The sequence below is a fragment of the Meriones unguiculatus genome, chromosome 9 (genome assembly GCF_030254825.1).
Source record: "Meriones unguiculatus strain TT.TT164.6M chromosome 9, Bangor_MerUng_6.1, whole genome shotgun sequence".
Taxonomy (NCBI): Eukaryota; Metazoa; Chordata; class Mammalia; order Rodentia; family Muridae; genus Meriones; species Meriones unguiculatus.
In genome coordinates, this window is record NC_083357.1 from 14,038,724 (window position 1) to 14,182,902 (window position 144,179).

Below are 144,179 nucleotides of genomic sequence, written 5' to 3' on the forward strand. Positions count from 1 at the left end.
TTCCCAATTTTGTTGATCCGTTTTTATTCTTAACTAGTCTCACTTTTAACTTACATATTTTTTGACATCACTTTTCTTAGAATCCAGGCAGGAAATAGGTGAGGGTTGGTTATTACTTAAGGGACTCCTTAGCAGTCATGTCTATACCACTGAGAAAACTATCTGTTCCTTCCTCATCAGTCACTAACTGGTATAAACTCTGGGGATTGGGTCTCTCCCATCCATAATGGAATGTTGAAGAGCCCAGTATCGTGCAGATCTTGTACAGACCATCAAAATTGTAAATTCAAGAGTACAATGACCATGTCATGTGTAAAAGTAAGTGTCCCATATCACTCCTCCTTTTCTCTGGCTCGTACACTGTTTCTGCCACTTCTCAACAATATTCCCTAAGTCATGAAGGAGATATAGTCATAACTTTTTTTTTTTTTTACATAAGCTTGGTGGATCAAAATCAATCCTTGTGCTTGCAAAGCCATTACTTTACCAACTGAGCAATCTTGCTGGCCTTTGAAGTTATCCTTAAATGTGAAAAAAAATAGTTAATGAAATGTTTATAGTTAAATATAAGGATGAATGAAGATATGGCTCAGCTGGCAAGAGCACATTCTCTACTTACAGAGTCTCTGAGGTCAATTCCCACCACTCAGATTAAGTGGTTCACCACCACCTGTGACTCCAGCTCAAGAAGATCTGAGGACCAAACCTAGCTTCCTTGGAGACCTATACTCCCACATGCCCTATGCCACATAGACACATACTAATATACACACAATTAAAATTAAAAATAAAATCTTAAAAAAATAAAAATCTTTCTTGAGAGACCTTGGAAATATAATGGAAATACGAAAATAATAAAATAAAATGAAACTGAATAAAATTGAGAATAAAGGCACAGCTATAAAAAGAATAATAATTTTGATATGGCTATATCAAATTTTAGTATGATGGTACTAAAGTTCCCACATATTAAACCATGAAAGTGTATGTAAAAGAGGACATTTCCCTTTTTATTTATTTTTTTATTTATTACAATTTATTTACTTTGTATCCCAGTTGTAGCCCCCTGCCTCATCCTGTCCCAATCCCATCCTCCCTTCCTCTTCTCCTCCCATTGTCCCTGCCTCAGTATTCTAATAGAGAAGGTCCTCCTCCCCTTCTATCTGACCCTAGCTTATCAGGTCTCATCAGGACTGGCTGCATTGTCTTCCTCTGTGGCCTGATAAAGCTGATCACCAACCTCAGGGGGAAGGTGATCAAAGAGCCAGCCAGAGTTCATGTCAGAGACAGTCGCTACACCCCTTACTAGGGTACACACTTGGAGATTGAACTGCCATAGGTAGAGTGCATGGGTTCTAAGTTATCTCTATTTATGGTCCTTGGTTAGAGTATCAGTCTCAGCAAAGACCCCTGTGCTCAGATATTTTGGTTCTGTTGCTCTCTTTGTGGAGCCCCTGTCCTCTCTAGGTCTTTTAATCTACTCCTTCTTTCTTAAGATTCCCTGCACTCTGCCCAAAGTTTGGCTATGAGTCTTGGTATCTGTTTTGATACCATGCTGCGTAGAGTCTTTCAGAGGCCCTCTGTGATAGGCTCCTGTCCTGTTCCCTGTTTTCTTCCTCTTCTGATGTCCATCACGTTTGCCGTTCTGAGTGAGGATTGATCATTTTACCCAGGGTCCTTCTTCTTGCTTAGCTTCTTTAGGTTTACAGATTTTAGTATGTTTATCCTATATTATATGTCTAATATCCACTTAAAAGTGAGTATATGTTATGTGTGTCTTTCTGTTTCTGGGCTACCTCACTCAGTATGATCTTTTCTAGTTCCCACCATCTGCCTGCAAATTTCATGATTTTCTTGTTTTTAATTGCTGAGTAGTATTCCATTGTATAAATGTATCACACTTTCTGTACCCATTCATCAGTTGAGGGACATCTGGGTTGTATTTTAAAGCTTAATGAAATCAAGCTGTGGATGATTTTTCCAGGAAAAAGATTATCAATATTACTAAAAAAATGTAGAAGAGATATCAACTGTGGACAATGCCAAGAGTTTAAAAACTGCCTTAAAAATACGTGTCAAGTTGAACCATTATTTTAAAGTTGTTTGTCCATGCTATTTAAATTGCTTTTTAAAATGCCACTTACTCCCAGTAACAGAAGGACAGTAGGTGCTAGTTTTTGTAGATGTTGAACAACCACATTATTTATACTACTGGGTTTGTAATTTTTAATTTAGTTGTAGGTGCATATGGTGGTATGAGGATGTATATGTGGGAATTCAGGTACCAACAGAGTCCAGAAGAGGGTGTTGGATGCCTTAAAACTGGTGTTGCAGGCAACTATGAAACACTTGGTCCTCTGGACGATCAGGAAGCACACTCAACCACTGAGCCATCTTTACAGCCTCCTTAGCTGGATACACTGTAGTGGATAGTGGCCAATAAACAAGCGAACTAATGTGAAAGTCAACTATAACTGCAAACAGGTTCTAGGAAGATTAAGGTAGGCAGTAACTGGATACTCCTTCAGAAAAAGTAAGAAAGGTATGTATGATTCTAAAATGAAACCTGGAAAATGAAACTAAATCAATCATGGGTTGTGTCAGGAATACAGGACTTAAGAGGGCAAGGACATGGCACATGTCAAGCTTTGGGTAGGCAACCCCGAAGTGTGTCACCAAAAGTGACAGGAAGTATTGGTAACTATGGTCTAGGTGATCCATGGAGGGTATGAGTCTGGCCAACAATTTCTGTGCTTACTCTAACTTGACTGCAATCCTCATAAAGACTGTGAAGAAAAGGCTATGCTAGAATACACAGGATGGGCCAGCAGGCTTCTAGCTAGAACTGTGGTCCACACAAGGACAGACTTCACTCAATGCAGCTTATAGATCAGGCAACACCGCAAAAAAGATGTCAGTGTGAGTGTTACGATTTTTTTCATGTAATATATTCTGATTATTGTTTCCCTTTCTTTTACTTCTCCCAGTTCCCCCCTCCATCATCTTCCATCTGTATCTACCCCCTTTCTCTTTCTTATTAGAAAGCAAACAAAGGAGCTAAAGAGATGGCTCAGTGGTTAGGCATGCACAGGAACTCCACAAGGAGAAAAACAGAGCCAGAATACCTGGGCCCAGGGGGATCTGCAGAGACCGATACTCCAACTAAGGATCATGCATGAAGAGGACATAGGCACACTGTTCAAAGAAAGTCCATTGGCTGCCTAGTTTCCAAGTGGTTTTCCTAGTAAGGTGAACAGGGGCTTTCTCTGACGTGAACTCATTGGCAGGCTCTCTGCCCACCTCCCCCTGGTGTGTGCAGCAATGCCAGGACACAGAGGAGGACAATGCAGCCAGTCCTGATGAGACCTGATAGGCTAGGGTCAGATAGAACGGGAGAAGGTCCTCCCCTATCAGGGGTCTAGGGAAAGGGCATAGAGGGAGAAGAGGGAGGGTGGGTAGAACTGGGAGAAGACAAAGGAGGGGGCTGTATTGGAGATACAAAGTGAGTAAATTGTAATAAATATATATGTAAAATAAATAAGACTTGCTTTTCAAAAAAATAGCTTCTAAGAGATAATAATAAAATAAGACAAAACAAACACACAGAAGGAAAAGTCTCCCACACCCATCACCACCCCTACCATCCCCAAAAGACATGGGAAACAGATATAGATACTGAGACCTACTTATTTGAACACTTAGGAAACCCATAAAACCATAAGATGTTGTAATGAGTAGAGGATTCTAGAACAAGAGGTAAGTTTTGGGGAACCCTTGTTTCAACAAAAACTGGTAAGTTTGTTCTTTGTAATGCTTACTTCAAAGATAAGCATAGCCTAGAATTGTTCTGGGGGAAATAGCTGGAGTCAGGCAAATGATTGAAAGGAAACAACTGGGCTAATGACGCTTTACCTATATGGAGGGGAAGTTACAGGAGGGCCATGCCACTGGCAATGAACCCAGACTTAAATGAGTTGTAGCTTAACTGGAATTGGGACCAGTGGATAGAAGCTTGGGACCTCAGATTGGGGCTGTAATAATGAACAACTTTTCAACAGAGTATCTCAAAGAGATGGCAGTAGAGGGAAAGGCAGACAGAGAAGAGGTCTGAACAATCACTGACATGCTAAGGGAATATCTACTGTTCTCCCTCTTGCTATTCCAGGCATAATTACCACCTGTTATTGGTTGACCCACTGTAGCAATTTTCCAGGCCAAGAGTCCTTCCTTTCCTCTTTCACTCTGTCACTTCTAAAGTCTACATGCATACATTTTCAAAATGTACTCAACACCCAACTGCTTGCCATCTACATAAGACTCCTGTCATACTACATAAATCACCCTGCCTTCTAGTTGTACCCATTTTTTTTCATTATTTCACTTGTTCTTTGCACAGTAACCAACAGAAATGCCTTTTAAGGGTCAAGCTACTTGTTTCTTTAAATTTCCCCAATAGTCTCATTGAGAACGAATTCAAACCTCTGGTAACCAGGCGTGTATCTCCTAAGCTTCTTCCTGATCTCAAAGCTTCCCCTTTCAGCCTCATCCTGGCCTTTCATTTTTATTTTTTAATTTTTGGAAAAAAAATCAGTTGTTTTATTGATTTTTTCCATATAAACAATTAAATTGTTTCCAGTTCCTTTGGTGTTGTTTTTTTCTTTTGTGTGTCTATCTTCTTTTTTAGTTTTAATTTATTTATTTATTTATTTACTTATTTATTTTTTCAATGCAGTTTATTCAGGAACATTGAACAATCCTCGGACCCCGGGGAAAGCCAGCCCACAGCTTAAATAGCCTCTGGGTAGCCAACCCAGGCGTGCCACGGGGGCAATGCAGATAGGTCCACATACATGGAGCAAGCCAGATCCTCGGCCTTAGCCAAATGTGGAGTTGTTCGTGACAGAGAGCACTCACCATCGGGAAGGTGGAAGGCAGAAACCAGCTCCATCTTTAAGGCATAGCATTCCGCAGCTCTCTACAGTTCCCCCTTTTTGTTTTAGACGCATCAGGCAAGAGTAGAGGTCTGATCTCTGATATTAGAAATAAATTGGGACTTTGTACAGATGTTCATTTAGGTGTCATCCTCCCAAAGAGCATCAGACCGTCCGATACCTTTTTCTCAGAGGCGGGACCTGGGGCATCAACCCGCATGCAATCAGACATGCTCTTCTCTGGGTCCAAAGCGGCTGACCCTGAGTGCAGTGCTTAGCCTCGCATCCTGAGCGTACCATTTTAGCTTTTTATGGTATCCAACCATGCTTGGGGAGAATGTCCTGCTTCAATGGCTGTAAAGGCCTGAATGATCATGGCTGCATCACACTGTTGTGAGACTCTAATCTTGCATATATACCACAGGCAAACCAAGGAGACCAACACCAGAAGGCCTGCTAACACTCCCATGCCCGCCCATTCCTTCAGATGATTCATGGCTGCAGCAATCCATGTTGATAATCCTGTGGCTAGTCCTGCGTCCACTCCGGTAGAATTTACTGTGACAATGGCCACTCTCAGCTGCTCCATCGTAGTATCGAATTCTCCAGTCCAATTACCTAAAATATAGCTCGACAATTGTTATTTTTAAACTTATTACAATTTATTCACTTTGTATCCCAGTTGTAGCTCCCTTCCTCATCCCCTCTCAATCCCACCCCCCTCCTTCTCCTCCCCAAATCCAATGATAGGGGAGGTCCTCCTTCCATTCCCTCTGACTCTAGCCTATCAGTTCTCATTAGGACTGGTTGCATAGTTTTCCTCTGTGGTAAGGCTGCCTCACCACTCAGGGGGAAGTGATCAAAGAGCCAGCCACTGAGTTCATGTTAGAGACAGTCCCTGTTCCCATTACTAGGGAACTCACTTGGAGACTGAGCTGCCATGCATGGTCCTTGGTTGGAGTATCAGTCTCAGCAAAGACCCTGTGCCTAGATTTTTTGGTTCTGTTGCTTTCCTTATGGCATTCCAGTTCCTGCAGGTCCTTTATAGCAGCTTTATTCATAATAGCCAGAATCTGGAAACAACCCAGGTATCCATCCATTGAGGAATGGATACAGAATTGTGGTACATTTTCACAATGGAATACTACTCAGCAATTAAAAACAAGGAAATGATGAAACTTGCAGGAAAATGGTAGGAACTAGAAAAGATCATACTGAGTGAGGTATTCCAGAAGCAGAAAGACACACATGGTATATACTTATTTATAAGTGGATATTAGACATATAATATAGGATAAACATACTAAAATCTGTACACCTAAAGAAGCCAAGCAAGAAGGAGGACCCTGGGTAAGATGCTCAATACTCATTCAGAAAGGCAAATGGGATAGACATCGGAAGAAGGAGAAAACAGGAAACAGGACAGGAGCTTACCACACAGGGCCTCTCAAAGACTCTACCCAGCAGGGTATTTAGTCAGATGCTGAGACTCATAGTCAAATTTTGGGTGGAGTGCAGGGAATTTTGTGAAAGACTTGAAGGGAACAGGAGCTCCACAAGGAGAGCAACAGAACCAAAATATCTGGGCACAAGGATCTTTTCTGAGACTGATACTCCAACCAAAGACCATTCATGGAGATAACCTAGAACCCTGGCACAGATGTAGCCCATGGCAGCTCAGTCTCCAAATGAGCTCCTTAGTAAGGGAAACAGTGGTTGTCCCTGACATGAATTCAGTGGTTGTCCCTGACATGAATTTGATCACCTCACCCTGATGGGGGGGAAGCCTTACTAGGCCACCGAGGAAGAAAATGCAGATAATCCTGATGAGATCTGATAGGCTAGGGTCAGAGGGAAGGGAAGGAGGAACCCACCATCAGTGGACTGGGGAAAGGGCATGGGAGGAGAATGAAGGAGGGCAGGATTGGAAGGAACTGAGAGAGGGGGCTATAGCTGGGATACAAAGTGAATATATTGTAATAAATAAAAATAAAATAAAATAATTTAAAAATTAAAAAAAAATCAGAAACCACAGAGATTCTGAGGAAGCATATACAAACTAAGGGGGAAAAGTCAACCACGGCCTAGAGAAGATAGAAAGGTGACAGAAAGGGCTAGGGGCAACTGACTTGAGAGCCTTCTTACTATGTGTTTGTCTCATTCAGGGCAGATCTTGTTAACCCTTAAAATTCTACAATGATGGCATGTAGTTGTCAACCTGAAGAGGACGTGTACATTGTGTGGATCATTTACATGGCACACATGATCTATTTTTCAGTTTAGAAACATAGTTTGGGGTGCATGATAGATAATGTGTGTGATACTGGCTACTGCTTATATTTTCAATAAGAAATACCCCATGCTTGAACTTCAACCACCTATCATGGACATGGAGACAAGCAGATAATTTTTAAAAGAGGTAGGTGGTGGAACCCTAGAACTTAGTGATGTAAACCATAAGCCAAGATTTTGTCCACAGAACTGTCTTCCTTTAACTCCTAGAGCTTACTTTTCATGGCCTTTGACGGAAGCAATTATAAATACCTTCAGATTGTCTTTTTCTTCACAAACAAGGTTGTCATTCTACACACTCAGGAGAGGTACGTGTGACTGTAATCATTCCTAGTCACAGACTCTGTTGCAAGCTCATCCTGCTTGCAGAGTGATAAAACTCTGCAAGGACCTGCCTCTCAAAGACCTGTGCCAAAAACTGGAAAAACACATGCCCTGAAAGTGTTGAATGATAATGTTTATTTTAGTGTGCTATCAGTTTCATTAAGACTTTATCTAGCTATTGAAATAATAATAATAAACCTGTTGTCAGACTGTATTAGATTTCCTTTTTTTTACCTTTTAGTGTGACCATCATATTTTATACTATATCTGCTTTTAACATTATAATATAATAGCATGATTTCACACTTCCTTTTTATTCTTCCAACCATCTCCTTATACAACTTTTCTTTCTCTATTTCAAATTTATGACCTCATTTTCTCTTAATGTTGATGCAGACTGTGGTGATTTGAATAGGCTCAAATATTTGAGATCTTAGTCACCAAGAGGCAGTGGCACTACTTGAAGATTACATGTGGTCTTATTCAAGGAAGTAAGTCACTATGGATGGGCTTTAGCTTCAAGCCAGGCTCTTTGTCTCTCTTTCCTTGCTGCCTGCAGATCCAAAGATAGAACTCCCAGATCCTTCTTCCAGCAACATGCCTCCATGTTTCCTGCCATGATGATAATGGACCAAACCTCTGAAACTGTAAGCAAGCACTAATTAAATGCTTTCCTTTATAAGAGATGCCATGGTTATGGTGTATCTTCATAGCAATAGAATATTAGCTAAGACACACACACACACACACACACACACACACACAGTACTAAGTACACCCTTCCTAAGCTGTATGATGTTATGTTGTGTATAAGTCTTCAGAGCTGACCATTTAGCACTGGATAAATAGTTGGTGGACCCTTTCTAGGAGAAGACTGTTTCCCCTTTTCTCAGCATTTCTTAGTGCCTATCATTCTTTGTGTAGCTCTGAGGCCTTAAGAGCTTTCCCCCATCCACTTTAACATGTCTGTTGTTGCTTTTGTTCAGCAGTAGTATTTGTGAGACTCTTTTGGGTGTAGCTTCTGACATTACTAGAAGACCATCATTTAGAAAACTCCCTGACTCTGGTTTTAACAATCTTCCTTCATCCTTGCCGTAATGATCCCTGAGTCTTGGATTCAGGAGTTGTGACCATTATACTTTGACATCATTTGTACTCACAAGGAGATACATACTCCTGGTTCTTGGGGATTCTGTTTACCTACAGATCTTGAACTCTCTACATTGACTTTATTTGACCTTTGAAAATTTATTTTATGAATATGGATGGTTTGCCTATATGTATTTCTATGGATCACTTGCATGGTCAGTGTCCATAGACATCAGAAGAGGGAGTTGTATCCCCTGGAACTAGAGTTATGGATAGATGTGAGTCACCTTGTACATGTGGGGCATTGAACTCAAGTCCTCTGGAAGAGCAACAAGTACTCTAAACCACAGAGCCATCTCTCAAGCCCATTTGATCTTTTTAAAACATGTAGTGTGTGTGTGTGTGTGTGTGTGTATGTGTGTGCGTGTGTGTGTGTATGAATAAACATGTGCTATGGTACACACAGGTGTTCAGAGAACAACATTACAGTATCTTCCCACCTGTAATTGGTTTTCAGTAATTGAAATCAGGTGCTTTACATACTGACCCATTTCCTTGGCCCTATCTTGATTTCTTTCCTCAAAAATATATATAACTCAGAGGACTTTTATTGTATAGACATAACTAACCTATAAGAAATTTTGCTAGTAGGGCAATAATTACATGAAGGAGAAACATTGCAAGAGTTGAAAAAAGATGTTTTTCTTCTTAATTTGAAGATTTGAAATATATCCTGGGGAATGTGTGGTTTAAAACAAAACACTTTCACACAGAGCAATACACACACACACACACAAAATAGGGACAAACACACATGCACAGAACTAACAATAGTTAACAACAGCAAAAACAATGAAGGCCTCAGTTCAGAAACACTAGGTAGTAAAAACACAATGAAAATTACAGAAGCATGATGCCAACAGAAAGAATGAATGCACACGAAGTAGAGGAAACACTGCTTTCTCAGCCTCTAACTTAGCATTGAGCCAGACAGGAGAGGTTGAGCAGAAGGCTGACGGCCTCAATTTCTCCTTTGTACATTGTATTGCAGCCTCTAAAACCAGACCCTGATGGTATCTGAAAGGTACAAGCAGAGATCACATCAAACATGACACTGACTTCAGCAAGGTAGAATGTTCTTCAGGGAGTTCTTGGTAGGAAATCAATGACTGCTAGATGTAAGATGCTAGCAATTTATAAAAACTTCCACCACTATAGATCTATGCGTGTAACAAACCCTTTATGCATGTTCATTGCTGAACAAGAAGTATGAGAACAAGAGCATTATCCTCTTCAGTCTCTCCTGCCTATCTAGAGTTGAGGATGACACAGCTATGTAACAGCATCTAGTGGATACCATGATTCATGTCAATGACCCCAATGAGCTCTCTGCTGTGTCTCCCACAACTCTGTTGAGGCGCCTGGCCCCCTCTCTTTTGCAACAGTGCAATGAAGTATTGCTCTGATTTGATGGTGAGAACTTAACATACAGCTCATTGATGCTTTTGAATTCACCAGTCATAATGGTCATAATGAAGCATTGCATATCTACAGACTAGCAAGAAAAATTAATTAAGAGGGGCCTTTTAATGTAGAAAGCAGCTTACTGAGATAATGGAAAAGGCTTTGGTAAGACTTGGCTTAATTGGAATTTCAAGCAATTCTTTGCTTGTTGTACCAAGGATTTTTACTGTTATAGATTGGATGAGCAAGCTGTTTAAAGAGCTTACTGGAAGAACTGGACTCAGAGGTTCCAGCAGAGATAGATTTGGTTCAAAGAATCAGAGCTGTCTCCGAAAACACCAAGCAGAGGACACAGACGTGCTCTCCAGTCCATGCCTGGGTTTCTTAGTCTTGTAACTAGCTAGGGTCCTATATATTACAGAAAATTCAAGGCTGAAGTTAAAGGTCATGTGCAAGTTGCAAACTGGCTGCCTCTTTCTAGATACAAAGATGAGATGTGGGAAAGAAGGACCAAATGCAGTGTGTGAACTGGCATTTGGAATTCATATGTCTGTGTCCTGATTTTAATCCACACTTCCTGGTAAATTCCATCCAATAATGCCCACCTCACAGGAGCAGGGTAAGACCTTGGTAAATGCCTGATGGCCAGACACAATGTGCAGGATTCTTTGAGTTTGTACATCAATGGACAAGACACATATTTTTCTGAGAAGGATATATCTGTGCAAAGATGGGAGCCTTTGGCTGGGTAAAGTCTTTTCTATCTGCATTGTGCTATCTTAGTTGAGCAAATGAAAGACAAAGTCAACCTTTCAAATATGTGAAGTGAATTCAGGGCAGAAGATGGCTGCTTTGTGTTTTTGTGGGAAGGCTAAGAAGAGAAAATACTAAAGAAGATGATAGGGACTTTCTACTCACTCATTGCCCATAGCACAGTTGTGTGGCTTTCTTTCCTGTGTCCAAATAATATGAAAAACCACATTTCTTTGCAATTCATTGGAACTATCTAAAGGGCTTTTTGTCTATAAATTTAGCTTAATTCATACTTGAATTACCAGTGATTGCCAATGATTAGTTGTCTACATCTTGAGTTGAGCGTCAATTACTATATAGTGCAATATATCAACCTGAAATGTATTATACAGAAATCTGAATCTGTGCTTCTTATCTAATTGGGCCTGAACTCAAATACACAGCACATATCTTATGGCTTTGAGAAGCATGAAAATCCCATTTTGTGATATTTATCCTAACTAAGTTAAGGGCGGTAAAGAGCAATTCCTTGGTTCTAGGATAAGCACAAAAGCCTTTTCTGTGGTGGCAGTTTCTTCAATAAAAGTAATGTTCCTGCTCTTTTGATAACAAGGAGGATGAGACTGAATGCAGGGTATTGTCCCAAAGCCTTTTCCAACACAGAAGACATATATAACTTTGAAAATAAGCAGCCTGAAAGAAGACCCGAGGCAAAGAAAGATCCAGAAGAATATACATTTGCTGGAATAACAACTTTCTAAATATAGCAAAAGAAAGTGTCTTAAGTGATATAGAAATTTCCAGGACGGTCTTCTCCAAAGAGGCTAAATTATAGCAGTCTCTATAAAGGTAAAACATCATTAATAACTCGTATTCATTATATGCATTGTACAAATGTCTGTTAAAAGTTTATCAGTGCCAAGCGCCTTCATGTTTCCTTTTGAGTTGATCACCACAGCAAGCCCGAAGAGCCAAAATTTGTACCCCCCTTCCCAGATGAGGGTGCCAAGCATGACACAAGGCAGCTTTATTTCCCAGGTCCATGAAAACATCACTAGTAAAGATGGAGGGATGTGGTTGTGGTTTGGTGGTAAAGCCCTTGCCCAGCATGCAGGAGACCCTGAGTTTAACCTTCAACACTAAAGGGACAGGTGCAATGAAAGAAGTGGAAATAAAAAAGTGTCCCCACAGCTAACACAAAGGGATTTTATTTGTTTCTGGAATACAGTTTTGCTTTCCTGTAAGCAATTATCCTGAGTGGTTGTCTTTCTACCCTAAAACTTCTCGCAGAACATTTTCCCAGTTGCAAGTGCCCCTCAGAGTCTCCTGGAGGACTCATTAAACACAGGGTGCTGTCTCCCACTCCAGATATATTAGGTCTGGGTAAAGCCTGAGAACTTTTGTGTTTTCCCACTGAGATACACTTTCCACAGAATAATAGCTTCATTGAGATATATGATCCATATTATAAAGATCAACAATTTTAAACAGACTACACAATGAATTTTTTTTTTTTTTTGGAAACTTTGCCTACTGGTAAAGCTATTCTACTTTCATTTTTATTGCTGTGATAAAAACACCCTGACAAAAAGAGACTTAAGGGAGAGAATGGCTTAGTTGTCTTATAATTCCACATTACAGTACATGACAGCAGGAATATAAAGGCAGGAACTTGAAACATCACAGTCAAAGTCAAGAACAGTAAGAGACATATGTACCTTTGCTGCCTGCTTGCTGGCTAGCTAGCACTCAGGTAGCTTTCTCTATTCTCATGAATACCAGGCACCTTAGCTCAACAATATTCTATTCTCATGAATATTGGGCACCTTAGCTGCTGCATAGGATGGCCTGATCCTTTCTATAACAATGAGCGACCAAAAGGGTCCCCTACAGACATGCCTACAGGCCAACATGATCTAGGAAATTCTTCATTAAGACTCTGCTCCTCACTCATAAGTGGATATTAGATATATAATATAGGATAAACATACTAAAATCTGTACACCTAAGGAAGCTAATCAAGAAGGAGGACTCTGGCTAAGATGCTCAATCCCTACTCAGAAAGGCAAAGAGGATGGACATCAGAGGAGGGAGAAAACAGGGAACAGGACAGGAGCCTACCACAGAGGGCCCCTGAAAGGCTCTACCCTGTATGGTCTCAGGGCAGATGCTGAGACTCTTAGCCAAAGTTTGGTCAGAGTACAGGAAATCTTATGAAAGAAGGAAGAAATAGAAAGACCTGGAGGGGACAGGAGCTCCACAAGGAGATCAACAGCACCAAAAAGTTTGGGCACAGGGGTCTTTTCTGAGACTGATACTCCAGCCAAGGATCACTCATGCAGATGGCCTGTAACTCCTGCACAGAGGTTGCCCATTGCATTTCAGTGTCCAAGTGGGTTCCATAGTAATGGGGACAGGGACTGTCTCTGACAGGAACTGATTGTCCTACTCTTTGATCACCTCCCCCTGAAGGGAGAGCAGCCTTACCAGGCCACAGAGGAAGACAGTGCAGCCACTCCTGATGAGTCCTGATAAACTAGGATCAGAGGGAAGGGGAGGAGGACCACCCTTATCAGTGGACTGGGGGAGGGACACAGATGGGGAAGGGGGAGGGAGGGTGGGACTGGGAGGGGAGGAGGGAGGGAGCTACAGGGGGGGATACAAAGTGAATAAACTGTAATTAATGAAAACTAAAATAAATTAAAAAAAAAAGACTCTTCTCCAATGATTCCAGGTGTGTCAAGTTGACAGTTTAAGCTGACCAGCATGAGCTCTAGGAGTCGAAGTCAGTTTAGGAACATTTACACTTTTTCTCCAGGACTCTGGTAAATTTTACTTTCAGTCTTTACAGATTCATCAAATTGGGGACCATAAATAGATGGTCTTTTGCTTCTAGGTAGCAAAATACTTTTGAGATCTATCTGTTCTGTAGAGTGGATCAGCATTTCCTTCCCTCTTTTTACTGAGCAGTGCTCTCAGTTCACTGGCGTTGGTGAACAGGTGGTTCCTCCAGGCTGAAATGCTGAGATTAGCTCTCCTTTGATGAAATCACTAGGAAATTGCTAACCTCCTCCCAGTGCCCGTAGCTATAGATGAGTTTAGTGAGGGGAGCAGGTTAACTGTCTGTTCTAAATAGATCCCATTTGCTTTCAGGGAGTGTGGATGGGACATCCTAATGACTTTTATCTATGCTCGTTCTAATGAGAATGTACTGGAAGTCTTCCAACAATATCTTATCTAAGTGGCTGAAGCAATTTGGATTCCAGACTAACTCATCTTCACCAGATTAATTAATCCAATTCAATGTAACCATATTTTTGCTAACATTTTTAGTTCTGTGTATTGACAGGTAGATACCTCGATATAGACTGAGTCTGGAAGCCTTAATATACTTAAAAAATGGTGGGGTTAGCAAAGAAACACTAGCCAGTATAACAGCAGATATAATCCACAGAAAGAAATATCTATAGCCATATGTGCGAGGAGGCATTTGGTCAAGAAAGGCTTCAGGAGAAGATAATTATTGAAATGATACTGAATAATTCATAAGTTATCAGGTTGTGGAGATGAGAAGGTACAATAGAAACTTTAGCAGAACACAGTTAGAAATAGAGCAAGAGCCTAAAGATAGGAAATGCTTAGAATATTGTTTCTTTTTGAAATCTATTATTTGTTGCTGCTCTTGTTTTGCTTTTTAAAGTGGCTTTGATTTCAGAAGCTCATATTAGTTACTATATTTTGCAGAGGTATACAAAAGCAAACTCTGTTTGACTTTGAACATGAAAGTGGGAATACTTTCAATAAAGAGAGAGAAGCAGGCTATCAAATGTAACAAGTCTACTACTCTGAGTCAGTTATCTCTGAAACATGGAGGGTCACTATACATCTCACTATGGAGAGGCAAACTGAAAACTTGATTCTGGAGCCTCATGACCTGCTGTTACTTATAGCTATAAACTGAAGAAACCCAGTGACAACCCAGATATAGAGTCCTCATCTCAGAGGAAAAAATAGGTCCAACAAGGCAGATCAGAGGTGGACAGAGATGTGGCTTCAAATCAGAACCTCAAAACTCATCAGTCATATCAGGAGAGTTTGAGTTAAACACTAAATACAGAGCCAAGTTGGACCGTAATCAATCAATGGGCATTTTCTTTCCTGCCACAGCCTTTTAAAAACAATATTCTTCAAATCTAATCCATATACCAATTATACTCTTAATGCCCTCTTCCTTTTATAGCTGACCTGCTCTCTACAGAAGAGCCTTTCCTGTTGTTGACTGTGGATCCCTGAGGAAGTCAACTAAAAATTTTAAGTGTCTTGACTTCCATCCAACTCTTTCTTCCTTCCAAGTTAAATGAACCCCTCTGCAGCTGCCTGAACACTGACAGTCTAATCACATTCACAACGAGTGGAGACAATTAACATTCAGGGGATTATTTCATTTCACAACTGAAAATAACTCCACGAAGTAGATAATAACATACTATCCCCACTTTACGAGTTTAGAAACATTGAATCATGCAATCTTGCCTAAGACCAGCCAGCTGGTAAGAGCAGCAACAGCTCTGTCCAAGTTTATACTGGACCAGGTTGCCCCTCAAGGAGACTGTTTTTCTGGTGGCTGAGCAGGCATATGTCCCTGGATGCCCCAAGTGCAGGAGTGTTCAGGTCACACCTTAGCAAACACTGTGATAATTTCAGGGACATTCATGGGATTGTAGGATATTCCTGTGAATATGAGCATAGAGGAAAAATGACAACTTGTGAGGCCTGTGATTCATGGCAGAAAAGCTGAGACATGATTGTTAAGTATATGTACCTGATGTTTCTATGAATGTCATTTAGAAGTGGTACTATATTGGGGTTGAAGACATGTCTCAGTAGAAAAAAAAAACTACCTTACAAGAGCAAGAGTCAGAGTTCAAACATGCAGAACCCATTTCAGAAATCAGGTGGAATAGACATGCAAAGTTGATGGTGAAAAAGCCATGGGGCTTTGTCCTACAGGCAACTTAGAAATGCTGAGAATTGGAGAAGTGGTCTTCCTCAGGAAAAAAACACACTGATTTTCCAGTATCAAATGGTCAGTCCTGGAAACCTACACACATGTAATGCTATACACACTAAGGAGGTTATATTTAGGAATACATGTGTATATACAAATATGTGTGTGATAGCATTTAGTGAAAACAGAGGTCATGAATTTGAAAGAGAGTAAGAGAGAGTTTGTAGGGATGAAAGGAAAAAAGAAATTATGTAATTATAGTAATATATATGCATATATATGTGTATATATACACACATATACACATATATACACATACATGTATATATATTATATATATTGATATATCTTATATATATAAATAATCAGGTGGTCACATCAGGCAACCTGTAATTCCAGGGCTGTGCTGGAAGAGTGAAAAAAGGAGATCCTCAGAGCAAACTGGCCCTATAGCTGATCTGTGTTCCACTGAGAGACCCTGCCTCAGTGAACAGGGCGCAGACTGACTGAGGAAGACTCCCCATGAAAATGTTGAGTATCCCCCCATGCACAGGCACACATATACATCAGCACAGGTATTCCTGTACATGTGTGAACATGTACACAGACATGCGCATATATCACACACATACACACACAAACACACACATCTATAAACATACACGCGTACATACATACACACACATGTATATTTAAAAAGAAGGCACTAATAGAATTTGTACTGTACTAGGGGTCAGCTCAGGACTCAGATCCTGGAAAGGGCACCTGAATCACAGCTGCAGAACAATTCGATTTTGTTGGATACCAGCAGGCCAGTTATCTTGAAAACAAATTATGCTTACGAAAGGGTTGGATGAATCCATTTTGGACAGCCCTGCACTGCACTGGAGCAGGTTATTTTTTGTCCTTAATTATGCTGTCCTCTGGTGGGGACAAAACATAAGGTTAATCTATTACATTCTATTCTCAAAGCCGCAACTCCCCCCACTTGATTATTTCTGCCTTTAAGATACTCATTCTGTTTGAATGAATGTGATTGTTGTTTTAAATTTGTAAATTAATATAATTAGGGAAGAAATTCTAACTGAAGTGTGGGATTACATTTATTTGGCATCTACTCCATTAATTTCTAGCATCTAAAAAGCATTGTTAATCATGTGCACACTGTTAATTACCTCAACGTGTTTAATTGTTGTTTTCTTAAATAACTAGTAGGCCATATGTAAATGATCTTTCTCACATTAGCATTTCATTCTGTGAAAAAGTGTAACAGGGCACAGATTGCATGATGCGTTAGCCCTTGCATGGTCACAGGGTATTAGAGAAATGGGGCATGCAAGCCACAGTTCTCTCTCACTTAGTACTCCAAAGATCTCAGCATAGCATCCCAAAGGCCCAGACAGGCAAACAAAGCTCCTCTTGGAACTATTACAAGATTGTCAAAGGAGCACTGGGGCTATCATGCACATTAGCAAACATATGGTAAAATTCTGCTTCCTCGTGTTGGGAGCTTTGAGGATTTTGTCAGGCTAGGAAATAAAATAATAATATGTAACATCTAGGGAGCGCTTGTGTATTCCCAGTGTTGAATGGCTTTTTTCTCCATTCCACTTTCATAATGGCAGTGTGATGAAGATAATGTAACTACCACCCCATTGTAGAAATCTGGATGGAAAAGTTCATGGCTTGCCCACAGTCATGCACCTGGAAAGACATCCACTTGAGGTACTTTTCTGATATTTTTATTTATACTAAGTAAGATTGACTAACAAGCTTTGTTAGTCTACAGTGTTTGTAAAACTGTGATTATTCCATTTACTGCTTTTGGAACATCTAACCTTCCCATAGGTGATACAAGACTCTCACCCCTTCTCTCTTTCTCTGGCAATCCTGAACAATCTCTTACAACCTTGCCTTCTAATCTATACAATATACTGGGAATAATATATTATAATAATATATAAACCTTTCAGGAGAAAGGTTTACTGAGTGAAAATAAATGCTTTAAATAATTTCCTCTCTATGATGAGGAAGGCATTATGATGACTAAGAGCAAGAAGAAATGCCCTAACCCACCCACCCCCAGATTATTCCAGAGAGAGAGAGACAGAGACAGAGACAGAGACAGAGAAAAAGAGACAGAGATGGAGAAAAAGAGAGATGGAGAGAGAGAAAGGGAAGAGAGAGAAAGGAGAGGGAGAGAAAGGGAAGGGAGAGAAAGGGGAGAGAGTGAGAGGGGAAAGAGAGAAAGGGAGAGGCCGAGGGATGAGGTAAGAGAATTTCATGGCTGCACGTAGGGTTGTTTTCTTCCTCTGTATGAAATAGTTACATGCACCTCAATATATCAGTCATAGAAATTAGAAGCATTACATTTGTTAGATATTTAAAATACCTAAAAAAATCCTCACGTTATTGAATTTTCACCTGATCTGTGAAAGGCAGTAACTTTGACCCAAATCTCTAATAGCCAAAAGGGAGGGGAAAGCAATGACTCTGTATTACACTCCAGCGATGGCTTCATGGAGACTTTGGCAACCTTCGTGATCAGAGAAGCAATTGCAACAGAGAAGGCTGGAGGACATTGTTCCTGCCCATGCCCAGATAATTCCAATTAAACAGGATCTCAAGGGCAGGCTCTTTGAACTGCCCCGCACAGGGGAGGAGCAGTCCTGCTAGGCCAGGACTTAGGAGGACTTTGCAGCCAGCCCTGAAGATACCTGATAAAACAGGGTCAAATGAAAGGGGAGGAGGTCCTCCCCTATCAGTGGACTTGGAAAGGGACAGGGAGGAGACCAGGGAGGGAGTGTGGGGTTGGGCAGGGAATGAGGGAGCGGGATACAGCTGGGACACAGAGTTAACAAAATGTAACTAAAAAGAAAAATAAAATTAAAAAATAAATAAATAAAAATTCTGAGCGCAGGGGGCACTACAGAGACCGATGTGCCAACCAAAGACCCTGCATGAAGAGGACCTAGACCCTCTGCTCAGATGTAGATTATAGAATTCTCAGTCTCCAGAGCATAAGATTCTGAGGCAGGAAAATTACTGGAGTTCAGTCCAGCTCAGACTCTCTAGTAAGATCAGGCCTCAATAGAAAGAAAACCTATTGAATACAAACAGAAAGTATCAGTGTTGCTAATGTGCGTCAGTTTCTTGTTCTGATATCCTGAAAAGCAACAGACATTGGCATGTGCCACTACTCCTGACCTTCCATTGATTATTGGGTTTGGAGATGTGCTGTATAATAATTTCAAATAAATATACTTAAATTAAAAAAAAAAGCAAGACAGGGAAATGAGGTCCAGTAACCCCACAAAAGACTGTCAGCTCTAGATTATAGATGTAGTGAAGACAGTCGTTGTAAATTGTTTGTCTTTCACTAGCTTTCAGCATAAGAGCTGTGCCACTGGGTAAATGCTCTAAAGAAATGCCCTTTTCTTCAGAGTCTATTGGGTTACAGCACACCTCTGGATGGCTGTGGCGTTTTCAAACTTCCTGTTTCCCCCTAGCTGTGTATATGCTGTGTGCTTTCCTTTCGACTAAAACTACTTCCAGCTCTCTGTCTACACAATTACCTCCATTCTAGTGTGGATCAGTTTATTTTGTGGGTTTTGTTGCCATATGAAAACACTTGAGATAGGGCACTTTGCAAAGAACATAGAATTGTTTGACTCATAGATCTGGAGACTGGAAAGCACACGAACATAGTGCTGGAATCTTGTGATGTTCTTCTTCTGCATCACACCAAGGGGCCGGTATGATATGCTGAGACTGAGCAAGTCTGCCCTTTGTGGTTTATCTTCTTTCTACTATATGTAAAGCCATGTATGTCAATCACTGGGACCCACCCCCTTGATCTTTCAAATGCCTTACTTTCAAATTCAATTAATACATGGACTTGAGAATGAAGTTCCCAACATATAAACTTTGAGATGATAATAGCTTGTCACTTTGCTATGAATTTATCACTGTACTTTTAGCACCACCATCACCCCAACATCTTATAGTGAGTCTTTTCTTGAAGGCTGATGTGGTGGTTTCAATAGGTATGGTCCCGGTAGACTCATGTGTTTGAATGCTTGGCCGCTAGAGAGTGACACTAATAGTATACATACAAGGTATAGCCTTGTATGTTTCACAGCAATAGAAATCCTAACTAGAACAGCTGGTAATCTCTCTTTGAGATTCAAAAGTTTAACTTGACTACTCAAGCTAAAATGTTTTGTAAAGTTCGTTTGCCCAAATTCTATGATAGCATCACCCCCCACCCTGTATTTTTTGGTTTTCAGACAATGAGTAGTAGTTAGTAGTACCTACATCTCTAGAACTTACCACGAGGTCGGAAAAGCTTATGGATGCGTAAATGGTGGATCATTAGGGGAGTAAAAGGAAACACAGAATAAAGAACCAGTGGGAAAATGGAGGAATAGATAAAAGAGAGAAAGAACGAAAAGTTTCCCATCCATGTCTGACTTGCTGTGTGTCTTGGCACATGGACTTGTGACCCTACTGTCTCTAGAAGCTGTCAATAAGATCTCGGCTGCCAAGAAAACTATCCCCAGGATTAATGCCTAGGTGGCTAACAAGATGTAATATAAGGAGGCTTTTTTCAGAATCTCTCAAAGATCACAGACATCTGTCATGACCATGTTGACAACAAAGACTGTCTCCTGACCCTCTTTTCTACATCTGGACCTGAAGGTTATCCCGTTGTCTTTGAGATCTGTTTGTCCTGAAATCTCACAGCAATCCTACTGAAGATAAACAAAGAAAACCTCTTAGACCTACCTAGTCCTTGTGGAACTCCTGGATTATTTCTTAGATGTCAAGCGTGTAGAACTTGCAGAGCATTCAAAGCTCAACTCTACAGCACAGGCTTCCCCTGCTAAGACAAGTGATGCCTCCATGACAAGTCAATTATACCTGTATCATAAATAATAGATGAACAGACTAAAAGTCTATGTGAGGGACTCATAGGAGAAATATTCCTAGCGTAAGACCAGGGTCAGTGCCTGTGTCCAAAACTTGCATAGTCGGACTCATTCAAACAGTCAAATTTTGGAAGGAAAAATGTTGGAGAGAGAGGCATGGATGTTTTTACTGGAAAATATAGTAGAATCTGGAGCTCTTTGGTCTTCATTCATCTAACAGTTGGCATGGAAGTGATTGTGATTATCATGCATTTGATTTTAAATGTATCATGCTCAGTTTATACAAGTGGAACCTGGGGCATAAGGTTATAGTATCTGTTAGGCTCTCTGGAAGGTGGTTGCTAAGATAGATACATATATTGTAGTAAGCATACAGAAGCCACTACAAAAAGCTTACATAGCCATGAGGAGCCTTTAAGCCAGGGTGTGAACAGGGAAAATCTCTGCTGACCCAGCGGAGCAAAGAGACAAGTGTGTCCATTTGCATAGTGCCCCCTTTGAACTAAATGCTTACAGAGGATCTAAATGTAATCTCCATGTAATATATCTAACTGGCAGGGCCTGTCCCATGAGCATCCTGACCTTCATCAGGAAGCTGAAGTGGACACTGCTAGTAGCTGGAAGCTGACTGCTGTCCATCTTCCTTTCAACTGAGCAATAAGTCTATTCTTGAAGGGGAAGTTAATGGTGTACCTTTATACTTGACATTGGCAATGAACCCTCCTTAACATCAATCCTAATAATTGGCACTGACAGGATTTGCATGGAAGTGGAGGGATTTCAGCAGTGAGGAGTCATCCTCAGGGAGAACAGTTTTTCTACAGCTGTCCCAAGTGCAGACCTACCACCGGATAAATTGTAGGTGCTTACACTCATTTCTCTTACCCAGACTTTGCCCAGGACCCGATAGTCTTTTGGTTTGGATATCTAACACAGCACTGCTGTGGCTGTTGGCAAAAGCTCTTTTCTTACCTGGATACAACATACCATGGGCTTGAGGTCTCTCCAAAGCCTGAATCTTTGCTAACAGCCTTCCTCCCATTTCTTCTATGTCTCCCAACTTTCCACATGAAAACTTTCCAGTGTAAAAGCAACATTACCCTTGTTTTTGTCCACATCCAGGCTCTAGCCTCCCTTGCTTTACTTTTTTCTTTCTGAGAGGAATCCTGGCTGGTGGGGCACTTTGTATCTTTATTTGGCATCCTGTTTCTGTGAACTCAGAGCATACCATCAATAGGATTGGTCTCAAGCAAACAACTACTCCTAAGGCATCACATCCACTCTGCTTTTCCGGAGCCCCGGCACTTTCTTTCAAATTCATAGCCAGTGCACATTTGTGTTGCTTCCTACCTTGAAGGGCATATTACTTTCTTTTCTCTGCGAAGACAGAACATCTACACAATCCTTGTTCATCATGATGACAATAGTCTTTCCCAAATATCTGTTGACCCCTTCATTGGATAAAGTCTAAACTTATACAGCTCAACATCTAAGGTTCTATCTCAGGTGGATTCACAGAGTGGAAGCTCCTTCTCAACTATTTCCATACCACCAATGAACTTACTAAAGAGATACCAAACAGAGAGAAATGAAAAGAAACTTGAGAAGATTTTCCTCTGCCCCATCCTATGTATTGGATATTTTCTGAGCAATGATGACTTGTTACCTCACCATTCTCTTCAGGAGTCAGTTGTCAGTGTATTAATGTGATCCTCACACAGCCTCGAGTGAATAATGATAACCTGGCAGGCATGCAATTACACACTGACAATTTCTAAGCCACCTCTGCCAGCCTGTCCACCCCAGCAACTCTCGGCTTTCAGGTGTTAGTCCTACGTGGTTTTTAAATCAGTTTTCACCTGTGCAAAGGACAGCCAGCTGACAGATGTGTGACTCTGATTTCTGTAAAGCTGCTGAGGAAAGGATGGTATTGAACTTAGGCAGTGTGCTGCTTTCTCTAAATGGTGGCATGGTATTGCTAGACTCTCTTCACAATATGATACTGTTTTCCCCAAAAGTTTTGACATTGAAGCTCCATCTGCAGCAACAAGCCAATGCAAAATGTAGCTAAAAAGATGATAATGTGCCACCTGGGAAATGAAGCAGCATCAAAAATCTAATTTCTGTGAAGAAATTTCCACAGTACTCATTGAAGGGACAGTCATATTCACCTAAATCTTTAACTGAGCATTTACAAACTATGGTTCTATTAGATTTTAAGCCAGGCTATGCTTGCAAATGTGTTTTTATAGAAAAACTAATTAAAATAACCTGATATTGTACCTAGTGTGAAAATTTTTATAAAAAGGCAAATATAAGCTACAGAACTCAAATAAACTGTAGCTTTAGTTTCTGTGGTATATATTATGAAACAAAAAGATATTAAAGCCATAGTGAGGATTGGGATAGAACTTGAACATGAAATTTGGGTTGTGTGCCAATTTTAATTTAATCTTCTGGATACATTTAATTATATTGCTCCTGTTATACAGGGGTGTTCTCTCCATGTCTACTGTGAAGGGCACACTCTTGGCCTAATGCTTCTTTGGGGACCTCTCATTTTTGATCTCTGAACTGAGTCCTCCCTGGGTCCAGTGAGGAGATCAATCATGCAGGTGTCTCCCAGGACACCAGGGCAAGTGGCACAAGTTCATTCTCCAAGATTCTCAGTCCTCTTGACCTTTGCAGCACTTGTTGTCAGCTTGACAAAGCCAGCTACATTGTATGTGTGTGTGTGTGTGTGTGTGTGCGTGTGTGCGTGTGTGTGCCTGTGTGTGTGTGTGTGTGTGTGCAATCTTTAGATGGCACTGGGCAGAGAAATCATGAAATGCCAGCACCACACCCTCAGGCTTTTGAAAGAGGAAGGACGGGATATCATGGAGCAATCAAAAAACTAAACTGTCAACACAGAGTTACCAAGTGAGGCTTAACTGTGTGGAACATGGAGTAGATGAGTGATGTCTTGGAACCTCTGTTAACAGCCTATAAATGCTCTGACTGGCATATCTTGCCATGAACAGCCCGGGTCTGCAGAACTGTAGCCTGGTGTCTTATGGCCTCACCGTTTCTTTCTTTTTCTTTTTTTTTTTTTTTTGAGATTGCTGAGCAAGGCTCAGTTAATGTCAGCACCCTCCTACTTGCTGTTTCACTCATTTTACATGCGCCCTCATTTCACAAGCACAAAGGGCATATTACGTCCTTGTATGCTCGTGATAGAGTATGATGGAATATTAATGAGACATGAAAGAAGGTCCTTGAATACCATCTTCAGTCCAGCATTGCTCTGGAAAGTGAGGGCTGCATTGTCAAAAATCAAAATGAGTTTACTAGTAAATGACAAACTTGTGGAGTCAAGTCACTTTAGTAAAAGTTATTAGAGTGCCATCGCTCTCTCGGGGTCCATAAAAATTGTCACTAGAGAATCCCCAAATAAGCTTCATGCCAAAGAGGTTCAGCAGTGTAACTGTATTGTACAGCCTGAGTAGCCTGCATCTTACTTATAAATGAAGGTGAAGGGCAGGGAAATTGGAATCTACATGTAGGGAGAGCTGAAATGCTCCTAAGTATTCTCTGGGATGTAAATAGGTGGTAGGAGAGAGCGAGAGAGAGAATTCTGTATTCACATAGAGGATTAGGGCATGACAGATTAAGGAAAATGTTAAGCTTTTGGTATAGGACATTTCTTTTATGTGCCAACATTTCAAATCTCAACTCAGTATCACCTCCCTTTCATAGTCAGAGATGGATATGCTGGCTTGCCCAAGGTCACATGGTTAATTATGTCAGAACCTGAGTTTTATCTCATGTCTGCCCTACTCTTATGCTGGCTGGATTCTATGAGATTATCTTCATTACAGAATAAAGGGGCAGAAAGGTCTTTCTGGAGGCTGTTTTTAGTTGTAAAAGTGCCCCAGTGAAGGCCACAAGGATTCATAGCCAGTGCACATTTGTGTTGCTTCCTACCTTGAAGAAGTGAGAGAATATGTCATACCAGGGAAGAACATAATCACACTTTCCTTTGTACTTGTGGCAAAGCCTGATCAACTAACATGGAAATGTCTTTGTTGAACATAGACCACAGCACAACAAATGTGTTAGTGGTAATCTGTTACTCATTGCAACCAGTCCATCCTAGTCCAAGCCCCTTCCAAACGAGGCCTAAGGATTAATTAGGTTGTTACAGGCTTCACTGATCATTACTAAAGACAGGGAAGGAAATGCAATGAGCTTCAGGCCTCCACATATGGAGGAGTAATCAGAGCCCTGTGTCCTCTGAGACCTGGAGCAGGCTATCTCACAACATTATTCTTTCTCTGAAAATCTACCTTCTTGATCAAGCTTTGATTTTATGTCATCCATACTTTTGTTCTCAAGTGGGCATTCCTGGACATCACCCAGCTCTGCATTTCTAGAGCCTGGGTATTAAGCTCATATTCACCACCCTTAGAATTAAACTTGCTTTTCACTGCCACCAGAAATGACCTCTAAAATTTTTCAGTCGTTTGTGTGGTGATGTCAGTCTGTCTACACATGCTGGACTGTGAGGCCTCATATATTTCCTTCTTGGCCTCTGCTGCTTTATGCAATCTGGTGCAACCCTCTCCTCACCCCAATGCCTTTGTCAGAGACTGCAAGTGGTCTATCTTTGTTCTTGATGTGGAACTTTAGAAGTTATATAGTTGAAGCCTCTTAGAAGAAAGGTTTGTCTGGACAGGATTTCTATGATGAGTTTCATTGAACCTTGTTCCTATAAATAGGTCTTTATTCAGAATATATTGTGTCATGGAATCTCAGAGGAAAACATACTTATCACTCAGTAAAGGCCCCATCCTGCAGAAGATTCTTGGAAAAACTTTTCATCAGACGAAGTCTGTCTGGGCCCCAGAATGTCAGGGCAGAGTTCAGGAAGAACACAGGACTTCATTGCAGTGTCTTTCCTGAAAGATGGCCTGGACCCATAGTACAGAAATGCCACAAGCCTGTTCTGCAAGTGACTAGATGAAGCAGGTCTCCGTGTTCACATAATATGAGATATAAATGGTACAGTGCTAGGTGGAAGCAGGGCAAAGCCATCCTCCAACTGCTCATTATTTGGAAATCAAGCACTATTTTCTAATATGGAGAAATTACAGGTTGGTAATGTGATCCCAATGGAAACAAAATACAGTGGCTGATCCTTTCTGTCAGTCAAACTCCAGTGTCGGCAGGGAATCTCCAAACTGAGGGTTAAATTATGATGGTTTCAAAGGCGAGAATTTAAAATATAAATATAGGGTATTTGTATTTTATGTTATGGAAGTTCTTGACCATTTAGCTGTTTGGTAATTGCTATGCACAGCTTAGTAAATATGGAGTGAACTGCAACTCGTTCAGTGCTATGGAAATTGAAGTTTCCCTTCTGTTTCTCTCTCTTCCTCATTGCTTCTGTGTCTCTGTCTCTCTGTGTGTCTGTATGTGTGTCCCTGTGTATGTGTTGTGTACATATCAACCTTCTATGACCCTGAAGTTCATCATTCCTTCTAGTTGTAACTTGAAGTCAGTTGAAACACTATGAAATATTGGAAATGCCACAGAACCAAAAAATCTGGGCACAGGGGTCTTTTCTGAGACTGATACTCCAACTAAAGACCATGCATGGAGATAACCTAGAACCCCTGCACAGATGTAGCCCATGGCAGCTCACTATCCAAGTGGGTACCCTAGTAAGGGGAACAGGAACTGTCTCTGACGTGAATCCAGTGGTTGGCCTTTGATCACCTCCCCCTGAGGGGAAGAGCAGCCTAGTCAGGCCACAGAGAAGAATAATGCAGCCAGTCCGGATGAGACATAATAAGCTAGGGTCAGATGGGAAGGGAGGAAGACCTCCCCTATCAGTTGACTTGGGGAGGGGCATGAGAGGAGATAAAGGATGGAGCATGGGATTGGGAAGGATTGAGGGTATACAGCTGGTATGCAAGGTGAATAAACTGTAATTAATATAAAAATAAAAATTTAATAAAAAAAGAAAAAAAAGAAATGCCAAATATTCTCTCACTACCAATTTAGAAACAGTGGCTAAAGCAGCAGTAAAGAGAAACACAAGTTTATCTTCTCCATCTGCCAGTCTTTCCCTGCCTGAGCAGGGTGGGCATCTCTGAAAACACAGCCTTTTCTTTCCTTCCTCCTCTCTGGCAGCCATCTCCCAAGCGATGCTATGATTATGCAGAGCCTCCCAGAGAGCAGATATTGCAGGACGAACTCAATCAACTACCTTACCAGCCTTGTGTTTCAAAGCTTTTGCAAGGGTCATGTTTTTAGCTCTCTCCCACCACCCTTCCCCTAGCTAAAGTCCCTTGTACCTTTTAGATATCCTGCTAAATTCTCCTTCCCCAGACAGGCTTATCTGACCTCTCTAGATCAGACCAGGCCACTTGTTATTTATTCTCCTGTAGCATGTATGTCTCCTTATGACTTATCACAAAGAATAACATTGAAATTCTGAGTGGCCAGCAGGGGCTAGGGAGCCAGAACACAGTGTCTTAGAAGGGGAGGCAGCCAACTGACATCTAATCAGCATGCATACAGTAGGTCGGGCTCCACTAAAACATCAGCCAGGGACAGCCACACAGAGAAACTACCAATTAAAAGAGCCGGGACCAGCCTTTGCACAAACTTTGGGCAAAGTTCTTGCTCTGTGGATACCCTCACACACCAAGGATCCTATCATTGCCTCAGGCTTATTTTAGTATTCATGTATTTTCAACAGAATTTTAAGAGATTAAAAAAAATGCATACATTCTACATTCTGTAAGATATTTTTTTTCAGTGTGGATCTATTTCAGACCCGTGTTTCTCCTTTGCCTTTGTTCTGAGAACCTGTGTTCTCTTACCCAGTAACTCATCCTCTGCTCCTGGCTTCCTTCCCTGGTGGTTCTGACCATGTGTCCTGGGCTTTGAATCTCCATTATGAGTCAAGACTTGCTCAGCTGGACCTTGAAAAAAAAGTAGGTCACGTCTTCGTCTTTATCCCAGGGGTTTAAGGAGAGAATACAAATCCCATAGTAAAACAGGGTCTCAGTCTTTGAGAAGTATGACTCTTTAGAAAAAAATCCCTCTGATTATTAGAGCAAACAGCCCTTGCAGGAGAGCAGGTGGGGAAAGGTCTTGATGATTCAAAGAGGAGGGCAATGTTACCATTTTAGTAAGAAATGACTCTCATGAACTCATGTATTTAAATACCTGGTTCCAAGATGGTGGCACTGTTTGGAAAGGCTTTGGAACCTCTAGGAGGTGTAGCCTTGCTGGTGAAAGCATGTAACTGAGGGTGGGCTGTGAGGTTTTGTAGCTTTTCATCACTCACAGTTCTCTGTGCTTCATGTGTGGGTTTGAGATGTGAGCTGTTGGTTTCCTGCTTTGGCTGTCTACTGCCATTCTAGATGTCATTATGGACATCTAGACTTCTCATACTAGAAACCAAAATGAACTTTCTCTGCTTTAAGTTGCTTTTGGCCATGGGATTTCTTCACACATCCCCCCATTCCCCTCAATAAGTTATACAAGTAGGAAATATTAAATTCTCTTTTGCATAGTTTTGGGGTTAATATGAGGGGGAGGACGGGGTGCTGGAATGGTGTTTAAATTGAGATATCTGTGTCCTTGGATAGGTGCTATTATGATTATACATTGCCAAATATACTCTCATTTCTTAATATGTGATTCCTTGGAGCTCACCAGAAACTTCAAAACACAAGAAGCTCCATGGCAAATGTTATTTCCCACAAAATATTCTCGTTCTTAAATAAGTCATAGCAGCAGATAGAGTGACTTTATTGCTATATTCCAGGACTGTGCATGCATGTAAGAGTACTGCCTACTGCTTACCTCATTTTACAGGATTGCTACCCAACAGCTCCTTTGGGCCTTCACAGCTCATTATCACCTCGTTAGAGAGGAGTGTAGGTCAAACTCTGGCACCAAAAAATTCTACTGTAGATAGGTCCTTGGTGACATGATTATTTGTGTTCTCCTCTTCAGAATTCAATTTACATGCTAATTACCTTTTGAGCATCTAAATGCGTTTAGCACACTTACCTGTAGATAGTAGTGGCTCTCTTCTTCCTCCTTGAACTTGAGTTTTGTTAAGTTACCCTATCTTGTTGAGATCGTAATCATTGGGTCATTTTAGTCCAAAACTGAAGAAACCCTTATTTCAGATTTAAAAGTCTTTTCTTTAATATAGTTTCCTGGAACAGGGGTGGTAGGGTGCAGTTAGCATTGTATCTTTCCACACAAAAGAGGCCTTCCCACCCCCTGATGAATTGATTTGTAAGATGATATGGAGATTTATGGTCTATCACTCAGTGTTGGAGATCCAGTCATGTTTTTTAATCCAAATGTGGCTCCAAAGTCTTTGAATAGTTACTAAGGGAACCATTTTGCCCTCTATGCTGTGTTTGCTTACAAGTGTTCTGAAGCACAAAATGCCAAACTGTGCATTAACCAAGGGCTTCTCCTTGGCAGATTTTTACTCTACAGTTTTAATTCAAATGTAATTGACCATGACAAGGCTGGAAGCACTAAAACTCTTCTTTATTGGAATTAACTCCAAAACATTTCACCCATTGGTAAGATGTGCTGTGCAGAGACTGGCCTACACACCTGCCCTGTTTAAAAAAAAAAATCATAGACATGGCCGTTGTGTGGAAATGAGTAAAGGTTGTGCTCAGGACAGTGGCAGGAAAGAGGAGTCATGTAGGCCACATGAGCAAGCTCTTTGATATCCCTTTGATCCCCACCATATATTTTTATGGCCAGTTAATAAGACGGACTGGCTGTGACAAGATGAGCTGCTCCTGTCATGCCCATGTCTTTCAATTGCCTTGATGCTGCTTTCTCCAGGATGATTTATAGTTTCCACCAACACTGAGCATTCTACGAGGATGTGGCGTGGGAGTCAGAGGACAGGATGTTTGGGATTCTATCAAATCACTTTCAGCATTTCTCCTGAATTGGATCCTGTAAGTCCTTCTCAGAAAAGGGGATTGAACTTGAAACCTGCATTTCTGGTTTAATAAGACCTTACCTGACAAGCTTGTCAAGGCCCTGAAAGACCAAATAATATCTAGATAGGTGTTTCAACAACAATGAGAAAGCCCTAATGTTCAACAGAGATGGAGCGGTGAGTTTAGGATCACCTGCATCCTTCAACACAAAAGTGGCCTTCCCACCCCTGGCTGAATTGATTTGCAAGGCAATATGGTTGTTGTCTATCATTCAATATTGGAGATCCAGTCACTGGAGAGGGATTCCTGTTAGTGGGAAGGGATTCCTTATTAGACCACATACATAGGTAAAAAAAAAAAAAAATCACACTTTGGAAAACCACAGGGGTCAATCCCGCCCTGTCCCCAATTATTTGATCTACCATCTGTCACCTCCACCTGATTCTTTCAAGACTTCTAGACAAAAGCTGTACTTCCTTGTTTTCAGAGATTCCTCACCCACTGTCTCTTCTGTCTTCATTCTTTTATATCTTAGTACTTGATTGCAGCTTAGTTAAAATTTGAACTGAATAATAAAAGAACAGAGGTTTTTGTTCCAGCGTACCTTCCAACCATTCATTCTGCAGACAGGTTAGTGAACAACAAAGAGAAAAAGCTGTTACACATTCTATATGGTATTAGATCATCTGGCTCATTTACTTAGAAGCACCAATATGCAATAAGTTCATGCTTCCAAGTCACTGAGAAAGGCAAGGGGTCTGTTATAAAAAGATGCTAGACCATTCTATTTTAAAGGCCAGCATAATCAGAAAGAAAGTTATAATCACCGCCTACCTTAGAAGGAATAAAAGAACCACAGATCTGGACAGCTAGTAGACCTGTAGACAGCACCCATGTACAAAGCTGGAAGCCCTTGTGTCGATGTCAGCTGTGCTGGGCAACCTCCTCTGTACACAGAGCTCATTCCCTTGGAGCCACTTGAATCTGAAGAAATTCACCTCTAGTTTAGAGGTGACAAAATCTGGATAAACTGGGTCTGGACATATAGAAACTTGACGATTACTTTGGATCATAGGTGAGCTGGTGGTATTCCCAGGGTAGATGACTGATATATGCATATTCTGATTTCTTGCTTTCTTTATGACAGAAAAGTAAATATATATTTTACAGATTGGCTTCAGGAATGTAGAGCTACATGTACAACCAAGCCTGAGTCCTCCAGAAATGCTTAGCATAATGAAGAGCTGGAGGAGAAAGAGAAGTTTGAACAAGAAGAAAACCTAAGATTTCCCAAGTCTCTGCCATGGTCGTAAGTTTCACATACATCGTTTTATTTAATCTTTGCAAAATTCTAAAAAAAAAAAAAGTCATTTTTGTAATGAATTCTTTGCAATGTTTTGTGTCTTTGAAATTAACAATGTTTTAGACATCATTCTGTTAATTTCAAACAAAGTGTGTTGCAGTAGACTCTCCTTTTTGCTTATCTTCTCTACCCTTCATCTCCTTACAACCATCCACCCAGTCTCTTTTCTTCATGTCAACTGTGTCCTTCATTCTCTCCTTTCCGTTCCTCAGGTTTGATATTTACTCTCTCTTGATCTCCTTCCTGGGCTTTTAAGTCTTATTCACAATCTACTCATTTATCTAGACACACAAACATAAGACTGGCTAAGACCCATGCAAAAAAGAGAACATGTGAGTTTTGTCAATCTTAGTTTGGGTTAATTCACTTAATATTATACTTTCTAGATGCATATAACTTTTGTAAATTTTCATTTTTCTTTACAGCTGAATGAAATTCCATTTTATATGAGTAATACAATTTTATCATCCATTCCTCTATGGCTGGACAACCAGGCTGGTTCTACCTTGACTAGAGCAGCAATAAGCATAAACATATAAGTACCTCTGTGATAAGATATAAGATATAGAATATTTAAGATATATTCCCAGGAACGGTTTTGCTGGGTTATATGGTTCTATTTTCTTTTCTTTTCTTTTCTTTTTTTTTTTTTGGAGAAACCTTCATACTGATTTCCAAAATAGCCCAAAATACCTACACAATTTTACATGGCTCCTAAGAGTTAGTAAGGTTTCTCTTTGTAAACCAAAAATCCTCACCATCATTTGTAGTTAGGTGTAGCCCATAGACTCAGTCTCCAAGTGGGTTCTCTAATAAGGGGAGCAGGGTCTGCCTCTAGCATGAACTCAGTGGCAGACTCTCTGATCACCTCCCCCCTGAGGGGTACAGCCTTGCCAGGCCACAGAGAAAGACAATGCAGCTAGTTCTGATGATATCTGATAGGCTAGGGTCAGATAGAAGGGAAGGAGGTCCTCTCCTATTAGTGGACTAAAGGAGGGATATAGGGGGAAAAGAGGGAGGGAGGGTGGAGTTGGGAGGAGACAAGGAAAGGGGCAACAACCAGGATACAAAGTAAATAAATTGTAATAAATAGTAATAATTAATAAAAAGGAGTTCTTGAGGATAGCCATTCTGCCTGGGGTATCACAAAGTAATTTTAATTTTACACTTCTCACATAACTATGTATTATTTTTTCTTCCACCCTCCCCTTTTCTTTCAGTGCTATAAGTCAAACAGGATCAAGAACTTACTCACCAAATGTTCTTCTAGCTCTAATACTAGTATTCTTACAACCATTTTAAAAAGAGAAAAATGTAAAGAATGCAATTCCTTACCCTAGGTTTCAAAGTCAGTCAATAGCTAGACTGATGACTGCGTTGGTCTATCTCATTCCTGGGGCAGGGGGTGCTGAAATAATTGTTTTAAAATAAAAGAAAAAAATTAAAAGGGGGGGGGACAAGAAACAAAGAGGAAAGAAAGGGAAGTATAAAAAAAAGAAGACCATGAAGAAGAAGGAGGAGGAGAAGAAGGAGGAGGAGGAGGAAGAGGAGGAGAAGGAGAAGGAGAAGGAGAAAGAGGAGAAGTAATAGTAGTTACATATTCCAAAAAAGATAAGGGGTGAGGCTAGATAGATGTGTCAAGGGCTACGAACACATATTACTCTTGCAGAGTTTGGTACCTAGCCTCCATGTGTGGTTGCTAAAAAGCACGCTTAACTTCAACTCTGGGCAACCTTATACTCAGGTCTAGCCTCAGTCGCACTGCACTCACGTGAACACAACTACTACTCAGGACACACACACACACACACACACACACTTAAAAAATAGATAAAACCTTAAAACAAGAAGAATTAAAGGGAGAGGATCCATCTAGACTCATGAACTGTCGTGTTGTCTGTACTGGATGTTGTCGGGGTGATTTATAACCAGCTGACCTGCTATCCTCCACTGCCTTCTGCATCACCTCTCACTATTCTTCCAATATTTAGTTCTTTTTTTATTTTCCCCAAATTTTGGTGTGTCTTTGTCTCAATGTGGCTGGTTAAATAGGTATGGAAGTGAAATATTACAAATGTCTTAGGGTTACTGTAACAAACCTATAGCCAAATTGAGTACTGAAGTGATCAGTGGCAATGTCTCTGTGTCTTCAAAAAGTTAGCAAGATAGAGGGTGTTAAAAATTAAGAAGAAGCAGGAGTCAACCGATATTCTCTGCGAGAGATTTATTAGGAAGGAAGGGGGAGCAGGACATGGAGAGAGAGAGAGAGAGAGAGAGAGAGAGAGAGAGAGAGAGAGAGAGAGAGAAAGGGAGAGGGAGAGAGAGAGAGAAAGAGAGAGAGTAAGAGGGTAAGAGAGAAAAGTAAGAGAGAGTAAAGAGGGAAAGAAAGAGTATAAGAGAGAGACCACGTGTCGGAGTTAGCCCTTTAAGGGGCAAGGAAACCACGCTTTCCAGGTGTGGCCACCTGGCTGGCGACACATGATGACATCATAGGTTGCTGGGTAACACAGGAGCAGGTTGTATTCCAAAATACTAACAGAGGGTGGTCTCATCTATGAAGCCAGTCAGGTTGACATGCACTGTCTCCTCTGCCCTCTCAGACACAAGACTTAGGAGTCCAGCTTCCTATTTCATAGCCTCTCTCATGACTACATTAACTTGGGAAAGATGCTTGAGTTCTTATTGTCATATTTACACCACTACAACTTTCATTTTTGGTTTTTAAGAGTGGAACCACTCTGGGTGCAACTCTTTCTACTTTTTCTCCTCTCAAATAGTTATCTATTATAATAATTTTCTCCAACCTTCATTTTGCTTTATGTTGTAGAGGAAAAGGATTTTTCATAGAGATGCACCCCTCTCCATACTTCCTCCCTGCTCCATCTCCCCCACCTTTCCAGGAATCCTTACCTCTTTACTATAATATTTTATCTTTTCTTCTGATTTCTGGAATAATTTCAATATCATTCTCTTCAATACTAATTCAATTTTTTGTATTATCACTTTTTTCCCCCTTTTGGACCCCAATGCCAACTTTAAATCTGATGTTATTTAATTTGAGGGGTTGTGAATAATCTTTAAACCTTTCTGTTTATGCTAATTTATCCCAGAATCTTACTGTTTTTAATCACCTGTTCTTTCCTTCCATATTATTTTTTTCATTTTAAGTTTCTTCTTTATCTTAAAGAACACAACTCAGCTATTTTTTAAGCTTGATGTATTTGCTCAGTGACTGTCAAAGATGTGTTTCCCTCCAAGTTCTCCACATCTGCTGTTCTGAAGTCTTCTTCTTTTCCACAGCTACACATAGTAAGATAGTGAAAGATTTGGCAGGGGTCCAGAGTGCCATCCCTGTAGGCTTTACGGGAGTCTTGTGCCTCTGTATGTTCTTAGAGCTGCGACTGGAGGGAAGCTTCTATGTCTCCTTTGTTCCTGGCTTCCACGTGAGCCCCAAGGCTTGGCTATCCCCTCAAGTAGGCAGCCATTCTGTTTTTCTTTATCACAGAAGCGTAAGGGAGTACCACAATTATAAAAGACCCCTCAGCACTACCACAGAGGACTGGCGGGTCTTCACCTTCCCTCGTTACACAGTCAGTGTTTCCTTTCTTCATGTATTCGTCATTTGTCTACTTTGCTTACTGTACACTCACCTTCAATGAGTACATTTTCCCTAAGTTATGTATGTGCACAGCCCAGATTGGTCTGTGCTCTACTCACAGGCCACTCTACCAGCCTGACATGCAACGGTATTGTCTTGCCATCACCCAATAGAGAATCTACAGTGTCCAATTATGAAACTGTTGTAAGTGGTTATTAATATTTACTACTTGTATCTTCTGGTAATGCTTGCTGTTAATCTTAAACAGCTGTATAACCAAATCACCACACAGAGACTGGGTTTTTAGTTAACCTAGAGCACAGTGCTGGGCAATATTTACTCCCTCCTAAACCTCCAAACCCTCAGTTTCCTAACATTTAGATTTCCCACGTTATACTTGCTTTTGTGAAATCTTAGGTCTGGTTCATGTTCCATGTCCTCCAAGATCTCTCCTCCAGCTCTGCTCTCCTCGCTCTCCTCTTGCCCCTTCTCCTCCCACTCCTCTCCCACCTTCCGGCTCCTCCCCTCTTTCCTGTCCTCTGGCTCCTCCCTGCTCAACATTGTGTCTAGTTGCTTTATTTCCTGTTTACACAAAAGTTGAGACAGGATGTTTATAATGAGTATCACAATGCATTATCCAGGTTGAAACCAGAGAGTTGGGGGTAGGGAAATTAGCATTTGAATTAACAAGGGTAAGGCATATACATTTTAAAAGAACATTATACATTATACCAACATGAAATTTATTCTTCTATTCCTTTTTTTTTTTTTTTTTTTTGAAACTAGTTGCACCTTTGGCGAAGTAGTAAGTGGTCATTTGCATAGCATATTTTAGACCTGGGCTTAATTTTCAGCATTTCCAAAGAAGTGTAAATAACGATAGTCACATACATACATACATACATACATAAAATAAATTAATTCCCATCCATATTAACCTGGGAAGACTAAAATTCAAACAATATTCATTTTCTTTTTTTCTAAACTCTAGTGATTGTGTATTCTGAGGATCATGTTTAAGGAGGTATAGAACCAAGAATAGGTGAAAGGCTGGGATTGAAACAGAGAAAATATTTTTGCTTCTTGTAGAACTTGCTACATCTCCATGCTATTCCATATCTAATAGTGTTCACTGAACTGGAACACTTAAGGAAATCACCACAGTTACACACAGATTCTAATTCTTCAGATCTTGCCTTACATGGAGGTCTATGTTGCTCATGTGCTCCCAGGAGATGCGGACGGTTTTGGCTGTCTGTGAATACTACATCTTGTAAAAGTTCTGGTGTGAAAAGTTAAGTTGTTTTAGTTTTAAACCCTGTGTTTCTTTTTATATACTTGTTTCCTCAGTGGTTCCCTGTCACTTTTCCTTTCAAGTTGAAGATCACAGTATATCTGTATCAAACACACGATCAACAAATGTATTCAAAGAGATGTATGACCACGGTGGCCTTTCCCTCATCTCCCTGATGCCCTACCAACAAGTAAAAGCTTTGTGGCTCTGAGATAGCATTCATTTACTAAGATGGGACTAGGTTAGATCTATTTAGCAGGCTTAGAATTTATCAGTGATTCTCATGAGATAAAGATCAGAATCTATAATAAGTAGAATTATAAAGCAAGTACAAGGGTTTTAACTACGATTTATGAAAGTAATGTAGAGGATGAGCTCCCAACCTAGAGCTGGAAGGAATGGTTAGATTTGATGGTTCAAATTTAGATGTTTTAGAGACAGGACACTGTACATGTGAAACCCTGACTGTTAATACTGGACCATAGCAGCCTCAGACTCAATCCTTTCAGGAAAGTGTGCCAGGCCTGTGCTGGTGTCTCTGAGAGATACAGAATAAAGTCGTTTACAGGAAGAAAATGTCTCCAGCAGAATGAAACTTTTCTGTGTGAGCTCACAGGAAGAGGAAAAATCAAGCAGGCAAGAGGGAGCCCGTCTCTCCATCTCTGCTCCAGCCTTGTGTCTCCCTCTAGTGGCCATGTTTGAAATTGCCAGTAGGGAGCAGTTGTTACTAAATAGTCTGTTTTCAGAAATCTGGCCTCAACATTCCACATGTGAGTGCAGAAAAAAGGGGGTGGGGAGGACTGATAGACAATGGCCAAGCTCATTAAAACTTTTATAAATAAGATATGGTCCAGTTGGGATATATACATGAAAAACTAAAATTAAAATTGTAAAATATTCAGTCTCTGAAATCAAGGTTGGTTTTCTGAAAAGTAAAGAAAATGGTTTCCTACTGCATTTCTGAAAGAAGCAGTTCCCTTGTGAGAAAAAGAAACTTGCTGGAAGGAGGTTGGAGAAAGCTTAATGATTTCATATTCCACAGGAAAATAAAAGCAGAGCTCTTCTGGAAAAGAGACAAAGGAAACAATACCAATCTTAGTTGTTAAAATCCAGGAGAAGATGGTGGAATGGCAGACATCTCAAAGGTCTGGAAAGGGGTGATGTGTTTGGAATTTTTAAAGGAGACTCTATCATCCCAAGTCCTTAAGACGGCAGTGAAAAGCCCAGGGAGTTTAAGAAGAGACAGAACCAGGCTCATTCTTCCTGCTGTCTGTATTTTACCTTATGGTGGCAGGAAACCCAAGCTTTCTCAGAGCTTCCAGGATGACTGCAGAAGGTGACCGAGAATTTATATCTATGTCTCCTCTCCAATGAACTGGGGAAAGAGAGACAAAATTGGAGATCCTATAGGAGAGTATATCCCATATACACTTAACCTAAATTCAAGGATTTTGAAGGGTAGTAAGCTCCGTAGAAAGTATAAATCAGTAGTGGGGCCAATAGAGAAGTACGGTATGAAAGCAGGTCACAGATTTCACCGCCCATAGCTGAACTACTGTAGTCAGCCGAACGCCAGTGTCCAGGCAAGGTGATGGCCTACAGCACTGAGGACTTCTGAATCCTGAGTGTGGGACAGGAGCTCTGGAGTGGAGAATATTTCCTTCCACTCCCTAAGATCCCAAGGGATTCTATAACACAAGAAATTTCCCAGTAAGGAGTTTAATCATTGATTTGGCTAAGTATTTATTAGTTTAGTACACAAAGTTGACTTTACTTGGAAGAGTTAGTTAGGTTTAGATAATGAAATCTGTTATCAAATGCTTTTGAGAGAGAGAGAGAGGGAGCAGAGATAGAGGAAAGAAAGATCAAAATAAAGAAGTTATAGATATTCAAGAATAATGGAATGTTGGATTAAATTAATGACAATGATTTGCCCTGTTTTGTTTCATAGCTAAACACAGTTTACACAGTTTTGAAACCTTCATAATTGAAAGAAGCAGTCTCCTCCTGCTGGAAGGCGGTTAGAGAAAGCCCAGTGATTTCATATTCCACAGGAAAATAAGAACAGAGCTCTTCTGGAAAAGAGACAAGAAAACCAGTAACAATAAATGATAAACCAGACACAACTAAGTTGTTGAAATCCAGGAGAAGAGGGTGGAATGGCAGACATCTGAAGGTAATGGAAAGGGAAATCGATTTGGAATTTTTAAAAGAGACTCCATCATCCCAAGTCAGACACAAATGTCTTACCTTCCTCCAAATCCTTAAGATAACAATGAACATATAACCTATGTTTCTCCAGGAAATGCCACCAGACCAGTGCATGACAAAACAACCTTTTAGAAGCCTGCAATCTATTTCATAATATCTATTACCATTTTTAATCACCTTTAAAGTGTAAGGTGCAATGATGGTAGCTATCTAGCTTTCAGAAATCAGTAATAGTCAGAAAAGAGAGCTGTTTCTTTCATTTCAGATCTGGAAACTGAGGCTCACATCACTTGGTTCTTGGCACTAAAGCCAATACTGATATTCAGGTTCATTTGCCTTCAAACAGATTAAACATAAACAACTAAACAAGCAGACCACGCATCCCTTGTAACTGGTCAGCCAGCACAACCCCTCTGTCTTTAAGGCAAATGCAAGATAATAATACAGATGACAACGGATACTGTGAAACTGTGTCTCCACTTCATTCCAGATCAGCTACAGCATGGCTCCCTGCATCCTGTTTAATCTACATTTTTTTTCTTACAATTCTTAGGTATTATCTCTAGATCTAAATTAATTAAAGTTAGCTGAAGGGTAAAAGGACCAAGAAACACACTTTGTCAGAATGTATTAGATGCCGTTACCCTTCAGTGATGCTCTTAATCATGGCAGGAGCTGCAGAGGGCAAAATCCAACACATTTTTCACTCTGCATCTTCCCTAACAATGTATACACACCCTCTCTTTGCAGTCTCAAATTCTTTCAACTCCTCTACATGAATCTCACCCATCTACTTGTCTCCTTTCCATTTACAAACCAAACCTGCAGTCACTGCTTTGAATTTGTTGTCTTTTATAACACCACTACTCCATTAACAGTTCAGAAGAAGTCCATGAAAAACAAACAGACAATACAGTGGGCTCTTTGAGGTATCATCCCCATTGGCCTAGCTCTGTAATTTCACACTTCTGAAAACAAGTTGCTTTTGAAACATTTTTTGTTACCTATAGGTTTATGATGTCACTCTCATTGCTTCCTCTCCTACCACTGACACTTCATTTCCAGACCTCTATATCTGAAACTAAACATATTAATATAAATTGTTTTTATAAAACTTATTCACTGACCAAATGGAATCCATTACTAATGACCTGATGCATGGGGATGTTTTTTTTTTCTTTATTTTTAACGACATGCATGGGGATGTTTTTTTTCTTTATTTTTCTTTATTAATTCAATTTACATCTTGGTCATAGACCCCCTACTCCTCTCCTCCCAGTTCCGCCCTCCCTTCTGCATACCCTCTCCCTTATTACTAAGAATAGGGGAGCCCTGCTACCCAAACACCCCAGCTCATCTCTTCACATGAGGACTGATTTCTCTTTTTTAATTTAAATTTATTTACTTTTTATGATTTATTCAATTTATACTTGATTGTAACCTCCTCCCTCAGCTCCCCTGGGTCCCAAACTCCCTTAGGCTTACCCCTATTCTCCTCCCCTAGTCCTGAGGAAGGGGGATCCCTCCTCTCCTACCATATGATATCAGCCTATCAAGTTCATTAGGACTGCCTGCATCCTCTTCCTCTGTGGCCTGGGAAGGCGACCCCACAAGGGGGAAGGGATCAAAGAGAAGGCAACAGAGTCCATGTCAGAGACAGCCCATGCTCCCCTTACTAGGAAACTCACATGGAGACTGAGCAGCTTACTGACTACATCCGAGCAAGGAGTCTAGGTCTTCTTTATGCATGGTCCTTGCTTGGTGTCCAGATTTGTTGGCTCTGTTGGTCTTCTTATGGAGCTCCTGTGCTCTCCATGTCCTTCTATTCCCTACTGTTCACTAGGACTCTGTGTGTGCTGCCCAAAGTTTGGCTGTGAATCTTAGCATCTGCTTTGATCCCCTGGTGGGTGGAGTCTGTCAGAGGACACCTATGTTAGGCTCCTGTAGTGTTCTCTCTCTTCAACTATTGGGGATGTCTTTGTGTGTGTGTGTGTGTGTGTGTGTGTTTATGAAATTCTTTTATTTTATTTTATTTTTTTCTTATCAGTTACATTTTATTAACTCTGTTTCCCAGCTGTATCCTGTTCCCTCATTCCCTCCCAATCCCACCCTCCCTCCCTCATTTCCACCCTGCCCCTTTCCAAGTCCACTCATGGGGGGGACCTCCTCCCCATTCATCTGACCCTGTTTTATCAGATATCTTCAGGACTGGATGCAAAGTCCTCCTCTGTGGCCTAACAGGACTGCTCCTCCCTTTGGGGTGTGGGGAGGTCAAAGAGCAAGCCATTGGGTTCCTTTTAGAAATAGTCCTTGTTCCCCTTACTATGGGAAACCAATTGGCTACTGAGCTACCACGGGCTACATCCGAGCAGAGGTTCTAGGTTATAACCATACATGGTCCTTTGTTGAATGTCAGTCTCAGAAAAGTTCCTGTGCCCAGATATATTTGGTCCTTGTGGAGCTCCTATCCTTTCCCCATCATACTAACTCCCCTTCTTTCATATGAAAGAAGGTTTGGCTATGAGTCTTAGTATCTGCTTTGAAAACACTGCTAGGTAGAGTCTTTCAGATGCCTTCTGCAGTAGACTCCTGTCATACATTCAATGCACATCCCATCTGTCTTTCTAAATGAGGATTGATCATCTTACCCTGTGTCCACTCTCTTGATTATCTTTTTTAGGTTTCATTATGTTTATCATATCTTATAGGTCTATGTAAGCAAGTATATACCATGTTTGTCTTTCTCCTTCTGGGATATTTCACCCAGAATGATCTTTTCTAGATCTCACCATTTTCCTGCAAATTCCATGATTTCCTCCTTTTTGATTGCTGAGTAGTATTCCATTGTGTAAAAATACCACAATTTCTGTATCCATTCCTCCATTGATGGACATCTGGGTTGTTTCCAGGTTCTGGCTATTACAAATAAAGCTGCTATAAACACGGTTGAGCAAATATCCCTTTTGTGTGCTTGAGCAAATTTTGGGAATATACCTAGCAGTGGTATAGCTGGGTCTTGAGGAAGCTCTATTCCTAATTGTCTGAGAAAGTGCCAGATAGCTTTCCAGAGTGGTTGTACCAGTTTACATTCCCACCAGCAGTGGAGGAGGGTTCCCCTTTCTCCACATCCTCTCCAGCATGTGTTGTCACTTGAGTTTTTCATCTTGGCCATTCTGATGGGTGTAAGGTGAAATCTCAGGGTTGTTTTGACTTGCATTTCCCTAATGGCTAATGAGGTTGAGCATTTCTTTAAGTGTTTCTCTGCCATTCGATATTCTTCTGTCGAGAATTCTCTGTTTAGCTTTGTTCCCCATTTTTTAATTGGATTACTTGGTTTGCTGCTTTTCAGCTTCTTTAGTTCTTTGTATATACTGGATATTAGCCCTCTGTTGGATAAAGGGTTAGTGAAGATTCTTTCCCAATCTGTAGGCAGTTGTTTTGTTTTGATGACGATGTCCTTTGCTTTACAGAAGCTTTTCAGTTTCATGAGGCCCCATTTATTGATTGTTGCTCTTAGAGCCTGTACTGTTGGTGTTCTATTCAGGAAGTTGTCTCCTGTGCCAATGAGTTTTAGGCTGTTCCCCACTTTTTTTTCCAATTGATTTAGGGTATCTGGTTTTATGTTGAGGTCTTTGATCCACTTGGACTTTAGTTTTGTGCAGGGTGATAAATATGGGTCTATTTTCATTTTTCTGCATGTAGACATCCAGTTGGACCAGCACCATTTGTTGGGGATGTCTTAAAGAAGAGATGACACTAGTATTTTCCAAGTCAGTTTTATTTTCCATTCTCTGAGTCTAAAAGTCCCCCTCTTACCAGTTCCATTTTATCAACCCACTGGGTGAAGAAGCAAGCCTCAAATCATATATCCAGGGCAGCTATATCACTGCCCCTCTGCTTATCCCATTCTTCTGTGGTTCCAAGGTTAGCAACTCCTCAGTACTATCTGTCTCCTTTCCCTTCCATGTGAAAATCACCTTTCAACTACATTGCCTCAACTCTTTACTAGCAGGTCTCTGGCTCATAGTCTTTCTCCTTTTAAAATATTTAGCCATTGTGTTTAAAAGTTTCTTTCTCAAAACATACTTTGATAGTAATCCCTGATGCTGGAAACTTCATAGACGCTGGCTATCTCTGTGTTTTGTTATGAATGCACATGGGACACCTTATTTTCAATACATTGGCTTCAGGCCACCATCGCAAATTAATCTTTCTGCATGTTCAAACACTATTGTCTATACATTCCACAATTCTCTTCATTGCACAATTTCAAAAGTTCATGTCTTTGCTCATATTGCTTCCTTTCTTTATTATTCAACTTTGTTAAGACTCACTGCAAATGTCAAAACCTTTCTGTTGCTCTCTGGGATTCTCAACCAAATCGATCGCTCACTGTTTCCTTTATGAACGTCCAGAATGCCAACACATTGAACAAGCACAAATTATAGTAGGATATACTTCAAGAGGATTTTTTTTTGTCTCCTTTTATATCCCAGTATAAGTTATTCTCTATGTCAGAATGCTCTATTCTTAGATAGTAATACTATCCCTTATTACAAGCACAGCTTGAGTTAAGACATAAGAGTGTCAAGTTCTAAATTTTTTTTTTATAGTTTACCAGAGCAATATTTGCTACTTTTACCTACAGTCTCCTTGTCAATTATTCCAGGAATGAAGGAAACCAACCAACCAACCAACCAAACAAACAAACAAATAAAAAAACACCTCAAATGATAGGATAGTCTCTAGTCTGGGAAGTTGTGCACTCTGGATTTAATGTTTCTGTTCCTGGAAGAGCTGCCATAAAATTTGATTTTTTTTTCCTCTTCATGACCTTTATAGTAGACCCAAGAAGTCCTCCAAATAACACACACACTTTTGTCATTTCTCTCAGTTACCTACCAGAACTTGCTGGTAAGACCCTATTGCAGAAGACACTGTACCCTACAGTCACCAGACCTACAGAAACTATGCTGAGCTGAGCTGGAGGCTTCCTTCTTCCTGGCTGGCTTTCATAATGATGGATGGAGTGATGTAAGCTGTTAGACAAGAAAAGCCATCAACAGTCTTATGTAGCTGTGAATTCTGCAAAGTACAATAATGATCTGCCGGCAATGTGTGCTCTGTGGAGCAATAGTGGCATGACTGTGTGTAAAAGGTGTCTACCCACTTAATGACTGGATCTGAGCCTGCTCCACAGGACCGAGCGCAGGCTGACTCTAGAAACCTGCTCTAGAGCCCGTGCCTAGGGGTGGCATTGATGCAATGAGGGAACCTACTGCAATTACATTGCTAAATATCCATGTTTTCAAACATGCTTTTAAATACTCGTGTTTCTATCTATAGATTAGCGTTGTTCTCAGCCTTCATCAATCAGTCTTCTCAGTGCAGTGAGAAACAGTCTTTGCAGAAATCCTTAACTGTCCAAAATGTCTAGAATAAGTGATGGTAGAGTACCAGGCCCTAGGTTAGACAAGGCTCAGGGAACATCACAGAATAAGAGGAGGTAGAAACAACGTAAGAGATGGAAGGTAGGCAGTTATGTAGCTAAAGATATGTTCTGAACGTGACCTACCTGTTGCTCTCCTTAGTTCACTGGTAGCCATGAGTATGTGGACAGGAACTGTACAAAACTGGACTCATCAACATTTCCTTATGGATGGAGAGAGGTCTGTGAGGCCCAACTCCTCCTTGAGGAACAAGTAGCATTTAGAAGTTATTAGATGAGGGAATGTCATTTTCTTCAGTTGTATAGAAACTGATTGTTCATTTATTTTGTACTTTCACTTTGTGGTACATTACACTTTATTTTTTAAAACGCATCATTAATTCTTTGATCTTTTAGTGAGACTTGATTTACAATGTTCAGCTACACACAAATCTTCACACTTATGTGCAAACTAGTCTTTAAGGTTATAATTTATTTATTTATTTATTTATTTATTTACAAAACACTAACTCTGAATCAGATTCAGCTTGCTTAGGATTAGCAAGAAATCTGGTGTCAACCAAGCACCCTTGGCATGCAGCCTGTGATGGTTTCTGCTCCTCTTCCGGGGCAGCCTTAACACTCTAGAAGTGGCATTCACTGTGGAGGAGAATGCTCCTAACAAGTTCACCAACCAAATGTAGGTAGTCAAAAATTCTGAATTCTCTTTGAGATAAAATAAGGTTTGAAAAGGCCAATTATCTGGAGATGGCTAAAGAAAATACAGTTAGTGGGTGAGCTCCGTGAGCTCCTCTACCTTTTCTTTCCCCTTCCCCTCTCCTTCTTTTCCCTCTCCTCCTTCCTCTTCTCTACCTCTGTGTGTCTCTGTCTCCCTCTTCTTGATCCCTCCATCCTCTCTATTTCTCTCTCCTTTTTTTCTCTTTTTTCCCTCTCTCTATTCTACCCTTTGCTCTCCTTCCTCTCTTTGTGTCTACCTTTCTCCTTATGTACATTTGCAACGCCACCATTTTGTAGTTATCATCATAGTAGCAAACATAGTAGCAAACTAAGCTTGAATAAGAAAATGATATTTCCTCTACTTCCAAAAGGATTCAGGCACTCTGCCCAAAGTTTGGTTATGAGTCTCAGTATCTCCTCTGATACCCTAGTGGGTAGAGTCTTTCAGAGGTCTTTTGTGGAAGGCTTCTGTCCTGTTCCTTGTCTTCTCCTGCTTCCGATATCCATCCTGTTTGCGCTTCTGAATGAAGATTAAGCATCTTTCCTAGGGTCCTCCTTTTTGTTTAGCTTCTTTAGGTCTGTAGATTGTAGCATGTTTATGCTATATTATATGGCTAATATATACTTATAGGTGTGTATAAACCATATGTCTTTCTGCTTCTGGGTTTCCTTACTCAGGATGATCTTTTCTAGTTTCCATCATTTGCCTACACATTTCATGATTTCCTTGCTTTTAATTGCTGAGTAGTATTCCATTGTGTAAATGTACCACAATTTCTGTATCCATTCCTCTGTTGAGGGACATCTAGGTTGTTTCCAAATACTGCTGTTACAAATACAGCTGCTATGAACATAGTTGAGCAAATGTCCTTATTGAATGGTGGGACATCTTTTGGGAGTGGTACAGCTGGATCTTGAGGTAGCACTATTCCTAATTTTCTGAGAAAGTGCCAGATTGATTTCCAAAGTGGTTGTACAAGGTTACATTCCCACCAGCAATGGAAGAGGGTTCCCCTTTTTACACAACCTCTCCAGCATGCATCATCCCCTGAGATTTTGATCTTAGCCATTTTGATGGTTATGAGGTGAAATCTCAGGGTCCTTTTGATTTGCATTTTCCAAATGACCAAGGATGTTGAACATTTCTTTAAGTGTTTCTCTGCCATAGATATTGCTCTGTGCATAAACTTTTTAAAAGCCTTTGACTGGCATACAAACCCTGCATGCGTAAGGCAAAGTGAAAGTAGCCAGAAGTTTCAATGGGCTGGACTGGCATTTCGGGCACTATACATCAAGGTATGTCTGTTGTACCTTAGGATGATAAGTTAATCACCTACTTATAACTATCATCAAATTGGCTGTGGATTAGGCTGTTGGTATAATCAGTGGTAGAGTGCTCTTTCTATTCACAAGGGTTTATGTTCAATCCCTAGTATGAGAAACAAAAACCCTTGGGAGATAAAAGAATCCATATGATACAACAATCAGCATTTTCAAGATATAATTTAAAGTCACTTAATTCATGAAGATCAAAGAAAACCCAAGACTATTTAATGGTTTGTTCCTACTTTCATTTGTTCATTTCAATTTTTTTTTCTATAAACACTTCAGCAGTATTGAAAAAAGAATATAATCATGAGGGCATACTGTTTTTTTCAGATGTGAAAATTCCAAGGGTGGTTATCTACCTGTATTTTTTAGTTTTTTTTAATTAATTACATTTTTATTAATTACAGTTTACTCACTTTGTATCCTACCTGTAGCCCCCTCCCTTGTCCCCTCTCAATCCCACCTTCCTGCCCTCTTCTCCATTCATGCCCCTCCCCCAGTCCACTGATAGGGGAGGTCCTTCTCCCCTTAGATCTGATCCTAGTCTATCAGGTCTTATCAGGAGTGGCTCCATTATCATCCTCTGTGGCCTAGTAAGGCTGTATCCCCCCTCAGGGAGAGGTGATCAAAGAGCTTTTGATCAGTGTTTGTTGTCTACCTTGTAGTCTTGTGGACTTTTTATTACTATACTGGTCACAACTGTCTTTGTTGTGTCCGAAACAAGACAAATGCTATTGAGAGATTGAGGGAAGGGAGGGGGTTTTCATTTGTTTGCTTGTTTTTGACTCATGGTCTGATAGTATAGTCTATAATTGTCAGAAGTCATGGTATCCTGAAATATGATGCAGCTGATCACAGCTCTTTCCCATCAGGCAGCAGAGATAGATGGCATTATATTCATCTCCCTTTCTTCCTTTCTGTTTTTCAGTCCAAAATCACAGACCTTACAGTTTGCTTAAACCTTTCCAGAAATATAGTCATGAACTCTCCCATAGATGTGTGCTCATGGCAATTTTGAAACCAGTCAGGATGGCAATAAAATTTATCCATTGTGATCTTGACAAGATGATGGACTAAACAACTTGTAAAAAGGAAATGTTTACTTTGGGTCATAATGTCATTTATTCCTGTCCGTGGTCATCTGGTTCTATTGTGTTTAGACCACGGTGAGTCGGATAATCATGCTGGCAAGGGAAGAGAGTACAGAAGTTGTTCCTGTAACAAAGGGGCCAGGGCAACATGTACCCCAAGAAATATATTTTGAGTGACTTACTTCTTTCAAACTGATGATAGCCCTAAAGATCTGGGTTTCAACATATAAATCTGTGGAGGCATTTCTTATTTAGATCATAATATGGAGCCATAATGTTTTCATTGAATAAAACCAAACAAGCAAACATCTCTCGAGAAACCTTAGGGCCCACCTAGAAAGTGTACTTTGTTTTGATTGTGTTTGCTGGGACTTCTAGAGTAGGGTCAAACAGAAGAAAGGAGAGAAGCCATTATGGATCTCACTTCTTACATCAAGTGTTAAAAATCAATACTTCAAAAAGAAGAATGCTTTTCACAGTAGACACCTTGACGACGGTGCTCATTCTAGTTTTCCTTTTCTATTTTTGATGTTAGCAGCTAGAGAATGTCATCAAATGCCCCTTTTTCCTTATGTGTGTCACAATAATCACATGATTGTTCTCTTTCTAAATGTATAAACAATGTCTATTGATTTTCAAATAATAAACAAATTTTAGAGCCAAATAAGCCTTTCCTGTTCTTGACATATCATGTTTTTAATATATCATTGAATTTACTCCCTAATATTTTTCTTAGGATTCTTAGAGAAACTATTTTATAAGTCTTTAATACAATAATATTAATTGTCTATTGATAGATTTTTAAAACTGAGATATTTTATTACTTTAATGCCTTCTCTTTCAAAATTGTCTCATTATTAATGATAAAATATATGGCTCAAACAGTGAAACAGGGAGGAAAAATGCAATAAGAGGCAGATGCTATAGAACAAAAACAGGAGAAGGTACAGCTAAAGGCTCAGTGGGATAGCAAAGCCCACTGAGTGCAGTAGAAATTGTTGACAGAAGGAAGACAATAAAACACCAAAAACTTGGCATCTTGACAATACTGAAGACACATTCCCAGTGAGTCTATAATAGAAATTTGTAAGCAACCAAGTGACATAACAACAAAGAAGGTGAGGTCTACAAGAAGCTAAGGATCAGAGACAGGTTTTCAAGACAGCTAAAAAACAACAACGCACTAAACTCTCCTGTGTTAGAGACTGGAGGAAGACAGAAAGGTGAGGCTGAACCCACACTAAGCAAGACTTTCATTTCAAATAGAAACATAAATCTACCCACTTAATTTTGTTCCTGGAACAACTCCACTAAAATGACTGATGAAACACAAAATTGCGATAAACATATATCGCAACATAAAAGTAAGAAGACATAGCACTCACAGGCAAAACAGAAACTCAAATTCTGTGTTTGGGAATAAGAGCAGCGGATAAATTAAGAACCTACCTTTGCCTCTAGACTTGCCCGGGTTTGCCGATAGGTGAATGGCCTCCAGCAATCTCCCAACATCCAGATTAAGTTCCAAGTAAAGAGCCTGATCGGCAGCATGCAAAGGCAGCCTTAGAACAGACCCTGTGAGCAGCAAGTGGTTTTGGTCTTCTGTTTGTTTGTTTTGTTTTGTTTTTTTCTTTGACATTGCACTAATGAAATGATGAGGCTTTGCATCTAAAGGAACCTAACAAGGAAGGTTTCATCTCAGGGAAGAAAATGAGAAAAAAGGTTTGTTTGTTTTTAAAAAAAAAAAAAAAAAAAAAAAAAGCTTTCAGCAGAGACACAAAGTTCCCTGCCAGCACAAGTACACAGGAGCTGCTCAATATTGTTTTAGCACTCTTTGTTTCCATAAAGCTCAATTTAAATCACCAAAGGAACTGAATTAAGGTAGCTAGGTTCTTACTTATGAGGAGTGATGGAGTCTTTAAAGTGAGTTGAGTGTATGCCTCAGTGGATGAGGTTCCAGCTGGCAGGTGTGTTCTTCTTTTTTTCCTTTTTTCCTTCTTTTTTAGTTTTCCCTCAATTCGTTTCTTGCTCCAGGAACTGTTGCATAATCCTCCCTCAGGAGATGCTTTCCGTGGTGTTAGGATTGAGCTTGAGGCCATGATCTTGTGTCTGCCCTTCTTAGACTTTGCACCTCTCAAATTGTGAGCCAAACAAACTTCCTTTTCTTACAAATCAAGAATCAAAACAGAAGGAAGATACTTGTGTTTACTCCTATTTGCTCACAAATCCCTGCCCCAAAGAACAGTCTGACAAATGATTATCATGATCCTCTCCCTTATCTCACCCTAGCAATTAGAAAAAGAAAGTTCTGCCTACAATCTACCCATGCCCATCTTGATTGCCAATCTACACAAGCTTAAAAATACTTTGATGTGAACAAATAGAGAAAACATCCTGGTAAAAAGAAGCAGAGGGATTACTTTTTTTTTTTCTCTAAAACTCTAAAAAGGCAAGCCTCCTCTAGCAGATGCTTTATCTCTGATAATTATGAAGACCTGGCCATTTAATGTGTGCAAAGAAAAATTGATCAGAAAATAGTATTCTCAAATGAAAAGCTACCAAAAACCATATCAGGTCAAATAGACTATCAGGCTGGGAACTCTACAACAGGAAGGACGAGCTAAAAGAAAGGTTACTGAGATGAGTATCCATTTGAGAAAAGATGCTATGAAGGCAGTATTTATGTATGTTTCTATAAAGACATGCCCACCCAAGGGGAAGATGGGAGCATAGTAAGAGAAATCACAGGGGGTTGCACATTGGGACTTCACACAGAAATATTTATTAAAAGGCTCACTAGGCTGATGATGGTGAACTTTCTGAATTAGTTCTTCTTTAGCATAAATATTTTCTCTTTTTCATTTAAAGAAGTCCTATGAAAGATGACAAGATTATTCTGAAATAGGAAGAAACGGCACTAGCACGAAAGACTATCACCAGGATCAAAGAAATTTAGTGTCTTTTTGAAGATATTAAACTAATAGAGAAATATTAATCTTCAAACCTAATATGGCCAAGGAACAATGAAACCTCTGAATATACTATCAGAAAATTCTGAAAGTTAAGTTTGTTTGTACAGACAATAAAGGATTACAGAGAGGTTTCAGAAACTCTGCTTCCGGGCCTACAGCTGTTACATTTTTCAACAACATAAAGTCCATGGGAATCTTGTTCCAAATCATGGGGATACTGATGTGAGTATGAAGAGTCAGTTAATAAGGAGGGTGAGGCACTCCTAGATTATACCTCAAGGTAAAATCTGTCTGCTTGTACCTTCTGCCAGCTGGGCATAGTGGCCTCAGCACTCACTTTTATGACAACAATAACTGTTACAAATGCCAAGAAAACTCCTCTGGATGAAGGTTACAGATGCATCTGTAAACTCCCTCATTTTCACAAATAAAGAAGCAGGAGGGAAGTCACTTAATGTTGGAGACAAATAAATTAAAAACACTAACATGAGGGACTGGCATTAGGGCTCAGCATGTAATGGAGTTTTCTGCCAAGTCTGAAGAATAAAGATTGATTCTCAGGACCCAGAACCCACAGGTAGAAGGAAAAAAAAAACTGACACCTTCAAAAGTCCTCTGAATCCACATACTCAGGTATGTAAATATGCGTATGTGTGAGCATGCACATATGTGCACACTCATAAACACACAAACACACATACATATTGATGTTTAAAAATGAAAACAAGCCAAAAAAAAGCCCACCCAAATAATATCATTACAAGAAGAGCTCAAGGGAACACTCAGAACAGGGAATTCAGGTTAATACTTACTACACAAGGATTTAAAATAATTAATCTTTGTATTTTTATGTAAAAACAAAATATTATTATCATTATTATTATTTTGATTATTACAATTTATTCACTTTATATCCCAAGTGTAGCCCCTCCCTCATTCCCATCCCCTCCCAATCTAACCATCTCTCCCTTTTCTCCTCCCATATCCCTTCCTCAGACCACTGATAGGGGAGGTCCTCCTCTTCTTCTATCTGATCCTAGCCTATCAGGTCTCATCAGGACTGGCTGCATTGTTTTTCTCTGTGGTCTGGTAAGGCTGCTCCCCAGTCCCATGGGGAGATGATCAAAGAGCCAGCCACTGAGTTCATGTCAAAGACAGTCCCTGTTCCTTTACTAGGGTACCCACTTGGAGACTGGGCTGCTATGGGCTACATCTGTGCAGGGGTTCTAGGTTATCTCCATGCATGGTCCTTGGTTGGACTATAGGTCTTCACAAAGAGCCCTGGGCTCAGATATTTTGTTCTGTTGCTCTCCTTGTGGAGCTCCTGTCCCCTCCAGATCTTTCTATCTCCCCCTCTTTCATAAGATTCCTTGCACTCTGCCCAAAGTTTGGCTATGAGTCTCAGCATCTTTAATACCCTGCTGGATAGAGTCTCTCAGAGGACAGGTAGGTTCCTGTCCTGTTCCCTGTTTTCTCCTGCTTCCGATGTCTACCTTATTTTCCCCATTTGCTTTCTGAGTGAGGTTTGAGAAACTTCCCTAAGGTCCTCCTTCTTGTTTAGTTTATTTAGGAATATACATTTTAGTATGTTGATCCTATATTGCATGACTAATATCCACTTATAAGTGAGTATATACCATGTGTGTCTTTCTGCTTCTGCATCACCTCACTAAGCATGATCTTTTCTAGTTCTCACCAAAACAAAATAGTATTATATAATTAAAACTTATAGCAATACAGACTTGGTAACAAATTCATCACAGGTAGAATGTATTTGGCTGATTTGTAAATTAAAATAAAAAACAAAACGATTCCAACCTATAGTTTAAACCTTCAAAGCAATAAGAATTAACACCAGAGGAGCAGAAGTTAGAACTACAACATCCAATACTTTAGATTCTTACCAGTATCCTCTCATTCATGACACTGGATTATACACAAAGGAGTGTTTGTACCCATTTGTACTCCCAACACTATGGGGGATGAGGCAGGAGGATCTAAAGTTCAAGAATAGAGTGGGCCAGGCTACATAGTAAGACCTTGCCTTAAAAAGCAAGAGCAATCAGTTTATCAACCAATTAAGATCTTCATTCTAGAAAGTGGTAGTAGGAATGAAAGATTTGAACTAAGGTTTCCTGATTCTTTCAAACAGTAAATGTCACTATGAAGAGAAATGCAATTTCAGTTACCAATTGAAAGAAACTATAGTCTCCTTTTTATTTTTACAAAAATATATTTGTTAGTAAACATTTTACAAATTAAGTAATGAATAGTAGATAAAAAGCATAGTGACAAAAAAACAAGTTTCATACTTGTTGTTAATTCAAGAGTAGAACTGACTTCAACACAAGCTATATACCCTCCTACCCCAATTAGAATGCAAGAGGAAGAAATGTATACAAATTGCAGCAAAGCTGTTACCTTGTTCTGTGGTAGCCTAGGAATGGGACACCATTAGGAAGAACGCTTTAACACTGATAAGAAACCCTAAGTTAAATTCATTCCTTCCAAAGGTTTGGTTACTACGAGAACAGGTACACACAGTAGAAAGTAGCAGCAAATGTCAAGGATGAAAATGAAATACAGTGTAGTTCTCATCCTGGAGACATGAACAAGGCATTATGGATGAGCAGAATTTTATCTGATACACTTTCCTTCTCTCATTGTGAAGTGTTGATTTTATTCTTCTTTACCAAGAAGTAAGTACATTGCTTATCCATCCAGACTGTGAATCTAGTCCAAAGTCTTGGTTTTCCAGTTCATTCTCATCCCTCTTCATGTTTGTCTGTAACATTTCCAAATGCAAATGGAAGTCAGTTGAGAAGCTTCATGCAGCAGCTGATGGAAACACATGCAGAGATCCACAGCCAAACTTTAGACAGAGCTCGGGGAGTCCTATGGAAGATGTGGGGAAGTGATTGAGGGAGGCAGAGGGGTCAAGTACTCCACAAGAAGACCTGCAGAGTCCACTTACCTGGTGGTTCAGAGCATGCATGGACTGGTCCTAGGTCCCTGCACATATGTAGCAGATATGCAGTTTGGTCTTCATGTGGATCCCCCAGCAATGGGAGCAGGGACCCTCTCTGACTCTGATGACCACCCTTGGATCCTCATCTCCTAAGTGGGATGCCTTGTCTGGCCTCAATGGGAGAGGATTCACCTAGTTCTGCAGTGACTTAATGTGCCAGGGCAGGTTGGTACCCATAGGGGACATTCATTTCTCTGAGGAGAGGAAGAAGGGGATGGGCAGAGGAGTATGCAAGAGCAAGGACTGCTAGGAAAGGAGAGGAGCTGCAATCAGGATGACAAGTGAATAAATAAATACATTTTTAAAAAAGAAAGAAAATGCAAGTCACTTGTCCACAGAACTAGTGAAACATGGCTGTAGACAGGCTTTGGGAAGACAACCTTCATCATGGTGGACAAAGTTCTTTATAGATTTTATTTCTTTCCTGGCTATACCTGAAAAAAAGTAAAGGTGGAAATGTTCTTTTTTAAAAAAAAAAATCAGACATCAAGATTTATATTAGTTAGTTTATAGTTATGGAGTAACAAAATTATTTTATTAATCATTGCAGAAGTAGGTCAGACACAAACTACCACCAACAATAGAAGTACAACAGAAGAGAAGAACCAGAAAATCACATACATATAGGAATAGCTAGACAAAATAGTAAACATTTCTAACAAGTTTCAATTACACACACACACACAAATTGGCCTTCTAGGATAGCCTATGTATTTTAAGTACTATGGCTTTCAGCGTTCACTGACATTAATAAGAATGAAGGATCATATGAAGTGAGGATTTAGAATAATGTGTATTCTAGCAGGTTATTAAAGGATGACAAACTGGTAAGACTTTTCCAAAAGCAAGTGTCCATTATACATAGACAACAAATATAAAGACAGTAGCTCAATTATGTAAAAATTAAATGTGATAACATTCGTATTTCATTGGTTGCAATTGTCATGATTATAGTCCCTTAAATATTATCAGTAAAAAATTTATTCACTTAATTATTTTTTACCCCAAACTGTACTATGTACGTTGCTTAAAAGGAATTATATTGGCTATGTAATTTCATCTCTTTTTATATTTATGTGTAAATACATACCTGAAAGAGAGCCCTACATAATTAGGGAACAATGCACAGAATATATCTTTAAAGTTATCCTTATAAATCAGGAGGATGACAGTTTTCAAAATGAAACCAATGGGAATAAAGAACAAACTACATCATGGATCTTTCAAAGTGAAATATCCTTTGTGCTCACTATGTGAAATGTGATCTTCACCTGTACAGTTGAAGGATGTTGGAAGGCAAATCACTCATCATTACTCCCGTATTGTTCCTTCCCAATGCCTCGCCTTGGCTGTAGTGCGGTGGCACACACCTGTAATCTCAGCACTTGGAAAGCTGAGGCAGCAGAGTAACTAGTTACTTTTTTCATTGTTGTGACAAAATAGCTGAGAAATCAAAGTTGAGGAAGTTTATTATAGTGTGCAAAACTTGGTAGCAGATGATGAGGTTTGGTTACGTTCCCTACAGTCAGGAAACAGAATTGAATTTAGGTGCTCAATGGATATCCTCCCTTGTCTCTTTTCATTCAGATTGGACCCTTCTTTAGGAGAAGATGCCACCAACATTCAGGCTGGGGCTTCCCTCTTTAGTTAAACGTCTCTGGAAACATCCTCAGAGCCATGCTCAGAGGGTGAACCCTCGGTGACTCTACACCTATTCAAGGTGGAACTTTGAAGATTAACCAGACTGCAGATTACCTGTTGTACACAAAGGATGACTTGTCCAGGCAGTGATGAATAGATGACTTAGATACTGTGAGCATTGTTACTAGAATCTGGGAAGCCTAAGTTTGTGTTATGAGGAAGAAGCTTGTTGTTTGTTGTACATGGAAAACCCATTCCTCGCTTCTCTTAAATCCCACTAGTTTGCTGCTTAGTGATTATCAGGCATCTCTAAATACTGCCAGTACCTATCCTAGCTCGACTCCCTACTTTCTTTTAAAATTAGAACCAGAAAGAGGCATTTAGCTAAAAGAGAATGAGGGGGGAAATAAGCTCAAATAAAATTGAGAAAGTAACATGATACATAACAATTAGTATATCAGAATTTAATAATGAAACAAAATATTTTATTAATGTCTTAAAAATACATTTAATTTTTCTATTTCCTCAAATGACCAGCAAAACACATAAAATTCCAGAGAGTCAGACAAGGAATCACATAGACACACTCAACAAATGCACACAAACACACTTACACACACACACACACATTAATACTCATGCACACACACATCAAATGATGTTAGGAAAAACTAAAGACAATCATATGAATATACACATGGATATAGATTTAATAAGCAAAAATTGACTAGTAATATTTTCTTTACTTCGGAGTTTCTAACTTATACACACCTCAGACCCTTACATTACTAGAGGTGTGTTTAAGTTATATAGAAACTGTCACTCTGTGCTCCAAAGATAAGAAAGCCCGAATGGCTTCATGCCAAAGTCTAAACGATGGAATTCAGTGATGAAAAAATATGTCTGGAAGCCTTGTGGGAAAGAAATTTCTGGATTTATTAGTAGCATAAAAAGTTTTAAATATGTACAGGCATAGCTGACTAGGTCATCTTTTGAAACAGAACAGCACAGCTCTTGTAGGTAATCAGGATGTATGTTTCACAATGTGAGAAAGGAATGAGATTACTGAATGATTCCATAAATTATGTTGGGACACTTTATTTGGGAATTTAAGTAGATATACCCGGGATACACAAATAGATTCTCAAGAGGTTACACACACACACACACACACACACACACACTGCTCCTGTTTTATTGGTTTTTTTTTTTTTGTTGTTTGTTTGTTTTGCTTGCTTGAGAAGGAGTCACATTATGTAGCCCACAATGTCCCTGAACTTACCATCCTCCTGCCTCACCTTTCACAGTGCTGCAATTATAAGCATGTGGTACCATTTCCAACATAACTTTGTTTTATTACTATTATAAATAGACTATAAAATATTCCTGATTATTTTTATATTCTTCTTATATAGGACAAAATCTTTCCTAATTGATATAAAAATGCAGACATAAAGTAAGTGGCTGACAAATTTGACTATATATTTTTAAAGGAGGTTTTTTATTGAGTAAGGCTTACTAAACAATGCCAGCAAGCAATGAAGCCTGGAAAATGTCATTCTCTGAAATACAGAGTAAAGTAGAAGAAATGAAAAGAATGAATCTAGTAACAAATAGAAAAATGGATGGATCTGAGGTCCATGTTTAGACTGGATAATAGAGTTCAAAAAATGAATAGGTCAGTTCACATAAAAGGCAATTCTTATTGTCATTGCACAAAAGAGAAAAAGCTAAGCAGGGCAGTCAACCTGTACAATGCTACCAGTCACTGAAAGGGAAAAATTTCAAAACAATAACTTGAGCTTTAGTGCATCTGATTATCAATGATGTAAGTTAGAATTAAGTTTACCGATAGGAAATACAACAGTTGGGCCTATTTTAGGCTATAAACAACACAGTCTTTCTAATAGTATGGAATCACAAGGGGCCACTTAAGTTTGAATGGCACTTTGGTACCTGCATAGTGCTCTTAGCTGTGTGATCTCATTTAATCCTTTCGAAAGTCTATTAGTGAGATAACATCAGCAATATATATCTAAAAGAAGTAGAGGCTTGATGGGTTTTAGGATACTTTCCATGTACAAGTCAGAGAACAGAGGGCTTAGAATTCAGATTCAGGTCCCACTCACCACAGAAACAGCACAATGTTCCCTCTGTTTTGCTACCATCATTCAATACTTATTCGGTTGAGTTTCAAAATGTGGGAGTGAGGTTAAGAGACAAGGATAAATCGGGTACGTGACTTGCTTCAGGTATAAACAGGATGCATTCGTGTTCACACGCTATCATGTGGGTCTTGAATCAGTATGATTAAAAACAACCAAACCAATATGAAATGAGAAAACAAACAGCCTAAAGAGTAAGAACCCTGATGTCCAGAAGTGACTGTGTTCAAATCTCTTTTCTCATAGGAACAATCATGAAGGAACAAAGGGAAAGTGTAATGTTACTTCATGTCTTCCCAGTCAGTGTCGGGAGACCAGGGTGTTGTTATCTCCACTCTGTGTCAGGCATTTGCACAGCGTGAAACCTACTCTGCATTGTCGAGTTGACCGGATTTGAAATCATTCAAGAGACCCACCTCCACATGTGTCTGTAAGGGTATTTTCTGCCTTAAATATGGCACCATTCATGAGATGGAGTCCTAGGCTGAATAAAAAGGAAAGAAAGAAAGAACGAAAGAAAGAAAGAAAGAAAGAGAGAAAGAGAAAGAAAGAAAGAGAAAGAAAGAAAGAGAAAGAAAGAAAGAGAAAGAAAGAAAGAGAAAGAAAAGGCAAGCTTGAAGGCCCTCAGTCATCTCGTTCTGCTCCTTTGGCCTCCCAGAAGCCCGCAGGAAGCCTCTTATCTTACAACCTTCTCCATCATGAGGTGGGGAACTTCCTTGAGCTCTGAGTCCAAATAAATGCTTCTTCCTTTAAGTTATGTCCTAGCAGGTATTTGGTCACAGCCATGATTAAGGACACTAACATACCTGCTATTTGGATTTTTATGGTATTCAGCTTGGTAATAAGAGCATAATAGTCTGTCTTGAGTTGGTTAGGAAGAAACCTATACTTTATTTTGTACTAACCAAGACCAAGAATATAACCAGGAAGACAGTGGGCTTTGGCTTCAAAGGCCATTTGTACCCTAACGTGTGTGTATATTACACCCTGGTAAGTGTCTTTTTAGAGAGATTCCCAGTTGACTCCAGTGGGCAGGTGAGGCTGAGATCCAGGAAATTTGATAACAAGCCATCCAGGATTTCACAGGAGGAGGAGAGCACTTCCAGTGAGGTAGGATGCTGCTTTAATTTCCTCATGTATTTTATAAAAGATGTTCCTAAATCCAATACTGTTTGTGTTAATTGTTGTTAATAAAATGGAATATTTAAATATTAAAAGAGAGAGGAGCTCATTTAAAAAACTAAAAACCAAACAAAAAAAAACCCAATAAAAACACAAAGTAGCCCCAAATCTATTTCTTAAGGAGAAGGAGAGAAGCAATATAAAACAATTAAAATGAAGGTATTGGAAAATCCTCATCATGATAGACAGAGTACGGTCACTTTGCTACCCCACATCTGTCTCTTTCTGCCTCTTTTGAGCGTGTGTGTGTGTGTGTGTGTGTGTGTGTATGTATGGGAGTGTACTTGCACATTTTTGTATGAATGTGGAGGTCAGAGGTTGACTTCAGGTGTCTTCCTCAACCATTCTCCACCTTACATGTTTGAGAGAGAGACTCATTGAACTTGGAGCTCACTTATTTGGTTGGACTCACTAGGCAGTAAGGCCCAGGAATCCTGTCTCTTATTTCCTCAGTACTGCCATAACAACCTTTTTATGTGGCCACTACTGATTAAACTCAGATCCTTAAGCTTGTATGACAAGAAATTTACTCAGTAGTCAATTCTACCTATCTATTTATTAAACAGAGTCTCTCATTAACTAGAGCTTTCCCAAACAAGCAAGGCTGGCTGACAAGTGAGCCATAAGGTTTCACCTGACTCCCCATACCCAGCACTGCTATGCCAGACTTTTTCTATAGGTTCTGAGCACTGAAATCAGGTCCTCACACTTGCACAGCAGGTAGATTTCCAACTACACCATATCCTCAGCCTCTCTTGCTTCTAATTATATGAATGGACCATGATGGACCATGTACAATTTGTAATTATATATACAAATATGTTCAGCTTTTCTACAAAAACTTGAGAGAGAGAGAGAGAGAGAGAGAGAGAGAGAGAGAGAAAGAGAAAGAGAGAGAGAGAGAGCAGGCAGGCATGTAGGCTTTGTGATTATCGCAGAAGAAACTGTGCTGTTTGTTCACCCTTATTGTGCCTTTGTTGGGAAGAGTACCTGAATATGCTTTCAAAGACTATCTTATCTTCTCCAGATCTTTAGTGTTATGGTGACAGTAATCTTCTCTTTCTGGACCATTGCATTGTCATTTGACATCACCATATCCTTCCTTAATGTCTTTGGAAATGAGTCATAGATGAGAGAGGGCTCACCGGAAGAACAAGTGCAGGCACGAAACACTGGCAGCAGGGTTTCCCTTCCCTGACTCTTTTCTCTATCTTTTCTGTGCTTGGCTATCATAATGCAAATTCATTTCTTCAGTGTAGATGCCAGCTTTACCCTGTTTCCTTTAGCTTATTCTAGAAACACAGATATACAATTAGACAGCCTCTCTTACATCCATTTCAAATTTCACAGGAAATACGTAGCAGTTGGCCTCACCTGGATCAGCCTCTCTCTCACTCCTGAGTCAGCTAGAGCCATTCTGGGTTGTCACTACTACTGAGGGCAGTGCAATAGTGTCAACAAAGTGTGGAGAAGGAGGAGCCATTCTCGAGAAGGAGCATAGAAACTGGCAGAGCATCAATACCTCCTAGAGAAACTTAGGAACAGAAAACTATGGAAGGAAAAGAAAGAAGCTGACAGGATTGTTACACAGAATAATGGACAGCGATTACCTGGGTCAAAGGTGCAGAGAAATAGCATCCCACAAAGGGTGACAGCTACAAGATTTGGCAGCTTTAAAGAACCTTAACAGGAAGAGTTTTAGTGAAGCAACGGGAAGACATCAGAGTGACCATATTCAAGATGGCAATAATGCCAATAACTAGAGCCAAAGGGGTATGTGGAGATCTGACAAGAAAGCTCCCAAATTAATTTTGTAGTAGTTGTTAGAGGGTAGAGGGGCACCACGTTCACAGGTTAATAATGCGTTAACTTCCTAATCTTTGTTCCTTCATTGTCCTGTGCAGGTCATAGATGAGGTCGGGTGCTGAGTGCGGAAAGCTGCACATGCCTTGTTCCCCGGTGACTCAGAAACTGTTGCTTGCTTATAATAAGCCATGCCTTTGCCTCAGCGAAACACACGCACTGACCACAGGGGATATTCACCACACAGTTTCTCGCAGTATCTTTACCAATGGATCAATTTATACTTAAAATGCTCTGTTTGTCCAGTTCCCCGTAGTGACATCCCTTCATGCTTAAGGACCTGTCTCCCTAACATTGTGATTGTAGAAAGCCCTCTTAATGTATCCCTTTGCTGATATTCTCTAGAGTCACCCATAGAAAGTTAATACATTTCTCTTTTGTTCAAAGGTTACATCTCAGAATGCCCCACTACAACACTGACACCAGATTCTGTTGTTTACATGCTGCTCTGACTTGCAGATGTACCTGGCCCAGCTCAGGAGCCAGTATCTGCCCTGCTCAGTCTCAGGCGTAAGATGGTTTGAGAAGCACAGAGCACTGCTCAGGGTCTGTTGAGAGCTTCTCTTCCTGAACTGGACTCCCCTTCAGGATATTTTATGTACCCCCAGGGGGAAATATCAATAAGGTGCTTTGGTCCCAAGTACCTGTCAAGAGTCATGCCATAGTCTGTCTGCAACACTGAGATTTTAGTATCCAGAGCAGCCTCCTCCATCCTGTACCTTGCTTCACCTAATATAAGAAGATTGGATGCATCTAGGTCCTGCCTCTTTGGACACATTCTGCTTCTGTTGTGTTAAATAGATGCCTCAAAGTCAGGTGTTTACCCAGCAGCCCAGCTCAGCATGGAGTAATGCTATATATTCCTGGATACTTAGGCAGAAGGTACTTAGATTGGAATCCCAAAAGCCATGTCTGGGCTAAAGCCCTGAAGGAGAGAGGGTAGGGAAGGGTATGCACAAGTCCTGGGAAGGAGAAAGAGAAAGAAAATAAGCTTAGCCCAAATCTGTGCTCATAGTAGGAAAGACGCTTTAGAGAGTATGGTGACATTTATCTTCGGATCAGAGACAACAATCCCACGAGGATTGGGTGAGTGTGGGAAACTGGGTGTCTTAGCTTAGGGGCTTTGTACTTCATCTCTCCCAGTTGGAGACACCATAGGGTGTCGTCACTAAGGACAGAGGCACCAGAGCTTGGTTACAGTTTTTACCACTTATGTGATCTTGCTACTTGAACTGTTAACAAATTATTTAAGCAGTTACTATTCAGGTTTTTTTTTTTAATTAAAATTTGAAATGTAATTTTATTTATTATTTTATAATTTTTATTTTTATATTAATCACAGATTATTTACTTTGTATCTCAGCTGTAATCCCCTCCCTCATTTCCTCCCAATCCTACCCTCTCCCTCATCTTCTCTCTGACCCTTTCCAAGTCCACTGATGGAGAGGTCCTCCTCCCCTTCCATCTGAACTAGCTTATCAGGTATATTCAGGACTGGGTGCAAAGTCCTCCTCTGTGGCCTAGAAAAGCTGCTCCTCCTTTGGGAGAGAGGGGGAGGTCAAAGAGCCAGCCATTGAGTTCATGTCAGAAATAGTCCTTGTTCCCCTTAATAGGGTACCCACTTGGATACTGAGCTACCATGGGCTACATCAGAGCAGGGGCTCTAGGTTATAGCCATACATGGTCCTTGGTTGGAGAAACAGTCTCATAGACCCCTGTGCCCTGATATATTTGTGAAGCTCCTGTCCTCTCCAGGTCATACTAACTCCCCTTCTTTCATATGATTCCCTGCACTCTGCCGAAGGCTTTGGTTATCAAAACGACAGCCTACAGACTGGGAAAGGATCTTCATCAAACCTATATCTGACAGAGGGCTGATATTTAAAATATATATAAAAAAAACTGAAGAAATCAATAAATCAAGCAATCCAATTAAAAATTAGGTACAGAGCTAAACAGAGAATTCTCTGTAGAAGAATATAGAATGGCAGAGAAACACTTAAAGAGATGTTCAATGTCCTTAGCCATCAGAGAGATGCAAATCAAAATGACCCTGAGATTTCACCTTACAGCCATCAAAATGGCTAAGATGAAAAACTCAAGTGACAACACATGCTGGAGAGGTTGTGGAGAAAGGGGAACCCTCTTCCATTGCTGGTGGGAATGTAAACTTGTACAACCACTTTGGAAATCAATCTGGTGCTTTCTCAGACAACTAGAAATAATGTTTCTTCAATATCCAGCTGTACCACTCCTAGGCATATATCCAAAAGATGCTCAAGTACACAATAAGGACATTTGCTCAACCATGTTTGTAGCAGCTTTATTCGTAATAGCCAGAAATGTAATTTTAAAATGTAAAAGTTGTACCTGGAAAAGCTGATAGAAGGATTAAAACAGGGGGTGTCTGGTGCATTATGTGGCTTTTCAACAGATGCGTTTTTAATTATCTGGAGGGTTTTAAGATCCTAGGATGGTCAGTGATTGAAGTCAGTGAATGTAAGTGAGCATTTTTTTCATTGTGTTTATAATCTGTGTGTTTGGGTGAAAAGCGGAGAGGGACCGGGAAAAGATGCTATAGACCAATTAGTAAGAAGTTAAATCTAATTGAGAGACTCAAATAAAATTAAATAAATGATATTTATTATTTAATTTTAAAGAATTTGATCATATTATGCAGTTTGATAGCTCATAAATCTTGTGTATCTAATATTCTACAATATTGCATCACCTAACTCACTATTCTGTAATATATACTTTCATTAATTTTCAATTATCAATTTTTTGACCAGTTTATTTTCTCTAATCACCTATGAAAGAGAGGATAAGTCAGGATAGACAAGAGGAAAATGCCACAAAGTGTTATTGCATTGTCAATGATTACATTTAAAGTTGATGATCATAATGCCAGAACCAGGACCTCTATCATCATTTCATTTTCCATAATCTATGATAACATTCCTAGGCAGGGAACTGATCCTCGTTTTCTCTGCCATCTGCGTGGGCTCCGGGGCTCTTCATGAACTCAACTCTGTCTGTCTCATCAGCCTGCTGCCTTTCTGCCTGCTTTCCACAGCCCAGTGACAGTGAGCTTTCCCACTGCTAAATCTCTACAGCCAGTCCCTGCTCCATTCTGGGCTTGCACGCACAGCTTCCTCTGCTGGCATGGTCTTTTGATACTTATGCTTACTTACCTTAGGCCCCAGCTGCAGTGCCTGCTGTTCACAGGCACCTCTGATGTTCCAGACTGCACTGCCCACTCTTAAATCTTTTATACTACCCCCAAGCTTTTTATCATTGTCCTTATCCTGAGTGTGTTTAAATGGTTATTCATGCAATTTTAGTTTAGTGTCAGTTCTCCTTATGAACATTTACTTTTCCTTCTGAGAAAGACTATATTTCTGCTTTACTGCTGTCATTTCAACACTTAGTCCAGTATTTGTTCAGTAAGTACTTCTGGATTGCATGGGTACATGAGAAAGTCTGAAAAAAATCGAATCATGCAGTTTCACCTTGAGATAGTCTCCACACAGTTTTCCATTCGCTTCTCCTGTGATCCTGAACATCTCAAAGCCCAATAATACAGAGGAAATATATTACAGTTATTGTGAGATATAAATCTGACTGTGGTATGTTTGCAAGTACCTAATACAATGCCAAGCACAGAGTAATCAGTCAATAAAAAATTTCCTAGTGCCCCAAGTTCTGAACTATTATGTTTGATGTGCAAAATAAATTTCTATGTGGCCACGGTAAATGTCAGACATCTGTCATTAACACCCAGATAACTGACAGCATGTCTCATCACTGGCAGATAATTTCTTTCTCTGTGTTGTTCAAGGGTGTAACTGCTCTGGATACAGCACAGATTAACTTCCCCGTTGCCTCTTCTAGTTTAGCCTGTGGGAAAGGATACCATTGAAATTGCAGCACCACACAGCTTCTCCCAGGAGGACTCCCCGAAGGACCAGACTTTGGTGCCAGTGACATCGCTTGGAACAACAGATGATGTGATTCTTCCTGGGGGATTTGAAACAACAGGATCTCATAATATTTTTCTTAGCAACACCTAGTCACTAGCCAGTACACGAGGAGAGAGCTCCTGTAACACCCAGTCTGCATGTAAGCAGCAGCTCTTCTGAGGGTTGAAAATATAGACTGCACCATATTCAGAAATTTATAGTGTGACAGGTCGTATGCAAATTTCATCTATTGAGTCCAGCATCCCACTCATACCCATCTCAGGTGTGAGTTTTGTTGCTCTATATCCAAAATAAAATCATTTTAAGAAATATGGTTAACATTTCCTTTCTGCTCACACATTGCTGAAAACTGTGTTGAACCAAAGACAGCCTTTTGCCCTTTAAACTGCCATTTATAGAGAACATTTTTAGGAAAAGATCATGTGTACAAAAACAATGTTAACTATTGTCGTTATGGGAATTTATTGTGCGCTATCATTTTAAGCAGTACAATCTAAAGAGGACCATGGCTGAATGACTCCTAAGTCGAGGTGGGGTTGTCTTACGTAGTGTAGAAGACAGCTCAGGAGAAAGTCCTCCTTGGCTTCATATTGAGGCTGATTCAATATTTGTAGCCCCAAACACAGCAATCCTTTACAATATTTATTCCTTGACAATCAGCTGCAAGCAGCTATAACACACTTAACAGCTATTATCTCCTTCCAACCCTGCTCTTCTCTAGGATTTCAGGCCCACCGTAGGATGAGGGGATCTCAAAATTGTTAACCCCAGTGAAGACTACTGATACCACTCGGTTCCAGCCCCTAAACTCTGCACCATCACCTGTGCTCAATTGTAAGCATATTCTTCATGTTTCAACAACACAAGGCTTGGAGAAGCTTTTCTGAGTGATGAAATATTCAGAGAAACAGTGACTTTCCCTGTGGACAGACTCAGGGTGAGTGCCACTTAGAAGAACAGTGCGTTCTTTGTGGGTGAACTGCTGTGTCAAGGAGCCAGGAACACAGCTGAGGGGCACACACCAGGGCCAGTAAAAGGCAGCATCAAAGGAGTGATCTGAAATGTGAAAAAGAATCAATAATCATTCTTCAAAATGAGGCCTTTTCAAACATGGCAAATGTCACTGGCTCTTGGCAACACTACTTCGGATTTATTCTCTCAGAAAGGGTACCACCACAGGGCTGGGATAAAAAGCCCTGGTACGCTATTCTTTGAAATGGCAAAATGACAGAAAGGCAGCCATAGGGAATTCAGACCTAAATGTAAATTAAGTATGCATAATTCCTTGGTATATTCTGAGCCTTCTCCTCCTATGAGCACTGCTCCTAAGAGAGACATGGATAAGGTGAGTGCGTCTGGGTATGGGTGGGTATCCACAGAATCTGTGCATGTCACTCACCTCCAAGTCTCACTTTTAAGTGTATGTAGCTTGTTTCTCAACTTCTCAGCCATGTCTGTCTTAGTCTGTAACTCAGGTGTTAATCTAGCAAAGCGTTTTTTACATCCCTCTTTTCAGCCCTAACATGTTCCTCACTCCACCAACTTATCTGTCCATCTTTACTCCTCTACTTTCCCCTCCCACAGTGCCAAATCAAGCTGCTTGAGTTATAATCATGGCCTTTCCTCTGTTTCTTGACTCTGAGTTCCAAATGCTACCCTGCCCTTGTTATTTTTACACAAGAGTAATGTGCCAAACACATTTGATTATGTCATGGCTCAGGTTTAATTACCTCTGATGGCTTCTGGGGCAGGCGATCATCCATTTCAAGCATCATCCACTTCATCTATATCCTCAACAACAATCTTTTCTTTTTCAACCCCAATTTCCTGTAACCACCTCAAATTTCTGCAATATTTCTACAAAACCCCTGAACACATACTCTGTTTCTTTCCATCTGACCCTCTCTGAGCAATGCACATCCGGCAAATGCCAGCATCAGTAAAAGAATAGTTCCCAACATCAAGAAGACTGCAAGCGCACATTGTACTCACTTGGCCCTCATAGACGCATGCTGATCTGAAAAAGCCAGTTATGAAAGAGAGCATGCCATAGATACCAGTCACTGTGCCTGAAATTAACACATGCAAAATGACTCCTAAATGATAGCTATGCCTTGAATATTAGAATTATTGACCGTAAAGTCCTTTTCAGATGTTAATAGGCTCCATCTGATATCTTGACCTGCATGGTAATAACATGGGTGGACATATATAAAAAATGCATGAAAGTTTGCAGAGAATAAAAGCTGTATCTTATCATGATGTAACTCATTTGAAGAAATACCAACAGATGAGTGGCCTCTTTCAGGAAGAGTTTTCACACCCCAACTTCTGCTTATAAAATAATCACCAAAATGTGTATTTTCACTGTCTTTTATAGATAGCTATGATTATAATGAATTATTTTGTTTTTCTTATTCTTAGGCTCTGACATCTTCACAGGAAGGAATTTAGTGACATTTTCTTTTCATCCCCAATATTTAACACAGTGTTTGGTCAGCTCTCACAAAAGACCTCTGGTAAGAAATCACAAACTGAACTGAATTGGTCTACTAGGAATGTGAGTGCATTCCTTCCAGGGACATCTGCAAGCATGTGTACCTGTGTTTTGACATCAGGTGGAACTGTGCTGCCTCAGTATGTGCTAACGCGCTGTGCTGCTTTCCTATTCAGCAGCTGAGTTAAAAAGGAAAATCATTGGTAGTACATGATGGCAGGTGCAGCAAGCCACACAGAGCAAGGAGAGCACACAGTCAGCTTGTCAGCTGCGGGAACATTTGGGTAGTTGTTTAAGAGAGCAAAATTAATTTGTAGCTGTCAATCAGCTGAATGTGATTTGCTTTGGTTCTAGAATTTATTGACAGACTCTAATAACAGGCACTTAAATTGTCTTTTTTTTTTTTTTTTTGGAAGCAAACAGCAGAATTGGAGAACTGGAAATATGATTCTCACCTCTGGCTCCCAAGCAAAACAGAAAGAGGTTATTGTGGTCATATCGTTTTTATACCATTTTCAAATTTTAATAGACATTTTGCTTTTGGAAACTTGCCAAATTAGCTTGCTATTTTTCTTTATCACTGCCAAGTTAATATGACCTGAGTGTTTTGGCAAGCTTACCACACAAAGATTAGGAAGAAAAAAAAATAAAAAGAGCGAACCTCAATTGCCTATAACAGAGAAGATATGGAATTCAGGATTCAACCACCATTTTATTGAGGAAATTCTTGTTGTGATATATTTAATTCATTTAGTTACCATTTAGTTACTGTGAAGAGGGGGTTCTCAGAGGAAGAAATTGAAACTATAAAAGTAAAACAATTGCCCAAGGTTTTATGGTAAGTGATAAACTTGGCAATTTATATTATTTACATTGGATAGAGCTTCTGAAGGTAGAGGCCTGAACAACCAAATAACTTATAAAGTTAGAGCTAAACAAAGCCCCCTGAAATCTCTTTGAATACTTACAGTGATTTGTCTTTTAATTCCAGTAAGCCAAGCAAAGTTAATTCTAATCATACCAGTCAGTGATAGGCATCATGCACTGATATCTACTAAGCACCATGGCTTGTTTTCTTTGTTACTTTTGCTCACCAAGAGGTCTCATAAGGGAAGAAGTACAGAATTCTCATCCTCCATAAGGACTGATCTATGATCAAAGACCTTGGCCATTTTCACACTGTTTAAGGAAGGATGGCAGGTCATGTAACAATCTGAACCTGTTACTGCCAGCAGAGCAAGAACCAGCCATTTCCTACAAAGTCACCTTCTGCTTGTGTTCTACACTAGCGATTCCTCTGGTTGCTCTATAGGGCCATAAGCAGGCTGTGGGAACTGCAATGCCCAATAGTTAGCTACTCTTGCCACCTTAGGCTTCCTTTGTGCATTTAGAACAACCCTTGAGCACAGTAGTCGCCTAGAAGGTAGGAAATGCCTGAATGCCAGGGATTTGGAGAGGAGGGTGTGGAATTTGATCTATACCAAAGGAATTTATTAAATTGAGTCTGTGCCTAGGAAGAATTTAATGGAAGAACCTGGCTGTGAAGTAAAGTTGCCTTTTATAACACAAGTGTTTGGGCTAGGAGCTCTGCTCTAGTCCTTGAGGAGGTCAATTTTTTGGGGGGGATTAATAAAAACATAAGTAATTATCATTAAATATGGAATCAAGATAAAAAAATAGAGACAGAATGTTAGGGAGCAAAAGGTAGGTCACATCTAAACTTCTTGAGCAAGCTGAGAAATGCAAAGGAAAGAAAACCTAAGACTATTCCAAGATCAGAGACCAAGAAGCAACACAGCCGGGGGCACTGAAGAATCATCCAGAACTATAGGAGCCTGTGTTTTCACTACATGTTTATGTAGCTGGCTGCTTTGAACTATTTTTTTTTTCTTGAAGTTATTTTCCTTCTCTATTTTTGCTTGGTTATTTATCTTATTGTATTTTTTTTATTTTTGAAAACATGAATTGTGAATTACCTCATTTACAACAAAGTAATTAGAGAACCCTGTATCTCAGGGTTCTGCAGAGAAATAGAATCAACAAGGTACATATGTAGATCCTCAAATATATGAAGCAAAATGTTAAGAAATTGCTTAACATGGTTATAAGACTCTGGAAAAGTTATGTCAGCAGGATGAAGATCCAGGAAGGATTTACAATCCAACTAAAAAAAAAAAAAATCAGACTGCTGACAGAGTATCTTTGCTCCATAGACATTGTGCTTGATTTTAAGGCCTTTAACTAATTGGTAGTGCCCATCAAACCTAGCAGGGCACTTAACCCTACTCAAATTCCAATGACTTAAACATTAATAGGACCCCTCTCCAAGCCTTTATACAATAACATCCAGCTTAATGTTTAATCACATGTATTGTTCAGCCACTGCATAGGGAGGCATGCTTAAATTCTACCTAAAAGAATATTTTAGGTAGAATTAATCACATAGTAATAAAACCTATAATTAAAAAAATAGGTAGAGCTGCATTATGCATAATGCCTTGGTTTTTAATTGAACAGATGCTAATTATATTAACTGAGACAAATATAGAAAGGAAAGTAGGATTTAGTCATGTGGCATTTGAAATGGCATCGTGACAACACCATATAAATATTCACGGGGCATTGCAAACACAGGTGTGAGTGTGTACAGTTTAGATAAGAAGATACACGTTTGAAATTGTTAGTGCATAGTTGACTGATGAATCATGCATTTACTAGACAGACACAGAAAATGAGAAGACAGCTGAGGTGGGTAGTCTAGGGAAAACAAGAATTTATACGGTAAGAGAAAACAGAGAGATTCAAATAAAGATTTACAAAATGATCTGGCATGGTGCTGAGGGAAGACAGAGCCTCTCTGTAGATGTAAAGAAGAAGCAGAGTTAGTTAACGGAGAAACAAAACAAAGGCACAAGACAGTCTAAGCCATCCTGAACTGTTACTGGTTTACCTGAAAACCTGAAGGAGAAAAAAAGAAAAAGAGAAGCTATAGACAGAAATTTGAGAACTTTGAACATAAGAAGATGTGTTACCAAATGGCCACTAGCAAATAAACACAAAGGATAGAAAGAAGTAAGGGTGTGTGGCAGAGGAGCAGAGATGATGTGAAAAAGTGCGCCACACACTGCGGGAAAACATTTACATGCAAGATGGCAGAGGAAGAAAGGAGCAGACACTTAAAGGACTGAGAAGAGATTTTAGAGCAGAGAAGTAGGTAGCATATCTCTTCATCTGTACTTTTCTTTCTGGTTTTCAGTAACATTCCACACTTGGCCTCATTGTCTCTTCTCAGTTCCTGTTTCTCTATGGTTTCTGGTATGAGTTGTCTTAGTTAAGGTGGAAGGAATTTCCTCTTTCTCTCAGGATCAGTTTTGCCAGTACCTGATGTGTCTGTTTCAGCGCTCTCCGCTCTGTGGTCTTCCTGGTAAACCTGTAGAGCCCCCATGCTACTGAGGATGGGGCAGGTCTGTCTCTCCAGCCTAGGGATCCATCCCAGAGCCATGATCTAGTATGCTTCCTTCCCCATTACAAGATGGACAATAACAGAGCTTTTTTTTCTGCCTTTTGCTGTGGTTTGATGTAATGTTTCTTAGAAACAGATAATAATGAATGAAGGAGAAATATTATGGTCAATTTTTTGATTTTTTATTAAATTAAAAAGAATTCATACATATGTACTGTATTTCCATTATTTCTCTGCTTCCTCTCCTCCCTCCAAACTACCATTAAGTGCCGCTTCATCTCAAATTCACGTCCTTCTTTTAAAATTATTATTGTGGCAAAACCACATAGACACAAACACTTGTAAGTGTAAAGTGTGTGTGTGTGAATGTACAAATACAACCTGAGCAGTCCACTTAGCATTACTTACATGTACATGATCTTAGAGATGGCCACATGATATTTTAGGAGACTTATCCCCGAAGAAAATTCATTCTTTATCTCTCACTGCTCAATTCCCTGTACCTATTCATCTCAATAATATGGCTACACAAAAGAGACCTGAGTAATGACAACAAATGATAGGTCAACAAGGACTGGGGAATTTTTTCATTCTTAGAAATCATTGAAAATTGGCGAGGAAAGACTGTAAGAATCAGAGGAACAGGAAGTTTGCTGTGAGAATGTGTCCACTAGAAATTTCAGAAGCCACACCCATGCGGTCTCACCACCACGGCTGCCTAAATATGAGTTGAACAAGGATGATGCTAATAGCACTGTAAAGAGATGAGGCCTCGACTCTAGGCAAAGAACTATAGGGAACTAGGAAATGCTGAGAATAGAAAAAATATTCTTCAACTGGGAAGAGCATACCAATTGGTTATCCAATACCAAATTTTAAATCTCAAAAACAAACATGTATGGAAAATTATATGGTCTTAACAGTGTGTGTGTGTGTGTGTGTGTGTGTGTGTGTGAAAAACAAGTAATGAAAAAAGAGGCAATGAATTTAAAAGAGAGTTGGAGGATATGTGGAAGTGTTTGCAGGGAGGAAAGAAAATGGGGATAAGTTTAAATTATTTTATAATATCAAGACATTACTTTTACGATGTCGATATAAAAGTTCTGTATCATCTACCTGTAGAATTAACCACTTGTAGGCAAGGAAAGGCAGCTTTCACTATTTTCCTATAGTACCAATTTAGCCGCAAAATAGCAGCAATTGGCCAAACCCAATCAATGAAAAAAGGATATATTTGTCAACTACTACAACCTTCACTCAGTCCGTATTTCCTAAACTTTCTAGGTAGTAGGATAAGGCAAACAGAACACAGCTCTTACAAGTTCAGAATAAAATTATTAATACCAAATATAGGTGATGACTACCACAACTTGGAAAGAAGAAAGAAAGGAAAAAAATAAAAAAGAAAATGAGCAAGGAAGACAGGTGACACATTTAACATCAGAGAAAAAGTAAAATGACAATTTGCCAACAAAATGGAACCTGGTCTTATTCACATTACAGAACACAAATTAACCAACAAGATTTGAGTGGTGGATGACACACAAAATCAATAAGGGTCCAGAAAAGAGGTAATGTTGGTAGCATTTGGAAACATGAATTCAAGAAGTTCATTTAATATTTTCCTTGTTATCACATTTTAATTTGGGGAAACACACATATGAACCACATTACCCCTGTGGACAAGTTGCAGCTCTCAGTTCTCTTCTTCTGTCTTGTGAGTTCTGGGGACTGAACTCACCTTGTGAGGCTAGGTTCCTGGATCCCAGGAGTTCTCTTTAGAAGGTGACTTGGTGGCACTATTCAACACTAACTGTGCACAATGATTATGTGAGCAATTCCGTGCACAAGAATTTATCTTTAAACAATTGACACCCCTGAGGGCCATGGTGCATCTTGGCATTGTTAAAAACAACCTCAGCATTGATTAGATGTGGCTGTTAAAATAATTATATCTCAACTGTTTCATGGAATACTCCGGAGCAGAGCCCCTCTACTTCATCTTGACATTTCTGTCTGAACCTTGACATTTAACTTGCAGAACTCTTTGTCGCGGGAGAATGTCTGTGCACAGGGGATGCTTAGGGGCATCCATCCTCCCTGGCATCTTCTATCCCCAAAGTTGTGACAACCAAATGTATCTCCAGACATTGGCAAGTGCCTCCTGTGAGACAGGGACATAATTACACATGTTTAAAAAATCGCAAGCATACAGGAGCAAGTGACAAGTGAATACCTAAATATTTTAGAGTGAAAGTGCCCAAAGTCATTTTCACATATGTTGAAACTTGTCATGGAAAACTATAAAGAACATGCACTGTGCACTGAAGAAATGGAGGTGAATGTGAGTGTGCACTTTGGTAAATGGATCAAGTGTTCAGTGTTCCAGAGTCACTTGCCAGGCCTCACTTTTGCTGAGTGGTCCTCTTCATCTTCATTTCCGTCACCTTGACGTATTGACATGGGTGGATCATTAACATGGTCTCTGATTGGCTGCTCTTGAATTTCATCTTTACCTTCACTTACACCACCATGCAGCACTTTGATAACTAACTTCTGAAGCAGTGTTCTCTGATCATATGGTATAGAATTACTCCATTAAAAAGTATGCAAGCTGAAGTAAAAAGGTTCACGTTCACCTTGTCAAGGAAGTAAATCAGCTTAGAACCTTCAGAGATGGCACGTGTAGCTTAGCCCCTCCCCCCTTCTCTCCTCATAGTACTAGGAACATCTCTTCATTCACAGAGGTCAACTTTCATATTTCCGAGCTTTCTGGTGCAGCTACATTTATATTCTTTGCAAGCAAGCCCTTCACTGAGATCCTGCTGGAAGCTGCATTTGGACCCAAACATCAGGTCATAGAGAAACATCAGGTCAGGAAGGCATTGATTGGGCAGCAGAGTTAGGGAGGGACAAGTGCCAGCGTTTATGACTTGTGTGTTTTAATATTCACTCAACTTCGTAGAGAGTAATTACATTCCACTCATTGTACCCCAGCTGGTATTTACTTCATCCTCCATCAGGCATCAGCAGAGCATGGGGCTGCAAGACAGAAATATTACTCTGGCGAGCATAAATATTTCATTTTTCACACCACAAATGTGTTGATGATTTATTAATTAGCCTAAAGGCTGCTGCTGCTGCAAAACTGAAAACTAAGGCTTTCTGCTCTGTGGATCAGGCCTGTTAGAGGGCATGGTGCCCATGAGTGTGCTCAGCCAGGAGCATGGACTATGTTTTACAAAGAGTCTTTGGAAGATCCAGTCCAAAATCTGCAGCCTGGTCCTGGCTTTTAACTTCACAAAGGAGCCATGCATGGAACTCAACCAGCTGCAAAAATATCTTCTCTGCTTTTCCAGAAAAATAAAGCAGAGTCCTCAGCAACTCTTCTACCTACAAGCTGGCTGCCGAGGTCAGGTTGCCAGCCTGTTACAGGGTTGCTGCTGACTTTTGGCCACCCTGAAGCTACAAGCTGGACATCCCCTTGAAATACAGCCACATATGCTTGGCCAGCGGCAGTGCCCAGAATTCTATTTTATAACCTATACACTGTAGAAGGGGAAATAATCCCAGGTAAGAAACGTTCATATAAAGGAGGTTTATTCCACCTGCAACTTCAACATCCACTAGGAGAAAAACCTCTGAGCTCTGTGACAGCACCGATTTTTGTTTCTAGACAAACTACGTTTTTAAAAGGAGGAGTAAAGAGAATGGAGGCCAAACATCAGCTGTTTTTGTAATGAAGATATTCTGGAGGTCATGCTTTGTTATAAGGCCCCAAATAATCTGATGACTCCTCGCATCATATAGAGTAGTAGCTTTCAACAGAGCAAGGAGATCATGATTTTGCTGGTGTCAGAAGACATTCTTTGGCTATTATAATTGTGAAAATGGAATGACATTTAACAGGTACAAGCTAGAGATGCAGCTAAACATCTTAAAATGCACAGGAAAGTTACCCCCAACTCCACAAGGAACCTTTGGTCTGAGACATCTGCAGAACTTAGAGAGGGAACATTAGGCTATACTTGAGGCAGACTGGATATGATTGCAGAGGTCATTATCTCCTACTGGCTTTGGAGAAAATATAAACAATAAGAACTCACACCCATGCTCAGGATGTTGACCGAACTACTGTATTGGGAAATGTGAGTTGATGACTGTTGCATCTTATCAAGGTAATTCAATTCACATTAATAGATGAAAGTAACGGTGGGACAGGAAGTCTAGACGTTCTCGGGGTAAATTCCCTCAGAAATATAGAAGTGAGAAAAGTTCCTGTCCTTAGACTTCAACTAGCCAAACAGATTACCATCCCATGCTCAATTTTGCAAACAGGAATGCAACTGTGAACTTATGCTAAGGTCCCGACAGGGCAAAGAACATCCTAAAGAGAGACACTCAGAGTAATCCCACCCACTAGCAACTTTTATTCACTTGAAAACTAACACATTTAGCAGAAATTTAGGTATGTAAGGCTCAAGTTGATATGTAAAGAAAAGATACAAAAGGTTTTTCTTTCTAGATATCTTAAAGTAATGCAGTCATAAAGGGTCTTAATGGGTAGAAATTCTGTATCCCTAAGACCTATTTCTTTTATTTTTCTTTGAGACGAGGGCTTGCTATATAACCCAGGCTAGCCTGGAACATTTTAGGTGGACCTGGGATCATTGATATTTGCCACTAAATCCACCTAAAACGAGACGTCATTAAGATTTTATTTTCCTCATCTGAGAATTAAATGAAATCCTGTATTTGTTACAGAATGGAGACAACAAGGACTCAGGTGTCCTTCTCCTCAGGAAAGAAACATTTACTCTATCTCATGCTCAAACAGTAAGTACATATTCTTCAGTTTTTACTTCATCTCTTGTGCTGATAAAAGAAAAAGCAGAGAGAAAGTAGGAGCCTATCTTCCATCCTGAACCTATTGGCTTCCTCAGTTTAGATTTGAATATCTGCTCTTGATCCACTCTAATGCCTTAAAAGTTACTCTGGATTCCAGCTTTGGGATTCTCCTTATTTTGTTCTCCTTTGGCTTACAACCATTGTAAAAAAAAAAAAAAAAAGCCTATCCATAAATCACAAAGCCCATATTCCACTCCAGTTGTCTGGGGTCAGCTGGTAAGGGGACCAGAAACCACCCTCAAAAGGCTGCTCAGCTAACCTTTGGACATATCCCAGTTAATCTTTTCAAGCATCTTTCCTGAGAAGGACTACTGTAACTACTTTATATAGGATGCTATTGAAATTATGACAGAAGGAATGGTTCCTGGAACGTACTGGAGGGCAACCAATGTTGAACAAATGTGGATAAATTCTGAACTGAATGAGGCAGCTGATAGAAAGTAGAAGCAGAATGAGAAAGAAGAATTGGCTTACCCTAAACCTGGCTTTCTATACCATGCTCTTCTCTGGCTTTCCCTCATCACTACCTCTCAATATCTTGCCCAGGGGCTTTATGGCTGTCCTCTGAAAATTTCAGACCTTGTATTCATTCTTTCAGCTCTGGTATATCCAAGTCTTAGATATGTGTTCAAAGATTTTAGGAAAGGACAATGCTGTGAAACATCACATAACATATTCTTAGAGCTATATAATCTATATTGAGAGCATCTACTCAAAATCTTTGTCAAATTCTACTTCCAAAGATATACATAAGAAGTTATTGTGGTGTAGTCTAAGGAAGGCTCAATGTAATGGTGAAGAGTGAATGCTCTGGATTCACATGGCTTAGAATCAAATCATACTTTGCTCACATCTTGTGATCTGGAATGATTTTATTCATCTTTGGTCAAGTATCTCCAATTCATATGTGTATGCAAAAATAATGGAATATAATTTTACTGTGAAAATTAACTGTATAAATAATGTTATTAGGAACTCAATGACTGGCTCTTTGACCTCCCCACCTCCTAAGGGAGGAGCAGTACTGTTAGGTCACAGAGGAGGACTTTGAAGCCAGTCCTGAAAATACCTGACAAAACGGAGTCATATGAAAAGGGAGGAGGTCCTCCCCTATCAGTGGACTTGGAAAGGGGCAGGGAGGAGATGAGGGAGGGAAGGTGGGATTGGGGAGGGAATGAGGGATACAGCTGGGATACAGAATTAACAAAATGTAACTAATGAGAAAAATAAAATTTAAAAAAGTTCAAAATAAATAAATAAATAATGTTATTTTGTGACACATGGAGATGATTCATTCATGTTAACGCCACATAGTTTTGATCTTTTTTGCACATAGAAGAAATACTCAATTCACTTAACAGCATTTTTTTGTGTGCTTTCATTTTTGAGGGTGTTTTGTTTGTTTGTTTGTTTTTTAGCTTATTTTGTCATTTTGGTTTTTGTTTGCTTGCTTGCTTTTTTGCAGTCTAGGAAAGAATTTGAGAATTTCCTGCTTTGGACCCCTGAACTGGCATTACAGGTGTGCCCTACCATGCCCACAATAAAACCTTTGATTTTAGCAAATAAATAGTTAACATTTTGGGACTCTCTACTCTAGTTCGACACTTTTTAAAATATTTCATTTTTTGTCACCACGTCTCTTCTATCAGTTGCTCACTAGTATTATCGCTGCCTTTTGGATGAAGGATATGAGGTGGGACTGAGTATTTTATTTTCTCAGTGTCACATCATTCATGATATAAATTAATCTCTGTGCCTGAAAGTGTGCCTTTGCTAATGAAAAGATCAGACTAGAGAAGCAGTGGGTGTGAAGACCTCAGAGAAAACTGCAATGTCGGAGATAAGTGACTGAGATGCATGTGGTTCTGAAAGCAGGATTTAAAGGGGTGTCAGGTGATAAAGAAGCCTTCATACATGATGTCATACTTAAATCATGCTACATGGAGGCAGATGGGGAACTGTGTGGGCCTGCCAATGCCAGACTGCAGAAGAAAAAAGACATTATCGGTAAGCATCTGACTTTTCAATAATTTATAGCAAAAGTTCACAAGTCCATTTACATCTTCAGTTAATCCCAGCTAAAGGGATGCAAACAGGTGATGAGTGAGATTAAAGAAAACTAAGATAAGAAGGAGAACCCAGTTAAGAAGGGCTGACAAGAGAAGTGTGGTATTCCAAACCCCCAAAGTTCCAGTGTGTATAAGCAAAATGGGAGTTCCCTCACAAACTCAGACCCTGACAATGGCAGAACCCACCATAGGTCCTAGCTATCAGCAAGGGCAGGCCACTAAGGGCAGGACATAAAGTCATAACCAGATGATGGCAATACAGACTTTTATCACACATCAATAAACTTTCTCCTTAACCACTGTGCCTACCCATCCAGTTCTTAGGCTTGGCCTCAAGGACTTTCCACTGGCTTCCATTTCACTGAGAAGCCATGGGCTCAACTGAATAAATGAGCAATTTCTAATTCTTAGTTTAACAAATAAAGGAAAAGGTATAAGATTAGACATCACTCAAAATGATTAATTCTAGCAAAGTCCCATGAATTAGTTCGCCCTGCTTGATTCAGCTGATTTACAAACTTCACAAGGCTACTGTCAATATAGGGACTGTTTTCAATCTGTTGTGGACATCCTCTATGGCTAAAAATGTTTTAAATATTGACTATATGCTGTCCTCAAAGACAGATGCCAGAGTCTATACCTACACAGGCAAAACCAAGGCTGAATTCAGGACTGTAAGGTGAGACAAGCACAGACTACAGAGTACAAAGAGTGCAGGACACCTGTATATTTATGGGGAAGCTACTGAGTTCAGATATAGCTAAACCATTTCCCAAAAGAAAGATCTAAGAATATTTGTGGACCATGTAAGTAGTTAAAAGTTAAACTTGAAGAAAATTTGCCTAGCCCACATCTACCAGGGTAGAGTAATAATTTGTTAAACAATTTGTCTTGTTGAAATACCTGTACATCAAATTTATAATATCTTTTTGTACAGTGGGTTGCTTTAATCAGCTGCTGAGAATCTGACCTTCATGCTCTTTTTGGTGTGTCTTTTCTAGCTTGTCCATCTTTATGTATTTCAAACTAAAAGCAAATTTCATTTTAACAAACAAAAAAGGATAGCTACTTAGAGGGAATGGAAGAAAAGTACAGTAGGTGGTGACGATGAACAAGTGAGAAAGAAGATACAAATGGGCTCAACCCTTACCTCTGCTTCTTCTGGGAGTCTGTGAACAGCACTTGCTCAGAGTCACAAGTGCCATAAAAGGATGGAGGTTGATGACCTAAGCAGATAAATATTTTTAAAATACAATGCAGTCAACCACTAGAAATTAAACAGTATAGTATTTAGTTAAAGTTAAAACAAGCGCACAAACATAGAGCAACAGGAAGGTACTGAGAAAAAGGAAGAATAAATATTTAAATTCAATCTTCAAAGTTTAGATTTGTGCAAATAAAATACTATAATGTTTAAATGTAAGACACTACTGAAAATTAATGATGTTGCTGCCAGGTCCCCCTGTGGCACAGACAGCAACCGTGACCTGTGCTCTGCTTCCTAAGCTCCATGTCTGGCCCATGGCTCTGTTGGTCTTTCCTAGAAGGCCTGCCTGGCCAGAAAACATCCCAGTTAGAATCCTCCCCACCAATCTACCAATCTTTTGCTCTGCAAAATCCTACTCAAACACAACCAACTGTGGAAAAACATACAAGCTTTCCTGCACTCCATTTTCTGTCCCACAAATGCCTGCATCCCCAAGTGTTAAGCTGGCACCAGGCACAACCAAGTGGCTAAAGGCCAGCTTAAGAACACAATCAACAACAGCCAGAGCAATATGGTACCACCAGAGCCCAGCTAGTCTACCATAGCAAGCACTGTATATCCTAATAACCAAAGCACAAGAAGATAGCCTTAAATTCAACATTATAAAGATGATAGAGGCCTTGAAAGAGGAAATGAGCCTTTCCTTTTCCTCTTCTGGGGACAGTGCTTAGAGGCACTCAGAATGGTTCAGCATTTGACATATCATTTTAGGCTCTCATACAATGCAGCCTCTAACAAAATGAAGATGCCTTGAACCCCTTGCAACAAGATTGTTTACCTGTATACCAAGAAAGTTGGGAAAACACCTAAATCTGCATGAGTTGTGTGGCCAGGCAGACTTCGAAGGGTTCTTGCTGTGACAAGATTGTCTAAGACAAAGAAGCATGTCAAAAGGGCTTATGGTGGTTCCATGTAAGTCTGTGTGTGTGTGTGACAGGATCAAGTGGCCTTTCCTTACTGAGGAGCAGAAAATCATGAAAGTATTGAAGGCACAAGCATAGAGTCAGAAAGCAAAACAAATATGCAGCTTTTTTAATTTATAAAAGTCAAGATTTGGTCAAAAAAAGAGGAAATTAATAAATCACTTAATGAAAGACAGAAAAAATACATTTAACAGACGAAAAAACGAATAAAATGGTTAAAGACCTAAAAGTAGAAATGTAAGCAATACACAAAACAGAAACTGATGGAATCCAGGAGATGAAAAGCATATGAAAAAGAACAGGAACAACAAACACAACATCATTATTGGAATATAAGAGATGGAAGAGAAAAAGTCAGGTGTAGAAGATGTGAATGAATAAATCTATATATCTGTAAAAGAAAATGCTAAATCTAAAAAGATCCTGAAATAACACATCCAAAATATCTGGAACTCTATGTAAAGACCAAACTGAAGAATAACAAGAATAGAAGAAGGAAAAGACTCCCAGCTCCTAGGCTCATGAAATATTTTGAAGACAGTAAAAAAAGAAAAATGTCCCTAACATAAAGAGAGAGATGCCTGTAAACATACAAGAAGCTTATAGAATACTAAATAGATTGGTGCAGAAAAATAAAATCCTGCCACATAATAATCAAAACACTAAATGTATAGAACAAAGAAAGACTATTAAAAGCTGCCAGAGAAAAGGACCAAGAAACATATAAAGGCAGACCTACTAGAATTACACCAGAATTCTCAAAAAAGACTAAAAGTTAGAAGAACCTGGACAGATATCTTGCAGACTATAAGTAACCATAGATGTTGCCCCAGAGGACTATACCCAGCAAAATTTTGAATAAATATAGATGAAGAAAATAAGACAGTCCCTGTCAAAAAAAAATAAAAAATTAAACAGATTCTGTCCACAAGGCTAGCCCTACAGAAGATAGTAGAAGGAAACTACAACCCACAGAGGTTAACTGCACCAAACAAAACAAAACAAAACAACAACAACAACAAAACCACACAGGAAATAAATAACTCCACACCAACAAAATCAAAATTAGGGACAACAGACACATACAAACTACTACCACCAATACCAAAATAACAGAATTAACAACCATTGGCCATTAATATCTCTCAACAACATTGGAATCAATTCCCTCATAAAAAGGCACAAGCTAGCAAAATGGATGCAAAAACCAGAATTTATTATTCTGCTGCATACAAGAAGCAGACTTCAGCAAGAAAGATAGATATTACCTTAGGGTAAAGGACTTAAAAAAGGTTTTTCAAGTAAAGGGATCCAAGAAGCAAGCTGGAGTAGCTATTTTAATATATAGTAAAATGGACTTTCAGCAAAAATTAATCAAGGAGATGGGGAAGGACACTTTATACTAATCAAAGGAAAACCCCACCAAGATGATGTCATAATTCCGAACCTATCTACATCCTAAATGCAATGGTAGCCACATCATAAAAGAAACATTACTGAAGCTTAAATCCCATCTTGAACCACAAACATGAATAGTGCAAGATTTCAACACCCAACTCTCACCAATGGGTCATTGAGACAGAACGTAAAAAGAGAAATAATGAAATTAACAGATGTCATGGATCAAATAGACCTAACACACACCTACCTAAAATTTTACCCAAACACATAAGAATATACCTTTTTCTCTGTACTTCATGGTAAATTCTCCAAATTTTAACATATAGTTGGTCACAAAGCAAGCCTCAACAGATAAAAGAAAGTTGAAATAACACCTTATATTTTGTCAGACCACTATGGAATTAAACCTGCACTTCAACAACAGCAGAAATAACAGGTTAAAATGGCAGCTCACAGAATGGAAAAAGCTATTAAAAACCCTTCACCCAACAGAGGGCTAATATCCAAAATATATAAAGAACTCAAGAAATTAAACACCAAGAAAGCAAATAACCCTATTGAAAACAGTAGAATGGAGCTAAACAAAAAAATTTCAACAGAGGAATCTTATGGCCAAGAATCATTTAAAGAAATGTTCAATGTCTGTAGTCATCAGGGAAATGCAAATCAAAACGACTCTGAGGTTCCAGTTAGAACGACTAAGATAAAAACCTTAAGTGACAGCACATTCTGTGGAGGATGTGGAACACTCCTCCATTGCTTGTTGGGGTGCAAATTGGAGATACAAATTGGAAAGGAAGAAATCAAATTATACCTACTTACAGGTGGTCTGATAGTATACATAAGTGACTCCAAAAATTCTACTAGAGAACTCCTACAGCTGATATACTACTCAGTTCTTTATCTTACAGAAGCTTTTCAGTTTCATGAGGTCCCATTTATTAATACCACATAGCTATTAGAAAAAAAAGGACATCATGAAATTTGCAAGCAAATGGATGAAATATCATTTGAAAATAGATACAATTTTGAAATATTTGAAAACAGAAAATATCATACTGAGTGAGATAACCCAAACCCCAAAAGACATGCACAGCGGATACATACTTATATGTGAATAGTATTCATAGAGTACAGGATAACCGTACTACAATCCACAGAAAAAGAGAAGCTTGGCAACAAGGAGGGTCCAAGGGAGAAGGCTTGAATCTCCCTCAGAAATGGAAATAAAACAGACATTGGAGGTAGTGGAGGGGAAAGAACTGAATGGATGACATGGGGAGGGTGAAAGTGGGGATTAGGTGTGGCTAGAGCAGGAATGAGGTGGGGCAAAGGGAGGACTGGGAGAGAGACCAGAAATCATGTGTGGGGCATCTCTGGAACAAGCAGGAGACCTGGGATGGGGAAGGCTCCAGGGAGTCTAGGAAGTGACCCAGACTCCTAGCTGGAGGGAATATAAAGCCTGAAGTGGTCACCTACTGTAAAGAGGCAGGACCTTTAGTGGAATAATGTCAGTAACCTAACCATGAAACAATCCAAAATTTGTCCTTCATAAAAGATGTGCAAGGATAAAGATGGAGTAGAGATTGAGGCAATGGCTCAACCAATGACTGGCCCAACTTGAGACCTATCCCATGGGAAAGAGCCAGCTCCTGACACTTTTTGTTTTTTTCAATGCAGTTTACTCAGGAACCTTGAACAATCCTCGGACCCTGGGGAAAGCCAGCCCACAGCTTAAATAGCCTCTGGGTAGCCAACCCAGGCGTGCCACGTGGGCAATGCAGATAGGTCCACATACACGGAAGCAAGCCAGATCCTCAGCCTTAGCCAAATGTGGAATTGTTCGTGACAGAGAGCACTCACCATCGGGAAGGTGGAAGGCAGAAACCAGCTCCATCTTTAAGGCATAGCATTCCGCAGCTCTCTACAGTTCCCCCTTTTTGTTTTAGACGCATCAGGCAAGAGTAGAGGTCTGATCTCTGATATTAGAAATAAATTGGGACTTTGTACCGATGTTCATTTAGGTGTCATCCACCCAAAGAGCATCAGACCCGACCGATACCTTTTTCTCAGAGGCGGGACCTGGGGCATCAACCCGCATGCAATCAGACATGCTCTTCTCTGGGTCCAAAGCGGCTGACCCTGAGTGCACTGCTTAGCCTCGCATCCTGAGCGTGTCATTTTAGCTTTTTATGGTATCCAACCATGCTTGGGGAGAATGTCCTGCTTCAATGGCTGTAAAGGCCTGAATGATCATGGCTGCATCACACTGTTGTGAGACTCTAATCTTGCATATATACCACAGGCAAACCAAGGAGACCAACACCAGAAGGCCTGCTAACACTCCCATGCCCGCCCATTCCTTCAGATGATTCATGGCTGCAGCAATCCATGTTGATAATCCTGTGGCTAGTCCTGCGTCCACTCTGGTAGAATTTACTGTGACAATGGCCACTCTCAGCTGCTCCATCGTAGTATCGAATTCTCCAGTCCAATTACCTAAAATATAGCTCGACAATTGTTTAGACAGATTTGCAGCACAGGAAAAATTCTCATGTTGTATGCTAGTGACACAAAGTCCAGCATACTTTCATTGACAGCCAGGTTGAGCGATTTGCCATAGGGTATCAATTTGCTCCTGCAAGAGGTCAATCCTCTGATTGACCACCATCAAGCTTCCTTTTAGTTGAGCATTAATTCCTTTATGTACAACTAAGGCATGAGCTACATCGGCTAAATGATTATTCAGGTTCTGAGCAGTCTGCCTAGTATGACTCATGGCTAATGCCCCGGTGGTAGCTCCAAAAGCCGCCAATGAGATGGCAGTAACAATGGTGGCTGTAGTTCCAAGATCCCTCTTCTGTCTGAAGAGAGTCATAGCGTGAGGGGCATCAATGGGCACAGGCACCCAGTGAGGCATGCGAGTAACCAGGGCATACCTAAATTTACTAGCATTCTAGCATTGGGCAAAAAAGCAAGTATAATTACCACAATTACTTGGCTCTATCTGGCTAATAATGAATAAAAATGGGGGATATAGACAAACAGGTGTGGGCTTATAGGAAATATTATGAGAAGCCTTAACCCTTCGTTGGAACATCCTGCGTCAGTTCTAGAACTAGCAGTGGTGGTGTCCGAGGTCTGAGTAGGTTCAGGAGACCATTGCCCCCAGGGGCGAGACGTGCTCCATGACAATTGACTAACTCCATGTTTTCCTCCACTTTTGAAAGTCATTTAAGGTTCTTAAATTATTTTTTCCCTTTTTTAAAAATTTTTCATCAATTATACTTTATTCATTCTGCATCCCCCCATAAGCCTCTCCCTCCTCCCCTCCCAATCCCACCCTCCCTCCTCCCTCTGCTTGCATGCCACTCCCCAAGTCCACTAATAGGGGAGGTTCTCCTCTCCTTTCTGATCTTAGTCTGTCAGTTCACATCAAAAGTGGCTGTATTGTCCTCTACTGTGGCCTGGTAAGGCTGCTCCCCCCCCCCCCCCCAGAGGGAGGTGATCAAAGAGCAGGCCAATCAGATTATGTCAGAGGCATTCCCTCTTCACATTACTATGTAACCCAATTGGACTCTGAACTTCCCTGGGCTATACCTATGCAGGGGTTCTAGGTTATCTCCATGAATAGTCCTTGGTTGGAGTATGAGTCTCTGGGAAGTTCCCTATGTTCAAATTTTCTTGTTCTGTTGCTCTCCTTGTGGAGACCCTGTCCTCTCCAGCTTTTACTATTTCCCAGTTCTTACCTAAAATTCCGTTCACCTGCCCAACAGTTGCCCATCCGGCTCAGCATCTGCTCTGATAGTCTGAAGGGCAGAGGCTTTCAGAGGCCCTCTGTGGTAGGTTCCTAGGTTGTTTCCTGTTTTCTTCTTCTTCTGATGTCCATCCTCTTTGCCTTTCTGGATGGGGATTGGACGTTTTAGTTAGGGTCCTCTCTCTTGCTTAGTTTCTTTAGATGCACAGGTTTTAGGGGGTTTGTCCTATGTTGTATGTCTATATGAGTGAGTATATACCATGTGTGTCTTTTTGCTTCTGGGACAACTCACTCAGGATGATCCTTTCCAGATCCCACCATTTACCTGCAAATTTCATGATTTCCTTATTTTTCATTGCTGAGTAATATTCCATTGTGTAGATGTACCACAATTTCTGCATCCATTCTTCAGTTGAGGGGCATCTGGGTTGTTTCCAGTTTCTGGCTATTACAAATAAAGCTGCTACAAACATGGTTGAGCAAATGTCCTTTTTGTGTATTTGAGCCTCTTTTGGATATATGCCCAGTAGTGGTATGGCTGGATCTTGAGGAAGCGCTATTCCTAGTTGTCTGAGAAAGTGCCAGATTGATTTCCAGAGTGGTTGTACAAGTTTACATTCCCACCAGCAGTGGAGAAGGGTTCCCCTTTCTCCACAACCTCTCCAGCATGTGTTGTCACTTGAGTTTTTGATCTTGGCCATTCTCATGGCTGTAAGGTGAAATCTCAGGGTTGTTTTGATTTGCATTTCCCTAATGGCTAGTGAGGTTGAGCATTTCTTTAAGTGCTTCTCTGCCATTCGGTATTCCTCTACAGAGAATTCTCTGTTTAGCTCTGTTCCCCATTTTTTAAGTGGATTACTTGGTTTGCTGCTTTTCAGCTTCTTTAGTTTTTATATATACTGGATATGAGTCCTCTGTCAGATAAAGGGTTGGTGAAGATTCTTTCCCAATCTGTAGGTGGTCGCTTTGTTTTGATGATGGTGTCCTTTGCTTTACAGAAGCTTTTCAGTTTCATGAGGTCCCATTTATTGGTTGTTGCTCTTAGAGCCTGTGCTGTTGGTGTTCTGTTCAGGAAGTTTTCCCCTGTACCAATGAGTTCTAGGGTATTTCCCACTTTTTTTTCAAGCCGATTTAATGTGTCTGGTTTTATGTTGAGGTCTTTGATCCACTTGGACTTCAGTTTTGTGCAGGGTGACAAGTATGGATCTATTTTCATTTTTCTACATGTAGACATCCAATTAGACCAGCACCATTTGTTGAAGATGCTATCTTTTTTCCATTGTATGGTTTTGGCGTCTTTGTCAAAGATCAGGTGTCCATAAGTGTGTGGGTTTATTTCTGGGTCCTCTGTTCGGTTCCATTGATCCACCATTCTGTTTCTATGCCAGTACCATGCAGTTTTTAAAACTGTTGCTCTATAGTACAACTTAAGATCAGGGATGGAGATACCTCCAGAAGATCTTTTATTGTAGAGGATTGTTTTAGCAATTCTGGGTTTCTTGTTATTCCATATGAAGTTGAGAATTTTCCTTTCCAGGTCTGTAAAGAATTGTGTTGGTAATTTGATGGGCATTGCATTGAATCTGTAGATTGCTTTTGGTAAGATGGCCATTTTTACTATGTTAATCCTACCAAGCCATGAGCATGGGAGATCTTTCCATCTTCTCATATCTTCTTCTAATTCTTTCTTCAGAGATTTGAAATTTTTTTCATACAAGTCTTTGACTTTCTTGGTTAGGGTTACTCCGAGGTACCTTATGTCATTTGTGGCTATTGTGAAGGGTGTTGTTTCCTTAATTTCTTTCTCAGCCCTTTTGTCTTTTGTATACAGGAGGGCTACTGATTTTTTTGAGTTAATTTTGTATCCTGCCACTTTGCTGAAGGTGTTTATCAGCTGTAGGAGTTCCCTGGTAGAGTTTTTGGGGTCACTCACGTATACTATCATATCATCTGCAAATAGTGATAATTTGACTTTTTCCTTTCCAATTTGTATCCCCTTGATCTCCTTCAACTGTCTTATTGCTCTAGCAAGGACTTCCAACACTATGTTGAAGAGATATGGAGAGAGTGGGCAGCCTTGTCTTGTCCCTGATTTCAGTGGGATTGCTTTAAGTTTCTCTCCATTCAGTTTGATGTTGGCTATAGGCTTGCTGTATATCGCCTTTACTATGTTTAGATATGTGCCTTGTATCCCTGATCTCTCCAATACTTTGAACATGAATGGATGTTGGATTTTGTCAAAGGCTTTTTCAGCATCTAGGGAGATTATCATGTGGTTTTTTTCTTTCAGTTTGTTAATATGGTGGATCACATTGATGGATTTCCGTATATTGAACCACCCCTGCATACCTGGGATGAAGCCTACTTGGTCATAGTGGATAATATCTTTGATGTGTTCTTGGATTCGGTTTGCAAGTATTTTGTTAAGTATTTTTGCATCAATGTTCATAAGGGAGATTGGCCGGAAATTCTCTTTCTTTGATGAGTCTTTGTGAGGTTTAGGTACCAAGGTGACTGTGGCTTCATAGAATGAATTTGGTAATATTCCTTCTGTTTCTATTTTGTGGAATAGTTTGAAGAGAATTGGTGTTAGCTCTTCTTTGAAGGTCTGGTAGAATTCTGCGCTGAAGCCATCTGGTCCTGGGCTTTTTTTGGATGGGAGACTTTTGATGACCGCTTCTATTTCTTTGGGGGATATAGGTTTATTTAGTTGATTTGCCTGGTCCTGGTTCAGCTTTGGTAAGTCAAATCGATCAAGAAAATTGTCCATTTCATTTAGATTTTCAAATTTTGTGGCATATAGGCTTTTGAAGTAAGTCCTAATGATTGTTTGGATTTCCTCAGTGTCTGTAGTTATATCCCCCTTTTCATTTCTGATTTTGTTGATTTGGGTGGTGTCTCTCTGCCTTTTAGTTAGCCTGGCTAAGGGTTTGTCGATCTTGTTGATTTTCTCAAAGAACCAGCTCTTGGTTTCATTGATTCTTTGAATTGTTTTATTTGTTTCCAATTGATTGATTTCAGCCCTGAGTTTGATTATTTCCAGCCGTCTACTCCTTCTTGGTGTGTCTGCTTCTTCTTTTTCTAGGGTTTTTAAGTGAGCCATTAGGGTTCTTGAATGAGCTGTCTCGAATTTCTTCTTGAAGGCACTTAGTGTTATGAACTTTCCTCTTAGCACTGCTTTCATTGTGTCCCACAAGTTTGGGTATGTTGTGTCTTCATTTTCATTGATTTCTAGAAAGACTTTAATTTCTTTCTTTATTTCTTCCCTGACCCAGCTGTCATTTAGTAACAAGTTGTTCAGTTTCCATGTGTGTGTAGGCTTTTTGTTATTTCTGTTATTGTTGAGGTCCAGCTTTATTCCATGGTGATCAGACAAGATACATGGGATTATTTCAATCTTCTTGTATCTGTTGAGGCTTGCTTTGTGACCCACTATATGGTATATTTTGGAGAAGGTTCCATGAGGTGCTGAGAAGAAGGTAAATTCTTTTGTGTTTGGGTGTAAAGTTCTGTAAATGTCTGTTAGGTCCATTTGATTCATGACCTCTGTCAGAGACATTGTTTCTTTGTTTAATTTCTGTTTGGTTGACCTGTCCTTTGTTGAGAGTGGGGTGTTGAAGTCTCCCACTACTAATGTGTGTGGATCTATATGTGCTTTAAATTTTATCAATGTTTCTTTCACAAATGTGCGTGCCCTTGTATTTGGGGCATAGATGTTCAGGATTGTTATGTCTTCCTGGTGGAATTTTCCCTTGATGAGTATGAAGTGTCCTTCCCCATCTCTTTTGATTAATTTTGGTTGAAAGTCTATTTTATCAGATATTTGAATGGCTACTCCTGCTTGCTTCTTGGGTCCGTTTGCTTGGAAAGTCGTCTTCCAACCCTTTACCCTCAGGTAATGTCTATCTTTGTGTCTTAGGTGTGTTTCTTGTATGCAACAGATTGCTGGGTTTTGTTTACATATAAATTCTGTTATTCTGTGTCTTTTTATTGGAGAGTTGAGTCCATTGATGTTGAGATAGATTAATGACCAGTGGCTGTTAGATCTCTTGATTTTGATGTTGGCTGTGGTCATCAGGTTGTGTGCTTGGTTGCTTTTTGTTTTACTGAAGTGAGGTTATTTATTTCCTGTGTTTTTTTGAATGTAGCTAGCTTTCTTGGGTTGTATTTTCCCTTTCAGTGTCTTCTGTAATGCTGGATTTGTTTGTAGGTATTGTTGAAATTTGTTTTTGTTATTGAATATCTTGTTTTCTCCATCTATGAGGACTGAGAGTTTTGCAGAGTATAGTAGCCTGGGCTGACATCTGTGTTCTCTTAGGGTCTGCATGATATCTGTCCAGGCCCTTCTGGCTTTCATAGTCTCTGTTGAAAAGTCAGGTGTGATTCTAATGGGTTTGCCATTATATGTTACTTGGCCTTTTTCCCTTGCAGCTTTTAGTATTTTTTCTTTGTTCTGTATACTTACTGTTTTGATTATTATGTGGCGGGAGGATTTTCTTTTCTGGTCAAATTTGTTGGGTGTTCTGTAGGCCTCATGTATTCTAATTGGCCTCTCCTTTAGCTTGGGGAAATTTTCTTCAATGATTTTGTTGAAAATATTTTCTGGGCCTTGGAGAAGGGAGTCTTCTTTTTCCTCTATACCTATTATTCTTAGGTTTTGTCTTTTCATATTGTCTTGCTTTTCTTGGACGGTCTGTGTCAGGAATTTTTCGGATTTAACATTTTCTTTGACAGATACATCGATTTCTTCCATTGTATCTTCTACACCTGAGATTCTTTCTTCCATCTCTTGTAGTCTGTTGGTTATGCTTACCTCTGTAGTTCCTGTTTTCTTCCCTAGATTCTTCCTTTCCATTATTTCTTCCATTTGTGTTTTCTTTAATTTTTCCAATTCTATCTTCAGGTCTTGAGTTGTTTTGTTTACTTCCTTCACCTGTCTGATTGTACTTTCCTGTTTTTCTTGTAGTTCCTTCAACTCTGTTTCTTTTATTTCATTCAGTGTTTTAAGCATTTCCTTTCTAAAGGCTATAAACTGTTTGGCTGCAGCTTCTCTATTTCTTTACTGATGGCAATATTTTGTTTGAGTTTATCTTCCTCTATGCCTTACGAATCTTATTTGTTTCCTCTGTTATCATCTTCATGAGCATACTTGTTAGGTCATCTTCTTGGATTTCAGTTATGGTGGGGTGTCCAGGGTTACTTGCCCCTGGGTAACTGGGTTCTGGAGATGCCATATTGCTCTGTCTTTTGTTGCTTGAGCTTTTACGCTGGCCTCTACCCATTGTGTTATCTTAGGTGTTTGGGGTTATTTTCTGGTGGTTCCTGGGGATCCTGTGGTGGAGAGAATCCCCTTTGCAGAAAGCTGGTTTTTCCTGAAGGATGTCTTCTCAGCTTTTTGGGTATAGTCCCTGGATGGCTGGTGTTTTTTCAGGAGTTACTCACCTCAGGGATATAGACCTGAGTGGTAATTGTGGTCTTTGTTAGTCGAGAGGGTTTTCCTCTCACCCAGGGAAGTCCTGAGGGCAGCTGCCCTGTTTCTGGGTTTCTTGTTGCAAATTTAATGATCAGCTGCTGTGACCCAGTTGGACATCAGGCACGCCTCAAGTGTTTGTGCTTGTGTCTGGAGCACAGCTGAGTGCTGGCGCCTCGGCCCCACTAGACTGCTAGACTTTTTCTAGGGAAGGATTGGGTGATTTAGATCAGTACAGTTTCCTTCCTTCCCCGTGGATTCTCTGGAGACATGGACTCCTAGTGTCTTTTTTTGCCCTGGTGCACACTGCTCAGTGTCCGCCAGCTGGCTGGCCACAGAAATTGCCTGTGCCTGGAGCACAGCTGTGTGATTGCGGCTCAGTCTCTGCCAGCTGTCTGGTGCGCAGAAACTGCCTGTTTCTGCCTTTGCGGCTTTTGGGTACCTGAGTGGCTCCCTAAGCTGGGTAATTTTCCGGGGACCTTTTCAGGTTGGGGGTGAGCTGAGTGCTCTGAGATCAGACCCGCCGTTTCTATTTCCGGTGGCGAATCAGGCGTGCAGGCAGGCAGGGCTCTGTGCCGAAACCTGGGTCCCCGGCTCTGGCTCCGGGCTGGCTCCTGGGGTGCCCGTGGAACCCGCCCGAGTCTTTTCCAGGGGATGTCTGGGTGGCCTAAGGCCGGTCCCAATCGTTTCCTGTACCCTGGGGTTATCTCTCGACTGAAAATTCCAGTCTCTGATAGTGTGGTGCCCATGGTTCAGTCTGGGACCTTGACCAGAGACACTGGCTTGTGGCTCTGGGCTGGGGCTGGGGCTGGCGGCCCGCAGCCAAGCATCTGGTGGAACCGGGATCTCTTCCGCGGTTTAGCCGGGTGAGTTAAAAGCTGATTGAATCCCCCACCGTGGGGTATCCTCTCACCTGGGAAACACAATGACTGTGTTTTATGGCCGAGAGTTCTGATTGCTGGTCACTGTGCTGATCCTTCTGTGCTGCTGCTCAGAATGAGAGTCCTCCTGGCTCCGCCATCTTGCCCCTCCCAGCTCCTGACACTGTTAATGATACTCTGCTATGCTTGCAGACAGAAGCCTAGCATAACTGTCCTCTGAGAGGCTTCATCCAGAGGCTTCCATCTGATGGAAACAGATGCAGAAACACACACTCAAACATTAGGCAGAGCTCAATGAGTATGGAGGAAGGATCAAGTGAGCCAGAAGAGTAGAGGGGAGCCCAAGAAGATATACAGAATCAACTAATCTGGGCTCATGGGGGCTCACAGAGACTGAACCACCAACAAAAGCCCATGGATGGGCTGGACCTAGGATCCCTGCACATACATAGCAGTTGTGCAGCTTAGTCATCATGTGGGTTCCCTAACAATTGGAGTGAGGGTTGTCTCTGACTCTATTGCCTGCCTTTGGATCTTTTTCCCCTAGCTGGACTGCCTTGCCTGGTCTCATTTGGAGAGGATGTGCTTAGTCTTGCTGCTACTTGATGTGGCAGGGCTCATTGGTACCCTTGGGAAGGGGCTCCCCTTCTTTGAGAAGAAGAGGAAGGTAGAATGTAGGAAGAGGGGACTGGAAGGAGAGGAAGGAGGGGTGCTGCAATTGGGATATAAAGTGAATAAAAAATTTAATTAATAAAAATAAATTAATGATGACTATGTTATAATAAATATGACATCTAAAATGAAAGGCTAATAATAAATAAGGTTAAGCCTTGATTTATTAATGTCTTCTTCATGTAGAAAGTATTAATATATTAATGCCTTATCATATGTAAATCAGATTGTTAATACTTAAAAGATACTTGATAATATCAACATTAAGCATTGAATCCACTTAGTGAAGAAAGATGATAAAACATAAGTCCACTAAATAAGGTATTTGCTACATAATTGCATCCTTGCCATATGAAGAAAACAATAGGGAAATTGTTGCATAAACAAACCAAAACCAAGGCACATATTGAGAAGGTTTGTGGAACTAGATAATCTGACTAATCCAATCACTGGAAACAATTAAAAGTTTTTGGTTAATATAGTAAAACATATTTCTAAATTAATCAATGGCAGTTACTCAAGTAAAGTAAAACAAAGAAGAAAACCTTCACGCTTGGCAGAAGTGATACTTCTCTGTGGGGCAAAGAAACTCGAACATATTGAAATTTTGGTATATTTAAAACAAAGAAGATTTTTGCTGCTATTGTTAGAGGTTAAAAAACTTATTAACTTAAAATACATATCAAGAGTGAAAGATGGAAATGCAACATATTTAAATAAGATCTACAATAAATGTCCAACATTGGAAGTATAATTTGAGAGCATAAGCTTAAAAATAATAATGTCTGTAATCCCAGGACTTCAGAGACTTGGCAAGAAGATGTCAAACATGACCCTCTTGGGCTACACACACAAAAATAAATGGCATAATGAATATAAATACATATAAATATAAATTTGAAGAAAAACGTGAAAACTGATTAAAGAACAAGACAATACAAGGAAGTCAATTGTTTTATTAAATCAGCTGAATAAACTATTCAGCAATGAGAAGGAATGAGTTATTTTACACAGATTTTAAATAGTGTGCTGAGCAAAAGATCCCTCCTGAAAAAATTACAGTCAGCATATCCTCATTCATACCTACTTCAAAATATAGCGCAAGAATGAATGTATAGTGTTTGGTGGCTCCTGTGTATAGGGAGAGGTGTTAGAGAGTCTTTGAGGAAGGATGGTAAGAGAGTTGGATTTGGAGGATGTTGCATAAGTTTATTGTATTGGAATAAAAAACTCAAGTGACAACATATGCTGGAAAGTTTGTGGAGAAAGGGGAACCCTCCTCCACTGCTGGTGGGAATGTAAACTTGTACAGCCATACAGGAAAGCAATCTAGCACTAATCAGACAATTAGGAATAACACTTCCTCAAGATCCAGCTATAACACTCCTAGGCATATCCCCAAAAGAGGCTCTAGTACACAGTAAGGACATTTGCTCAACCATGTTTGAAGCAGCCAGAACCTGGAAACAACCCAGATGCCCCCCAGTGGAGGAATGGATACAGAAATTGTGGTACATCTACACAGTGGAATATTACTCAGCAATAAAAAACAAGGAAATCATGAAATTTGCAGGTAAATGGTGGGATCTGGAAAAGATCATCCTGAGTGAGCTATCCCAGAAGCAGAAAAACACACATAGTATATACTCACCCATATAGACATATAATATAGGATAAACCTTCTAAAATCTGAACACCTAAAGAAACTAATCAAGAGGGAAGACTCTTGTTAAAATGCTCAATCCCTATCCAGAAAGGCAAAGAGGATGGACATCAGAAGAAGGAGAAAAGAGGGAACAAGTCAGGAGTCTGACACAGAGGACCTCTGAAAGGCTCTGCCCTGCAAACTATCAAGGCAGATGCTGAGACTTATGGGCAACCTTTGGGCAGAGTGCAGGGAATCTTAGGAAAGAAGTGGGAAACAGTAAGATCTGGAGAGGACAGGAACTCGACAAGGAGAGCAACAGAACCAGAAAATTTGAACACAGGGGATGGTTCAACATATGAAAATCCTTCAACATAATCCATCATGTAAACAAGTCATTAAGAAAAATCACAAGATCTTCACATTACATGCAGAAAAAGCCTTTGACAAATTCCAACACCAGTTCATGATAAAAGTCTTAGATCAGGTATACAAGTCTCATACCTAAATATAAAAAAGCTATATACAGCAAGCTGATTGTCAATATGAAATTAAATGGAGAGAAACTTAAGCCAGTTCCACTAAAATCAGGGACAAGACAAGGCTGCCCATTTTTTTATACCTCTTCATTATTGTACTTGAAGTTCTAGCTAGAGCAGTAAGGCAAAGAAGGTCACATGTGGTGTTAAAAATTGGGAAGGAAGAAGTCAAAGTATTGCTATTTACAAATGATATGATAGTATACATAAGCAACCCCCAAAATTCCACTAGAGAATTCCTCCAGCTGATAAACAGCTTTACAAAGTGACTGGATGCAACATTAATTTAAAAAAAATCAGTAGCCTTCCTGTACACAAATGACAAAGGGGCCCAGAAATAAATTAAGGAAACCACACCCTTTACAATAGCCACAAATCACATAAAGTATCTTGATGTAACTTTTAACCAAGCAGGTAAAAGACCTCTTGACAAGAATATCAAGTTTCTGAAAAAAGAAATTGGAGAAGATATCAGAAGATGGAAACATCTCTCATGCTCATGGATAGGTAGAATTAACATAGTAAAAATGCCCATCTAATCAAAAGCAATCTATAGAGTCAATGGAGTCCCCATCAAAATAACAACACAGTTCTTTACAGACTTTACAGACTGAAAAAAAAAAAAACAATTCTAAAGTTCATATGGAAAAACAAAACAAACCAAAAAAAAAAAAAAAAAAAAAAAAAAAAAAAAAAAAAAAAACAACAAAAAACAAACCCAGACTATATAATAAAATAACTTCTGGAGGTATTGCCATCCCTGACTTCAAGCTATACTACAGAGCAATAGTAATAAAAACTACTTAGTACTTGCATAGAAATAGACTGGTTGATCAATGAATTGAATTGAAGACCCAGAAATAAGCCCATATAACTATGGTTACTTGATAATTGATAATGGAGCCAAAACCATACAATGGAAAAAAGACAGCAACTTCAACAAATGGTGCTGTCCAATTGGATGTCTACATGTAGAAAAATGCAAATAGATACATATTTATCTCCTTGAACAAAACTCAAATCCAAGCAGATCAAACACCTCAATGTAATACAAGATACACTAAATCTATTATGAGAAAAAGTGGGTAAGCACTTTAAACTTTTTGACACAGGAGCCAACTCCCTGAACAGAACACCAACAGCACAGGCTCTAAGACCAACAAATAATAAATGAGACCCCATGAAACTGAAAAACTTCAGTAAGGCAAAGGACACTGTCAATAGCATGAAATAGTCTACAGACTACGAAAAGAGCTTCACTAATCCTACATCTGACAAAGGGCTTACGTCCAAAATATATAATGAAATCAAGAAATCAAACACCAATAATTTTTAATTGATTTACTTTGGCACAGGACTGAAGAGACTGTTCTCAACAGAGGAATCCCTAATGGCCTGGCCAAGAAGCACTTAAAGAAATATTCAACTTCCTTTGTCATTAGGGAAATGCAAATCAAAAGAACTTTGAGATTCCATCTTGCACCAGTCAGAATGGCTAAGATCAAAATCTCAAGCCACAGAATATGTTGTTGAGAGTGTGGAGAAAGGGGAACACTCCTCCATTGCTCATAGAAATGTAAACTTGTATAATGACTTTGGAAATCAATTTGGCACTTTCTCGGAAAGTTGGGAATAGTTTTACCTCAAGACCCACCTATACCACTTCTTTGTATATAGGCAAAAGACAATCCACCATATTAACAAGGACACTTACACAACTATGTTCATAACAACTTTATTCACAATAGCCAAAATTTGGAAATAACCTTTATGTTCCTTAACTGAGGAATGGATAAAGAAACTGTGGCACATTTACACACTGCAGTACTATGCAGCTATTAACAAAGAAATCATGAAATTTGCAGTCAAGTGAATGGAACTGGAAAAAAAAATCATCTTGAATGATGTAATCCAGACACAGAAAGACACACATGGTCTGTACTCACTTATAAGCGGGTTTTAGCTAGATGACACAGAATAAGCATACTACAAAAGACAGACTAAAAGAAGGTAATAACAGAGGATCCAAGGGAGGATGCATAAATCTCACTAAGAAGGGGACATGGAATAGATAGTGGCAGTGACTGAAGAAAGGGAACAAGGTAGGAGAGGGGGCACAGAGAGTCAAAGAGAGTGGAGAACAGACCTGGGGAGAGCACAGGTGCGAGGACAGAAGGACTGGAGAGGAAAGCAAAACTGAGGGTGGTGATATTTTCCTGACAAACTGGAAACCTAAGTCAGGATAGGCTCCCGGGAAAATATGAAGGAGAGTCAAGCAGAGACTCCTAGTAGCAGAGGCCATAGAGGCTGAAGAGGACATATCTAACTAGAAAAGTCTCCTAGCCAAGAAAAGAGAACACCAACCCATCCTCAGACATGTCAACCCCAAATTTACCATGCCTACAAGATGTGCAATGGTAAAGATAGAACAGACAGAACAGAGATTGAGGAAATGCCCAAACAATCTCTCGCCTGAGCAAGGCCCACCCTATTGGAGAGTGTCAAGCTCTGATACTGTGAAAGATACTCTGCTAAGCATGTAGACAGGAGCCTGTTACAGTTGTCCTCTGAGAGGCTCTATCCAGCAGTGCCTCAAAACAGATGCTGAGACTCACAGCCAAACATTATCCAATGAGTAGAAAGTCTTGTGAAAAAGGGGGAGGAAAGAGAAAAGGACCTAGAGGTGACAGGAGCTCCATAAGAAGACCAACAAAGCTAACTCACCAGGGCCCGTAGATGCTCGCTGAGACTGAATCATCAAGCAAGAACCATGCACAAATTGGACCTAGGCCCCCTACAAAGATGTAGCAAATGGGTACTTCAGGCTTCAGCTGGGTCCTCTAGTAAGGGAAGTGGGGACACAGACTTGTTTTCTAGCTGTTGATTATTTCCCCCTGGCAGGACTGCCTTGCCAGGTCACAGGAGAAGAGGACAGGCTCAGTTCTGATGAAACTAGATGTGCTGGGGTAGATGGAAAAGGGAGCTACCTTTTCCTGAGGAAAAGCCGAGAGGATGGTAGAGGGAGGCAGGACTGTGATAGGAGGATTCATGGGGCTACAACAAGGATGTTAACCGAATAAACATTTAAAAATACGGGATCCTAGATGGCCATCAGCACACATCATATCTGAGGGGCAGAGGATCTGAAACCCGAAACAACAACACAGAGGCTTTAGAGGAGAAAGGGGACAAACTCTGAACTGAGACCAATAGGATACAGGTCAACTGTGAACATCTCTGTGGACTCTCCCTGGGGACTCAATTCCCAGGTACTTCCCAGTAAAGGGTGGAGACGGCATTGGAGGTACCACAGTCAGCAGCAGAGGCAGCGGTGGCAGTCTGCAATGTACGCAGCTCCTTGCAAAGAGCACAGTGTTGGCTGCTCCAAATCTCCCTGCTTGAGATTTGAGATGGAGAACATTCAAACCCCTGGCATTTCCCCAAGACAGGCCTCTGTTTTCCCTTCTTGGTGGAGGTGGAGGTGGCAGAGGAAGGCCACAAAACTGTCCACAGCAGAGAGCAGAGAGCAGAGAGCAGAGAGCAGAGAGAAGAGAGAAGAGAGAAGAGAGCAGAGCCCAGTCTGCTGTACACAGAGCACAGTGCCAGGCCCATAGAAACCGCAACAGTGCCAGGCCCATAGAAACCTCAACAGTGTACAGATCTGGCCCGCAGCATCAGCCACAGAGCTTAGAATCCTGCCCACAGTGGCCGCCACAGACTGTAGACCACTGAGGTACATCTGAAGCACCAACCCACACTCTCAAACCAGTGGACTTCTCTCATCTTCCTGAAGAATACTCCAGTCACCAGAGAAAAACAGTTCCAGTCTGAAGAACAGACTCCAGGAACAAACAGATAAGGTTACAGATAAGCAAATGGCCAGAGGTAGGCATAAGAACACAACCAACAAAAATCAGGACATCATGGCTCCACCAGCAACCCCCCAAAATCAATGCATACTTTAATTCAGTGGAAACAAAGGAAAATGACTTTAAAGCTATGCTTATGCAGTTATTAGAGGATCAAAAACAAGAAACAAACAAATCTGTCAGAGAAAAAGTCACACAAGTGGAGGCAAATGAAGAGGAAAAGAACAAAAATCTCAGGGAAATTGTTATACAAGTGGAGGCAAATAAAGAGGAAATGAACAAAGCTCTCAAAGAAATACAATTATAGCCACAAAAGCAGAGGCACAATCAGTGGCATATAAAGAGGAAACAAACAGAAAAATAGGAACCATTACAGAAAGACAAGAATCCACATTCAAATAGATGAAGGAAATGGTGCAAAGCGTGAAAACAGTATTAGAATCAATAAAGAAAACACAAACAAAGAAAACCCTGTAGCTGGAGAACTTAGAGAAAATATCAGGAACCACAAAGGTAAGCATCACCAATAGAATACAAGAGATGGAAGAGAAATATCTCACCTGCTGAAGTTGAGAACTCTCTTAAAGAAAAAGTAAAATCAGAAAAGTCCTAAACATAAAACATCCAAAAAATCAAGGATATCATGAAAAGAGGAAACATAAGAACAATAGAAATAGATGAAAAAGAAGATTCCAGGCTCCAAGTTCCAGAAAAAAAAATTTAAGAAAATCATAGAAGAATTTTTTTCCAACTTTAAGAAAGAAATGTCCATAAACATACAAGAAGCCTATAGAACACTAAATAGACTAGACCAGAAAAGAGACTCTTCATGTCACATCATAGTCAAAACGTTAAAACTACAGAACAACGAAAAAATTTAACGGCAGCAAGGGAAAAAGGACAAGTAACATATGAAGGTAGACTCATCAAAATCACACCACACCAGTGTTTTCCTGAAAGTAGTTAGTTTGTAGCCCATGGCAGTCCAGTATCCAAGTGGGTTCCACTGTAATAGGAACAGGGACTGTCTCTGACATGAACTGATTGGCCTGCTCTTTAATCACCTCCCCCTGAGCGGGGAGCAGCCTTACCAGGACACAGAAGAAGACATCGCAGCCACTCCTGATGAGACCTAATTTACTAGGATCAGAAGGAAGGAAAGGAAGACCTCCCCTATCAGTGGACTTGGGAAGGGGCATGCATGCAGAGGGTGGAGGAAGGGAGGGATTGGGACAGGAAGAGGGACAGAACCACAGGGAGAATACAAAGTGACTAAAATGTAATTAATAAAGAATAAAAAAAGGACAAAAATCACACCAGACTTCTCATCAGAAACTATGAAAGCCAGAAGGACCTGCACAGATGTCATGCAGACTTGTAGGGACCACAGATGCCAACCCAGACTACTCTACCCAGCAAAGCTTTCAATCAACATAGATGGAGAACACAAAATGACAAAACTAAATTTAAGCATTATCTACACAGCAAACCAGCCCTTCAGAAGATACTAAAAGGAAAACTCCAATCCAATGAAAACAACTACACCCAAAAAAAAAAAAAAAAAAAAAACCCATAGCATACAAATAATTCCCAAACAAAAATTAAAAGAAAACAAGCAATGAATCACAGTAAGACCACCAACTCCACAACAAAAAGAACTAACACTCATTGGTCACTATTATCAACCAACGTCAATGAACTCAACTCTCCAATAAAAAGACACAGACTAACACAATTGTTGCAGAAATGGGATCCAACATTCTGCTGCATCCAAGGAACACACCTCTGCAACAAAGATAAAGACTACCTCAGAGGAAAGGGCTGGAAAAATGTTTTTCAAGCAAATTGACTTAGAAAACAAGCTGGAGTAGCTATACTAATATCTAATAAAATAGACTTTCCACCAAAATTAATCAAAAAAGATGAGGCAGGGTACTTCATTCTCATCAATGGAAAAATCCACCAGGAGGACATCACAATTTTGAACACCTATGCCCCAAATACAAGACCACCTACATTTGTAAATTAAACATTATTAAAGCTGAAATCACACATGGATCCCAACATCTTAATAACGGAGACTTCAACATTCCACTCTCACCAAGGGACAGATCATCCACACAAAAGCTAAAGAGGAAAATAAGGGCACTTACAGAAGCCCTAACTCAAACATACCTAATAGATGTCTACAGAACTTTTCACCCAAATTCAAAAGAGTATACCCTTTTTTCAGCATCTCATGGATCCTTTTCCAAAATAGACCATATAGTTGGTTACGAAGTAAGCCTCAGCAGATACAAGAAAATTGAAATAACCCCTTGTATCCTATCTGTATCCTATTTGACCACAATGGTCTAAAGCTGGACCTCAACAACAACAGAAATAGCAAAAAGCCTACACATACATGGAAACTGAAAAACTTGTTACTCAATAACAGTTGGGTTAGGGAAGACATAAAGAAAGAAATTAAAGACTTCCTAGAATTCAATGAAAATGAAGGCACAACATACTCAAACTTATAGGACACAGTGAATGTAGTGTTAAGAACAAAGTTCATAGTACTAAGTGCCTTCAAGAAGAAATTTGAAACATCACATAAAAGCAACTTAATAGCTCACCTGATAGCCCTAGGAAAAAAAGAGGCAGACACACCCAAGAGGTGTAGACTGCTGGAATTATTCAAGCTCAGGGCAGAAATCAATAAATTAGGAACAAATAAAACAATTCAAAGAATCAATGAAACCAAGAGCTGGTTCTTTAAGAAAATCAACAAGATAGACAAACCCTTAGCCAAACTAACTGAAAGGCAGAGAGAAACTGTCCAAATCAGCAAAATCAGAAATGAAAAGGGGGACATAACAACAGATGCTTAGGAAATCCAAACAATCCTTAGGTCTTTGTACAAAAACCTATATGCCACAAAATTTGAAAATCCAAATGAAATGGACAATTTTCTTGATAGATTGCGTCTACCAAAGTTAAATCAAGATCTGGTTGAAAGATTGAAAGACTGAATAGTCCTATATCCTTCAAGGAAATAGAATCAGTCATCAAAAGTCTCCCTTCCAAAAACAAACAAACAAACAAAAACAAAAATAAAAACAGGGCCAGATGGTTTCAGCACAGAATTCTACCAGACCTTCAGAGAAGAGCTAACTCCAATTCTCTTCTATTCCACAAAATAAAAACAGAAGGAGCATTACCAAACTCATTCTATGAAGCCACAATCACCTAGATCCCTAAACCACACATAGACCCAACAAAAAAAAAAAAAGAGAATTTCATAACTATCTCTGTTATGAACATTGATGCAAAAATATTCAATAAAATACTTGCAAACCAAATCCAAGAACATATCAAAGATATCATCTACCATGAACAAGTAGGCTTCATCCCAGGCATGCAAGGGTGGTTCAATATACGGAAATCCATCAGTGTAATCCACCATATAACCAAACTGAAGGAGTTCCCCAGCCTAATTCCTTGGTTCTGAAATCCTTCACACCTCACCTCCTAGATGCACTGTCCTATCCTTTCTTGATCTTATATATCCTCATCTTCCTCTCGCCTTTGTGTGTGCATGTGAATGAAGGTGTACGTGCATGTGTATGTGTTTGCATATTTGTGAAAGTGTGCTTGCACATGTGTGTGTATATTCCTATTTAGTAGTGTGAGTGTGTGTGTTGTGTGCCTATGAGGACAGTTTTATACATATTTAGGGACACCTTGCTAATAAATGCTTGTTGGTACTTATGTAAGGAGTCTTGTGTAGCACAGACTCAGAATATTCTTCCCACAAGGTGGCTTTCTAGGAAGAATTGCATAAACCATGACACAGGAGAGTGAAAGCAAAGATGTGAAAGAAATGACCTGGCATGCCTACATTATATCTGTGCACTGTGGATTTTTTTTCTTGCTTCTGAGGACAGACTTGAGGACTCTGAAGCCAAGTGGCATGCTGTGTATCAGTGAAAAAGTTTCAGGAGGCTGTTGCTGAGTCACCTGAAGATGGGAATGGAAGGGAAAGACACCAGCTAACCACTGATACGCCCTTCCTTTAGAGACAGACACATGGGAGACTTGAGAACCAGTTAGGCAACATCTCATCTGAGAGTTCCCTTCCTGAACACCCTCAATGTGCCAAGGGTAGGCTGAGATGAAGCACTGTAGAAGGCAGGTGCTGTCGCTTGTCAGCTGCCTCTCACAGAAGAACATTGAGCATCTTCTGCTATGGGAGATCAGTGTGATAAGAGACAGGGATATATGTGTTGGGGTTCAGTGTGAGTTTGCCTGGGCTTCAGTAACTGTATCTCCCAGGCTGTGGCTTTACTCATGGAAATGTGATGTCTCACAATTATTTGACAGAAAGGACAGACCATGAACGCATTGGCTCCAGGTCTCTTAGTTGCTGGGATTTGCAGGCAAACTTTCATACTTTGATTTCTACATCTTTTGCCTCATCTCTGGCTTTGTGTTTACAAGGAATAATTTCTAATTCTGTCTGTCTGTCTGTCTCTGTCTTTTTCTCTCTTTCCCTCTCTCCTAGATTCTTTTCCACCATTCTTCTCTCTATGTTCATATACATATTTCATAACAATTTATGCACATGCTTTACTCATAAACCAAAGTGTGGCTTCAATTTGCTGGCCTCTGGGACACTATTTAGTAATAGAACTGAGTCAGTTGTTATCTGCTCTGGCCTCTGCAATAACTCAGAAGCTTTGCCAGCCCCTGCCCTTGGCCACCTGCTAATGCTGACCACTGGTCTAGTGGCTTTGGACTGTGTCCCTGGAGGCCTGGTCTACCCACTGTAGAGAGACTGCGTACTGTCTCTCAATTCTCTGCCCCAAAACATAAGTTTGAAACATCTAGCAAGTGATTTGGACATCCCTAAACTACCTGAATGCTTGTGGATAGTATCAATTTTCTCAAGGCTTCTGAAAGCCCATTCCTGAGAGCTCTAAAACCAAGTTACATACTGCTCAGCTGTGAATAAGCCTGAGGAGGCGATCCCTGGGTCAGCTTGTGCAGGGAGATGGAAGAACCTAGCTGATCATGACACATCTACCTCCATATAGAGAGATGGGAGAGTTGACCTCCACAGTGGGGGAGACTCAAGACTCTCAAGCCTGCTAGGGCAATGTACCACCTGTCCATTTACTTGCTGACCAGCCTTCTATGTGCCAGGTTTTGGCTCAGAGGAAGTAGTGTTTAGGGCATGTGCTGTCACTTCACTTCTCTAATTGGGTATTGCTGAGGTAGCTAATCTCATCTAGCATGTCTTGCCAGTGTGATACAAGGTATGAAAGTCACTGTTTTCCACACATCCCTCTTTGGTCTGAGGTCCACCAAGGACACTTCTGAGGCCACAGTTCAAATTTCTGGAGAATTTGCAATCTACACTGTGCATGGAATCAGCTCTTCATTTCCACGACTGTCACTAATTTTTAACAAATGTGAAATGGGATTCTGGTAATTCTCTAGGGCAAAGGCAACTTAGTAATCTGTTTTGTTGTTGTTGTTGTTTTGTTTTTTTTTTTTTGTGTGTGTGTGTGTGTGCCCTTTGCTTGCCCTTCTTATGCTCCAGTAATATTGTAGCTGGCTATATCACTCTTCCTAAGAGCATGTGCATTGTCACTGCAGTCTCCAGATCAAGGAATTTGGATTTTGTGTAGCTCTGGGTGGAGAACAATAGCAGTGACACACCACATACTCTCCACATGACTGATAGGTTTTTTATTGATTTTTTAATCTTTTTAATTTTTTTATTTAACTTTTATTAATTACACTTTATTCATTTTGTATCCCCCCCTTATGGGGATACCCCTCCCTCCTTCCCTCCCGGTCCCACCCTCCCCCCCCCCTTTCTGCATGCATGTCCCTCCCCAAGTCCACTGATAGGGGAGGTCCTCCTCTCCTTTCTGATCTTAGTCTATCAGTTTTAAAATTTATTCATTTTATATCTTAATTTTAGCTCCTTCCCACAACTCTCCTCAGTCCCAACCTCCCTTCCTCTTCCCCTCTATACTCTTCCCTAGTCCATGAAAGGGAGGGTTGCCCCCCCCCGCCATTTTCCCCGAGCTTATCAAGTCTCATCAGGACTGCCTGAATACTTTTCTTCTGTGGCCTGGAAAAGCCTCCTTACCAGGGCTCAGTCATTGTGGAACAGGCAACTGAGTTCATGTCAGAGGCAGTGTCTGCTCCCCTTGGCCAGGGACCCATATGAAGACTGAGTTCTCTATGTTATACATATGAGTAGGATATTCAGGTCCTCTCCATGCATCATGGTCCTTGGTTGGTGCATCAGTCTCTGCAGACTGATTGATATCTTTAATTTTCCTACTGAGAATGCTATTACAAAGCAGCATCTGCCCTCCCACTAGTCAGTCAACTTTCCCAAAAACTTGTTTGCAGGTTGGGCCATGAATCTTCCTGTGAGTGTTTGCTCCTGGTGTCTGAGACCAAGTCCTTTTGATCTTCATCCTACCCTGTCAATAGTTGACCACACCTTTGTTAACATCATGGCTGAAATTTTGTTCTGTTTAATCTTTGAGGGAAATTTTCATCATTAACTATCTTTGTCCTGACAGGACCCTCACATCTCCTAAAAACCCCAAAACATTGTAACAGCTCTATGGATTATCCCTGACATGCTTATTGATGTCAAGGGGAATGATGTTTCTTTCCCATCATCCTGACCTAATTTCCTAGCAACCTTTAGTTTTTATTTTATTGTTAGAGACTTTAAGGAGGGGGAGAGCCATTGCTTAGCTGGATTTGGAAAGTAAGTCTTCATCTACCATAGATGAAGTAGTTACAGGATCCTAATGAATCAGAGAGCTCTGTGGATGGGTAGGAGGAGGTGCTGAAGGCCTTCCCTTGTGTGTCAGAGAAGGCTACTGGAAGGGGCAGCTTGGTTTTGGGTGATTTGGGGAAGAGCTAGATAAGATTTTGATAAGGGCTGCTGCAGGGAACCCTAACAGTCCCTTTTCTGGATATTCTGTTGTATCCTAGCAAGCTCTCTGCCTTTTCTCTGATGTCATCAGTGTTGTGGCAGCAGTAAATACTGTTGGTGGCATTTGGTCAGTGCCTATACGTTTCTCCTGTAGAAATGTTGTCTAGGCTGATCAAGTTATTGGGAAGAGCAAACAGAGAGTGTGGAGAGGCGAGAGGGAGGGAGAAGGAATCTGGCCTTCAATCTTGGTGCAGAAGAACAAGAAATAAGTGGTTCTCTAGAAGGCACAGTGAGTTGAGGGCAGGGGTTGGTGAGCTTCCAAGCTGAGATGGTGTTTGAGCTAGGCCTTCCAGGAGTGGGGCTCAATAGCTGATCGCCTCTGGGAAGGAAAGGTTCTATCCTGATTCTCTGTTTCCTGAAGAGCAAACCCAGGTCAAGGATTTCTGATGGTTATTTTGGCAGGGGCCAGGATTGATAAGACTGCAGCTCCATTCTGGGAGACCCTTAATTTCCTTCTGAGGGTAGAAGGCCAACAGAGAGACTAATGAGGTATCCCTCTTAGGGTATGATGTTGACACACTCCATTCTCAGCAGATTTCTGTAGGTTCTTTAGGTATGTGATACCAATAGCAGGGAGAAATACTCTCCTGGGAATGTGCCAAGGTCTCAGACATTCAGATGCATTGAGCTTAGACACATGATCAGAGCTTGGTGGTGCTAATGATGAGGCACTCTAGGACTTGCCTGTATCTCCTTAGACATCAGCTGACATTCTCCCCCCTAAGTCTGTGTGTTTGGTCTAGCTATGCCCTGAAAGGCCAAGGAGACTGCAGTACTTAATGAGGTACAAATCTATTCAGGGTGGTTAGGGGCAGATCATGGCTTATGGACTCCAGTTTGAGGAAAACATTCTGCTATTTCAGGACTTCACTTGGTCTCTAGTAATCCCTCTCACTCAGGCTTGTTTTTGTGACTCATCATGATGGTGTCTCCTGTCCCTGTGCCACTCACCTGTAGAGTTTATCTACCTATAGGCTCTACTTGGAAGGCATCATCCCAGTGCTCCAAAATCAATGAGCAGCAGATGACGAAGTTGGAGAAAATGATCATTCAGCTACAGATGATGACCTGTGAGAGGGATGAATTGCATGAAATCCTGGCCAATTATGCTGACAAGGATTTGAACAACAGATAGTCATTATGCCAGTTCTCTGTTTACTGTCTTGATCCCTCTGTGTCAACCACATCTTTCCTCCCATCATAGGAGGCTGCACCTCCAAGGTGTCCTCATGCCCAAACTAGTTTTCCTGAGTGCATCTAAAAGGCAGAACTTAAAGCCTGGGTAGGAGTAAGAAGGGGACATAGGCATAGGCTATTCTGCTTCCTCCAAATGAAAAGCAGATTCTATGGCATGAACCACAGTGTGGGAATATGGCAAAAGTGTGTGAGCTATCATCATGCATTTCAAAGGCCTTAACAGGTGTTGGTTTGTGGGAGATGTTAGGTGCTGTGAGTTTATGGTGAGTCTTTGTACTTGACCAGCAGGTGCATGGGGACTTGTTTCTCTTCTCAGGAGCTGGAGGAGCCTTGTCCCACTAGGTACATATCAAGGCATGACTGGGAGGCCTGGAGCTCATCGCGGCCCCTTTCTGGTCTTGTTCACTGTACTCTGAGACAATGCCACCTCCCTGAATTTGGCATCCTGTGAGTGTGTGTGTGTGTGTGTGTGTGTGTGTGTGCCAGTACATTCCCAAAGGCACATGCATACATGAGTGCTGTCTACTGTGTGCACTCACTTCAGATCCTGGAAGTTTTGGGTATGTGATGGTACCTGAGAATTAACCTGTCTCATAGTTTTAGGGGATGCCATTGCTAAAGCCATGGTGCCTCACTTTGGGCAGCACAGCACTTGGCCTTTGTCCTCACCTTGGTGGCCCATTGGAATCTCATTGTGAGTTAATATATCTTCCTCCCTGGAAGCCTTTATGATGTACTCTGGGCATCTGTTGTAGCAATGTGAACCCAGCATTGTGATTCCCTGCTATGAAAACAGGAGAAATGACATCAGGGTTTTCTGGGAGGCCAAGGTCTGTGGCATGGACTTTTGGAACTTCTAGAAAGCTGATCTTTTCCTTCAGGCCAATAGGGGAGTTCGTGTAGCTCAGATTTTGATACCCCTACCTCTGCTGGCATGAGGCCAGGATTAAGGATATTAAGTTTATTAAGCACCCTAAGGTTCTAGTGCTTAGGAGTCAGGATATATCATCTCCTGGGCTGGGGTAATCCAGGATGCAGGCTAAATTCATGTGTTCCTTGAGGCCTGTGTTCATAGGTTTCTTTGCTTCTGGGGCCCATACTTTAGAACAGGTTCCATTTTGAATTCACACCTCTGAATATGGAACATCAGAAGCTGATGTCAGACCTGATGGAATTGTTCCAGGAGATAAGAGAGGCCTTAGACAAGTACAAGGTGCTGACTAAGGAGAACGAATCCTACTGGTGAGTGAGTGACTTGCTGGGACCCCAGCACTTGGCAGGGACTGCATCTGCCCTTCTTTGTTTTCAGTCCAAAGTGAGGGCTCTGGTTCTAGGCTGTCTGTTTCTTTGCAAGCAGCCTGCATTGTGGTTCTTGGACTTGTACCTCTTGGACTCAGTTTTTTTTTTTTTTTTTCAGGGTGAAGAGACTATGAACCCCTCCCAACACTGTCCTGCCATCCTCAAGAGCTTCTAGATAGAAAAATAAATAAATATTTGTACCATGAAAGGGTTGTCCTCTTTGGCTCTGGTAGTGGATTTAAAAAAGCTGGTTTCGATGGGACCCATAAATCCCTAGTAATTCTGAAGGCTCTGCAGTGGTATCTTAGAGATGGTTTGCTCTCTATCTGATGATGTTTTCCAAACATCCTGGACTGATAAACACAGATGGGGGCCACTTCCTGCTCTAGGAGGTACCTGAATTCCTTTCGGGGTCAGGGTTTTCAGAAGAACTTTGAGTGTTTCTGTAATTTGGCTCTTCTCTGAATTTGGCATGCCTCAAATTGATGCTGTAATAGCTACTGTAGGCCCCAGTCTGGGGCTCTTGGAGACCAGGGACCTTGCAGGGATGATGGTACTTGCATGTGGGGAGGCAGATACTGGCTGTCTGGGGCTCACCATATTTTGTCTTTAATTCAGCCTTCATCACTGCCAGCTCATGATTGACTGTACTAAGCTGACACTTTATGTTAACACATTGAGAATCAAGAACAGAAAGCTGCAGAGGGAGCATTTTGTGCTTCAAAATTCCTGTGAAGAGGCAAAGAGGCTCTGTGAATAGGCTATTGAGAACATCTGTGGCCTCTGTGCCAAGAAGCAGCAGGTAGGTTGAGGCAGCAGGGGCAGGATGCCCACCTGTCCAACCATAAACAGTCACACCCATGTAACCATCCACCTGTTAATCTGTTCACCTACATCTCATGCAATTGTTCATTTCTGCGATAATTTACAAGTCTATCTGGGGAGTTAGCTTCTTTTGAGAATCTGGATGATTGACAAGGAAACTCTCCTTCTCTGCTAGAAATTGCAGTCCACTGAGGGAAAAAGGCAGACTGCACACCCACTTGCCATCCTGACAGGAGTATTGCTATGTGGATACCAACTTATGTAGCAGCACAGAGCTTTGAGTGATGATGCCAGAGGCCTGTAGCTCAAGACAGATTCCTCCTCATATGCAGAATGCTGCATTTCAGAAAATCCATGCAAGTGACTTCACTAGCTTCAGACTGACTGCCCTGATAGCTGTTTCCACATTATATGAACCGTAATATTTTGTAAAACTTCTGCACAATGACCATGGGGCACTGACTTTCTCTAGAGCTACCAAGGTCTTCTTTGCAGGAGCCAAGGTAGGTTAGGTGAGGAGACCATGATGGATCAACATGGAGGTAGTTGGAAGCTTAGCTTGGAGACCTCCTCCTTGAGAACTTGGTTTTGTGTTGTCCAACTTAGCTGAACCAGTGCAGAGTTTGTAATTTACCTATGATATCAGTGAGTCTTCAAATAGCAAAGGTTCCTGGAAGAGGAAATAAGCAAAGGCAATGATACAAAAGCCTAGCTAGTCTAAGAGTCTTGTATACAGGAGGTAGGTCTCACTAACTCCTTATGTAGCAGAAAAGGTGTTGTAACAACTTTACCCCCAGTGTGTGTATGTGTGTGTGTGTGTGTGTGTGTGTGTGTGTGTGCGCCTATGTTGTATTTCTGTGTGTGATGTATTGGTGAGCATCTGTCTAAATATGTTACTGTGAGGGAGCTTATATGTGTGCCTGTGTTTGTGTGCATACATGTTAATGGTTGTGTGCTTATGCATGTGTACAGACACTTGCTTGCACAGTAGTATCCCTATCTGTGTGTGTTTGTGTATGTGTGTGTATGGGCCTAGGTATGGGTCATTGTTTCTTGCTATGTTGCATATATGTGTAGGGGTGAGTGCTTGTGTAGATGTTTTTATTGGGTATTTGTATGTGCAAGTGTGTGTTTGTGTGTGTGCGTGTGTGTGTCTTGTGTTTTGCATGTGTGAATTTTTGTGTGTGTTTCTGCATATACGTATGTTCATTTTCTCTTGGAACATCTTAAATGATAATAGACCCAGCTTCAATGAGAAAGTACCATATACAGTACCAAGTCCAAAGGCTGACTTTGGAGTCTTCAAACCTCACTTGTTGCTGCACATCTTTCTGCATTCCACCTAGCTGCCTAGAACAAAGGATACAAAAACTGCTGTAACTCATAGACTTTCAGGTGTTTGAAGAGGCAAGAATATTTATCTGCAAAGAAATTCTTCTCAGGCAACCAAAGGAACAGACTACATGGATGTGAGGAAAAGGCTGCTATGGCAAAACAAGAGGCTTGAGAGGCAGGGAAGGCTGGCTAAGGGTCTGTGTCCCTTCTCTGCTCTATGTGAATAGTGACTGCCCACTGGACATTCAGGTAGCTTGCTGTGTCTTCCCTGTATCCTGTTTTGTTATCATTGTTGGCAACTATTTTCTTTCCTCCTTTGCCTAACCTTGGCTCAGTAAACTAAGGCCTTTCAGCATGGCCTGTATTTTTATTCTTTGAGAGATTTTGAGTTGCTTGTGGTTACATCTCAGACCAGCAGAAGTCCTATAGCCATGCTGAAGTGTTAGAACAGGGCTGTGTCAGTGCAGCCCCCTTTACCTCATGACAGTCTAAAGCATTCACCTTGTGCTGTGTCTACAGCACTCAGTAAATGCTGAGGCTCATGTTCAAAATGAGCTTCAAGAGGGCTAAGAGAAGTGAGGACCCCCAGACATTGCTGGTGGTATAAAATGAGGTAGTCTTGTGAGAAGCATGACTAATTTTCAACATCTGAACTGTAGTTACTAGGTGACCCAGCAATTGCAGAACAAAATGTTGGTGTCCACAGAGAAACTAGAGGGCATCAGGGTTGTCATCTTCATAGCAGCCACAAGTTGAAACTATCCAGATGTCCATTAGCTGATGAGTATAAAAGTACAAATTGGTCCACCCTTCAGAGAAATATTGTTCATCATGAAATAAATAAATACAGTCATTCAGCCTTGAGTTAGTCTGCCTTCTGTTACTCAAAAAGATCCCTGATCCAGTCACACTAGAGGGAGGGACACTTTTTATCCTTAGTTGTGGAGATTTTCTCATTTCCCAGGTTCACTGTTTTGGGAGCAAAGTGATGCTGGCTTTGTATAGGAGACCTCCATTAGCAGGAAGCTGCTCACCCTGGAACAACTGGGAAAGTATGGGACAGAACAAGGAGCTGCTCCACAATCATGCAGTGTTCCTGTTCTGGAGAACAAGCCAACATTACACAGTCTTGATTACTTGCTATGCAGGTTTAGTTAAGAAGCCAACACACCAGTGGGTCCACATGTCTGCCCAGTAGGTTACCTGACAGGAAATTCATCCACTGGCTGTCTATATCCCATGTCCACTATTTTCTTATCCCTTCTAAGAAAAGGTAACATACTTCTATTTAGGTTCCCAGGTGATCTCTTATATTAGCTGCAACTGGGAAACTAAACATGTTACTACAATGTAGTATGGTTGTATGTGTACACTTGTGTGTGTTCAGGAGTATGTGTGTGTGCATGCATGCTTGTGTACAATCATGTTCACAGCTCCTCTGAACACAATCTTCTAAAAAACAGGAACTGGAAGTATTGGAGGAAAGACTTCAGGACCTACTGAAGCAGGAAAAGCTGGCCACCCAGGAGAGGGACTTGGCAGAAAACATGGAGCATCATATTGATGTCACTGAGATGAGGTAGGAACCCAGGCATGGAGAAGAAGGTAGAGCCAAGTGGGTAGCTGATGCTCGTGACTCTGTTCTTTTTTAGGTTTCTGGCCATCTGTATGGCTCTCAGCCACAGCCATGGAAAGAACACCTCAGAGTATTATGCTGATCCAGTCGCCAAGAACTTCTGTCCAGGAAACAACATGTGTTCCTTAGTGTTTCTGGGGATGGTGCATTCCTTCCTCCCTGCAGGGCTCTCTAGTATGATCTGAGTACCTTGTCCTTTGGTCTCTCCACAAATCCTCCTAATTCCAAACTTAGCAAGGTCAGCATCACTTGTGGAAGACAGTGTGTCCCCTGACACCTTATTATCCTTCAGGAACATCACCTTTATAGGTCAGTGTTGTGCAGATTTGCATGCAGAACACTCCTGCTGATTTTGGGCTCCCAGAAGTGACATGGCATTCCTGTGAGATGATTTCTTTGGTTAAAAAACAGGGTAAAGGTTTGACACGGTTAACCTAGGCAGGTTTCTGCACTGTAGGAATAATCAAGGCCTTCACTGAAGTGAGTAGGCTCTAAAGAGGGCCTCCACTTAAGTTACTAGGTTGTTAATTTTTTTTCAAAGTAACTCATCTGGACTATTGGATGTGCTGTTATTTTTCTATTCCAGCACAGTATGCAGTTTTCATTTTATCTTTCAGCAACTTTTATAAGTTGTGAAAAACAAAACAAAACAAAACAAAAAACTCCAGGCCCATGTACTCTCTGACCCTTCTCCCTCGGGGAATGCCAGGAATGACCTCAGTTGAAAGGTCATGCTGGATTGTCCAGCTGAATAGAGCTGGTGCAGAGTCAACAACTGACATGGCTGGCTTTCATTAGGCCTCTGTTCCTTCCTCCTGCATGTCTGAAACACTCCAGTCTGACCTGGATGGAGCCAGAACCCAGGAAGAGAGCTCCCTACAGACAGAGCTTCTGCAGCAGAACAACTGAGTTTACCAGGCAAGTGAGTGGCCATTCCATCCCATGCTCACCAACCATGCCAATCCTGGAGTGGCTTCTGTGTCTGATTGTCTTTCCTTCTTCTCTGACAGCTCCCTTGAGAGTACTGAGGAGGAAAAAAACAACAACAACAACAACAATCCACAGACATCTTGAACACAACATTTTCTGCACTAGAATCAAGGCCTCCTCAAAAAGAGACACCCCCTTTGAAATGTCAACTCAGTTATGAAGAAAATATCAACTGACCTCCAGGTGATACAGCCCCAATCTGATCCACCTGTCTTTTGGCTCCCCATTTCGAGGATAAAGAGAAGCTGAGACAAGGCTTACTCAAAATCCTGAAACTCAGCAGCGTTTGGTCCCAGTGAGGGGCACAACAACAGTGAGGATATGTTTCTGGGCAGCATTACTCCATCCGGGACTTTGGCAAGCTGACTATGTTGTCAGCTCTCCATATGTGGTAGTGAATCCAGAGAGACACCCCAAAGCATCATATTCTCTCTCCAGTAGCTTGTTGAAGCTACTTCATCTCACACACATGTGATGCTGAAGTTAATACGCTAAAGAGATAACAACTGTCCCTCACTCCTTGTGTCCCTCACTCCTTGTGTCCCTCACTCCTTGTGTCCCTCACTCCTTGTGTTAGTCATTTGTTCTTCCAAAAGAAAACTACTGGGTATTCTTCAGTTCCATAGCCTGGACTCTGAAGTGACTAGTCCTGAAAATGGATTTATAGAGAATGTCTGAATGATCTTTGACATCTTCTGGGCAGACAGATTCTTCCTCTGGAGTTGTTGGATCTCAAATAAGCACTCACAGGTGTATGTTGGATGAAAGAATCATGTAATGACAAACATACTACAGGATCAGCATGCTGTACACTTTATTCTTTTTCACAGGTCAAAGGCTTTGTATATTATGACAACAGTGAATGATAACATATCAAGAAGCACTGTCGAACCACAAAATGTGCTCTAGGAACTATTATATAATAACAAGCCCATGGCCAGTAGGGACTAACCCTCATTTGAGTGGGAAACTTCAGATAAAGTGATGTTCAAAATCTATGTCATCTGTTGCTGGACAATGTGAAATCAGTTAAGCATGCATATAGAAGATGTCATTCCAAAATTATCCAGAAGACACTGCAATGACCTACATCCAGCACAAAGAGGTTGACTTTCAGCCCCATAGATTCTGATCAGATCCAGCTGAGTAAATATGAAAGCCCCATGGTTTTCCACACAGATTTTGGGATAACGCTCTTGTTGAATATGCACCTGGGAAGGTTTCAGAGAAGTGCTCAGGCACATCTAGTGTTGCTGGTCATGCAGGAGAAGCCTGAGCGTGTAAATTGGTGCTTATCCTAATGGTTCATAAGGAATACTTTAATGGAGATCAGGTTGGAGAATTTGAAAGAAGTTGAACCAAAGCCTGTGATAAGTCTCATCCTTTGCCTTGGGAGTACTTGACCTACAAAGCCCCCAATGAAACATGGCTATACTCATCTTGAAAGGGTTATTGTAATTGGCAACTACCTTTCTACCATGTTTCCAAGGCCAGCCACTGGATATATGTCTGTGCTGCTAAATCTCTAGTAAGAGAATACTGCTTAGCTTAATTTGTTGTTTGGTTTTTGGGTTGAGTTTTTGTTGTTTTGGTTTGGGTTTTTTGTTTTCTTTGGTTTGAGGTTTTATAATGTATTTGTTATTTCATTTGATGTTTTCATTGACTTGTTAGTTTGCTAAGGCTATACCCCGTATATAATGCCTGCCCCCTTTTAATCCCCTATTGAGTAAAATGCATGTATTTTTATGAATAAAAATTAATCTTCACCTGTTAATTCTTCAGACTCTTCTTTATTCAGATGTGGTGTCACAGTCCTGTAACCCCAGAACACACGGGCAGGGATGGATCTTTGTAAGTTTCAGGGGCCTTGGGCTACATAGAGTTGCCATGCAGCCAAGGCTACACAGAGGGAATGATCATTCAAAGGAATAGTGTGTCCGGCACTATGGATGCCCACTTCATGTATCCATACTGTATCCTTGTGGTCATTTATTTTCTACTCCTAAAATATGGTACCATGTAGATGATCACATGAAGAAAATTATTGAAAAACACAGCAGCATTGCTCTAATGCCTCTTAGGAAATTTAAATACTTACTAAGGCACTGTAAAAGAAATCAGAAAACCCAGAGCTGTCTGCCTCTGATTTCCTTGAAATACAGCATCACTCAGAACTACACAGCAAAGACAATAAATTCCAAGACATGTTGGGATATGTATTTATTTGTTGTTGTCATCATTGAATTTTGACTTTGGTTTTGACTAGGTATTTACTTCCTCTTTGTTTTTTCTTTGTTGTTTGTTTGTTTTTGTTTTTGTTTTTTGATTCATTTCTTGTATATGTATGGGATTTTTGCCTACTGAAGGATGGCACACCCTATCCATACAGTTTTTCTAGAAGCCACACGAGCACTGGATTCCACCTGGAACTGAACTTACAGAGGAGTGTTAGCTGCCTTTGGGTCCTCTGAGAATCACATGCTCAAAATGGATGAGCCACCTCTCCAGTCCCTGCACTTGACTTTTGTCCTTCCACCTATGTGCCTTATTACATGTTTCACATTACTGTTTCACACCCAACCAAAGAGAGAAGTTTCTGGAGCACTGTAGGGACACATCCATGAGGTAGGTATGCAGATTGTCATAGGCTGCCAGGCATCCATGCAGGGCATTCTTGCGTTCAGTATCATGCCTCAGAGTCTCTTATTTTCAGGGATGGAGCAGATCTCTCACATATCATCCTGGATGACAATGTAGATTAGGCTCATCTGATCAAATGACCAATTGAGAGGACCCTCTGGGGGTGGAAGTGTGTTAAGGACTCCCTTTTGATGCTCCAGCTAAACAGTTTTGGGAAGAAGCATTGTACTAGTCAGCATGGATGGAGCCACATGTGTCTGGTGGAAAGCATGTCTGTGCAAGGCCCAGAAGGTGGGTGGATGCTTCATGCTGCTCTCTCACCACAGCAGATATCAGAGTATATCAGGAATTGTTTTTTTGTTTGTTTGTTTGTTTTTTCCCGGATGAGTGATTTTTTTTTTCTTGTGAAGCTTCCCTGGAATGGATCTAACTTCTGAGACTGACCACGAGTGAGAGAGTTAATGTGTGGGGTATGTAACTTGTGGGTCCTCAAACTTGTGCTGTCAAACAAACGCTAAAAAGAATCTACTCTTTGTAAAGGAAGGACAGACTTACATGTAGAATGTCCATATAGATACAGAGCTTATTCAATTCCATGACTTAGATGATCAGTTTGATGAGATGGCTCAGCACATAAAGGTACTTTTTGCTAAGTCCACATATCTGAGTTCTTTCACTGTGATGCACATGTTTGATGGAGAGAACAACCTCTCACAAATTGTTCTCTGATTTCCATGTAGTTGGAGATGGCAAGTCTTTGCCCATAAAAACTAAGACATCTATTTTCCCATTCCTTGTCTATAATAGAATCTCCCCATCTAATGCATTCAGGCAAATATAATACTATGAAAGAGTTCATTTAAGAGATTTCCTTTGTTTGTTTGTTTGTTCTTTAATTTTGTTTTCAAGAAGCTATAGAAACCAAAAAGGCCAGCTTCAAAGCATCACCTGATAAACAGGTTAAGGGAACATGACCACTGGGAATGTTACCAGCTGAGACTGTTATGAGACCCAAATTGCTTTAAGAGGTCTCATTTGCATGCTTGGTGTATATTCGGGTTTTCTTAACAGAATTTATAAAATAAAAATACATATAGGGTGTTGCTTAGAATGGCTTACAGGCTGCGGTTGAACTAATACAGCAAAGGTTGGCTATGAATGTCCCGTAGTTGCTCAGTCCAAGAGCCTGGATGCCTCATCTGGCCTTCAGAATATACTGAAAACCCAAAGAAGTAGGCACTAATGCCAGTGAAGGAATAGACTGGCTAGCAAGATGAGAGCAAGCAGGGAAAGAGCAAAAGCCTCTTTCTTCCATGTTCTCATATAGGCTCCTAGCAGAAGACAGGGTCCAGATATATCTGCATTAAAGACCTGGATTAAAGGTGTGTCTTCCTACCTCGAAGATTCAGATTCGATGTAGATCTTCTCAGCTTAAATTAAGTAGATCTCTCTCAGAGGTGTGCCCTTTATTTCTGGATTGTAGTTAATTCCAGATGTAGTCAGGGTGACAACCAAGAATAGCCATCAGAAGTCTACTCCTTGTCAAATTGACACACAGTCTTATCTTCTTATGTTGTGATCAATTTCCAAATGAAAGTAAACAGATTATAATAATGCCTAAACATAACATACCTCTTCCATGTATGATCATAAATTCATTATATATTATCCTGGTCATAATTACACTTAACACGCTATAATTATCCCTTGTACATCCTCAAAAACATTATAAATTTAGAAGAGGTGACAATGTCCCTTGAGCGGTATTCTTTTATTTTCTCAAACTTGAGATGAATACGATAACCATTGCTCTTATCTTAATTGATATTATATTACATGTTAAAGAAATTGAAGAAACCACAAATATCTGTATCCATTCTTAACAAAATAAGACAGAAACCATCATGTCTATTATAATCCCCTTTTCTGCAACTGGTTATGTGGCCTTATGAGGCACTTACTACTATCTTCCTCTAGTACTCTTTCTGTATTTTCTTATTTCATTACAGGCACATCAGCAGATCTTGGCTCTTTTTTCTGGAGAAGTGACCAAACTGTCATTCATGATAGGTCTGTGCCCTTTGCTTTCCTATGTAGTTTCCTAATGACTGTAACAGGGCAAAGGTTTCTCCATCTTGTATCAGCTGAAACCATCTTTGATTTTTGCCCCCTGCCCTGCAAAGTCTTGTGGGAAAGCACTCAACTTTACTGTAGAAACTCAGGGTCAAAATATCCTAGCACTGCATGTTCTTGGGCCTTGTTAAACTGCTTTCTTGCTTCCCCCTGCATATGCCAACCAGGATCTAGTTATTTTTTGTGTGTGTTTGTTTTTTGTCTTTACAAAACAATACCTGTAACACACTTAAAGCTGCTCTGTAAGAAGTGTTCATCTCCGGGCTTGTTCAGTCTTCAGATCTTTATCCTGAAACATTTGGAGGCCACAGGGAGGTATTTCTTCAGACCCTGAGCATTTTGAACAACATCAAGGCCTGTTTGTGAGCTGTGACCCTGGCAGGTGCAGACGTATTAGGAAATGTACAACCTGAGTTCTTACCAGGCCACAAGAGGGAGGAACTCAGCATTAGTCCAGACCCCTAGGACACCACTGTTTAAATTTCCTGTAGGGCAAGAGGCTATGGGTTTTCTATGTCTGTCTCCTGTGGAGGTAAATTTGTTTGGACACATAAGAAAGGTCACCTGTGAAATCTATCAAGAAAATCATCCATTTTTTAGATTTTCCTTTTTTTTTTTTTAATATAGGCTTTCAAAGTAAGACCTAATGATTTTTTTTCCTCATTGTCTGTTGTTATGTTCTCCTTTTCATTTTTGATTTTGTTAATTTGGATACTCTTCCCCTGTCTTTTAGTTAGTTTGGGTAAAGGTTTGTATATCTTGTTGATTTTTCTCAAAGCTCTTGGTTTCATTGATTCTTCGTTTCATTCTCTTTGTTCCAATTTATTGATTTCAGCCTTTAGTTTGTTTCCTGTCATCTACTTACTCCTCTTTGATGTGTTTGCTTCCTTGTGTTTTATAATTTTCAACTGTGCTGCCTAGTTTTGAGCTCTCCAATTTCTTCTTATTTATTTATTTACTTATTTATTTACTTATTCATTATTTATTACAATTTATTCACTTTGTATGCCAGATGTAGCACCCCCTCATCTACTCCCAGTCCCACCCACCTTCCCTCTTCTCCCCGATTGCAACCCCCTAGTCCACTGCTATGGGAGGTCCCTCTTCCCTACTCTCTGACCCTAGCCTATCAGCTCTTATTAAGGGAGGCTGCATCATAGTCCTCTGGACCGGGCAAGGCTGCACCCCACCCCACCCCCGTGGACAGGTGATCAAAGAGTGTTCCAATGAGTTCATGTCAGAGACAGCCACTGATCCCATTAGCTGGGAACCAAGTTGGAAACTGAGCAGCCTATGGGCTTTCTCTGAACAGGGGATCTATGTCCCCTCCATGCATGGTCCTTTTTTGGAGTATGGGTCTCTTCAGGGACTCCTGGGTCCAATATTTTTGAGTCTGTTCATCTCCTTGTGGAGCTCCTGTCCCCTCCAGGGTTTTCTATGTCTCCCTTCTTCCATAAGGTTCCCTGCACTCTGCAAAAAGTTTGGCTAAGAGTCTCAGCACCTCCTTTGATACCCTGATAGAGTCAGAGGGCCCCTGTTTAATGCTCCTGTCCTGTTCCCTGTCTTTACTTACTTCTTATGTCTCTCCTGTCGCCATTATGAATGAGGTTTCAGCCTCTTCCCTAAGGTCCTCCCTTTTGTTTAGGTTCTTTAGGACTATAGATTTTAGTATGTTTATCCTGTATTATATGGCTAATATCCACTTATCAGTGAGTATGTACCATGTGTGTCTTTCTGCTTCTGGGTTACCTCACTCAAGATGATCTTTTCTAGTCCCATCCATTTGCCTCTAAACTTCATGATTTTCTTGTTTTTAATTGCTGAGTATTATTTCATTGTGTAAATGCACTACAATTTCTGTATCCATTCTTCAGTTGAGGGACATCTAGGTTGTTTCCAGTTTCTGGCTATCTATGAGCATAGTTGAGCTCTTTCCAATTTCTTTATGAAAGTGCTTAGTGTTATGGACTTTCCTCTTAACATTGTTTTAATGAAGTCCCATAAGTTTGGGTATATTATACCTTTGTTCTCATTGACTACTTATAATGTCTTTAATTTCTTTATTTCTTTCCTCGTCCAGTGGTTGTTGAGTAGGGAGTTGTTCAGTTTCAATGAGTTTGTAGGCTTTCTGTTGTTTCTGTTGTTGAGTTCCTGCTTTAATCCATGGTGGCCTGAGAAGATGCAGGGGGTTATTTCAATCTTCTTATATCTATTGAAGTTTGCTTCATAAGCAAGTATATGTTCAATTTTGGAGAAGGTTCCTGAGGTGCTGAGAAGGTACATTCTTTTATGTTCAGGTAAAATGTTCTGTAGATATCTGTCAAGTCCATTTGATTCATGGCATCTGTTAGATTCTTTATTTCCCCATTTAGTTTCTGTCTTGATGATCTGTAGATTGGAGAGAATGGTGTAATGAAGTGTCCCACTTTTAATGTGTGGGATTTGATGTGTGGTTTAAGCTTTAGTAATGTTTATTTTATGAACGTGGGTTTTCTTGAATTTGGGGTTTCTTAGATACTAGAATGGCTGCACTTGCCTCTTGGATCCGTTTTCTTAGAAAACATTCACTCTGAGGTAATGTCTATATTTGTTGCTGAGGTGTGTTTCCTGTATGCAGCAGAATGAAAGGCCCTGTTTTTGTATCCATTTTGTTAACCTGTCTTTTTATTGGGGAGTTGATGCTATAGCTATAGCTGTTGTTAATTCCTGTAAGTTTGATGTTGGTGATGGTAGTGTGTGTGTGTGTGTGTGTGTGTGTGTGTGTGTGTGTTTCCCTTCTTTTGGTTTTGGTGATGTGGGATTATTTATTACCTGTGTTTTCCTTGGTGTAGTTGGCCTCCTTGGGTTGGAGTTTATCTTCTAGTAACTTCTTTATGGTGAGATTTGTGAGTAAGTACTAGTTAAAGTTGGTTTTGCTGTGGAATATCTTGTTTTCTTTCTATATGGTGATTAAAAGTTTGAGGTGTATAGTAGTTGAGGCTGACATCTGTGGTCTCATAGTGTCCATAAGGTATTTGTCCAAGCCCTTCTGTCCTTCTGATGAGAAGTCAAGTGTAATTTTGATAGGTTTGTCTTTATATGTAATTTGGCATTTTTCCCTTGCAGCTTTTAATAGTCTATCTTTCTTCAGTAAATTTAGTATTTTGATTATTTTGTAGTAGAGTGGTTTTCTTTTTGATCCAATCTATTTGGTTTTTGGTAAGCTTCTTGTGTGTTTACATGCCTCTCTTTCTTTAGGTTGGGGAATTTTTCTTCTATGATTTTGTTGAAGATATTTTCTGGCCCTTGGAGATGAGAGTATTCTCCTTCTTCTATTATTCTTAGGTTTGTTCTTTTCATAGTGTTCCAAGTTTCTTGGCTGTTCTGTGTCAAGAACATTTTAGATTTAACATTTTTTGACTGATGTATAGATTTCATCAATCATATCATCTACCCCTGAGATTCTCTCTTCCATCTGTTGTATTCTATTGGTGATGCTTGTGTCTCTACTTGATCTCTTTTTCTCTAGGTTTTCTATCTCAAATCCAAGTGGATCACAGACTTCAGTGTAACACCAGATACAGTAAATTTGTTAGAAGATAAAGTGGTGAAGAGCCTCAAAATCATTGGCACAGGAGACAACATTTAAACAGAACACTAACAGCTCAGATTTTATGAAATGGGACTCCTTGAAACTGAAAAGCTTTTGCCATGCAAAGGGGAATGTCAATAGAATGAAATGACAATCTACAGGTTGAAAAAAATCACCAATCCTACATCCAACAAACGGCTTATATCCAAAACATATAATGAACTCAAGAAATCATACACCAATATAAAACAACTCAATTAAAAAATGAAACACAGAACTAAACAGAGAATTCTCAACAGAGGATTCTCTATTGCCCAAGAAACACTTAAAGAAACTCAGTTACCTCGTGTTTGATCAGTTGACCCTGGCAGGGTGGTCTTGCCAGGCCAAAGAGGAGGAGGATCCAAGCAGTCCAGATGAGATTTTATAGGCTAAGGTCAAATGGTAGGAGAGGAGGGCTCTTCCTCCTCCATGATATATGGGAGGAGGTAGGGAGTTAAAGAAGGCTGGCTGGGAGTAGAAGGAAATGAGGGAAGGGGCTATAGTCTGGATATAAAGTGAATAAATTATAATAAATAAATAAGTAAGTAAGTAAATCTTAACATCCTTAGTTATCATGGAAATCAAAATGACTCTAAGATTCCAACTCACACCAGTCAGAATGGCTAAGATCATAACCTCAGTCAACAGCACAGGCTGGCAAGGGTGGAAGTGTAAACTTATACAGCCATTTTGAAAATCAATATGGTGTTTTCTCAGAAAATTCAGAATAGCTTTACCTCAATATTGTTCTCAATATAATGTTCTTTTAAAATGTATACACCTTATCCTTGTTCATTCAAATGCTGATTTCTTCCCCCCACTTTCTGGTTTCAGTCTGGATATTGCATTGTGATACTCATTCTAGGCATCCTTTCTCAACTCTTGTGTAAACAGGCCAAAATAAAGAAACTAGACACAATGTTGAGCTTGGAGAAGCCAGAGGACATGAAAGAGTGGAGGAGCTAGAGTGTAGGAAATGAGTGGGAGGAGAAGGGGCAAGAAGAGAGTTAGGAGCAGAGCTAGAGGACGGGTCTTGGAACTACGTGGAGAAATGGACTGGACCTAAGATATCACTAAAAGCAAGTATAATGTGGGAAATCTAAATGTTAGGAAACTATGAGGGCTTGGAGGTTTAGGATGGAGTAACTTTTACCCAGCATTGTGTTCTAGGTTAACTAAATAACCTAGTCTCTGTGTGGTGATTTGGTTATACAGCTGTTTAGGTAGGACTAACAGCAGGATTACCAGAAGATAATTAATAGTAAATATTAAACATCACCTACAACACCTCAAGAACCAGATACACCTTTCCTGAGTTTAAACCCAAAAGACACTCCATCATCCAACAATATGAATTGCTCAGTTATGTTCATAGCAACTTTATTCATAATAAGCACAATCTGAAAACAACCTAGATGTTCCTCAGCCAAAGAAAGGAGAAAAAAACTGTGGCATATTTACACAATGGAACACTACCGAGCTGTTAAAAACAAGAAAATCATTAAATTTGCAGACAAATAGATGAAACTAGAAAAGATTACCTTGAGTGAGATAACCCAGACCCAGAAAGACACACATGATATGTACTTACTTACAAGTGGATTTTAGCCATATAGTATAGGATAAGCATGCTATGAGGCACAGACCCAAAGGAGATAAGTAACATGGAGGATTCAATGGAGGAGTCATAAAAATAATGCAGAAGGAGAAATAGAATAGACAGAGGTAGGATCTAAAGAGAGGGAACAAGGTAAGAGAGTGGGTACAGAGATTTAAGAGGGTGAAGATCAGACCTGGGGAGAACAATGATGAGAGGGCAGACTCCTGTAGAGAAAAGAAAAATGTGAGGATGGCATATCTCTGTGACAAGCTGGACACCTAAGTCAGGGTAAGCTCCTGGGACAATATGAGAGGTACTCAAGAAAAGACTCCTTGGAGCAGAGGCCATAGAGACTGAAAAGGACACCCACTAACTATACTAGTCTCCTAGGAGAGGAAAAGGAAAACCAAGCCACCCACAAAAATTTTGTTCCAATATTTACCCTGCCAACAAGACGTACAAGGTAAAGATAGAATAAATAGAGCAGAGATTGAGGGAATGCCAAACCAAGGCCTGGCCCAACCAAAGACCCACCCTATTGGAGAGCTCCAACCTCTGACACTATGAATGATGTTCTCCTAACTTGCAGTCAGGAGCCTGACAGAGTTGTCCTCCTAGAGGTGCTACCCAGCAGCACCTCCAAACAGATGTTGAGACTCACAGTCAAACACTGGGTGAAGCACAAGGAGTCTTATGGGAAAGTAGAAGGAAAGAGAAAAGGGACTGGAAGTGTCAGGAGCTCTATAAGGAGGCCAACAGAACCAACTAGCCAATGCCCAGAGGAGCTTGCTGAGACTGAAGCATCAACCAAGGACCATTCATGAACTGGGCCTAAGCCCCCTACAATGAGGTAGCAGATGGACAGATTTGGCCTCACATGGGTCATGTGGTAAGGGAAGGAAGGAATGTATCAGACACAGACTCACTTGCCAGCTTTTTGATTATTTTGCCCTGGTGGAACTGCCCTGCCAGGCCACAAAGAAAGAGGACATGCTCAGTCCAAATGCAACATTATGAGGTGGTCAGGATGGGAAATGCTCCCAGGATACCAGTGTGTACCCCACATACTGAAAATAAAGCTACAGTATTTCATTTTTTTTTCCTGCTGGTTTTCAATTTTACTTGGGAATGAAACTTAGTATTCTATTCCTTCTTCTTGTAATATGAATGTTACTATCTACCATTGTATTTGAAGAGTTTCTGGCTTCTTTTTATTTTACCATGTTTTTTTTAAATGATGAAGGAAGCCTTAATGCTCCATCTCATAGGCTCTCTTGTACTATTAAATAACAGCCAGGAAGAAACCTGTCCATCAGCATTTAGAAATCTTAAAGAGGTGCTCACATAATGACAAGTTGTGGTGTGTGAGATTCCAGGGTGACTGGAAACAAGATGGCCAGGGGCCTGGGACTACCCAGCAAAATCAGTGTGTTCCTAAGATGAACAACATACACATCTAATCTTTATTTTATCTGCGTTTTGGGGACTTTTGTGCTTGAGTGCCTCTCTCTGAGTGATCAGCCAAAGGAAACTTGAAAGCTCGGTGCAGTGGTGCAGGCCTGTAATCCCAACAACTCGGGAGGCAGAGTCAGGCAGATGTCTGTGAGTTTGAGGCCAGCCTGGTCTAGGAAGTGAGTCCAGGACAGCCAAGGGTAGATAGAGAAATTCTGTCTCAAAAACAAAAACAAAACAAAACAAACAAACAAAAAGAATAGAAAACTCTATGACAGATCATGGTGACTTTGAAGGGTAAAGAGTCTCAGAGTCACCATGGTCAGTGCAGCAGTCAAGCCTGCTGGACTTTTAGAGAGACAAAGTCACAACTCATTCTTTGAGATGTAAATTACTGGGAAGTCTAAGATGGTCAGAAAATAGCAGAGATGCTCTTCTTTCGGTGACCTCTGATTTTCTTTGTAATTGACAGAAACTTTTTCACCTCACTTTGGACTTCCTCTCAGAAAGTGACAGCAAAAATCTACAGTTGGTGCCAGAGGATCAAGAAAGTATAACCCGTTAGTGCTCTGAAGGGGGGCTCCCTGAGCCAGTCCTAGCCATAAATCTACTCACAAAGCTACATCATCCCAAACCAACCAGGTATGTGGTCACTACCTTCTTGGCATCCCTCAACATTGATGAAAGACAGGCAGGAAAATAAGTGGCATATGTGAAGGAATGGAGCTTGTGTCTCTGTCTGTCAGCTGTCCTGAGTAATTCTGGTCTCTACTTCCCAAAATGCAGTACAGGAATGCCTTCTTTTGTCACTCATCATATTTTCTTTGGAAAGAACAGAACCATTTTGCATAATGTATGGGTTCTTCCTAAATTATGAATACGCTGTGACTGCAGATTTTTCCATTACCTCTGTCTATACCTTAATATTAGCTTAAAAATTGTCTTTTAAGACGTAGAAAGATGAAAAGCAAGTTAGATATGGCAAGATCAAAAGCCAGAGCCAGAAAGCAACCAGGTGTCTTGGCCAGATTCCAAGATACATGAGGATAGACTACCTAACTAGATTTTGCCACAGCCCCACAGGCTTCCTCTTCGATTTTTCTTCTTTTCTAAATGACTTCCCAGGAGTTCTGTGCCTTTCTGGAACCATCTCTGGATTGGCTCTGTGGGAATACATTCAAGACGGATACCTACCTCAAACACTGATCACACTCTTTCTGAGTTACTCCTGGGCATTCAGAAAGGATTCTTTCTTATTTTAAGTAGCTTTCTTGCCCAGGAGTAAATTTTTTAAGTCTCTTTGATTGGTTTGACTGTTTGCTTAAAGCAAAATATTTTATACCATTAGATTATACTCAGATCAAACATTTTAAAGATTTATTTATAAAATTTTCACTCTGTAGTTCCAAGATCCCTTTTCTGTCTGAAGAGAGTCATAGCGTGAGGGGCATCAACGGGCACAGGCACCCAGCGAGGCATGCGAGTAACCAGGGCATACCTAAATTTGCTAGCATTCCAGCATTGGGCAAAAAGGAAAGTACCATTACCACAATTACTTGGCTCTATCTGGCTAATAATGAATAAAAATGGGGGATATAAACAAACAGGTGTGGGCTTATAGGAAATATTATGGGAAGCCTTAACCCCCTCGTTGGAACATCCTGCATCAGTTCTAGAACTAGCAGTGGTGGTGTCCGAAGTCTGAGTAGGTTCAGGAGACCATTGCCCCCAGCGGCGAGACGTGTTCCATGCCAATTGACTAACTCCATGTTTTCCTCCACTTTTGAAAGTCATTTAAGGTTCTTAAATTATTTTTTCCCTTATTTTTAAATTTTTCATCAATTACACTTTATTCATTCTGCATCCCCCCATAAGCCCCTCCCTTCTCCCCTCCCCAATCCCACCCTCCCTCCTCCCTCTGCTTGCATGCCACTCCCCAAGTCCGCTGATAGGGGAGGTTCTCCTCTCCTTTCTGATCTTAGTCTGTCAGTTCACATCAAAAGTGGCTGCATTGTCCTCTACTATGGCCTGGTAAGGCTGCTCCCCCCCAGGGGGAGGTGATGAAAGAGCAGGCCAATCAGATTCTATCAGAGGCAGTCCCTCTTCCCATTACTATGTAACCCAATTGGACTCTGAACTGCCCTGGGCTACATCTGTGCAGGGGTTCTGGGTTATCTCCATGAATAGTCCTTGGTTGGAGTATGAGTCTCGGGGAAGTTCCCTGTGTTCAAATTTTCTTGTTCTGTTGCTCTCCTTGTGGAGACCCTGTCCTCTCCAGCTCTTACTATTTCCCAGTTCTTACCTAAAATTCCATTCACTCTGCCCAACAGTTGCCCATCAGGCTCAGCATCTGCTTTGATAGTCTGAAGGGCAGAGGCTTTCAGAGGCCCTCTGTGGTAGGTTCCTAGGTTGTTTCCTGTTTTCTTCTTCTGATGTCCATCCTCTTTGTTGGAGCTACCACCGGGGCATTAGCCATGAGTCATACTGTGCAGACTGCTCAGACCCTGAATAATCTTTTAGCCAATGTAGCTCATGCCTTAGATGTACAAAAAGGAATTAATGCTCAACTAAAAGGAGGCTTGATGGTGTTCAATCACAGGATTGACCTCGTGCAGGAGCAAATTGATACCCTATGGCAAATCGCTCAACTTGGCTGTCAATGAAAATATGCTGGACTTTGAGTCACTAGCATATAACATGAGAATTTTTCCTGTGCTGCAAATCTGTCTAAACAATTGTCGAGCTATATTTTAGGTAATTGGACTGGAGAATTCGATACTATGATGGAGCAGCTGAGAGTGGCCATTGTCACAGTAAATTCTACCAGAGTGGACGCAGGACTAGCCACAGGATTATCATCATGGATTGCTGCAGCCAAGAATCATCTGAAGGAATGGGCGGGCATGGGAGCATTAGCAGGCCTTCTGGTGTTGGTCTCCTTGGTTTGCCTGTGGTATATATGCAAGATTAGAGTCTCACAACAGCGTAATGCAGCCATGACCATTCAGGCCTTTACAGCCATTGAAGCAGGACAGTCTCCCCAAGCATGGTTGGCTACCATAAAAAGCTAAAATGTTACGCTCAGGATGCAAGGCTAAGCACTGCACTCAGGGTCAGCCGCTTTGGACCCAGAGAAGAGCATGTCTGATTGCATGCGGGTTGATGCCCCAGGTCCCGCCTCTGAGAAAAAGGTATTGGTCGGGTCTGATGCTCTTTGGGTGGATGACACCTAAATGAACATCAGTACAAAGTCCCAATTTATTTCTAATATCAGAGATCAGACCTCTACTCTTGCCTGATGCGTCTAAAACAAAAAGGGGGAACTGTGGAGAGCTGTGTAATGCTATGTCTTAAAGATGGAGCTGGTTTCCGCCTTCCACCTTCCCGATGGTGAGTGCTCTCTGTCACGAACAATTCCACATTTGGCTAAGGCTGAGGATCTGGCTTGCTTCCATGTATGTAGACCTATCTGCATTGCCCACGTGACACGCTGGGGTTGGCTACCCAGAGGCTATTTAAGCTGTGGGCTGGCTTTCCCCAGGGTCAGATGATTGTTCAAGGTTCCTGAATAAACTGCATTGAAAAAAAAAAAACAAAAACAAAAACAAAAAAAAAAATTTCTCTCTCTCAGTGTGTGTGTGTGTGGGGGGGAGTTGTGCATACCTGCATACCTACAGAATCAGGTCCTTTGGTACTGGAGTTACAGACTTGTGTGGGAGCTGGGACTCAAACTCTGGTCCTCTACAAGAGCAGGAAGTGCTCTTAAAGGCTGAGCAATCTGTGCAATACCAAGAGATAAACATTTTAATATATTTCACCTTCAACTGTTCCAAAAAAAAAACCAAAAAACCCAAAAAACTCTGCTTAAGTCAAAACTTAAGTACAAATAGTTTTTCCTGTGAATTTTTCTCTTTACTTATTATTATTATTGTTATTTATTTATTATTATTTCTATTATCAATAGTGGTGATTGTAGCAGTAACATTCTTGTGTAGGGAGGTCAGATGACAACCTATATAGTCAGTTCTGTCCTTTACATTTTGCATGGGTTTGGGGACACCAAATTTATCATATCATCAGGCTGGTACAGCAAGCACAGTTACTCACTGAGCCACCTAACTGACTCCTGTTGTATATTTCTGTTTAATACATCCATTCTGAACAAACATTTTTGACATTTTCTTTCTTACACTCATGGTACATATGCAATGCTCCTTTTCAGAAGCTAGGCTATAACTCCAGTGATCTTGGTTTTCTGTTTGTTCACCAAACGATCTCAATATAATGTCAAAAAACGTGATAAAAGCATGGGTAGGATCTCAGGAGGAGGCAGGATTCACCTGTCATTCAACATCAGAGAAGTGGGGTCTTCCCATGATCTGAAACAGATATCCTAGGCCAACACCAAAACTTTATCACTGAGGAATTACTTCTGTGTAAGAATGGAGCACAGTACAGTCTAAGGTTCACACGACATGAAGGCAAATGAAGGCTGATGTGTCAGTGCTAAAAGGTTTTAAGTCAGGTAAGAGCTTTTGCATACATAGCTTGTATCCTATTGTGAATCATTCAACAACAACAAAAAAAGGAATATATTTATTAAGCACCTACCCTGGACATGGCATATACTATCAATACAAAAATCAATACAAAAATGATAGTCTACAAAGTAGAAATGGTTTAGTTCTTAAAAACATTTTATAAAACATGAAATATAAATTACTTACTTGTAGTATACAAAAGCATTCTTGCAAATGAAGTTAGTTATAACTCAATAAAATGATTATTAACAATTCTACAAAAATTACTGAGAATAGACTGTAAAATAATAGCTAATATACTCTACTTGTAAATAAGGAATTCTTTTAAATATTAGATATTGATTGTCAAATATTACATAAGTAAAATTATCTAGGGATATAATGCTTACAGGTAAATATAACAAAAATGTCTTACTTAATCATTGATAAGAGTTTATATTCCTGTATAATTTTCAGGTGGTAACCTTGAAATATCTGTTAATAATGATGCCATTGATGGTCTAAGAAAATAAAATTTAGGACTGCATTGTAGTAAACTAATGGATTGAGTGTGATGGCTACCAGTATTATGGAATGGTTTGCCAATCCCACAATAATGGCAACAAGTTATACCAGTAGAAATGTCTGCTAGTAAGGAGTGGGTTAGTTGCCCAATAGAACACTATGCAGGCTGCTTCGACAGCTTCTGATGGAGCAGTGCTGCATTCCAGGTCATCAACAGAATTTATGGTTGATGTGCTGTGTGCTTATATTTGTGTCTCTAATACTTTGCTAGTATTTGGTTGTATCCCTCAAGAACATGCTTTAAAACTCCTGGGAAAGCCTCTCATTGCAGCCTAAAGAGCCCTTCTTATTACTCATTTCTATGACTCATGAATACCGGCCCTCAAATGTGAACATAGCCTTCTATCTCTTCAGACAAATACCTTACGTTTCAAGCCTAAACGACCACCTCATCCCAGTCTGTTGAATAGCAAGAAACAATTTTAGGAGTCTAGTGGTTGGCTGACATGTATGGAGCATACCAGGAATCTATTACAGTGCATTCTTTACCTCAAATGCCGAGACTGAGACCACTTATTAAAGCCCTTATTGGGCACTGGAACTATGATGCAGCAGTTATGATTGCTACTCCTTTCCACAGAAGACCCATGCTCAGTTCCCAGCACCCATGTCAAGTAGCTAACAAATGCCTCCAACTCAAGCTCCAGGGAATACAACACCCTCTTTTGGCCTTTACAATTAAGTATGCAATTCACACACAACAACAATAACAACATACATACACATGACACACACACACACACACACACACACACACACTACAGATTATATTAAAACTGCTTCTTTAGCTGGACCACTGCTTTATTTTTTTGCTTAAACTATTTTGGGAAAGGAGAGGATGAAGGTAGAAATAACTGCATTAAGAAATAAGGAAACTGAGTTCTTCCTAGTCTTTCTTTTATTCGGGTCAAGAAGGTGGTCTCGGTCCATGAATTCCAGAAGGAGTACAAACTCACATTTAGTCTGGTGTTTAATTGCTCATGAGCAACCTATATCAAAAGGGAAACACAGCCAGGCAACATGGGCATATAAGTAAATGGAAACAGGATTTCTGCCAGTTCTTGATACTTTCCTGAGTTAAACACATACAACTCCAGTGAGGATGTGTTTTCAGGGATTTGCAGCAGGCACAATAAATCTAATTTTTATGTCACTGATCATTCTATCTTGCAGGGGAGGATGTGCATGAATCATCTTTGCAATTGAATACTGAAAAGGCCTAGGGTACATAGAACATACTCCCTCTACACACATGCGCGCGCGCACACACACACACACACACTGCATCCATTCCTAAACTTCAATTTCTTTTCTGATCATTTGTTTTGAAGCAGCTTATATTCTTTTTAGAAAATGAGTGTCTGTAACCATGGAGATAGCTGTTGGTTCTAGTCCATGGGGATATAGGATTATGTGTTTAAGGCGACACTAAGGAAGCTTTGATTGCTACTTGGATGTCACTTTTGATTTCAATTCCTCACTGCTACCAAGGTTTTTCTCAGGGGACTAAGGTGGAAATAGGACTAGACAATGGCTGACTCTACCCCTCATTTTCTTAAGCCAGGTGAAAGGTAACTTTATCCATGACATGCTCTAGAAGTTCATAGCAGGAGTGGAAGTTATCAGCCCTCTACTACTGCAGCCTGATCAAGTGGCAGAAGGTGGCAGCCATTCTGAGGCATAGCCTGCAGCTCACAGAGGCCTGAAAGCCAGAACTGGGGAATCCACCAGGGATGAAGCTCTGATTCTTCAAGAGCTTCTGATACTTTCTCTGGGCCAATTTCTGTGGGTGAAATGGTGGACCTACTTAGCCAACAAATGAATTTTTGGAAGGACTGTCTCCATTGGAGTTGACACTACTTGACTTGAAGTTAATCTTGTGTTTTTCTCTCTCTTGTACTATGTTCCTTTTGATAAATTTAATAAATCTGTTTAAGTGACAAGCAGTTAGGATCATTTTAAAAAATATTTTTATTAGTTACAGTTTATTCACTTTGTATTCCACCTCTAGCTCCCTCCCTTTTTCTCCCAATCCCAGCTTCCCTCCCTCTTTCCACCCATGCTCCTCCTCCAGTCCACTAATAGGAGATGTCCTTCTCCCCTTCCTTCTAATCCTAGTCTACCAAGTCTCATCAGGAGTGGCTGTATTGTCTTCCTCTCTGGCCTGGTAAGGCTGCAGCCCCCTCAGGGGTAGGTGATCAAAGAACAGGCTAATCATGTCAGAGACAGCCCCTGTTACCATTATTAGGAATCCACTTGGACACTGAACTGCCATGGGCTACCTCTGTGCAGGGGTTCTAGAGTATCTCCATGAATGGTTCTTGGTTGGAGTATCGGTCTCAGAAAAAAATAAATAAAAATTGTGCCCAGATTTTTTGGTTCTGTTGCTCTCCTTGTGGAGCTCCTGTCCTCTTCAGGTGTTACTATCTTTCACTTCTTTCATAAGATTTCCTGAACTCTAGAATATTGAATGGCAGAGAAACACTTACAGAAATGCTCAACATCCTTAGTCATCAGGGAGATGCAAATCAAAACAACCCTGAGAATTCACCTTACACTTATCAGAATGACTAAGAACAAAAACTCAAGTGACAACACATGCTGGAGAGGATTTGGAGAAAGGGGAACCCTCTTCCATTGGTGGTAGGAATGTAAACTTGTACAACCACTTAGGAAATCAATCTGGCACTTTCTCAGACAATTAGGAATAGTGCTACCTCAAGATCCAGCTATACCACTCCTAGGTGTATATCCAAATGATGTTCAAGTATACAACAAGGACATTTGCTCAACCATGTTTGTAGCAGCTTTATTTGTAATAACCAGAAGCTGGAAATGACCCAGATACCCCTCAGTGGAGGAATGGATACAGAAATTGTGGCATATTTTCACAATGGTACATTTATACTACTCAGCAATTAAAAACAAGAAAATCAGGAAATTTGCAGGCAAATGGTAGGGACTAGAAAAGATCATCCTGAGTGAGCTATCCCAGAAGCAGAAAGACACACAGGGTATATACTCACTCATAAGTGGGTATTAGACACATAATATAGGATAAACATACTAAAATCTGTACACCTAAAGAAGATAATCAAGAAAGAGGACTCTGGGTAAGATGCTCAGTCCTCATTCAGAAAGGCAAAGAAGATGGACATCAGAGGAGGGAAAAAACAGGGAAAAGGACAGGAGCCTACCACAGAAGGCCTCTGAAAGACTCCACCCTGCAGGGTATCAGAGCAGATGAAGAGACTTATAGCCAAATTTTGGGAAGAGTGCAGGGAGCATTAGTTTTGTCTTTGGCAAATCCTCAAAGGGGAAATCAAGTCTCATGGCTCAGAAAGAAAGTATGTCAAACCAAAAAGGGGAAAAAAAAAAAAAGAAAAGAAAGAAAAAAAGAAAAGAAACTAATTTTTTGGTATTTTGGTAGTGGTCAGGGTTTAGCAGGCTGGGGCATGCCTTGAGCTAGAGATACCTCTATGACCTTGGGCAGATGAGGGAACCCTGCCGACTGTTCAGGAATGTATGGATCCCAAAATGGGTGTTGAAAGAGCAAGCAATATAAACAGATGTCTCCCACCTGCAGTGCCCACAAGCTCACTGTAGTGGATAGGTAACTTGGCATTGTTTATTCATTTCTTTTTCCTTTAAGATTTCTCTGTTTGCTTGGCCAGCTTTGTGGCCTTTGCTTTATTGATCTTAGTAATAGTAGAGAAGAAAATTGAAAGACCACCAGAAAGGCTAAGTCAATCTGCATCAGAAAGGCCAGAAAGTCTTGCATGATAGGAAAATAAATAAATAATAGAAATAGACTGAAGGTGGCAGGGAAATATGGAGAGGGAAGAGTCAGCCTAGGTCATGTTTGCCTAGAGTTTTAAGGGACTGTGTAGATATAAGAGAGGAGAAGCTGAGAGACAGCTTTAGCACTTTATAAATGAAAGGGTCAGAAAGAGAATCGGGGCTGAGATTTAGAATTCTGGCTCTGGTTTGCTGAATAATCCCTGTTTAGTGCTTCTTAAAGAGCCACGATAAAGAATTCAGTCACCTGTCAATGCTCTTCGGATAATATACCATTTCCTCTCTGAATGCAACTCTCTCTATTTGGGCCAGTTTTATACGGATTACAAGTGATTAAACAAGTGTTCCTCCGCCGATTAGCAAGTGCCTGAGTCCTACCAGACCAACAGGGAAACCAGACTCCACTGGCTGAAGGTCTGAGCCAGCTAATGACCTACAGTGCAGGGCCAGTGGCAGCCTGGGTGTGTTTGGAGCTGAGACTGAGCATCCCCAGTGATCACAGATAAGAGGATTCATCCACTCCTCTGGAAATCTCCCTTCTGCAGCTTTACTCTGCCACCTTTGACTGAATGCAGTGGCTATGCCCGGCATGGACTGGTCACGCTGAGCAGGATTTCATTTCCTCTTACCCCTTTACTCTTGTTATCCTGTCTAAAGCATGGATAATTGCCCACCTTGGTCTTCCCTCCTCCATTCCTGCTGGTCAGTCCTTCCTTCTATTATTTACTATTTTTTTCTTCCAAGTTCCTGACCCTAAGAACTACCTGGACACACTATGATAAATTGTGTTTGGTGGGTAAGTCTTTAGGTATGAAATAGCAGACATTGATTGGTTGGTGATTTTGTCTCATCACATAAATTTTAGCAACCATGTTTGTTTTGCTCAGCTCAATGCACTCTGATTGAGCCCCTAAGCCCACAGTGAGGCTATACCCTTTCTCTTTCAGAGTAAGCAAGGACTAGCAAGAAATTTGGGTAATATAAGCAATTAATTTACTGTGATTTAACACAGTACCCCTAACTCACATGGTGAAGCTGAAAGAGGAGTGAGCATAGCTCAATGAGACATTTTAAGAAAGAAACTGTATCATATTACTTTTGTGCTTTGGACAAAGGAAGAATAAGATGCAGAGCAATAATTAATTTGACACTAATTAAATATATAACAGACAACAGCTACTTCTAGGTATAAGGACAAAGATACTGTGGGGGGAAAGCCATACTCTTCAGGCAATTCTGTGAACATGAGCATATGAGTGTTCTCTCTCTCTCTGTCTGTCTTTCTCTCTCTGTCTGACTGTGTGTCTGTCTCTCTCTCTCTCTCTTTCGTGTGTGTGTGTGTGTGTGTGTGTGTGTGTGTGTGTGTGTACGTAGTCATATGTTTTAGGCTGTCTTTTGTGCTTCTAAAGAGACTAGGATGTAGAATTGAGACTTTCTCCAGCTTTGGAGACAGTGAAGTCTGTGTCTACACACATGCTCAGTATCTCTTGAACCACAGAGAACTGTCAGCCGCAAGGGCTCATTGTCTTTCCTGGCCGCCCCCTCAGGTCTGGCTATCCTCAGACAGGTACTGAGATAATTCCCTGCATCTCACTCTCTGTACCAGAGTGTTTCTTTTCTCCAACAAAGAAATTTTTCCATCAAATGAAACAAACTACATTCTCTGCATTAATGAGACAAGAAGGAAGGACTTTGTTTCCTGGGGAGGCTGAACTGAGGAAAAACTAGGAGAAGAACTGAGCTGCCTATGAAATATTTAGAGGCATTTTCCAAAATAGTGGGCTAAGATGAATCAGTAAAGCCAAGAGCTGTTTTCCACAGCTTGTAGAGACTGGAAGAGCAGACAATCCTCTGGGGTGATACATAACCTTTAACCTCCTATGCTGCTGGCCCTGCACAGGGCTTCCACTGCCTACTCTCTGTCTGTAAAATCTCATGTCTTTAATGTTAGATCCTCTGTCAGGGGCAATTATAGCCTGGCCATTGGACAACAGGATTTGATCAGATTATGCCAAGAACACAGAGAACATGCTGGACTGTGCTCATCATATATGGTTGTTGGTAAATTCTGAAACAAAAATCCTGTGGATGCTCAGATCTTGAAGAATATGTTGGTGCCTGATGCCCCAGGGATGAAACACCACAGTCACATAGAGTTATTATCAGTGATAAGGACATGCCACATTGTTCTAGTACCTAAAGAGCTTACAGCTGGGTCACATTTTCACCATTTTATTTGCTCTGTATAAATTCACTGTGCTGCTATTCTTACCATCGGACCCAGAGTCCCACAGAGAAAAAGGGACTCACCAAACAGGCATTGTCTTTGCAAAGCTCCAGTTATAATGATCATCCCCAGGATGAGAGCTTTCTGCCTAGTGTTAGGCTTCCTCACAAGTGGCCTCAGGTAAACTAAATATGCAGAGCTGGTAACACTAGGCAAAGCCGTATCAGTTTAACAATTTGTCTCAGTGGGAATGTGAGCGATTGGACTTAGTCAGAGCCCTGCCCTGCATTATTCCAAAGCAATTTTAGAAAGTGACCACTGAAATAGTTGTCTTGTGATGTATTGGTAAGCAAAACTACTCATAAATATGCTTTGTTTAATATTTCAGCTTTCTTCCTCAGTCCCCATCCATCCCTTTCTTCTGTGCCCATCGGTGTATCAATGCCCCAGCAGAGAGGCTCTGCAAAGAAACTTTTCTTTTTATGACCATAGTGAAAAATATGTTAAACAGCCTCTGTCTCTCTCTGTCTCTCTCTCTGGCTCTAATGACTTCAGAGGGCTTCTGTGGACCTACAGCCCAACCTCTTGTTTTGTGAGCAGGTACTATACTGTCTCCCACTGTGCTTTATAGCCAGTTGTCTGCAGCAATGGAATTCTTTTCACCTAGAATACAAACTAAACAAGACCAAATCTGGAAAAATTCTATCAGACACATACATTTAAAGGAACTCACCAGGCACTGACTTTTTTTCCTTTCGGAATTTCAGGAAAAAAAATTGTCTGCCATAATTCATTTGCCTCCAGGGATATCTTGATGTGAGACATTGAGACACATTAGGTAAGCAAAATCAGGCCTTCTTTGCATTCCTCCCTGGTCAGTACTGGGGAAAAGGGGAGACTTTGCCTCTCTCTTATTGTCAGAAGCCATTAGCCCTCACAGCTTTGAAAAACATTCTTCAAGTAACCTCTAAGTTTCACAATTCCCTCTTGCCTGGTCCAAAAAGTATGAACATACCATTTCCTGCCCAGTATACTTGTGACTCTTTTCCACCCCCCAAAATCAAACGTTTTCTGATGATAATAATAATGAATAAATTTGAAATCAATTACTCAATATACATGCAATTTTGCCAGTTATTTAAGATTAAAGCAAATTTGCATATTAATGAGATAGAAGTGCTTGTTTACTTTTGCACAAAAAATTAAATCTTGGATGAATACTCCAGGGTGTAGAGAACACCAGTCAGTGTTCTCTGAAGGAACAGAACTGACAGGATGAATAAATGAGTAGTCCACTAATGGCTGTCTCACAACAGAAAGGGCTGGGATCCAAGAGTAGTTTGGTACATGACACTGGATGTTTCAGCCATCCCACAGTAATGCTGGACTCTTAGAAATGTTCTGGATTCTGCTGGCCTTCAGCCTACATTTTTATGCAAAAGTAAGTTCTAACACCAGTGAAGTAATGCCCCAGGAGCAAAACTTGCCAATGACAGTGAGGACTAACAGGCAAAGCAAAGGATCCCTTCTTCTTGTCTTTTCTTTTTATCTCTTTAATTTTTATTCTTTTTACAATTTATTCATTTTATAACCTGATTGTAACCCCCTCCATCACCTCCTCCCTCTCTCTCTCTCTCTACTCCCCCATTCCTCTCTTATACTCCATTGAAAGGGAGAATCCTCCTCCCTTGTCATCTGACCCTATCAGGTCTTTTATGTGAGCTGCAATCAGAAGGTGAGGCCAGGATTTAAGGTGGGTCTTCACACATCAATGATCCAATCAAGAATCCTTGACCGGTGTGCCCAGCTGCTTGGGTTTTAACTGATTCCCAATATCAGTTCATTGATATTTTGATTTTATAGTTTTCGGTGCTAAGAATGTTGCTTCATTAATATCTATCTAGTAACAGAAGTATTTTTAGGGCCTGCTAAGAAATTATTGGAAATTCTATCCTAATCTCCGGTCAAAGTGTTTGTTTTTGTTTTTTAATGAAGTTAGAGTCATCAATTGAAACACCAATTTTCACAATCAAACATCCTAACACTATAAACCTAAAGACATAGTAACTTAATGTGCATCTGCTAAGGGATGATGGTAGGAGCAAAATAAACGTACGTTTCCTGTAATTAAGCTATTAATTCTCTAGAAGAAAACAGAGTCTATATGTACAGGAAAAGCACTGTATTTGGTGGCATGCACAGTGTGGAATCTGAGCTGAGATGTCTAAGTGCACAGACTGATGGCATGCTCAGTATAAGGCGCCTCCAATTCACACCCAGAGCCAAGGGCAAATAAACAAAGGAAGGTGCAAGAAGCAAAGGTGGAGAGTGGTGTCAGAAATATGTTGGGTTCACTACACATTTGATTGTGAATTATTTTTGGTCACTGTGTATTTAGAGACCTTTTACTATGATTTTTTTTCACAACTTTATATTTAATTAAGTAACCCTGTGTAGGATCACATGTGACAGTTCAAACTGGATATAGGTGTGAAGGTGGCACACCCTTGTAACTTCAGCATTTGAGAAGCAGAAAAGATAGAATCACTGCATGTTCAAGGCCAATGTGGTCTCCATTGCAAGTACCAGACTAGCCAGGACAACGTGGTGAAATCCAGGCACAAATATATTAAATCAATCAATCAATAAACAAACAAACAAACAAAGTTTAAAGAAAAGCAAAAGTAAAACAAATAAAAAGACTAGAGGAGCCACTGATCTGCCTAGATTTGATCACTAGATTTGATCAAATCTGCCTGATTTGATCACTGTTAACTCATTTCTAATCGATCCTTAACTGAACATCTAATTTGATGACATCTTATCTAAAGACTGTCATGAGAATTTCACAATTTCCCTTTGTATTTCTCTTGAATTTCAAAGCAAGCAGCTTCTGCAATCTCCTTCAGGTATTAGTGGTAACTTTTCCTGAGGCAAAGTAAATGGGAAAAGGTGTTCAAGTAGCTCGTGGCTCAGGACAGGAATGTGTTCACTCACAGACCACTGAGTAGACATCTGTAGAACCTAGAACTCTATGTATCAGACATATTTGAAGTAGTTTGCTGAGCTAATGGCAAACCATATTCTTAGGAACTACTTTTAGCCTTAAACATATTTTTAAAAATGTCAAAACACAATAAAATAATTCCTCCAAACAAAGACCATACAATTCTGCATAATGAAACAATACACCAGTAGTTCTCACTTTTCATCAAGGAAAATTCTCTTCATTGCAGACAGAGACCACTACAGAAACCACAGCCAATCAACATTCAAAGTTTTGTATCTCAGTCCCAATGGATATATCTACAAGACACTCTTGCCCCTACGCCTCAGGGAGCGCTGCAGGTAGTGTGGTTGTGGAAAGACTAGTAGAGCCAGATGATCAGGGAGTTTGCTGTGAGATTTGCTTTTCTTAGGGAAGTCAGAAACTATAGCCATAAAGTCTCAGTAACATTACTGCCAAATGTGAACTGCACAAGGGTGACCTTGACAAGCATGCAAAACTGAATAGGGTAAATCCCATAGAGCCTCAACCATACACAACTACAGGCAACTGAGGAGATCTGAGAGCAGAAGTGGTCCTTCCCAAGGAAGATCACATTAATTGGTTGTTTAGTGCCAAATTTTCAGCCCTGAAAACATAATACAGGTAACAGTATATGGACTCAACAGACAATGTTTAGAAATATGTATGCATATACAAATGCATTTATTTGTATATGCATTCAATAACAATTAATGAAAAGAGACACTATGAATTTAAATGAGAGTGAGAAGGAGGATATGGGAGGGAAAGGGGAAAGAATAAATGTCAAAACAAAATTCCACTCCCCAAAATAAACAATTAAACAAATTTACACAAGTTCAAGAGAAAAAGAAAAGAAGCAATGTACCATCATAGCTATAGCATTTGTTTGAAGTCAGGGAACACAGTGCAAAGGATGAAGACAAAAGAAAGAAAAAGAATAAAGAAGGCAATACCTAGGAGGGACTTGGAGAAGTGATAGGGGTGAGGCCCACTTCCAGTTTCCTTCAGAGCTACTCAGGTTGCAGAAAGGCAGACCTCACTCCCTTCAGTCTTATTTTGGGCCCAGATTAAGCCAAGAAAATCCTGGATTCCAAATAAATGGAAACACTCTCCCAGCACTTAGTAAGGCAAAAAGTTCTTTTAGGCTCCATGACCTTGACCGAGTCCAAGGAGTCAAATATTTCCTTTGACTTAGAGTTTCCTTTCTGCAAAACTAAAACTATGACAAAAGGAATTCATACACTAGAATGGTCTTTGCCCTTGCCCCTGTGCCATTCTAGCTGTCTCTAGAGTCAAGTCCTAAAAGCAATGCTTAGATAACCAACAAATCATTGGTTCTGCCTGCAGTGTGCTACCACTCAGGAATGGATACCACCACAGAGATATAGATAAATCTAGGGCCTCCCCAACTGTAACACCAGTAACTTTTCTTGCATTCAATAAATGAGTTCCCATGCGTTCTTGCTCTCATATGAATATGAGTTAGGGGCTGAAGAGATGGCACAGTGGTTAAGAGCACTAGCTGCTATTCCAGAGGATCTAGGTTCAATTCCCAGCACTCACCTGTACCCCCAGCTCTGGGAGGTCCAACACTCTCCTCTGGCCTCCATGGGCACAGAGCAGGTACATGCAAACTGCACACAAATAAAAAAAATAAATGAATCTAATTATTTTTTAAGATATGAGTAAGGATTTGGGTGTTGCTCCCATGTTTGTTTGTTTCCTCTCTCTCAGGCCTGTTCCTTAATCTCACCTCATCCCTGCAGGTGGCTAGGTTCAATTTGGTTACAGCAGAGCATGCATTAGTTGACCTAGAGCTTCTTTTGAATCAGAGTTCAGACAACTGCGGAACAAAAGAAAATAAGTGAGATTTCAAAGCTGTCACTCTGGAAAAGAACCCTAGTGCATTTTATTCATATTTAAGCCATCAAAAAGTTCTAAGGATCAAAAAGCTATTGCATCTACAGCAGTGATTTGAATGTAAATCAGATTAAATCATACTTTTCCACAAAAGCTTATAACACCAATCTACTGTGCTGAAGATGAAACTCAAACCTTTCACACCCATGCCCACAAACATCATATGACTTAGGTCCAACATACCTCCTCAAGACCAGCCTTGCCATACTCCGCAGTCAACTGACAACTTTTAGTTCTTGAAGAACATTGCATGCTTTCCCTGCTCTAGATCTCAATCCCTGTAGACCTTGTCTCTTTCTACTTTACTCAACCCATTGGCTCCTCCTGTTTCTTGGGTCTCAGCCTCGTAGTCAGCTTTCCGGATGGCTCTACTGGAGGAGTTCATACATTCTATACTCTTCCTTTCTAGCACTTAATGGAGTTCAGTGACTTTGTAGTAATTTGCTTTTCAATTGTATAGAAACTAGACTATCACCAAGGGTAAAGATATTGTTCTCTTGTGTCCTCATAGAGCTTCAATGTTTCATGCAAAGTTAAGGCTCCATATTTGTTTTTGCATTGTAGAACAAATTACAAAATTAATAAAATAATTGCTCATATCAAATTTAATTCTGTCTTGTGAAAATTAATTTTGCAGTTACCTTAAATCAAGCTATGAGCAGAAATGCAGGAAGTCCTACAATGCTCTTTTCTATCCTCTGCCATTTCTGCCCTGCAATGATTTCATGCAGTAAGCTTTTGGTTGTTCTCATTTGTCATGTGCTGTCACTTGCTTTCTCTACATAAAAGTAATGTCTGTGAAAAAGCACAAAGCCCCTCTCTTTGTTTCTCATCTACTCTCACAAGTACAGCTGTGGCCTGGCTCATCCAGACTATCTTAAGTCTCTGCACACGTTTGACTGCATACAGGGATTGACTTACCCGCCTTGGATCCCAGCATGTTCACCAGGGAACATGTTTACTATTTCCCCGACGCCACAGGCTCTGTTGCTCTTTATGTGGAATTCTTTCTCTGTGAGTTGGAAAAAAAAAAAAAAAAAAGTAAGTACAGCAGCACTTGAGAGTAGACCCGGAAGAACTAGAATGTTAATGGTGAATAATTTCTAAGCGCTTCACTGGGACCTTAGAGGCGGGTGTTAACCAAAGCTTTGGCCTTCGACACACCTTCTCAGAATGTGACTCCCCGGGTTTTGACAGTGAGAACTTAACTCAGAAGCTGTCCTTTAAAGATGATCATGCCCTCATCTGTGAAGGGAGAATACTATTAACATTTCAGGATTGTTTTGAAGATCAAAGGGATAGCAGGGCCTCCAGGACAATATGTCTCACTCCAAAAGACATTTTATTCCATTTCCAGACTTTGAAGCATGCTGCTCACCTCCAGTTTTAGGAAGAACAAAGGTCCTCTTGAGAGATTTCCGTGTTAGCCTGGGTAGTGACCCCACGGGAGCAGGTCGGCAAAGCATCAGGTAATGCCCTCTCCCTAAGTGCACATGTGAGGCTCTTAAAATCTTTGGTTTGCAAGGCAGAAATTAGTGGAAAAAAACAACTTTCTTTAAGGCTTTCCCTGAGATAAATAGACGAGACTCTTGTATCTCAAATCCTCTTGGGGGTTGGTGGAGGACAGAAGTATGAAGGATTATCCTGAGGTGTTAAGGAGTGAGGTGGGACAGGGCAGGAACAGCCCTCAGTGTGTGAGATATTTCTCTAGAGTGCCAGGCTCCTTTATCAGAAAAAGAGTCTGGATTTGGGGCCTCGAGCTCCTGGGGCCAGGATCTTTATTTTCTTTTCAGACAAGCACATTGCTGCTCAGCAAGGCAGTTCATGAGAGTTCAGAAGTGCAGTGATGGTGCAGAGGCCTCTCTTCAGAACTTAAGAGGCCATATGGAAAAGATAGTTCCTTTGATTATTAGGGGAAGGATTAGACAGGGAAGGAAAAGTAACAGTTCCCTCCTGCTCTGCCACAATGTTATAGCTGAAAGAGGCAAAGAAAATAAACCCTATCATCCCATGCTCAAGGAACCGGGTACACAAGAGCTGCCTACTCTCTGTTAATTCTGAGTGCTGTCAGGGGTCACTCAATGACATCTGCCATGTTCTTTTCACATTAACACGAAGAGTCTAGAAAGACATATCTTTGCTCTATCAAACTTACCACTTTCCAGGAAGTGTTGGTGACATGAGGGACATATTTTTTCTCCTGCTTATTTATTCATGTCTTTAAGAGTGACTATGAGCCCGAGGCCAGGGGGAGTTCTTTGGGTGACTGTATACTTTCTTTTTGTTTCCTTTTCCTCCACAGTGTTGGGATTACAATCTGCTACCACATCTTCCTGGCCTTTATATAAGTTTTAAAGATCCAAGTTCTAGCCCACACACTTGCATGGCAAGCATTTTATCCACTGATCGCTCTCCAGCCCTCTTTTGCTGTCTCTCTGAGATGGAAAACACTGATTCACATGATAATGTAAACCTCATGATGTTTTTCCCTGTTTGCTTCTGTTTAGTTTCCTGCTTAGTCATCTTGCCTTGTCAACTTTAGGCTATACTTTTATGTAGCACTGGACACTAAACTAATCGTGGGTGAGCAAAATAACCAGAATTACAAGATTAATCAGTTTACCTGTATTAGTTCTAATTATTTGCCCATGCTATAGGGAAAAGTAAATTTCCATAGACTTCTCATTTGAAGCTTCTATGAATCTCTTTTATGCCCAGAACTTAACTTTTATATTTAATGGCAATGGAGAAGTATATTCAGCTATAGTGAAATGTGTTTGTTAGAATACAGATATGACAACATAGTATTAAGCATTTCTATTCATTTTTGATGTATAAGTTTGTTTGTTTTTACTTTACTGTAAATAGTCCCTACTTTATAGCTTCAAAAAATTCTATAGGACATAACATTCCAGATTGGGCAAAGTAGTGCAAAATTTCAAATATCCTTAGATGGTGATAATTCCCGACACATGATCACCACTGGGACCTTATTTAACTATAGGATGCCACTGAACAGAGGCTTCAGGTATGGAAGAGGAGTGTGGAGAGCATAGGGACCCTATGAGTGAAGTCCTGCTGAATGTATACTGTTGACATGGATACAGCCATGTCAAGGATCCTCAATTTCTCAGCCCCAATGGGAGGAGTGAGCCTCCTTTCCCAGGTGACCCTCAGAGTGTGGCAATGCCTTCCTCAAGTCTGAGCGTGAATGTTGATAGTGTTGCAGACAATGTCCACCATAGCTTTCTCTGCTAGGGTGTCAATGGCCTGCAGAGCGCTCAGCTAAAAGAGAGTTGCTCCAACTGAGATTAGCTAAACCTGTGTCCTTAATCTTTACTCAATACCGTGCCTCTCCCTTCTACTGTATATAACAAGCATACTGAGCTGGGGTGCTGGATCTTTTCTATTAGAGAGTTCAGTGAACTGTTCTCTCTTACAGAAAGCTTTTCTCCCCATGTGTGTTTGTCCTTTACTTCATTCTCATGATGTCCTAGTCAGGCCAAGTCCCTGGAGCCATGGTAGTTGTGACAGAGGTGGTCCAGTGTTGGGTATTCAGGAGAGGTCGGGACCCCCAACAATCCCCAGCCCTCATACATAATTCAATACAGACTGATGTTTGATGTCCAACAGACCTTAAAAACTAAGACACAAAAAGGATTCCACAGAATCATTGTCTCTTGAGGAATTACCCCAACACACACACAGAGAATAAGGATAAAAGGAGAGAGGCTAGGTCTCTGTTATATGGAATAAGAATGGTGTCTCCATCCTCTTAATTAAAGTTTAAGTATCTACTGAAATCAGTGTGAATGCAGCCTAGGGCATGCAAAGCTCACAGCAGCAAGCACAGTCATATTGCTAATTAGCCCACTGAGAAAGAATTTTTCAAAAAATAGAGGTAGACCAGAATGAGGAAATTTATTGTTCATTTGTTTATTGTATTTTGTAATTGTAACAATACCAGTCTTCAGGATCAAACCCAGGACCTCAAGCATGCTATGGAAGTGCTATACCAGTGAAGATAAATCTTCACACTTATATTTAAATTCAAATCACTTTCAGCGTGATTTGTTTGTTTGTTTATTGTTTAGTTTGGATGGGCAGCTTGGCACTACTACCTGTTAATTGTGGAGAAATAGGGCAAGGCCATTTAGAAATGTCAACTAAAATCTTGCTTTTCACGCACACCATGGACACTTTTTGGTTAAAGGCAATTGAAATGCATATAAAATTTTTTGTAGCAAACAAAATTTTCTCAATATGCAAAGGTGATTCACAGAATTAACTAGCCTTGTTCATATTTAAATATGACTCTCCAGATGCTATTCATGATGCTGGTAAGTGGTTTTCAGATGGTCTCTTCACCTGAGAAGTTCTTGAATTACAATTATATCGAGGATACTCTATTGCCGGCTGAGTCTTAGTACTCTGCCTAAAAGCTTTCTAAAAAGGACCTGTGTATTAACTTTAAGAATATTTTTGAAGATATAAAACTAAGTTGAAAGATGATGACAGAGCTGGAGGAATGGCTCAGTGAAGAAAGGAATTACGCTGTAAATGTAAGGACTCCTCGGGATCCACATAGATGGTTTTGGAGCCCTAGAACCCACACACAAGCAAAACAGTCACCAACTGGCTACCTAGAAAAGATAAAATTTGTCAGCTCCAAGTGAGAGAACGGCCCTGTCCCAGTAAATAAAAAGTGGAGAGCAGGCCTACACACATACACTCCTATACTCACCTGCACACATACGAATAGTGTGACTGCTTGACATATAGTGTTGTATGTGCATGTGTGCCCAAAGACATGCAAATATGCATACATACATGCATTCTTCCAATACATATATGCAAAGAAAGGGGCAATAAGAATCTTGGATTTTGTTTTTGTTTTAGTCTCATTCATCTCAAGCTGTCCTTAAACTTATTGTGTAGATGAAGATAACCTTGAATTTCTGATCCTCTTCTTTCTTCTGACATTCTCAGTGTCAGGGTTACAAATGTGAGTCTACACCACCTGTTTATGTCATGCTAAGGACTGAAACCTAGATTTTGTAAAATCCAGCCAAGCGTTCTACCAACTGAGCTGCATCCTCAGCTGAGAGTTGTTTCTGAAGTGTTACTCTGCTTCATTTCTTACTGAAGTTCCCTTCCTCTTCCATTTGCCTAAGCCAGCCTATTCTACACTTAATGCCCTACGGGGGGTTGGGGGACATGAAAGGGTGCAACAGTGAGCATAGTAAGGACTAAAGAGCTCAGACCTGTTTGCAGTACTCCTGGAGACTGAATTTCATGGAGAGGTCTCTGATCATGGCAACCTATTTGGAAGTGAATGAGACA